Source organism: Sciurus carolinensis (assembly GCF_902686445.1).
Source record: "Sciurus carolinensis chromosome 14 unlocalized genomic scaffold, mSciCar1.2 scaffold_115_arrow_ctg1, whole genome shotgun sequence".
Lineage (NCBI taxonomy): Eukaryota > Metazoa > Chordata > Mammalia > Rodentia > Sciuridae > Sciurus > Sciurus carolinensis.
The window spans coordinates 2,546,281-2,680,088 of NW_025920107.1; the positions used below are offsets into that span (position 1 = coordinate 2,546,281).

General features: G+C 37.4%; 1 long non-coding RNA gene and 1 other non-coding gene across 2 annotated transcripts; both read left to right on the forward strand.

Annotated features, from left to right (window-relative positions):
• Window positions 1–52,274: 52,274 nt before the first annotated feature.
• LOC124973267 (uncharacterized) lies at window positions 52,275–117,993 on the forward strand. The gene is made up of 3 exons (XR_007106658.1): window positions 52,275–52,400; window positions 113,358–113,446; window positions 116,419–117,993. It is a non-coding gene; the product is annotated as an uncharacterized LOC124973267 (long non-coding RNA).
• Window positions 59,225–59,296, forward strand: Trnav-uac (transfer RNA valine (anticodon UAC)). The gene has a single exon. It is a non-coding gene; the product is annotated as a tRNA-Val (tRNA).
• Window positions 117,994–133,808: the final 15,815 nt, after the last annotated feature.

The following is a 133,808-nucleotide window of genomic DNA, read 5'->3' on the forward strand; positions in this document are numbered from 1 at the left end:
GTGGCTTACTGTTAGAGCACTTTCCTAGCACAAGTGAGGCACTGGGTTCAATCCTGAGCAACACATAAATAAATAAAATAAAATTTTAAAAGAATTTTGTTATTTTTTAAACTCTCCCCTGTTCTTTCTATACTGATATTATATTCATACTATAGCATTAAAACTGCTGTAGTCACTATCCTCTGGATGTTAATACTAACATGATTTCCATTCTATAAAATCTAAACTAAGAGAATAGCTGCCTGGCTTGTTACCCCAATAAGATGGTGATAAATTTATTGTAACATCTAAAACTAATAGCTGCCATGTGGTTTTAATGCTAAAGAAATGTTCTTACTATTCTTTAAAAAATTAATATAGTAGATTCTGTGGGACCCTAAAGATGATGATAATATCTATATTGACCATCTAAAATGCATATAATAGTTCCCCTGTAGACTTCAATAATAATACAATATTCCTATTATGACCATTCCATGTCCATTTTTTTAACAGTATATGCATAAAATAACATGGAAAACTATACAAGAGCTGTTCTGTTCTTTAATATTAATATAATTTGTCTGATATTACAACATCAGAAATGGATATCACAGTCATTCAGAGTACTCAAATACTAATATAATATCCAAACAATATCAAATATGAATATAAGAAGCTGTGTTGTGGCCTCTAAATCTAATGTGTTATTCATAGTCTAGAATCTAAAATGAATATACTAGTTTCCCTCTACCTTGCAATACTAATATGGCCTCCATATTATTGCCTAAAACCCCAATGAAATATATATTCTGTAGCCTTTAATATTTCAATATGCCATCTTTTCCATAAACCCTGAAACCAATATAATAACTTACTTATGTAATTAAATATTCATTTAGTATCCTTGATATAACATCTAAAAGTAAACAGGTATTCTGTAGCATTTAACATTATCATATTTATATTATACAACCTTATGCTAATAAATTATCTGCATTTTTGGCATTAAATAATTTTTATGAATTATCATTAAAATTATTGTGTTACCTATTATGTTGATTTTAGTCCTAAGATGATATGCATACTTGAGCTTCTGAAAATGACCTAAAGGTTTATTTGTGGCTTTTAATACTAATATGATATGCTTACTATCACATATCAAACTGATATGATAGCTGCCTTTTAAAATTGATGTAATAGTCATACTATAGGAAGTACATACAACTAATATAATAATGACTCTGAGGTTTCAATACTACTACATTATCCATAATATAGCATTTAATATTAACATAATAGCTTCTATAGACCTTGGATATTGATAGAAGAGGTGTGCAATAATATCCATCACAAACATAACAGCTGTTATGTGGTCTATTATGCAAAAATAATATCATAAAACACCTCAAGATAATGCAATATCTGTCCTTAGTTATTAATAGTAATGCCAATACTAAATCATCCAAAAGTGATATAATGGTTGTCCTGTGAACTGTAGTTCCATTATAGAATCCATACTATTAGAATTCTCATGACTAGGGCTGCTCTTTGTGACCTTCACTGGCAACAAGCAGAGACATAAGACATAGCACTAACTGGAACCAGGATACAGGTTTTCAACAGGCTCCATTACAAACAATCCATGCCCAAAACTGAATGTGTTCAGAAGGCAGCTGATCAAGTCACATAAAACACGTCATCTTTGTCCCACTTCTCTGGCAGAAACATGTCACCAATAATGCAGCTGCAATGAAACATCCCTGAGTCATACACAGCATTCCATGCCACCTGGGATTTGACCTTCAGATCTGATTTGCAATCTTGCACCTGAGAAAAACCAGGTGGCCCCTAATTTTCAGTCTCATTGTCAGGATCACTGTACCCTGAGTACACAGCTGCACAAATGAGACATGAGGAGGGACATATGTAGCCTGCACTGCCTTGCTGCTCCTTGCTTACAAAGACCAGAAGGCAAAGCCTGCGGGCTATGTTTCCAGGATGCCTCAATTTCACACTGACATTAATTGTTCTGGGCTTCACACTGTGTCTTTAATCACTGAATTTTCCTAATTTGGGTTTCAGTACAGAAGCTGTGGTCATAAAATATCACTTTAAAATTTTTGTTTTGTCTACATTGGTCTAGCTGTCAGAAAAATCATGATTTTAAAAGAATGCATGTTCTAGTGATTTTTCTAATGAGACTTTGGCACAATACACCTTTGTCTTGGATGCTCTTCTTAGAAAGGAAATAGTTCAGCCTTCAGAACTTGGTGGCTCAGTGTTTGGATGTGGTGATGCTGTGCATCACAGTGTGAAAGTCAGGACTGGAACAATTGGGTACACAACCATGTTGAAGATATTGGTGGAAAGATGCATTAGAGGCAAGGGACTAACACTCAGGTAAGCTTTATTGATATACTTGTTCGTGGAACTTCTTTGTTAAGACAGTGATTCTGTTTCCAGTGGAATCAAACCCCTCTGAAACCCAGGATTTATCCCCCCTTTTCTGTGATTTCCTTTTTCTCGTGTTTTGGAGAATTAAGCAAAGATCCCAGCAAATCAATGTTTAGGCATTTTCCAAGAGTGGCAAATGAACAGAAATTATCGCTAGCTGACATTGTTAGCTTAAAGGCATTTTACAGTGACTTGGAAACTGACTAAAGTTCTACTCACTTTATGGTCCTATCAGACCTGCCAAAGCTCATATAGGGTGCTTTGTCCTTTTTGAAGAAGCTTAGTGGATAAGAAATGTTATCACATAATGCTATAATGTTATAAGATGAATACCTAAAGGAGCAAGAGATAAGAGGTGTGTATTTTCCATGACTTATATTTTTATCAGCTCAAAAAACAGGACATATCTCCTTTTTTCAAATTCACTGATGTCTCAGGCTTACCAAACTCAGCACCATTCAGAGTTGCAGATCTTCATTGTGGTGATCATTTCCATTTGTTGTTCCCCAGTAAATTTCAAGGAACACAGAAGCATTCAGAAATGCCCTATCCTGGGAGCCCTCCCACAGGGGGGATTGCACATGTGAGTATTGATATTCAAGTCTTTGCAAGTCAATGATCTATCATCAGACTCTCACCTTTGCAGAAAGGTAATGAGAAGTCAATTTGTTCTGTGTGCATAAGCATGATAGTTCTAAGCCTTTGAGATGCTTTACTAATTTTTGATGCTTCTTAATAGAAGACAAGGAGATCAGCTTCTTGTGTTCATTCAAAAGTGGGCACAGGGCACTCAGTGAACTTGCATTAGATTAATGAATATTCCCTGAAGTGAGTGGTTACCTAGTTCCTTTCCAGTTTTCAAAACTGAATTGTCAGTCCTTCTCTCTGCTCCAGTAACCTTAGCTATTGAATAAATATTGCCTGCTGAGATGGCAATATTTGTTCTTCTACTGGGGTCTTCTTTCCAAATTTTAGTTAGAAGAATAGACAGAAACTGTCTTGAACAACAGACACAAAAAAGTGACCTGCTATGATATTGAAAGAAGCAACACAGATGTTCCCTAAAGAAGTAGAGAAAGAGAATTTTACTGACATGGTTAAAACCATGGTATTAAACAATGGTTTGGCAATTTCACACCATCATTTCTTCTTGATAAAAATTGAATTCATGAATTTTATAAACAAAATATTTTCATCTATGTGAGTCATTTAGAAATGGAAAAAGTAATTCCAGTTCCTTGCTATTTAATGGGGTCCCTAGACCTTTGCCTGCTGCCACACAAACTTTTCCAAAAAAAACTTCTGGAATTATACCAGTGCCACTGCTATTGGACTATGGAGACAAAGAAGTGAGATTTCTAATGACAACAGCTTGGAAATGAAATACCATGAATCTTGCTGATTTATTTTTCTTTGAATCCACATATTGATGCGGATTCAACTAAATGGGGAAGCTATAGGTTTTGGACATTAGAATTCTCTGGTGGCAGTGATCCTTGTAGTGTATCCACATCATACAATGAGAAAAAAATATTGAAAAAATTCTACATTGCACAGGAAGGATTGGAAGGTCTATGGTGCAGGAAGTCTATCTCTGAAAATTCATCATGACAAACTTCCAGTGGGGCAGAGTGGAAACATGGACAAGGTAGAAGTTTATTTCCCCTCTTTCACTGTTGGACTCACATAATGTTAGAGTTGTATGTTATCCATTGTCTCTCTCCTTTCTGTGTTGTGTTTTCTGTTATGCTGGTGCATTACAGACATATGACTCAAACATTAGTGTTCCCAAGATGTATGTATATGAATGGCCTTATACACCTGAAGACAACTTCAAAAGCATATACTAGAATAATCCAGGGGAATAAATAGCAAAACTATTTAGGCCTTTTAAGGCATAATGACTTATTCAGGACAACCCCACAAGACCAGAATGAGGAAATGGGTCTGATTCAAAGCGTCTATCTAAACCAGTTCAGTTGGCTACACCTGGAACAGTCTGGGAACCAGAACCAGAGCTTATTGGTGTAATCATGTCCTCTTGTGTATATGTCAAGGGAAGATGGGAGAAACCTGTATATCAGTGGGCCTTTAGAACCATCTTGTAGGGCTGGGGAGATAGCTCAGTCAGTAGACTGGTTGCCTTGCAAGCACAAGGCCCTGGGTTCGATGCCCAGTACAGAAAAAAAAAAAAAAAAAACCAACCATCTTGTGTGAGAACGACCTTTGACTATGGAGACCCCAAGGAAGGGACCTCACTTCCTTGGCAGTAGAACACACAGAACTTGGAACCTTAGTAGCTAGGCACCCACATTCCAGATGAACTCCCATTCTGCTTGCTTGTGTTGGGACAGCACGTCCAGAGTCATGAGTTCTTGTTTTCTACTCATCTACTCATCTTTGCATGGTTATTTCCCAGGAAAGTCCCTAGTAGGGTCCTTTCCCAAGATTGGAAGCAAGGTATCAATGTTGGGACCAACAACTCTGGTGATATTCCCCAAGAAGACCACACGTGAAATAGGACAGGCCTTTGGAAGTGAGTAGCGTCTAGCCCTCCACTCAGATTTCCATTTAGATAGCACCAGAACCTCAGAAGTTTTTCTCTGTATGTTTTTATATTTGTGTCCCATATTTGTGACTCATTGAATTTGATGTTGATCAAATTGGGATACTATCCTTGAAAAGAGCGCCACCTTATAGCATTCCCTCGACACCTCAGGGAGACATAACTACATATTTGAGTGCAAACTAGTACTTCACAAGCCCTAGTGACTATACTTCTTAGCATGTCTTCTCTAAACACCTTAGAGAGCCTTTCTATTCACCTCAGAGAGCCTGCAATGCACACCTCAGAGAAAACTTTTGACTCACAACAGAGACCTTTCCTATTCACTGCAAATAGCCCTTTTATTCACTTGAGTGAACATTTACACTCTCATCAATAAGCCTTCCTACAAACCTCATAAAGGCCTCCTACACCCTTCAGAGGTCCATCCCTACATGTCAGAGAGCCCACCCCACATAAGAATGAGAACCCACTTAACACCTCAGAGAATTTTTCCTTCACACCTCAAACTCACTTCCCTACATGTCTAAATAATGATTCCGTAATAATACCAAGAGTTTTTTTTGACACACCTCAAATTCCCATTTGTCGCTGCCCACGGCAACAATTGCACAGGAATTTATCAGAGGGGCCTGGAAATAAACTATTTTTCCTATATTCACTAATTTATAGAGGAAGAGAGACTTTGAGAGAAAGATAGGCTTTGCTTAGAGGAAGAGGAACTTTGCTCATCAGGAAGAGAGACTTTGCTTAGAGGGAGAGAAACTTTGTTTAGAGGAAGAGAATTGCTTAGAGGAAGAGAAACTTTGCTTATCAGTAAGAGAAACTTTGCTTAGAGAGAACGTTTTAGAGAAAGAGAGGCTTCTACGCTTATCAGAGATCTATTTCTTCTTAGTTCTGCTGCTTCTTCTTAAAGGTGCATCCTGCATCCTGTGAACTAAGGGTGTGTATATCTGAGGTGCTTCTTAGTGATGCGCCCCGCGTACTGTGATCTACCTATCTGTGATCTAGAGGTGTGTTCTCAATTCTCCGCTCTGTGATCTGCCTTCCCCCGCTGCCTGCTGCTTCTCTCTGCAAGCTGATTCTATCTTCTTGCTGCCTTTTCTTCTTTCTTTCTGCTAGTGACTTCTACTCTGCTTCTTTCTGCAAGCTGCTGCTCTTACTCTCGTGCCCCTGCCCACTGCCCGCTTATATTCCCTCCAGGAGGCAGGGGTCAGGGCCACACCAGTTGCGATCAGGCAAGAAGCCAGCTGCCCTACCATGGCAAGGGTTAAAACAAGCAGGGCTGAACAGGCATGCTGGGGAACACATATGCATGCATTGTGAGTGTGGACTTAACTGAATACAACCAGTGATAAATCACATGAGTGTGCTAATGTTAATTAACTTCCTTACTCTGATGTGAGCAGAGCCCCCAACACCCATTCATATAGCCCATAGGGACACTGCTTCCACACTTTATTGAGCAACACTTAGCCTTTTCTATACACCCCAGAGAGTACACCCTGTAAATTTCAGTGAGATGTTAATTCAAAATTCAGAATTCCCATACTACAAACAACACACCCTACTACACAACTCAGATACAACTTACTACTAGCTAAAATGCCCTCTGTACACACCACTGAGGGTTGGCCTGACACACCTCAGAGAAGACTCTGGATGCATTGTTGAGTGGCCTTCCTAAACAATAAAGGTATTCCCCCTATTATGCTCAGTGAATACTCCCATTACATCTAATTGTGTTCTACCTAGTCATAACAGATAGATTTCATTATTCATGTCTAAGGGACCCTAACTACACAATAGAGAACACTCCTATGGAGACAAAAGCCCAGAAGAGTTGATATTAAAAAAATCTACATTTTCAGTTTAATATCAAGAAATCTGAATTGACAAAACAGCCTTGATATATAAACATCAACAAATCCACCATGACTGATTAATATTGACCAATCTACCCCTAAGGATTGATATTGATTAATTTACAATGATGAGCAGATATCAGCAAATCAACACCAATGAGTAGATATCATCAAATCTACCCCATTGAGTTGATATCAACAAACACACACTGACACGATAATGTCAGTGTGAATCTACCCCTGTTTGATATTAGCAAATCTACACTGACAAGTTGATATTGACAAATCTACTCTGTTGAGTTGATATTTATGAATATGCCCCATTGAATCTATATCAACTGATCTACACTGTAGCATCTACACTGATGAATCCATATGTTCAAGTCAATATCAACTAATCTATACTGATGGGTTGATATCATTGAATCTATCATTGATTTGATATCTATAAATATATTCTGGGTGATTGCTATTGATGAATTTACACTGATGAGTCAATATCAACAAAACTATCTGAGGAATCAATATTAATGGGTCAACACAATCAATTTGATATCAACAAATCTTATCATCAAGTCAGTATTGATGAATCTACCCCAATGGGTCAATATTGACAAATCTACATTGATAGTTTGATATCAGCAAATCTACATCAATGAATCATTGTTGATGCATTGATATCGATGAGTCAATGTCTATAAATCTACACCAGTCTATGTTGACATATCAATATCAACATATCTACACCGATGAGTTGATATCAACAAATCTATCCAGTCCAGTCAATATCAATGAATCTACCCTGATGGATCAATGTTGAGGCATCTATCTCAAAGAGTCAATATTGACAAATCTACCCTGAAGAGTCAATATAGATGAATCTACACTGATGAATAAATATTGGCAAATCTAAACTTTGAGTCAGATTTTATGAGTCTACAGTGATGTATCAAAACTGATGAATCTACACCAATGAATCTACATAGGTGATTCAATACTGATGGCTCTACTCCATAAATTCTGTATCAATGAACATACATCATAAAATCAAAAGACTCTTGAGTCCATTTTGATGAATCTACACAGATGGGTCAATATTGATGAATCTAATGAGAAGAGTCAATATTGGACAATCTATCTCAATGAGTTGATATGGACTAATCTACCCTGATAAGTATATTTTGATGCATCTACACCAAAGGGTTTTCAACAAGTCTTACCCCATTGGTTTATATAGACAAATCTACCCCAATGAGGACATTTCTTACATATAACACTTGTGATAAATTAAAAATCTCATTTGAGTTTTTATTATATTTGCAGAATTGGAAAGTTCTTGGGTTAAAGGGATTTCCAAACCTTCACTGCCCAAAGAGAAATCAATGTCTAGTTCAGCCTTTGGCCAATATGCATTACACTTCTCCTCAAGAATTATGGTATTCTCTGGTCATGAGGACCAACCAGTGGATCACTGGATGTATAAGCACGTGAGCTGAGTGTTCCCATGGATGTTGGGAGTAAAAAGCCTTCCCTGGCACAAGGCCTATGAATGCCAGGTGCTGATGTTTTGGTTCCAGACTTCAGCCACTAGGCCCAGCTTGGTGGTGGGGAAGGATGAGCTCACTTGTGTACAGGTGGCCTCTGAGCCCATCTCCCAGGAGACAGGGCTTCCTGAGAAGTTGACAGCAGATTCCCTCTAAATGACTTCACATTGTACCTAGTAAGGGATACAGCCCCACCAAACCCACACCCAGCAGGGAGACAGAAGCCAGAATTTTTGGAGATGCTGATCAAGCAATGCCATTAATAAAACAGTTAGCCTATGAACAAGCCAATAAATGGTGCAAAGATGCCATCAGGCCATGGAGAAATAAAGACTTGTCTACTTATTTAAGAGTCTGCAAAGACATTAATGAGGCCTCTGGAAATAGTGCTGCATTTATTGCAGCACTTGACAGACAAACCTCTGTTCTTGCCACAGCATTAGCACAAAGAGGAGGGGGTAAAAAAGGGGGAACCTCCTGGTTCCTGCTTCATATGTGGACAAATGGGACATTTGAGAGCATGTTGCCCTTCCAGGAACAATGGCCAAGGAAAGGGGCCCAAGTTATGTCCTCGGTGTAAAAGAGGAAATCATTGGCTTAGTGAATGTTATTCCGTTAGGGGCAAAGAAGGGAATCCTTTACCAACTAACCCCAAGCTACAAAAAAACGGGGTGAGGGGCCCGCCCCGGGGCCCACAACAAATATACGGGGTGATTCAACAAGTGCCACGACAGTGGTATCCTCCAACCGAAAAGGGAATGAAGCTCAGGAAAGAAGAGCCACCTCAGGAAGTGCAGGATTGGACATCTGTGCCACCTCCAGACTCGTATTAACCCCTGATATGGGTGTACAAATGATAGACACAGATTGGGAGGGAAATATTCCAGCAAATTCAGTAGGATTGCTTCTAGGCAGAAGTTCTTCTACCTTAAGAGGTCTTATAGTCCACCCATCAACATGTCTCTGTCCACCTGCGGATTCCCTGAAGTTGCATTGCGCCTTGCAGTATCCATTGAAATTTCCTGCCAAGCTGTTTTCCACATAAGATACTGTCCCCCTGACAAGGTTGCTCTAGCTAGATTAGTCCAATCCAAAGGTAGCATATTTAAGGACATCATGGTCTCTACCAGTGAGACTGTAAAAGCCGATTGAGGCCCATAAGTGCTCACTGCTTCTTTTAGCTGTTTAACCATTTTAAAATCTAACAGCTGATGAAACCTTTGATTTTGGGCATCCTCAAATACTGGATATGTAGCATTCTGTAAGGAGGCCCACCCTCTATGTCTGCTGTGGTTTTCCTTTTTCTTAAACTCCATAGGTGGTGCACTGGGGGCAACAGGTGTACTAAGCTGTCTAGGCGCTAGAGGGTGCTCAGGTTGCACGCTTAACTTTCCCATAGCTTCTTCAAGTTCTTCCCCAGTAAGTTCCTCTTCGGAACTTTCTCTTTCCGTATAATTTTCTCTTTCTGAATTCTGAGAACATGATCGTTCCTATTTAATTTCTTCTAAGATCTGACTTCCTTCTTCTAAAGGCCCCTTTAAATCCCTAAAAGGGTTTTTTGATTTACCTTGCTGCATCAAACAAGATTTAATAAGCAACCATATGGGCAGTGTTCCCATTGGCAATGGCTCTCGTCTCTCCGCTTCGCGCAAATCCTCTCCTAGCTGTTCCCACTGAGGAAGATTTAGTAACCCTTCGTCTAAAAACCACGGAGAGACTTTCTCTACAGTATCAAGAAACTTCAAGGCCGTGTTTGCCCTCAATGGTGTTCCATGATTTTTTAATAGTTCTCTAAGAGGCTGTTGCATTCTAATCTTAGACAGTTCCATTCCCATGATTAAATCTTACAGCACTACGAGCTAGTTTAAACACACAAACAAAAAGACAAGCGCGCGCACGCACACACACGCTCACGCACGCACACACATACACAGTTTGGTACCACTGTATAAATCTGTACCTGGCCACTTCACTCGTCCCTCCTATGGGGATCCTTTTGTTATGAATTGTCGCGGCTCCGCGATCGTCTTATGAATTGTCGCGGCTCCGCAATCGTCGAGACGTCTCACCTTTGTACTCTCGGACTAATTTTGTCTTGATTTGAGAACTTATGTGAACTTACCCTTATATCTTTTCTCATTCCCGGTCTTGTTTCGGCACCATTTATCGCACTCCCTGCCCGCAGAGAGACACAAAACCGGATCGGAGTAAGTTCTTTATTTTCTGCTATCTGCTATTTCTGGCTGGCCGCGCGGCGGCCGCTCTTACAAGCGCCTTACATTACATACAACAACCAATCAGCTTATAGATCACGAGGAGAAAGCATGGACAGTAATGGAGCATAATAGTGTGCATATAGCAAGCATGCAGTGTCCACGAGGACCCATGGCCAATCACATTAACTTCCTCAAATAACGCCACTTGTTGCACAGAGAATTACTCTGCTGGAGGTACCTGGTTTTGCTCTCAGCACTTCCTTGGCACCTTGCCAGGCGCCATCTTGGCCGCATCGCAGGGCTGGGGGTCCGCGGTACACCGACAATACCACTAAATAGCTATTGGATAGCTGAAGAAATCAGGGATAAAATTTAAAAAATACATAGAGGTAAATGAGAATAGTGACAGAGCATACCACAATTACTGGGACACTATGGAGAAACTTCGAAGAGGACAATTTACTGCATTGAGTTCATTTGATAAAAGAATAGAAAATTCCAACTAAATAACCTAAAATTAAATCTCAAAGCCTAAGAAAGGAATAAACCTATACCAAAACAATAGAAGACAAAATAATCAAAATCAATACCAAAATCAATTAAATTGAAACAAAAAATTCAAAAAGTCAATGAAACAAAAAGTTGTTTCTTTGAAAAATTAATAAAATTAATAAACACCTAGCCAAGTTAATGAAGAAAAGAGAGAGAAAACTCAAATTAATAAAATTTATGATGATAATAAAATATCACCACAGACACTACTAAAATGCAGATGATAGAAACTATTGAGAAAATCTATAATTTAATAAAACACAAAATCACAAAGAGATCAACATATTTGTAGAGAAATATGACCTAAACAAATTAAGGAAGAAGGACACAGAAAATTAAAACACACCAATTTTAAGCAATGAAACAGAAGATGTCATCAAAAGCCTACCACAAAAAAAAGGATGAAATAGATTCTCAGCCAAGTCCATCCAGACCTTCAAAGAAGAATTTACCCCAATATTTCTCAAAATATTCCATGAAATAGAAAAGGGGGAACACTTTAAAACTCATTCTATGTTCCTAGTTTCACCCTGATACCAAAACCAGACAAAGATTCATCAAGGAAAGAAAACTTCAGACTAACATCCCTGATGAATATAGATGCAAAAATTCTAAAGAAAATACTGGCAAATTCCATACAAAACCATATTAAAAAGGATAGAGTACCATGATCAAGTGAGTTTCATGCCAGGAATGAAAGGATGGTCCAAAATACATAAATTAATAAAATAATTCATCACATAAATAGATTAAACACAATAATCACATTATTATCAAAATAGACAAAGAAAAAGCATTTGACAAAATACAGCATCCATTCATGCTCTATACCCTAAATAAATTAGGGGTAGTCAGAACATTCCTCAATATTGTAAATGCTATATATGCTAAACCCAAGACCACTGCCATTCTAAATGGATAAAATATAAAATTTTTCCTGCTAGAAACTGGAACAAGAGAGGGATGCCCTTTTTTACCACTTGTATGCAACTTAGTACTTACAAACCTCACTGGAACAATTAAATAAAAGAAAGAAATTATAGTGATATGAATAAGAAAAGAAGTCTTAAATTATCTCTATTTGCCAATGATATGATTCTATATTTAGAAGACCCAAAAATTCCACCAGAAGGCTTCTAGAATTCATTAACAGAATATGCAAATTAATAGGATATAAAATTAATACTCATAAACCAATTGTGTTCCTATATATCACTGATGAATCAGCTGAAATGAAATTAGGAAACTCTCCAATTTTAAAAAGGCTCAAAAAATGCTCAGGTTTCAATCTAAAAAAAGGGGTGAATGACCTCTACAATGAAAATTACAGAACATCAAAAGGAGTAATTGAGGGTTGGGGAGATAGCTCAGTCAGTAGAGTGCTTGCCTTGCAGGCACAAGGCCCTGGGTTCGATCCCCAGCACTGCAAAAAAAAAAAAAAAAGAGTAATTGAAGAAGACCTTAGAAGATTGAAAAATCTCCCATGTACTTGGATAGGCAGAATTAATATGGCCATACTATTGAGAGCATAGAAATTTAACTCAATTCCTATAAAAATTTCAATGATTTTTTCATAGAAATAGAAAAGTTGATCATGAAATTTATTTGGAAAAACAAAGGGACTGAAAAACTAAAGCAATCCTTATTACAAAAGTGAAGCAGGAGGCAACACATATTATGTCTTAAGTTATACTACAGAGCTATAGTAACAAAAACACCAAGTTATTGGCACCAGAACAGACATGAAGACAAACAGGACAGAAAACACAGAAACAAACCTACATATGTGCAGTTAACTTATTCTAGAAAAAGGTGCCACAAACACATGACTCTTCAGCACACGGTGCTGGGTAAACTGGAAACAGATGTAGAATAAAATTTATCCCCTGTCCTTCAGCCTGCACAAAACTCAACTCACTTTAGGTCAAGGACCAAGACATTAGAGGAGATTGTTTACCTCATAGAAAAAAATAGAGGACAAAATGTTCACCATTTTAGCATAGAAACTGATATCCTCAACAAGATTTCTAAAGTACAATAGGTAAAATTAAGAATCAATAAAAGCATGACATCAAACAAATATTCCTCACAGAAAAGAAAATAAGAATGTGATTAGAATGCCTACAGAATTGGAGAAGTCTTTCCCATCTGCACTTCAGGAGAGAATTAAATTCTAGGATATATATATATATAAAGAACTCAAAAAACTCACACACACACACACACACACACACACATACATATATACAATAACCCAACCATTAAATGGGCAAAGGAATTTAGCAGTCACTTCACAGAAAAGATACAAATTGTCAACAAATTTATGAAAAAATGTTCAATATCTCTAGCTTCTAAAGAAATACAAATCAAAACTACAATGTGATTACCTCCCGCTCCAGTCAGAATGGCAAATATCAGACCTAGGTCAATGCCATCACTGGTTGGTCACAGTCACAGAGAGAGCTGGGGGGTGAGCCAGGCTGCCTGTATCATGGAGGTAGGTGGCAGGAAGCTATCCCACCCAGCCAGCAGGCCAAGGACAGACTTCATAACTGAGGGACACCACCTGACCCCTGCAGCCAGGTCGGTGCCATCACTGGTTGGTCCCAGTCCCAGAGCAAGCTGACAGGCAAGTCAGGCTGATTGCATCATGAAGGTAGCAGGCAGTTACTCAACCCATCTGCTTTGCGGAGCGGGGCAGCAGGTAGTCAACCCACCCAAACACCAGGCCAAATACAGACACCACAACTGAACAACCCCGCCTGACCACCACGCTGAGGTTTGTTGCCATCATGGAACTAGCCAGAGGCTTCTTTACAGGCTGGTGCAGGCATTTTGAATTACTCCTGAGAGTGTGGCCATCATCAATGGAAGGGCAACTCCCTTCCTGAGACACCTACAGGAGGATAGAAGACTTTTGACAAGACCCAGGAGCCAAAAAGAAGAGGTATTGAGAGACTTGGGACCAACTCAGAGCCACCTGGGAATATACCCAACCTGAAGGGCACCACCCCAAGAAGGCCAGCTTCCTAGTGGAGCACTACATTATCAAATTCCTCCAAGACATCAAGCTAAAGGCTAAGAGGTGAGTTATTAGAAATCTACAGAGACATTATTAGTCAATAGAGGAAATCTGCAATACCCCAAAATTTCACTAAGTAAAGGGGTAGATACCTGAACAATATGAGAAAACAAGGGACAAAAATGTCCAAAACAAACCTATATATTATAGCAATAATATCCAATGATAGCATGGCAGAAGAATGATCAAAAAGGGAGTTCAAAATGTACATAATCAAAATGATCAGGGAAGCAAATGAGGAGATGAAAGAGAAAATGCAGGCATTGAAGGATGAGATGAAAGGACAAATGCAGGCATTGAATGATTGCACCAATTGATTCAGGAAGCAAAATATCATTTCAATAAAGAGTTAGAGATATTGACAAACAAACCAACAGAATACCTTGAAATGAAGGAAACAATAAACCAAATTAAAAACTCCATAGAAATCATAACCAATAGGATAGAACACCTGGAAGACAGAACCTCAGATATTGAAGACAAATATTTAATCTTGAAAACAAAGTTGACCAAACAAAGAAGATGGTAAGAAATCATAAACACAATTTAAAAGAACTATGGGATATAATGAAAAGGCCAAATTTAAGAATAATCAAGATTGAGTAAGGCATATAGAAGGAATGAAAAATCTATTCAATGAGAAGAATGAAATGGAAAATCAAGTACAAGAGGCTTATAGGACTCGAAATACATAAAATTACAATAGACCCACATTAAGGCACATTATAATGAAACTACCTAACATACAAAATACAGACAGAATTTTAAAGGCTGAAAGAGAAAAGAATCAAATTACATTCAGGGGGAAACTAATGCGAATATCAGCAGATTATTCAATACAGACCCTAAGACCTAGAAGGGCCTAGAACAACATTTTCCAAACCCTGAATGAAAACGGATGCCATCCAAGAATCTTATACCCAGCAAAACTTACCTTCAGTTTTGATGATAAAATAAAATTCTTCCAATGATAAACAAAAGCTAAAAGAGTTTACAAAAGAAAAGCCAGCATTACAGAACATTCTCAGCAAAATATTCCATGAGGAAGAAATGAAAAACAATGATGTACATCAGCAAAGGGAGGCACTACCATAAAGGAGCAAACAAACAAAGGAGAAATCAAGTCATGTCAAAAAAAATGAGCCAAATGACCAGGATTACAAATCATATCTCAATAATAACCGTGAATGTTAATGGCCTGAACTCATCAATCAAAAGACATAGACTGGCAGAGTGGATTGAAAAGAAAGATCCAACAATTTTATGCCTGCAAGAGACTCATCTCATATAAATAGATACTCAGAGACTAAAGGTGAAAGGATGGGGAAAAACATACCATGCACATGGACAAAGCAAAAAAGGCGGAGGATCCATCCTCATTTCAGATAACGGAGACTTTAAGCCAAAGTTAGTCAGAAGAGATAAAGAAGGACATTTCATACTGCTTAAGGGAAGCATAAATCAGCAAGACATAACAATCATAAATATCTATACCCCAAACAGTGGCTCATCCATATATGTCAAACAAATCCTTCGCAATGCCAGAAATCAAATAGACCACAACACAAAAATACTAGGTAATTTTAACACACCTCTCTCAGCACTGGACAGATCCTCCAAAAAAAAAATTGAACACAGAAACCATAGATCTCAAAAACACAATCAATAATTTAGACTTAATGGATATTTATAGAATATACCATCCAACAAAGAGTGAATACACTTTCTTCTCAGAAGCACATCAATCCTTCTCTAAAATAGACCATATGTTATGCCACAAAGCTACTGTTAGCAAATACAAGAAGATAGAGATAATACTTTGTATACTATCAGATCATAATGGATTGAAATTAAAAATAAATGACAGAGTAAAAGACAGAAACAACTCCAACACCTGGAGATTAAATAATATGCTATTGTATGATGAATGGAAAGTAGAAGATATCAGGAAGGAAAATAAAAAATTCTTAGAGGTAAATTGTCGGGGTTTCCGGGACCCCCAGCCTTGAGCATGGTCAAGATGGCGCCTGGCACTGAGCCAAAAGCGGCCAGCTATACAGTAAGCAACCAGTGAATTCCAATGATTGGATAGTTAATGATGTGATTAGAGCATGCCCCCCTCGTTTACCTATTCTATACCTGCAGCTGTCCGCGCGTTTACCTCGTGTGCTCTCCCCTGATTGGTTGAGGTGTATATAAGCTTGATGGGTGGGGGAGTAGCAGAAGAAGCTGGGAGTGAGGGCAGAAGCTGAGAGAAGAAGCTGGGAGTAGGCAGCAGAAAGCTGAGAGCAGAAGCTGAGGGAAGAAGCTGAGGGAAGAAGCTGGGAGTAGGAGCAGAAGCTGAGGGGGAAGAAGCTGGGAGCAGAAGCTGAGGGGGAAGAAGCTGGGAGTAAGAAGAAGCTGGGAGTAGGAGCAGAAGCTGAGGGGGAAGAAGCTGGGAGCAGAAGCTGAGGGGGAAGAAGCTGGGAGTAAGAAGAAGCTGGGAGTAGGAGCAGAAGCTGAGAGCAGAAGCTGAGGGCAGAAGCTGAGAGCAGAAGCTGAGAGCAGAAGCTGAGAGCAGAAGCTGAGAGAAGAGGCTGAGAGTAGGGGTAGAAGTGGAGAAGCGGAACGACCGGCACAGGCGAGAGTTAAGCAGAGGGAAAGAGAGCAAGAGAAAGAAAAGAGAGAAGAAACTGAAAGTAGGAGTAGAAGCTGGGAATAGAGGCGTGCAAGTGGGCGTGAGCCGAGCGGGAGAAACGAAGCGACCAGAGCAGGCGAGAGCCGAGCGGGAGAAGAGTGAAGTGCAGGAGAGGGAAAGAGAGCGAGAGAAAGGGATAGATAAGAAGGAAAGAAAGGAAGACTGTACGCAATATACTTCCAAAGCTTCAGACGTTTGTCGTGTCTCTCTCTGCGGGCAGAGGGGACGCGATAACCTGTGCCGAAACCCGGGAAGATGAAAAATAAGATATCTTAAAAAAATTTTTAACAAGTTAAACCGGTTATAAAAAAGTTAAAGGGTATCAGGATACGCCATCAGCGGTCCTGGGGACACGCGGAATGCGGTCCAGTTAAAAGGTATCGGGATACATCATCAGCGGTCCTGACACGTGGAATGCGGGTTAAAAGGTATCAGGATACGCCATCAGCGGTCCTGACGCGTGGAATGCGGGTTAAAAGGTATCGGGATACGCCATCAGCGGTACTGACGCGTGGTACGCGGGTTAAAAGGTATCGGGATACACCATCAGCGGTACTGACGCGTGGTACGCGGGTTAAAAGGTATCGGGATACACCATCAGCGGTCCTGATGCATGGAACGTGGGTTAAAGGGTATCGGGATACGCCATCAGCGGTCCTGACATGTGGAACGCGGTCCAATTAAAGTGAAAGTAGAAACACGCTTGAAGCGGTCCAATTAGGGTATAGGTAGTACGTGAAAAGCCGCTATAAAAATTCTAAGGCACACTTGATAGATAGTTTTCCTTTCAGTAATCTCGTTGCTCCTGGCAGCTAGTCCACTGTTTGTTATTGTAACTGCCATAACTAAAGCTATTCAAATTAGTAACAATGGGGTCTGAAACGTCTAAATTCAGAATGCAGCAACCCCTCAGGGAGCTATTAAAAAACCATGAGACGCCATTATTCAGAATGCAGCAACCCCTCAGGGAGCTATTAAAAAACCATGAGACGCCATTAAAGGAAAAAACAGCTAAAGTATTTCTCGATACTGTGAAAAGGGTTTCCCCTTGGTTTTTGGATGAGGGCTTTTTGAATACCCTACAGTAGAAACACTGAGGAAGGACTAGAAAATAAGGAAACCACTGTATGATCATATGTTCAAACCCTAGTAGAAATAAGCCCAGGGTTTATAGAAGAAAAGCTGCTCAGTGTGCCACAAGGGGGATCTTCATGAACAGGATCTAATAGCAACAGAAAAGAACTCTTAAAGAGAATAAAGTGAGGAAAAATTGAGTGGTGGTGACCTAGAAAATAATTGCTCAAAAAATCTAAGAACAAGGGAAAAAAGGGAACTAAGTCTAACACAAAGAACCCCCAAAAGGAATAACCAAGTGGTAGTGAAAACTTAAGAACAAGGGGAAAAGGTAGGAGAATCCTAAGCCTAATAAAAAGAGCTTCAAAATTTGTAGAACCTGCCCATATTTAAGGAGCAAATGGAGATACCATCAACCATTAGAAAAACTTTAAAGAGGCAGTTAAGACTATTGGAGACAGCTATGCAGAGCAGTGTTATCTGGAGGATAATGTCTAATTGGAGAGCTCAGTGGCAAGAAATAGCTGTTGAAACTGCTTGCAGAAACATAGTGGCAAGGTTTCCCGATAGAAATGTTGAGATGAGAAGGCCAATACGTTTCAATAGATGCACAAAATCGGCAGCAAGGAGATAATGCCCTAACAAAAGACAAGAGATAACTATAGTAAAATCTGTTACACCTCTTAACTGTTCACTAACTGTGTGCTATCTCTCACAATGCTGGAATGGTTCTTTTGCCACCCGTGCAATTTGCACATTTCTATCTTCTTACCAGTCCAAGTTTCTGTTGCAGATATAGAATTGCCAGTGCTATTATCAAGAAACAGGAGAGGCTTTGACATTGCAACAGCCGTGATCATTACCATCACAGTCCTTGCAGTAGCAGCATTGACACAACCATAACAACGATCATTTGGCTGAAAATACAGCTGCAGCCTTACAGACCATAGAGACTCTATCAGAGAGTGGACTCACTATAAGGACAAGTGAATACCTTGCAAGAACTTTTGGGACTGGGATGCGTTTATTCCCTGAGAGCTGTTTGTGTTGCCCGTATTGTAACTCTACTGGGATGTATATTGTTTCTGTATTTAATATGGCTATATGGTTTTTCTTCTGTTTATAGATTTATCAAACAGCGGGCAGGCTTAGGAGCTATGGTGGTACTCCTCTGCCTTGGCCTCCTTCTCTTCATTCGTTTTGGCATGCATCTATGAGCTAGCCAATAGAGAGATCAAATTATCTTTCATCAGGCCATGACCGCCATAAAGGCCGACAGCCCCCCATTAGTATGGCTCTTGATGCTGGACCGGTAGTCAAAGATGGGTAATGAAGGAGGTGGCTGTGTACCAACCTAAGACAGGAGCTGCAGCATGCTCTGCAGGCTCTGATGACGGGTAAGGACATATGCTGACCACTCAGCCTAAGACAGACACGGTCCCGAGCCTTAGTTTAATAATAAAGAAGGGGGATATGTCGGGGTTTCCGGGTCCCCCAGCCTTGAGCACGGTCAAGATGGCGCCTAGCACTGAGCCAAAAGCGGCCAGCTATACAGTAAACAACCAGCGAATTCCAATGATTGGCTAGTTAACGATGTGATTAGAGCATGCCCCCCTCGTTTACCTATTCTATACCTGCAGCTGTCCGCTCATTTACCTCGTGTGCTCTCCCCTGATTGGTTGAGGTGTATATAAGCTTGATGGGCGGGGGAGTAGCAGAAGAAGCTGGGAGTGAGGGCAGAAGCTGAGAGAAGAAGCTGGGAGTAGGAGCAGAAGCTGAGAGCAGAAGCTGAGGGAAGAAGCTGAGGGAAGAAGCTGGGAGTAGGAGCAGAAGCTGAGGGGGAAGAAGCTGGGAGTAAGAAGAAGCTGGGAGTAGGAGCAGAAGCTGAGGGGGAAGAAGCTGGGAGCAGAAGCTGAGGGGGAAGAAGCTGGGAGTAAGAAGAAGCTGGGAGTAGGAGCAGAAGCTGAGAGCAGAAGCTGAGAGCAGAAGCTGAGAGCAGAAGCTGAGAGCAGAAGCTGAGAGAGGAGGCTGAGAGTAGGGGTAGAAGTGGAGAAGCGGAACGACCGGCACAGGTGAGAGTTAAGCAGAGGGAAAGAGAGCAAGAGAAAGAAAAGAGAGAAGAAACTGAAAGTAGGAGTAGAAGCTGGGAATAGAGGCGTGTAAGCGGGCGTGAGCTGAGCGGGAGAAACGAAGCGGCCAGAGCAGGCGAGAGCCGAGCGGGAGAAGAGTGAAGTGCAGGAGAGGGAAAGAGAGTGAGAGAAAGGGATAGATAAGAAGGAAAGAAAGGAAGACTGTACGCAATATACTTCCAAAGCTTCAGACGTTTGTCGTGTCTCTCTCTGCGGGCAGAGGGGACGCGATAGTAAATGAGAACAAGAAACAGCATATCAAAATCTCTGGGACACTATGAAAGTAGTTCTTAGAGGAAAATTTATTTCATGGAGTGCATTCAATAAAAGAAGAAAAAAAATCAACAAATAAACGACCTAACACTACCACTCAAAGCCCTAGGAAAGGAAGAACAGAGCAACACCAAAAGTAGTAGAAGACAGGAAATAGTTAAAATCAGAGCTTGAATCAATGAAATTGAAACAAAAGAAACAATACAAAAAATTGACAAAATAAATAGTTATTTCTTTGACAAAATAAACAAAATTGTTAAAACCTTAGCCACACTAACAAAGAGAAGGAGAAAGAAAATTTAAATTACTAAAATTTTGAATGAACAAGGAAATAGCCCATCAGACAATATTGAAATAGGAAACATAATTAGAAGCTATTTAGAAAATCTATACTCCAACAAAATACAAAATCTTGAAGACATCAATAGGTATCTAGAGACATATGAATTACCTAAACTGAATGAGGAGGACATACACAATTTAAATAGATCAATTTCAAGCAATGAAATAGAAGAAGTCATCAAAAGCCTTCCAACAAATAAAATTCTGGGACCAGATGGGCTCACAGCCAAGATCTACAAAACCTTTAAAGAAGAGTTCATTTCAAAACTTCTCAAAGTATTTTATGAAATAGAAGAGGAGCGGACACTCCCAAACTCATTCTATGAAGCCAATATCACCCTGATACCTAAAGCAGACAAAGACACATTGAGGAAAGAAAATTTCAGACCAATATCCTTAATGAACATTGATTCAAAAATTCTCAACAAAATCTTAGCAAATCACTTACAAAAATATATTAAAAAGATAGTGCACCACCATCAAGTGGGTTTTATCCCAGGGATGCAAGGTTGGTTCAACATCCAGAAATCAATAAATATAATTCACTATATCAATAGACTTAAAGTCAAGATACACATGATTATTTCAATAGATGCAGAAAAAGCATTTGGTAAAACACAGCATCCCTTCATGCTCAAAACGCTAGAAAAAATAGGGATAGTGGGAACATTCCTTAAAAGTGTAAAGGCCATCTATGCTAAACCTATGGCCAATATCATTCTAAATGGTGAAAAACTGAAAGCATTACCCCTAAAAACTGGAACAAGGCAGGGATGCCCTCTTTCACCACTTCTATTCATTATCATCCTTGAAACTCTAGTCAGAGCAATTAGACAGGCCAAAGAAATTAAAGGGATATGAATAGGAAAAGAAGAACTCATACTATCCCTATTTGCTGATGGCATGATTATATATTTAGAGCAAACAGAAAATTCCACCAGAAAACTTGTAGAACTCATAGGTGAATTCAGTAATGTTGCAGGATATAAGATTAATGCTCATAAATCAAATGTATTTTTATACATAAGTGATGAATCTTCAGAAAGAGAATTTAGGAAAACTACCCCATTCACCATAGCTTCAAAAAATTAAAATACATGGAAATCAATCTAACAGAAGAGGTGAAAGACCACTACAAGAAGAACTACAGAACACTAAAGAAAGAAATTAAAGAAAATCTTAGAAGATGGAAAGATCTCCCATGTTCTTGAATAGGCAGAACTAATTTTGTCAAAATGGCCATACTACCAAAACTGCTACACTGATTCAATGCAATACCAATTAAAATCCCAATGACATACTTTACAGAAATAGAACAAGCAATCATGAAATTCATCTGGAAGAATAAGAGACTCAGAATACCTAAAGCAATCATTAGCAGGAAGAGTGGAGTAGGGGGTATCACAATACCAGACCTTCAGCTGTACTACAAAGCAACAGTAACAAAAACAGTATGGTATTGGCACCAAAATAGACAGGTAGATCAATGGTACAGAATAGAGGACATGACCACAAACCCAAATAAATACAATTTTTTCATACTAGACAATGGTGCCAAAAATATGCAATGGAGAAAAGATATCCTTTTCAACAAATGGGGCTGGGAAACTGGAAATCCATATGCAACAGAATGAAACTAAACCCCTATCTCTCACACTGCACAAAAATCAACTCACAGTGGTTCAAGGACCTTGAAATCAAACCAGAGATCCTGCATCTTATAGAAGAAAAAGTGGGTCCAAATCTTTAACTTGTTGGCTTAGTATCAGACTTCCTAAACAGAACTCCCATAGCTCAAGAAATAAAAGCAAGAGTCAATAATTGGAACAAATTCAAACTAAATAGCTTTCTCTAAACAAAGGAAACTATCAGCAATGCAAACAGTGAGCCTACAGAGTGGGAGAAAATCTTTGCCATCCATACTTCAGATAGAGCACTAATTTCCAGAACATATAAAGAACTCAAAAAGCTCTACACAAAGAATTCAAATAACCCAATCAACAAATGGGCTAAAGATAGGAACAGAAACTTCACAGAAGATTTACAAGCAATCAACAAAAATATGAAAAAGTTTTCAACATCTTTATTAATAAGAGAAATGCAAATCAAAATTACCCTAAGATTCCATCTAACCCCAATTAGAATGGAGATTATGAAGAATACAAGCAACAATAGGTGTTGGAGAGGATGTGGGGAAAAAGGCACACTCATACATTGCTGGTGGGGTTGCAAATTAGTGCAACCACTCTGGAAAGCAGTGTGGAGATTCCTTAGAAAACTTGGGATGGAACCACCACTTGACCCAGCTATCCCACTCCTCGGCCTATACCCAAAGGACTTTAAATCAGCATACTACAGGGATACAACCACAACAATGTTCATAGCTGCTCACTTCACCATAGCCAGATTTTGGAATCAACCTAGATACCCCTCAATTGATGAATGGATAAAGAAACTGTGGTATATATATATATATACACCATGGAATATTACTCAGTCATAAAGAATAATAAAATTGTGGTATTTTCAGGCAAATGGATGAAATTGGAGAATATCATGCTAAGTGAGATAAACCAATCTCAAAAAACCAAGGATGAATTATCTCAATGATAAGCGGATGATGACACATATAGGGGGTGGAAAGGGGGCAAGAATGGAGGAAGGAGGGACTCTATAGAGGAATAAGAGGGGTTGGGGGAGAAAAAAATAAAAGAATGAATCAAAAACTAGTACCCTAGGTTAATGTATGATTATAAAAATGGTATGCCTGTACTCATGTAGAAACAGAGAAACAAGATGAATCCCATTTGTTTACAATAAAAATGGGTTATAAAAAAAGAATGGCAAATATCAAGAACACAGGTAATAATGTTGATGAGAATGTGGGGGACAATGCTCACTCATATATTGCTGCTGGTACTGCAAATTGGTACAACAACTCTGGAAAGCAACATGGAGATTCCTCAAAAAACTTGGAACAGAGCAACTGTTTGACCCAGTTATTCCACTCCTTAGTATATATACAAAGGATTTTTTTTTGTGGTGCTGGGGATTTGAACCCAGGGTTTTGTTCTTGTGAGGCAAACACTCTACCATCTGATATATATCCCTAACCCTATACAAAGGATTTAAAATTAATATACTAGAGTGATGCAGTCACATCAATTGTTATAGGAACTGACTATGAAGAGCATAGCTATGGAAACACTATGTGCCCCTCGACAGATGAGTGGATAAAGTAAATGTGGTATATATAAACAATAAAATACTACTCAGCCATAAGGAAAAATGAAATTATAGCATTTGCCAGTAATGGGTGGAACTAGAGACTATCATGCTAAGTAAAATACGCCAGTCTTCAGTCTCAAAAAACCAAAGGCCAAATATTCTCTCTGATATGTGGTTGCTAACACATAATAAGTTGTGGGAAGGGAATATCAAATTTGTGGTATTAGACAAAGAGGAATGAAGGTAAGGAAGTGGCATGGGGATAGGACATTCAAATGAATTGGACATAAATTTCCTATGTTCATCTATGAACACATGACCAGTGAACTTCCACATCATGTTACACAAGAATGGGATGCTAATTAGAATGAGATATATTCCATGCATCTATAATATCTCAAAATATAGTGTGTATGTGTATATACATATTTACGCAAACATATTTCTCACATTTTCTTTATCCATTCATCTGTTCAAGGGCATCTAGGTTGGTTCCATAGTTTAGCTATTTTGAATTGAGGTGTTATAAACATTAATATGAATGTATCACTGCAGTATGTTGATTTCAAGTCCTATGGGTATAAATCAAGGAGTGGGATAACTGTTTCAATTCCAAGTTTTCTGAAGAATCTCCATACTACTTTCCATATTGGTTGCACCAATTTGCATTCTCACCAGCAATAAATGAGTGGACATTTCCCCCACATCCTCACCAACATTTATTATTGCCTATATTATAGGTAATTGCCATTCAGATTGGAATGAGATAAAATCTTAGTTTTTTGATTTGCATTTCTCTAATTGCTAGAAATGTTGAACATTTTCATGTATCTGTTGATCAATTGTATATCTTTTTCTGTGAGGTGTCTGTTCAGTTCCTTAGCCCATTTATTGATTGGATTTTTCATTTGTGTGTGTGTGTGTGTGTGTGTGTGTGTGTGTGTGTGTTAAGTTTCTTGAGTTCTTTATATATCCTAGAAATTGATGCTTTATCTGACATGCATGTGGTAAAGATTTTCTTTCAATTTGTAGGCTCTCTCTTCACATTTATTGGATTTTGTCTTGTGCTGAAAAAAAAAGCTTTTTAGTTTAAGTCCATCCCATCTATTGATTTTTGATTTAACTTCTTGTGCTTTAGGGGTCTTGGTAAGGGAATCAGGTACTAGGATGACACGGTGAAGATTTGGACCTAATTTTTCTTCTAGTAGTCACAAGGTCTCTGATGTAGTGCCTACATCTTTGACCCACAGTGTGTTGAGTTTTGTGCAGGGTGAGAGATAAGGGTTTAATTTCATTTTGTTATATTGGTTTTCCCTTTTCCCAGCACTATTTGTTGAATAAGCTCTTTTCTATAGTGGATATTTTTGGCACCTTTGTCTCATGAGATACCTGTATTTATGTTGGTTTGTCTCTGTGTTTTCTTTTCTGTACCATTGGTATACATGTCTGTTTTGTTGCCAATGCCATGCTATTTTTATTAATGCAGCTCTGTAGTATAGTTTGAGGTCTGGTATTGTGATGCCACCTGCCTCACTTTTCTTGCTAAGGATTGCTTTGGCTATTCTGGGTCTCTTATTTTTCCAAATGAATTTCATATTACTTATTCTACTTCTATGAAGAATGTCTTTGGGATTTTAACAGGAATTGCATTAAATCTGTAAAATGCTTTTGATGGCATCTTCAGGGGCAGCATCTGTGGCACAGTCTGTGGTGGCTGTTTGAGCAGCTTCAGCACCCAGGAAACAAACATCTGGGCATCTGTCATGGAAAACATTTAAAAAGTGACTAGTAGTATATGTTGCTAGACAGCAAGTAATATCTAGGTTAAATCCCCTGTACCAAAAAAATAAATTTTTTATATGACTCTATACAGTAATGTCTTACTTTTACTTATTATGTGTGAGTGTTTGTGTGTGTGTGTAATTCACTGCATAAATAGATTGAAGTAAAAATTCACATGATTATCTCAATAGAAGCAGAAAAGTTTTCTGACAACATCCAGCAACCATTCATCTTTAAAACTCTAGTTTTAAAGTGATAGAAGGAAATATCTTCCACATTATAAAAGCTGAATATGAGAAACCCAATGCTAAAATTATAGTGAATGGAGAAAAATTAAAGCATTTTCTATATAAACTTTCACCACTCCTATTAAACTTGAAATTCAAGCCAGAGCAACTGGGCAAGAGAAGAAACCTAATGGCATGCACATAGGAAAAAAAATTCACTTCTCTCTGTTTGATGATGATATGAACCTTAACTTAGAAGATTTAAAATGCTACAATAGGAAATTTATAGAGATGATAAACAAATTTACTAAAGGAGCTGGATGTAAGAACAACATACATAAATCAAAAGCATTCCTATGTTGCAAGAGCAAACCTGCTACAAAAGAAATTAGAAAATATATCTCAATCACAGTACCCTAAAAAATACTTGGGAAAAAATCTAGCATATGAGGTGAAAAACATCAGCAATGAAAACCACAGAAGACTGAATTTAAAAAAAGGGAAGCAGACCTTAGTAGGTGGAAATACTTATGTCCTTGAATAAGCAGGATTAATATTAGCAAAATAGCCATACTACCTACAGCAGTAAGTAGACTCAAAACAATCCCAATCAAAATATCAATGGCATTCTTTACAAGATACACTGACAAAAATGTAGTTCTAAAATTCATTTGGGCAATTAAGAGACATAGAACATCCAAAGTATCCTGAATGAAAAAAAAAAGGATGCTGAAAGCATCACAATAACAGATAACTAATTATGTTGTAGAGCTTTTGTATACAAACTGTATTACCAAAACAGACCTTGAGACCAATGGAATAGAAAATACAGAAAAATCCACGTAGATACAGTGACCTGATATGTGACAAAGGTGCCAAAAACATGTTGGAGGAAGGAGAGACATTTCAACAAATGATGCTATGAAAATTAGATATCCATATTTAGAGAAAATAAAACTTGATCCCTATCTCACACCGTGCACCAAAGGCAACCCCAGTGGATCAAAGACTTAGGAATTAAACCAGAAACACTAGAAGTGCTAAAAGAAAATGTAGGTCCAACCCTCCAACATATTGCCAAAAGCATCAACTGCCTTAATAAGACTTCTAAAGCATAAGAAATAAAACCAAGTATCAGTAAGTGGGATGAAATCAAATTTCAAAATTTCTGCCCAACAAAGGAAACAAGAATGTGAATAAAAAGTCTACCAATGTGATAAAATCCTTTTCACCTGCTCCTAATGACAGAAAATTAATATACAGAATATAAAACAACAACAAAAAATGAACCACCACAATTACTAAAAGGGCAAAAAATCTAAACAGACATTGCTTAAAATAAGAAACACAAATGGCCAACATGTATATGAAAAAAATGTTCAACGTGTCTAGAAATCAGTGAAATGCAAGTAAAAACTACATGGAGGAGAGTCTATTATTATTGTGTCCTTGCTCTTTTTCTATACCTTGATAACATTATTACATTTAAAAAAATTAAGTTATTAAAAAATTAAGTTATAAAAAAATTAAGTTAATTAAAAAATTAAAATTACTTCACTCACAATAGCAATTTTCAAGTTTAATGTTGGGTATCCACATATCAGAGAGAACATTTGGGGCAAGATTATATATATAACACCAGTGTAACAATACTTTATGTATACTACAAGAATGTGAACTTATACTTGATATGTGAATAATATGTAAAATATAATCTACTGTCATATAAGTGGAAATAATTTTTAAGAAGATCAAAAGGAAAAATGTGGAGAAAATGTCCACTTACATAGTGTTGGTAGGATAGCAAATTAGTATAATAATTCTGGAAAACCCTATGGATAGCCCTTTCAAAATTTGGAATCAAACCACCATATGACCCAGTTGTCCCACTCCCTGATATATATCCAGATATCTAAAATCAGCATACCATAGAGGAACAGCTACCTCAGTGTTTGTAGCAACACAATTCACAATAACCAAATTAGAACCTGTCCACATACCCACCAACAGACTAATGGATAAAGAAAATATGGTGCACATTCACAATGGCATTTTACTTAGTCATACAGAAGAATTAAATGGTACATTTGGTGGAAAATTGATGAAACTGGAGACCTTGATTCTATGTGAAATAAACCAGATTCAGAAAGTCAAAAGCAAAAGTCAAATATTTCCCTTCATGTGTGAATGCTAGATGAAATAATGGAAAAGGGGATATTTCATTAAAAATGAAAGCATCATCTGTGGAGTAAAGGAAGGGGTTGTAGCAAAGGATGGAGGACAAAAGTGGGATGAAGAGTAGAATAAAACAAACCAAACTCTCGTATACATATATGAAGAAAGCACGGTGAATTTCAATTTATGTATACCTATAACCACTAACTTAAACATCTATAAAAAAATAGAAATGAATCAATAAAAGCCAAACTCATCATTCTCTTTCACCCTTCCTTTAATTTTTCCCTTTATTTTGTCCTCCCCCTCAGAAACAACACATAATATTTTGCCTCTGCATCAGCTCTATTCAACTTTTTAAATTGCAAACCTTTTTCTACCCACTCATCTCTTCTTTGTTACTCTTAATTAACTCAATTTTAACATCTCTTAGTATTGGTTAGTTTATAAAATCTCAGACTGCACCACTAAAGTTATAGAAAAATTAATACACAGCAAGTCGAAGATAATACCTACTGTTTGATTTTATGACGGATATGATTCATGGTTACCTATGGTCTTTACTGAAAGAAACTGCTATCCTATCATTTCTGTTTATTGTATCAACCAACACTGTAGATGTCACAATAGGAAGTAAGTATGTAATTTAATCCTATATGTCATATGCATAAGTTTTAGTTGTTATTTAGCTCCCCCAATCTGTGAGGCACCCTAAGCCTACAGCATTCCTCAAAGCTTGTTGAGTAGAAGCCCTCCTTCTTCAGATCCATTTTAAAAGATGGGTAGACAATAAACAATATGTAAAAGCAATGAAAGAAAACATCCAAAACAAAATAGTATGATTCAACAATAGACTCCACTGGCACTGCAGTGCAGAAAATGTCAGGTGAGGAATTTAGAAAGTACACAGATAAGATGATCTAAGAAGTAAAATATGCTGGAAGGAGTAAAATCACAGAGAAAATACAAGAAGTGAAAGATCATTTCATTATGGAGTCAGATTTTGAAGAAAAATTAACTGGTAATTTTTTTTAATGTGGTGCTTTGGATCAAACCCAGTGCCTCATGCATGCTAGGCAAGTGCTCTAAAACTGAGTCACAACTCCAGCCCCAATTAGTAATTCTTGAAATGGAAGAATCAATAAAACAAATTTAAAATTCAATGGAAGCATTACCAAAATAATAGATTATTTGAAAGATTTTTCAGACAAAAAGACAAGATACATAATCTTAAAACTTAACTTGATCATGGATAAAAGATTTTAAGAGACCATGAACAGAATTTTCAAGAAATATGGGATGATATTTCAAGGTCAAATCTATGATTTACAGGGACTCTGAGGTACAAATTAAAGAAATGCACAATATTTTCAATAAAACAATAATCAAAAAATTTCTAAATTATGAAAATGTAATGAAAAATCAAATACAGGAGTCATACAGGACTCCAAATATAAAAAATTACAACAAACCCAATTCAAGGGACATGTATTAGTCAGGGTTCTCTACAGAAACAGAATCAACAGGAAGTATGATTATAAAAGAGAATTCATTAGATTGTCTTACATGACCAGAAGCTGGATAGTCCACAATGGCTGTCTGTAGCAGGAGTGCTGGAAGAACCAGAAGCTACACAGTCCAATACGGAGAAACGCCAGAATAAGAATGATCAACAGTGCTACCATAGTTCAGGAACAAGGCTTCTGGAAACTACATGGAGAATCAATGGCAGAGTTCACTTTGGAAGAGTGAAGAAGCAGGAGTTTGATATCCTCAGATGATCCAAGCACTGATCAAGAACCCCTTCAAGAAGAGTCGAGCTTGCATCTGCATCTGATTCCTTGTTCTTCCAGCTTTTATTCCATCCTTTTGGGCAGCACCAACCATGCTTAGGGAGAGTCACCACTTCAGTTCACTATCCCATGTTCCAATCATTGCTAGATGCACCCTTGTTGACACACCCAGAGGCCTCTTAATCATCAGCATCTCTTAATTCAGTCAAGTTGACAATTCAAATTGTCAAAGCACTACAGGACATTATTATAAAAATGCCTAACTTACAGAAAAAGGACAGAATTTGAAAAGCAGCTAGAGATAAATGACTGGTAACATTTAGAAATTAACCATTGTAGATTTCAGCTGATATTTCAACCCAAATGCTAAAAGCTAGGAGGGCTTGAAATATTTTGCACAGAACTATAAAGAACAATGTACACTATCCAAGAATACTATAACCAGGAAAATTAAGGTTCATATATGAGGATAAAATAAAAAACTTTCATGATAAACAAAAGTTAAAAGAATTCACAGCTTGAAAGTTGGAGCTACAAAACATATTCAAAAAATATTTCATAAAGAAGATATGGAGAAAACATGAAAACCATCAGAGGACAAATCTATACTAGGAGAATCAAAAGAAAATCAAATTCATTTTTAAAACTAGAAATAAATAAAAATGACAGGAAATAAAATAATTCTATGCTTTAATGGGCTCAATTCATCAATCAAAAGACATAGATTGTATTAAAAAAGTAGAATCAACAATATGCTGTTTCCAACAGACTCAGCTCATAGGCAAAGATATTCAGAGACTGAAGATAAATAGGTGGTAAAAAAAGTATCACTCACATGGATCAATAAGCAAGCAGGTGTTTCTAGTCTTATATCTGATAAAGTGGGATTCAAGCCAAAGTTTATCAAAAGAGACAAAGAACATCATTTCATAATGCTTAAGGGAGTTATGAAATAATAAGTAATTCTTGAAGTTATTTATGCCCCTTAAATTGAGCATCTTCATATATCAAACAAACCCTTCTCAAAATCAAGAATCTAAAAGACCACGAGATAATAATACTCAGTGATTTTAATAATCATCTCTCATCATTAGAGTATACAAACAAAAGCTAAATAAACAATGTACAGAACTAAAAAGTACAATTTACTGTATATATTTATAATTATATTATATTAATATATGTATAATATTTCATCCATCAGTGACTGCATACAACTCCTTCTCAGCAGTACCTGTAAAATTTTCTAAAATAGATATTTGGGGACAAAAAGAAACTTTAGGCAATTTAAAAAAATAGATAATACCTTGCATTCTATCAGATCATAATGGTAAAATAATTAGAAATAAGGGCTAAGGTAAATAAAACTTACCCAAATACCTGGAGTTTGAATAACTCACTAGTGAATGATGAATGGAGAGTAGAAGAAATTAGAGTTGATATAAAAATTACATAGAGGCAAAAGAGAATAATGATGCAAAACACCATATCTCCAGGACACTAAGAAGACAATTTCAAGAAGAAAGTTCATAACACTGGACTTTCAATACATCAAAAAACTTCATACATCAAAAAAACCTGAAAGTCACCAAATAATCTAACATTACATCTTATGGCCCCAATACAAAAATAACAAATCAACTCAGAAATCAGTAAAACACAGAAAATGGTTAAAATCAGAGTGAGCCAAAATCAATGAAATTGAGATTTTTTAAAATCAATTTTTAAAAATTCAATGAATCAAAAGATTGGTTCTTTGAAAAAATAAGTAAAACTGATTAACACTTAACCAAGCTAACCAAGAGAGAGAAAAATTAATTCATTAAAATCTGTGATGAAAAGGGAAATATCACTACACGTACTACTGAAATACAAAGGATAATCAAAAGCTATTTTGAGAATTTATGTTCCAATGAGATAGAAAATCTTTAACACACTGACAAATTCCTAAAGACATATGACATACACTAATTGAACCAGGATTATATAAAAAATGTGAACAGATCAATTTCAAGTAATGAAATTGAAGATGTCATCAAAAGACTACCAAGTAAGAAAATCCCAGGACCAAATGCATTCTCAGGTGAATAACACCAGACTTCTAAGAATTTATACCAAACTCCTTAAATTATTCTACAAAAAAGAGTAGAAGAAAACTTCTTGAAACACATTCTATGTATTTTATATCACCCTAATATGAAAATCAGACAAAGATGTATTAAGAAAAGAAAACTTTACACCAATATTCCTGATGAACATAGATAATATATTCTCAATAAAGTACTGGCAAATTACATTAAAAAAATTAAAAAGGTATGCACCATATTCAAATGGAATTCTTCTCAGGACTGCAAGGTTCTTTTAACATAAGGAAATCAATATACATAATCCATCACATCAATAGACTTAGAGATGGGAATCACATGATTACTTCAATAGTTGTAGGAAAAGAGTTTGGCAAAATGCATAATACATTTGTGATCAAAATACTAGAAAAAGTAGGGATAGAAGGAACATAACTGAGTGTTGTAAAAGCTATATACACCAACACCACAGTCAACAGCATTCTAAACAGAGAATAATTGAAACCGTTACCTCTAAAATGAGGAACAAGAAAGGTATACCAACTTTTTGAATCTATTAATCATAGTCCTAAAATACCTACTTAAAACAATTAGGCAAAAGAAAGAAATTGAAGAAACACAGGAAAAGAAGGGCTAAATCTATCCCTGTTTGCCAACAGTATGATCCTAGATTTACAAGACCCCCAAAGTCCACCAGAAGCCTTGTAGAACTCATAAATTAAATCAGAAAAATAGCAGGATTCAAAATTTACACTCATAAATCAATTGTACACCTACATACCAAGAAAAATCAGCTGAAAGATAAATTAAAACTAACCCATTCAAATAACCCCTCAAATATAAATCAATACAATACTTGGGAATTGATCTATAAGAAGAAGTGAAAGACCTCTATAGTGAAAAAAAAAGCACTAAATAAAGAAATTGAGGAAGACTTCAGAAGATGGAAGAACTTCTCATGTTATTGGATAGGTAGAATTATTATTGCCAAGATGGCCATAGTACCAAAAGCACTATACAGACACAGTGAAAATCCCATCAAAATTCCAATGACCTTCTTCAGGGAAATAAAAAAAAATCAGTCATAAAATTCAATCATAAAAACAAGAAGCCCAGAATAGCTAAGGCAATCCTCAGCAGAAAAAGTGAAGCAGGAGGTGTCATGATACAGACTTTATACTCTACAGACTTTATACTCTTTATACAATGGAGTAGACAGAGACATACCCACATGAATATAGTTATGTCATACTAAACAAAGGCACCAAAAACATGCATTGGAAAAAAAGATAGCCTCTTCAACAAATGGTGCTGGAAAAATTGAAATTTATATGTAATATATTGAAAGTTAACCCTATCTCTCACCCTACACAAAACTCAACAAGGATCAAGGACATAATATTGGATCAACAATGCTGCACACACTGGAAAAAAATTGTTAGAACAACATTGCAACATATTGGTACAGAAACTGACTCCTCAAAAAGATACTTAAAACACAAAAATTAAAATCAAAAGACAAGGGCTGGGGATATAGCTTAGTTGGTAGAGTGTTTGTCTAGTAAGCACAAGGCCTTGGGTTCAATCCCCAGTACTGAAAAAAAAAATCAAGACAATAAATGTGATGGTATCAAACTAAAATTTTCTCATAGCAAAATACACAAACAAGAGCATGAACAGAAAACCTATACATTGGGGAAAAAAAAAAACTTTGCTATCTGCTCCTCAGATAGTATGTTAATTTCCAGGACAAACAATAATTCAAAGCTTAGTGTAAAAAAAATTAATAAATGGACAAAGGAATTGAAGAGACACTTTATAGAAGAGGAAATAAAAGTGGAAAACAAATATGTGAAAAAATGTCCAAACTCTCTTGCTATTAGAATAATGCAAATTAAAGCCACACTGAGATTTTGCATCACATTCAATGGCAATTTTCAAGAATACAAGTAACAAAGTTTATGAGCTCATGAACACACGGTGAACATGGTTCACTCATACATGGAAGGTGGAAATACAAATTGTAGCAACCACCCTGAAAAGCAGTATGGATATCCTCAAAAACGATGAATGGAGCCACCATTTGATCGAGTTATCCCACTCCTTGGTACACAAAGTAGTTAAAATCAGCATACTAAAATGATATGCCCATATTAATGCTTAAAGCAGTTCACTTTGCAGTAGCTAAGCAATGGGACCAACTGTGTTGCCCCTCAACAGATGAATGAATAAAGAATATGTGGTATATATACACCCTGGAATATTACTTGGTCATAAAAAAGAATAACTTTATGGCATTTGACAGTGAATATACAGTTCTGTAGACAATCATGCTAAGTGAAATAACCCAATTCCAAAACCAAAGGTTGAATGTTTTCTCTGATATGTGGAAGCTAAACCATGTTAAGGAGGACCTAAGAGGAATAATGGAATTTCAGTAGGTTAGACAATATAGAATGGGTGGAAGGGAAGAGGGTACAAAAAGGAAAGAGGGTGACACAGTACCTGCAGGTTTGGTTACACGTGGCTACTGCCTTATTGAGACAACAGCCAGGTCCCATAGGACCCTTAGTCAGATTGAATGAGCCCAGTCTTCAGGATCCCTCAACCCAACTAATCACTCCCTGCCTCCAGGACCCTCACATTGACTGACTGCTCCCTGCTGCCAAGACCCCCAGATCAACTGACTGTGCCCTATCACCGGGACCCCAGACCGACTGATCACACCCTGACTCCAGGATCCCGCAATGATACCAAACACACCCACCCTCCAGGACACCTGCCTGACCAACCACACTCTGCCTCCATGACCTCCAGTTGACCACGTCCACATTCCGAGCTACAGCTCTCCATTTGCTAACACATTTGGAAGTCAGAGTGGCCATTTTGGATAATCCTGGAAGCCACAGCTCCAATCTGTAGGTGGGGCAAATCCCATCCTGAGACACCTGCTGGAGACCTGAAGCTCATTGTCAGGTACCTCTCATGCATCAGGCTACTAAAGACTGGGAGGTTTGAATACTGTATGACTATTATAGATTTTCTTTTTTCTCCTTATTGGACAATTTTAAGTTTTTATTTCTTTACTTTTCTTGCTCTCTTTTCCCATTTGTATACCTGTTCCCTCAGGGTCTTTTTCTCCCTTTTTGCATGCTAACATCCAATTTCTTTTGAGTATATTCTCACCCTTTCTATTATCTAGAACTTCTATATATTCTTTTCTTATCCCATTAACAGCTACATCATACATCCCTCTGCATCCTATTTGTCCTCCATTAGAAACTGCAGACCTTATTTCAAAACTGTTTGTTATACTGAAGATAATATTTGAACTCATTCTGTTTATTATAACAATATTGTTAATGTCCTCTAGGGGCTATTTGGTCTAGGACTGCACAGTGTCTGAAATAGGTACTGCTAATATTGATCTATACTTAAAGAAAAGGTTTTGGAAACCTATAGGGCCACTATAAGCCTATAAGGGAGAATCTGCAATACCCCAGATCTGCACTGCTAGAGGGGAAGATATATGAACAACATGAAAAAACAAGGGAAGAAAATGATCCAAACAAATCTAGATTCTATATTAATAGATTCCAATGACAATATGTTAGAAGAAATGTCAGAAAAAGACTTCAGATTATACATGATTAAGATAATTTGTGAAGTAAAGGATGAGATAAGAAAACAAATGAGGCAATGAATGATAATAACAATAAACTGAAAGAGCTACTGCAGGAAGCAAAAGGTCCTTTCAACAAAAATATAGAGATTCTCAAAAAAAAAAATGGAAATCCTTGAAATGAGGGAAACAATAAAACAAATAAAAAACTCAATGAAAGCATCACCAAAAGACAACACCACTTGGAAAAAGGAACCTCAGACAATGAAGACAAAATATTTAATCTTGAAAATAAAGTTGCACAGAGAAGATGGTAAGAAATCATGAATAGAATCTCCAAGAACTATGGGACATCATGAAAAGACCTAATTTAAGAATTATCAGGATTGAGGAAGGCACAGAGATACAAACCAAAGGAATGAACAACCTATTCAATGAAATAATATCAGAAAATTCCCCAACCTAAAAAATGAAATGGAAAATCAAATACAAGAGGCTTAGAGAACACCAAATGCAAAAAATCAGAACAGATCCACACCAAGGCACATTATAATGAAAATACCTAACATTCAAAATAAAAATAAGATTTGAAGGCTGGGAGAGAAAAGCATCAGATTACATATAGGGGAAAACCAATATGGAGAGCAGCCAACTTCTCAACCCAGACTCTAAAAGGTAGAAGGGCCTGGAACAACATATTTCAAGCTCTGAAAGAACTTGGTTGCCAACAAAGAATCCTATACCCAACAAAACTAACCTTCATAACTGAAGATGAAATAAAATCCTTCCATGATAAACAAAAGTTAAAAGAATTTACAAATAGAATGCCTGCATTACAGAAAGTTCTCAACAAAATATTCCATGAAGAGGAAATGAAAAACAACAATGTAGGTCAGCAAAGGGAGAAACTACCTTAGAGAAAAACCCACTCAATGGTGAAACCAAGGGAGTTTAAAAACGAAAATAACACCAAATGACCGGGAATACAAATCATCAGGGTCAATAATAACCCTGAACATTAATGGCCTACAATCATCAATCAAAAGAAATAGAGTGGCAGAATGGATTAAAAAGAAAGACCCAAAATGTGCTGCCTGCAAGAAACTCATCTCATAGAAAAAGACATCCACAGACTAAAGGTGAAAGGATGGGAAAAAACCTACCATGCACATGGACTAAGTAAAAAACTGGGGGTTTCCATCCTTATATCAGATAAAGTGGATTTCAAATGAAAGTTAGTCAGAAGGGTAAAGAAGGACATTACATATTGCTTAAGGGAACCATAAATCAGGGAGACATAATGAGAGTTAATATTTATGCCCCAAACAATAGTGCATCCCTGTACATCAAACAAATTCTCCTCAATTTCATGAATCAAATAGACCACAACACAATAATTCCAGGTGAGTTTAACACACTGCTGTCACCACTAGATAGATCTTCCAAACAAAAACCAACCAAAGAAACCATAGAACTCAATAACACAATCAGTAACCTAGACTTAATAGACATATAGAGAATATTCCATCCATCAAAGAGCAGATTCACTTTCTTCTCAGCATCACATAGAACCTTCTTGAAAATAGACCATAGGTTATGCCACAAAGCAGCACTTAGTAAATGCAAAAAATAAAGATACTGACTTGTGGTCTATCAGATCATAATGGACAGAGAAGAAATCAATGACAAAATAAAAAACAGAAATTACTCCAACATCTGGAGACTAAATAATATGCTATTGAATAAAACATGAATAACAGAAAACATCAGTGAGAAGGTAAAAAATTTTTAGAGGTCAATGAGAATGATGACACAGCATATCAAAATCTCTGGGACACTATGAAAGAGGTACTGTGAGAAAAATTCATTGCGTGGAGCGCATTTAAGAAAAGTATAAAAAGTCAACAACTAAATGACCTAACATTACAGCTCAAAGACCTAGAAAAAGAAGGACAGATTAACAGCAAAAGCAGTAGAAAACAGGAAATAATTAAAAACAGAGATGAAATCAATAAAATTGAAACAAAAGAAACAATTCAAAAAATTGACAAAAGAAAAATTTGGTTCTTTGAAAAATTAAACAAAATAGACAAACCCTTAGCCACACTAAAAAAGAGAAGGAGAGAGAAAACTCAAATTGCTAAAATTCATGATGAAAAAGGAAATATCACGACAGACAGCACTGAGATACAGAACATAATGAGAAGCTACTTTGAAAATCTGTATTTCAACAAAATAGAAACTATCAAAGACATGGACAAATTTCTAGATACATATGCTTCTCTCAAGTTGAACCAAAAGGACTACACAATTTAAACAGATCAACATCAAGCAATGAAACAGAAGAAGCCATTAAAAACATACCATCCAAGAAAAACCCTGGCCCAGATGGATACTCAGCCAAGTTCTACAAGACCTTCAAAAAAGAACTCTTCCCAATACTTCTCAAAGTATTCCAGGAAATAGAAAAGGAGGGTACCCTACCAAACTCATTCTATGAAGGTGATATCACCCTCATACCCACACCAGGAAAAGACACATCAAGGAAAAAAAATTTTAGACCAATATCCTTGATGAATATAGATGCAAATATTCTTAACAAAATATTGGCAAACCGTATCCAAAAACATATTTAGAAATTCGTGCACCACGTCAATGGGGTCCATCCCTGGAATGCAAGGATGGTTTAACATCGGTAAATCAATAAATGTAATCCATCATGTCAATAGACTTAAGGATAAGATCATATGGTTATTTCCATTGATGCAGAAAAGCATTCAACAAAATACAACACCCCTTCATGCTCAAACCACTAGAAAAAATACGGAAAGTAGGAACATACCTGAACATTTTAAAGGCTATTTATGCTGAGCCCATGCCAACATCATTCTTAATGGAGAAAAACTGAAACCATTCCCTTGAAAAATGGAACAAGACAGGGATGTCCTCTTTCACCATTTCTATTCAACATTGCCCTCGAAAATCTAGCCAGAGCAATTAGACAGACTAAAGAAATTAAAGGGATACAAATAGGAAAAGAGGAACTTAAGGTGTCACTATTTGATGATGACATGATTCTACATTAAGAGAATCCAAAAAATTCCTCCATAAAACTTCTAGACCTCATCAATGAATTCAGCAATATAGCAGGCCACAAAATAAACACACATAAATCTAAAGCATTTTTATACAAAACGATGAAACTTCTGAAAGGGAAATAAGGAGAATGACTCCATTTGCAATAGCCTCAAAAAATAGAAAATACTTGGGAATCAATCTAACAAAAGAGGTAAAAGATCTCTACAATGATAACTACAAAACATTGAAGATATGGAGGAAGACCTTAAAAGATGGAAAGATCTTCCATTTTCTTGGATAGGCAGAATTAATATTGTCAAAATGACCATACTATCAAAAGTGCTATAGAGATTCAATGCAACTCGAATTAATATTCCAATGATATACCTTACAGAAATAGAGCAAGCAATCATGAAATTCATCTGAAGAATAAGAAACCCGGAATAGCTAAAGCAATCCTTAGCAGGAAGAGTGAAGCAGGGGTATCTCAATACCAGAACTTCAACTATAATACAAAGCACTAGTAACAACAATGGCATGGTATTGGCACCAAAATAGACAGGTAGATCAATGGTACAGGATAGAGGACAAGGCCACAAATCCAAATAAATACAATTTTCTCATACTAGACAAAGGGGCCAAAAATATGCAATGGAGAAAAGATAGCCTCTTCAACAAATGGTGCTGGGAAAACTGGAAATTCATATGCAGCAGAATGAAACTAAACCCATATCTCTCGCCCTGCACAAAAATCAGGTCAAAATGGATCAATAACCTCAGAATCTGACCAGAGACCATTCATCTTATAGAAGAAAAAGTAGATCCAAATCTTCCTCATGTCAGCTTAGGATCAGACTTCCTTAACAGGACTCCCATAGCACAAGAAATAAAAGCAAGAATCAATAACTGGGATAGATTCAAATTAAAAATAGCTTTCTCTCAACAAAGGAAACTATCAGCAATGCAAAGAAAGAGCCTACAGAGTGGGAGAAAATCTTTGCCACTCATATTTCAGGTAAAGCACTAATTTGCAGAATATATAAAGAACTCAAAAAGATCCACAAGAAGAATACAAACAATCCAATCAACGAATGGTCTAAGGAAATGAACAGACACTTCACAGTAGAAGATCTACAAGCAATCAACAGATATATGAAAAGATGTTCAACATCTCTAGTAATTAGAGAAATGCAAATCTAAAGTATCCTAATATTCCATCTCACCCCAATTAGAATGGCAATTATCAAGAATACCAGCAACAATAGGTGTTGGTGAGGATGTGGGAAGAAAGGTACACTCATACATTGCTGGTGTGGCTGCAAATTAGTGCAGCCACTCTGTAAAGCAGTGTGGAGATTCCTCAGAAAACTTGTAATGGAACCACCATTTGACCCAGCCACCCCACTCCTCAGCCTACACCCAAAGGACTTAAAGTCAGCATACTACAGAGGTACAGTCACTTCAATGTTCATAGCTGCTCAATTCACAATAGCCAGACTGTGGTACCTACCTAGATGTTCTTCAATTAATGAATGGATAAAGAAACTGTGGTATATATATACAATGGAATATAACTCAACTATAGAGAATAATAAAAGTATGGCATTTGCAGACAGATGGATGAAATTGGAGAATATCATGCTAAGTTAGATAAACCAATCTCAAAAAAAAAACAAAGGACAAATGATCTAGTTGATAAGCTGTTGATGACACATAATGTGGGGTGGTAGGGGGGCAAGAATGGAGGAAGGAGGGACTCTATAGAGGAAAAAGAGGGGTGGGAGGGTGGGGGAATGAAAAAATAACAGATGAATCAAACACCATTACCTTGTGTACATATATGATTACACAAATGGTATGCCTTTACTTCATGTACCAACAGAAACAACATGTATCACATTAGATTTCCTCCTCGTTCCCCTGTTACCTTTCCTCTAGTTTATTTGTGTATCTTCTATTTATTGATATTTGTCATTTATTATTAATTTATTTGTTTATTATTTAATTTATTATTAATTAATTTTATTAATTATTATTATTAATTTATTTATTATTAATTAATTTAATTATTATTAATCAATTTATATATCCATTCATTCATATTTGTTTACAATAAAAATAAATTCAAAAAAGAAAAGGGAAAGAGAGTAGAATAATACTGACATAGTTTTTCTACATATATATAGGAAAAGAACACCTGAACACCATTACCAGGAACCTCCACAGAGTGGGGTCCTAATTAGAACAGGATATATTCCATGCTTATAAAATTATATCAGAATGTATTTTACTGTCATAGCCAAAGAGAAAAAATAAATGAATATATAAATTAATTAATAATAAATGACAAATATCAATAAATAGAAGATAGATAAATAAAATAGTGGAAAGGTAACAGGGGAACGAGGAGGAAGTCTAATGGGGGAAATCTGGGGCTTGAATGGAGCAAATTATATTCTATGCTTGTGCAATTATGTCAAAAGAGAACATAGTTTTATTTATAATTGTAATGCATTAATAAAAATTTTTAAAAAGCAACTTTGTAAATGGGAAATTATCTTGATAAACATGAAATTCAAGTTGGATGTAGAAGAGAGAAGAAAGACAGCAGGAAATTAAAGAATGGAAAGAATTGGAGAGCTTAAAGAAATCTGGGTTTCTAGAAAGAAAACTTATTGAGAAAATGTCCATAATTTTAATTGAATTTTATCATAAAGAGTGGCTGGAGAAAGAGGAGAGAGGGCAGTTACAAAACTTTCCCCAATAAAATTTAAAGACTATATCCACAGGGAGAATATTTTAGTAATTTGCACACCAATATTACAGTTATTTGAGCAAAAAAGATGTTTTGATATGGAAATAGACATGAATACAACAATTATATACGCATTGTGGGAAGTTGTATTTAAAGGAAGATTTTTTAATACTAATACTTAAAATCATGAAAAACCTTATTGAAAATCAGTGTCAATAATTTGACAGTTTTCTCCCTTTGGATGTATATGTAAAATTTTACCATAAAGTAAGATCATTGCACAGTGAATTTAAATATAGTATGAGCTACTTTTTCTTAATACTACATGAATTATTTTGCATAGAGATGAAGAATTTCTGAATTTTATGTGACATTCAGATAATGTCAAACATTGTTATATGTAAGGGTCACCTCTCAGTTTTTATATATTCTCTTTAGTTTTTAGTGCTTAAGCCCCAGTATGCTCATTTGCAAAAAGACAATGCCATTCTTCACAGGATGCCAGAGTTGGTTCAGACTGACAAAGACAGATGTAGAAATTCAGTTGTCACACTAATTCTTCTGCCTTTTTTGTTTCTTATACCATCTTTGTTTTGCACTCAAATATTAAAAGTCAAGCATGGGATGATAAATTACAGAGGCCTTACATTGAACATGAGTGTTAATACTCTAAAAACTACATTACAGGGTGAGTAAGAGAGAACAATTTCACAAAATTTATATCATATTAAGGGGTAAGAAAAGACTTATGTAGAAATCATGTTAGCCCTCACATACTAATCACCATCTGTGTCCAGGCAGGACATCACAGTCTTCTAAAACTCATCACTGACAACCTCCTTTGTCCAATGGGACCATGTGAGAGAACACACAGTGGAGTGTATTAAAGAACCAGGAAAGCACTGAAGCACCTACAGCCTTGTCTTTGCCTTTGGCCTGCCCTGGGCAAGACATAAAAGGGGAAAAAATGCTGAAGCAAGAAGGAACAGTATTGCTACTCTACTGCTAATTGCTGTTGGTTATCAAGAATCCACACCTACTGCTGATTTTTAAAACATTCCACTAAAGCTCTATCCTTTTCATAAAAACACTTACTGGAAAATTTGAAAGAAAAATGCTTCATCTGACTGGGAAGTTTGGATCTTTGCATTTGTACAAAATTTATGCTCATAAAATGAACATTTTTGCTGAAAGAAGGAAAAGCAAACTCACCACTTTGTTTCTGGGACACAGCCAGGAGGCTTGGTTTTAGGATGAACTGCTGCTGCATCTTTTGGAATACTTCTTTCCATGAAGAAACTCTAGGAGGTTGGAATTGGTGGCACAGTCCTTTGATCCCTGAGTTAGGAGTGCAGTGTCTTGAAGATGCTCATCTGTATTCCTTAGGGATATTCATGTTATGCAAAGAGAAAAATCTAAATGTAGACTTCAGGTTGCAAATTTCCATGACCATTTTTGCTACAAACTGAAATGGACTGCAGTTTATTCCTGGGATTTATTGCTGTAAAGAACTTTTAGATGTCTCAATTAACTCTTAATCTGGTTTACTCTTAGTTGGAAAAATCTTAATAATGCAGTAGCCCTTTCTAAAAAAATTTATGGTGAGTGGGGATAGTAGATAAGATAAAGAAATCTTTAAAGAATTTTTTGGAATGATTTTGCAGAGAAATTTGCATCATAGTTGACTCTAGTATTCATCCAAAAACATTTAAAGGTATTCTATTTTTATACAATGCCAACAATATTCATTTAACTTTAGGAAATTCTTGTTCTCTTTGACCTCAAATCCATGATTAAAAGAATTTATCGTACCTATAAAAAGGAATTTTAAGGATCATATACATAAAACTTAGTGGCAAATATTGTTTACACATTTGGAAGAAAGCACTATGTATGTGCAGCAGCACTCTTTCTATCATCCAACTTGTCCATCTGAAAGAGATATTATATGGTTTTACTAATTATATAATAAGAGTGACTCAAGAGCACATGGACTGGTATGCTTGATTTATGCATCCCTCCCTGAGGCTGGTGTCCACAGGCAATAATCAGAAGGAAGAATGAATAGAAATAGAAACACAGAAAGAGATGCAAAGATGAGATTACCAACTAAAGAGTCAAAGCTCTAGAGCTCTGGCCACAATGTGACTTTTACTCTCCTGTTCTCCATGTAAATTCATAATCCTCATATAGTCCTCATGTATTTTAATCCTGGCAATTGTTTTAGGTATACAGATTGAGTCACCTTCTATTCTTAACCCTGAGCATCACTTCATAAACTTTACTCTTCCTTAACACATGGTGCAGGTATGTACAACGAAGTATTCTAAATATTTACACATTACAGTAATTTTTAGTGTTAAAAAAAGGCTTCTATAACAGCAGTACAAAAAAATTATTTATCAAGGTAGATAAGACATGTCCCAGGATATTCAATAAGAGCTTGTAATAAAGTTTGAAACTGCTGTAATTAGTTGCTATTTACCTACTTTTAGAGTATAAAATAATTATTTTACAATCATACTTCATTTTGATGTGTTAGTAGTGAATTTATTTTTGAATTTAAGTATATCTTTCATCATCAATTATTCATTTTTAGTACACAAGATCAAGAGTAACATGATATTCCATCAATTTTGTGTTATGATCTACGTATGATAACTTTCTATATTCTCAGACTTAGCATTGGAATGAATGGCAATACTTCAGAGGAACATTTGGTTTTACATTACACAGATCACTATAAACCTTCTGGATAATTCAAGAGTGACATTGCCAGCAAGGAGATGATTATATAGGATGATGCATATGATATTCTTCACACAATGTCCAGCAAATAGTAAGCATTTTAAATTGCTTACACATTATAATCATTAATTTTGTCATCATTCCAAGAACTCTAAATGACACTGTCACTTATTGTAATTGAAATATTTCTGTTCAGTTCACTGAACAAAATTATTTATCAGGAAATTTGTTATGTGTATATAAGCAAGATTAATCTCACATATTCATATATGAACACAGCATAATTTGTTAGGTTTCATTGCACAGTATTTTCTCATCCCCCCATGCCCCATTACTCTCTATCCCTTTTCTTTACTTTATTGATCTCGCTAATATTTTCATGAGACTCACCACCATTTTTTCTTCTCTGTCCAACATCAGCATATGAGAGAAAGCATTTAACTGTCGCTGCCTGCAGCAACAATTGCATGGGTATTTATCAGAGGGGGACTGAAAATAAACTATTTTTCCTATATTCACTAATTTATAGAGGAAGAGAGACTTTGAGAAGAAGAGATGCTTCACTTAGAAGTTAGAGGAAGAGAAACTTTGCTTATCAGGAAGAGAAACTTTGAGAGAAAGATAGGCTTTGCTTATAGAAAGAGTTTTAGAGAAAGAGAGGCTTCTATGCTTATCAGAGATCTATTTCTTCTTAGAGATGCATCCCGCATCCTATGAACTAGTTTCTATCTATCTCAGGTGCTTTAGTGATGTGTCCCACGTACTGTGATCTGTGATCTGCAACCTAAAGGTGTGTTCTCAGTTCCCTGCTCTGCGATCTGCCTTCTGCCTGCCTGCTGCTTTCTACTGCTCGACACTGCTTCTTCTCTCTGCTACCTGCTGTTGCTTACTGCTGCTTCTGTTCTGTGCTAGCTGCTGCTTTTCTCTGCTAGCTGCTTCTGCTTACTGCTGCTTTTTCTCTCTGCTAGCTGCTGCCCTTTGCCTTCTGCCTACTGCCCACTTATATTCCCTCCAGGAGGTGGAGAGAAGGGCCATGCCAGTTGATATCACTTGAGGAGCCAGCTGTCCTATCATGGCAAAGGTCAAAATAAGCAGGCCTGAGCAGGAGCACTCAGGAACACCTGTGCATGTGTTGTGTGCATGAACTTAATTGAATACGGCCAATGATAAATCACCTGAGTGTGTTTATGTTAATTAACCTCCTCACTGCTGATGTGATCAAAGCAACCTCCAGCTGGCTTCCAGGTGCCATTGTGGTGCAGCCCACATGGCACAGCCCCCAACATTTAACCCCTGACTTTCTGAGTCAGGCTTAATTAACTTAGCATGATGTTCTCCAATTCAAGTTATTTACAAACAAAAAATAAAATTTCATCCTTCCTTATGACTGTACAAAACTCCATTGTGCATATATACATATATATATATATATATACATACCTCACATTCTTTATCCATTTATCTATTGGCAGGCACATTGATGGTTCTATAACTTAGTTATTCTGAACTAATTGCTACAATAATTGGCATGCATGAAGATACTGATGTTTGATGGCATAGCATAATTGACCAAAGATATCATAAATAGTCATTGATAGTACAAAAATTAATATTTTGGTTATTGTATGTCTTCAGATTATCACACAAATAATGCTAATTGTGTTTAAACACTTTTATAGCACACTAGAAGTCTGTTGCATCTTGGGATTCACTAGGAGGAAGAAGTGGAAGAAATTATACAGGCTTTCTCAATATCTTTTACTGCAGTTTCAACCACTAGAGTTCTATCATACTTATAAAGTTTCTTGTAAAGTTTTAATTTACAGATATGTTCAAATCATCTTAGCATACCATACAAAATGCTTCTTAAAGATTGCAACTTCATGAAATCCAATTATTAACACAGTTATGTTTTAACATGCTCTGATGTTTTAGCAGACTTTCCAATGAATAAATAACAGAAGACAACACTGACCTGTGTATGAGAATCTGTTGACCTGGGGACACTATAACAACTACTTTCCCAGAATCTTCACAGAAGTCTATTTATTACAAAACTCAATTTACTTCTTCAAGATGCCTGGCACATTCTCTCTCTTATGATATGACACTACATATTCTCCCCAGGGAGAACTTACATGTTCAAAAGGAAAATCAGTGTGCTTTGTCATAAATTGTCCCTAACTTCAACCTCCAGTATCCCACAAAAAGGGGGGAGCAAGAAATTGGTGAACTAGGATTAAAGAACTATCATTTCTTAGTAAATCAAAAGTACAGCTGGTAGATTGTGAACATATGCTTCTGATATAAAATGTGAAGACAGAAGTACTACTCCAAAACAATCCAGTGCTAACTATAAATTGCACTTATCATAGTTAAGCATACTTTACTCATATTATCCAGATCAATTTTATTACAGTGCAAACAACATATAAAACTTCTAAAATATTTTGTAAGATCATCATACATTAGTTGAAGTATTTTTTGTTTAATCAAAATCACTACTTTTGACATATTGAAGACTATACTATTTTATAATACACTTTCCCTCAAATAGCATTTAATTACATGGACTTTTTTGTTTCCTTTTATTACAAAAGTGGTTTAATTTTGCCTTTTGAAAAAAATACTGGGACCTTCTATAGATGATGAAATGAGTCATTTTGTCTGCACTACTTCAGTTATTGAATGAAATATGTGAGAATTCCTCTATTTAGTTAACATTCACTTATATTAAGATGATAAGCTTGACATTGGCCTAGAATATGAGCTAGTGTACTGAGAGTCAGTTCCAATCATATTCAGATACACTGAAGGTGTACAGTTTTCAAGAATTCCATTAATAAGAAGAGGGAGAAAGTAACACCAATGACAGAAGCAATAAAATTTGCCCTTTGGGTTCTAATTTTAATAGACCTTTTTGCTCTGTGGATATCCATTTGAGCTTAGATAAATGGGTGCTATGAAGGCCTAAGCTTCTATGAATATACAATTGGTTATTTCTGCTAGAATAAACTGCTCATATTCTGGAAAAATATTCAGCATGATGATAGTCTATTCTGTATTCTGAAAAATAAATATTTTCATAAATATCATAAAAAACTGTTTTTACACATGTCCATGGAGATGATTTGAATATTTGTTGTTTTTCCTATTTATATTTTATTCTATTAAACAAACATAAATATGCAATTAAACACAAAATACATATGAAATTTAATTTAGAAGAATTTTGGAGAATCATCAGTTAGAATAATTACCTTAAGTTTGTAATAATTTTATCTTCATTGTTCTCTTGACTCATAAGACTGACCAATTGATAATAGAGATTGAATATAAAATGCTTCTAGGAATATGGCATAAAAATTCTGAAACAGATAACAGAATATTTTAATTAGTCATTCTCATTGAAATTATGTGCTGGAGTGCTAAAAAAAATTTGTAGAAAAGTTAATTCCTCTGTTTTCTGAAGTACACAGCTTTCTGCTAAGTCTTCAATGACTGGTGCAAATGAAATATGTGGTTTTATTTTTTCAGAAAAAATTGGGATAATTCAATCTGGCTTATGGTGAGAAAAATAAAAGACAATCTTTTGGGGTTGAACTTTCCTTTTTGCATACAACACAACAAACTGGTGCAACATAACTAGCAACAAATTATCCTAAGTATTTTACTCCCTCACAGAGGAAGTTCAAGGGAAGACATCAAGACATCTGTGAGATTCATAATCTGGTAATATCCAATCATTTCCATATGTATTTATTCAAACATGGGAGGCAATGTTTGATGTACTTAGGATGAAGAAGTGTATAAAACAAAGTCTCTTTAATCTGAGTACATTATGTTCCATTCGTACTGAGACACAGTTTGCATCAAGGTACTTAATGTTTCTCCCTGTATCCCCCATAGAAGAGCTCTCACATATTTCAGCAAAAAAAAGACAAAATCATTCTAGGTGATGTCAGGGTCTTGGGCAACTGGAGAGGACCCCATATCTGATGTAAATTAAGTAATATTTTTACAGTATATTATTCTTTCATGGACACTCTGTTCCACTAAGACCATTTGCAGAGTTGGTGTAGCAAAACAAGACTATGGAATGAAAAAAGTTTTGCTGTTTCATCTTTGGTCATAATAAGCTTGAAGTAAACAAATTTATGCCAAGTCTTAATGAGTTGGTTTTGGCCAATTTATCCACCCCCATTCTATCTATACCCTCTCACCTCTTTCTCTCTGTTTCTTTTCATATGGTGTTAAAAGTAAAACTTACAGTCTTATGTCCATGTTAGAAAACTGGAAGCAGAGAAAACTCTATTTATTGTCTGAACACCATACCCATCTTTGATTATAGTTTTGTAATTTCTGTTTAAAACATGGGGAAAGTCAAAAATCTGCAAATGGGCAATGTTAAACTTGCTAGGACACCAAATCAGTAATCTATGTTTGCTTTATGGAAGGTAACATAAAACCTGTTACTTATATCATGTGTACATTGCTAAGAGAAGCTGTTTTAGCTAATTAATATAGTTAGCTGATTATGTGGGCATCTGTATCCTGCTTATGTGCTTCCCCAGGGCAGCACAATCCCCCTGCTTTTGGTACACATCATGTGTCAGGTATGGCTTCAACCATAGAAGATGCCAAAACTGAACTGTTACTATGTGTCATATGATCAAATATAAATGGAAATAAGGCAAATAAACTCTAATTGAGATACTTAGAAAAAATTCAGAACTTCTTTGTACTCTTGTAAATTTATTACCATATTTTAAAAGTGTTAGTAGAAAGGAAGATAGAGTGCTCAAAGTATTCCTGTATTTTATTGCATCTTTTAGTAGAAATCTACCTACATATTTTGATTCAGATATGTGTCATCACAGTGTTACTTTTTCCTGGGTACAGTTACTGAATTTTCATGATTCTGAAGTGAACTTATTTGCAGCAATTATTTAAACAGTAAGATTTAGAAGGGGAAATCTCTGTTAATTAAAAAGTGTGTAGCAAGTAAGCATGATGGCTCATGCCTAGGTACATGAACTGCAAGTTTAAGGTCAGCCTAAGCATCTTAGAAAGATTCTGCCTCAAAATAAAAAATAAAAATAAAAAGAACTACATGTAATTCAGCAGTGAGGTGACCCTGGGTTCCAACCCCAGAACAAAAAAATCATGGGATAGTGACAACTCCTATGTTTTTAAATCTCAGTGGAAATCATACTAATGAGCTCACTTGAAGAAAAAATGTAATTAATTCTCAAACCTTCACTTGACAGATAAATACTTATTACATCTCATTGAACTCTCCCACATACCCAAGAAAAAAATTAGGAAGTACAACAATCATTCTAACCAAGAATAATATGGAATCTGCTTCTGAATTACATTTACTAACTTGCAATAATTAACTGAAATATTTCTACTTTTCAGAACCAAATCCCAGGTCATCAAAATTCTACAATTCATTTACACATTCTTGAAATGGTAAACTCATAAAAATGGAAAAGGATTAATGGTGGCCAGGAGTGATGGGGAGAGCAGCAGTAGAATATGAGTGTGTTTATCAGAGGTCAACATGAGGGGTCCTTGTGACAGAAATGGTCTATACCTGAGCTATATCATCTTTAATGTTGAGATGTGGGCACCTCTCCATAATGTGGGCAGAAGATGTCTCTCTCTTTTAACACAACTACATGTAAACCTACAGTTGCCTCAAAATAAAATTACCTTAATCGAATAAATAAAATTGTAAATGGTTGAACCACACTGAAATGAGATTCAAGTGATAATCATCCTAAAACTATCCAAATTTTCCATAGAAGTAGGATAAATTAAGCATGAAAAATTAAAAAGGAAAGCCTAAACAATAATCAGAAATGGTACCTTCTATATGGTTCATGAAAATATTTTCCAGGAAGGAAATTGGTTGTACATTCATATAATTCTCAATAAGTATTTTCTTCAATTATACATTTCAATACTATTTCACATAGCACAATATTCACATGCAAAATATATGCAAATTTATTTTATATATATTAATGAAGTTGAAGCATTGTCTTCCTTCAGAAGTTTAGGAGGAAAAAATTATACTTGAAAATATTTAAGCCTTAATATTTAAATGAAACTTGTAATGATATAGGAAAATATGAACAAAGAGATCTATTAGCTCTGGTAAATTCAAGAATAACTGAAATAGTCAATCCAAATATTCCATTTTACAAAATGACAATTCTTTTGTCACAGACTAAATCATTAAACAAAAAGCACAGATAAGTGAAATAAATTTTTTACAAGTAATGGAAGAGTTAACCAGAAATATAGCAATTTGTTTTCATGTAGTTAAACACGAAAGGAGGAATTTATGAAAGCCTGAGGGAGATGACGCAGAAAACAATAGAGAACCATTAATTTAAAAGTTATGTTTTCAAGCTAACTGATCATAATTTGAGTTCAGACCTCTTAAACATTATCAAATTGAAATCACTGGCACACCTAAATGACCAGTATTTCAGGATAGAGGTAATGAATAGTACAGTTAATTTTTCTAAAGTAGCTGGCAGCAAAACAAGTTCACTACTGTGTTTTAAAGACCCCATCAAATAGGGGTCTTCTGTGAAAGATGCAACTAGCAGGGTTGATAAAGTTTTAGTTGAGAATTCAGATTTAGGTGGGAAAGCTCTTGCACAAGAGATTGCACCTCCATTTAAAAAAGGTAATTTAAAATCAGCATTCTCCTACCTATTTTAGAGATCACTACTGTACTCTGAACAGTCAAAGAGGGAGAAACAGTGGAGTGACAAAGCTGTGGACACTGAAAGTTTTGCTTCAGGGATTGCACAACACCCACTTGGGGTGGGGAAAAAGGCCTTGGGGGACATGGAGGATGGGGCCCAGGACAGAGGACTGAAAGTGTGGGTTTGGTGACTGGCACTTGACTTTTCAAGTCCACCTCGATGTCACTCATCCTTAGTTAACAAGACTGTGGTGTTGAGACTCAGACACTCATCAACCCACCTTTAATCAGAGGAATGGGACTGGTCTCTGACGATCTTTCAAGGAGTGGAGGGCGGGGTCACAGCTTTAAAGTTTTCACATGGCTTTGATTAAGGAAGAAAGAGCAGTAGCATGGTCAGTTTCCTCTCAACTTGATTCTTTGCAGATTAAAGGCAGACCGCATCTCAGACCTAGAGACTCACAGTCCCAATTCTGTGACTCCAAGGGAAAGGCGGGGACCCAGAAGCTGGCGCTCACCAAGTTTGGATGCTGTGCCCCTGGGTCCAGGCCCACAAGCCAGAGATTACCCAGCCTGTGCCCACCCTAGGTCACCGGGCGGCCCCCCTGACTGTTCCCACCCTAGGCCACTGAGGAGGCGCCACCATGCCTGGGCCCACGTGTAGGCCAGTCCCACCATTCCCCAGTGACCCCTACCTTGCACACCTCCCAGAACTAATGCAATTGGACTCCTGCATCGCCCACCACCCGCGGTTGCCTGGGCTGAACTTTGTCGCCCACCACTGTGTGGTGGGCCGAGGGTATTCTGCGCTAAACGGGGCCCCAGAGGGTGGGCACCGGGGTCGCTACCCAGGGGTCGCTCCAGACCCGCCAGTTCAGGGGGCACCATGCCTCAGCTGAATGAAGAGCCGAGCACCCCAGGCGCCCAGGTGGGTAGGCCATGGCGACTGCCCCTCGGTGGGAATGAGCTCAGCAGGGGAGCGGCGGAACTGCAGAGCTGTGTCTGGAACCCTTGAAGGCCCCGGGGGAGACTGTTGGTGACAACCGCTCTGCATACCCCCTCTCCCCTGACTGCTGGCATCTCTCACTGATAACAAAGAGCGCCCAACCCACGCAGGCTCTTCAAGGAGACAACACTGGGGCCCAGGCTCAAGCACAGACCCACAACACCTGCCTCTAGGGCCGCTGCTGTGCCCGCCATCCTCCGCGGATTGGTGGAGAGAGGCAACTCCGCCCCGGCCCGCCCCTTCCAGCTCTTTCCTTTCAAACTCACCCCGCCTGCCTGCCTGCAATTTCACGGAGGATCCAGTGACTTCCTGCACCAACTGCACCACCTAGGAACCTGAGGAGGAAGCTACAGTAGGTGCCATCTGGGTCTGCTCTTGGAGAAAAGGAGAATATTTCAAAACCTAAATGTTTGCAGGTACTGTCTTTCTGCCCCTCCCTTCCAGTGTCTTTTTTCATGAATATTTATGCAAGAAAGTCATCCCTTTTTTTTCATATTTCAAGCTTTGTTCTGAATTATTTCAATGGGCTAAAATCTTAAAGGATTATATTTTAGCTGCCCATTAACTTATTATTTGACTAAAATTTCAGACTTTGAGTAAATTTCAACTAAAATATAGGATGTTGTTTTCAAAATGTTAAATGTCACACTAACATCTTTGGGTTGATTTATAAAATAGTATTTCAAAGGGCATATATTTTTAAAAGCTACTGATAATGGCTCCAAAGAGCAAAAAGACATAATATCATGCAGAAATTTTTGTTGTTTTTTTCCCAAGAGCTACAGAACTAAAATTTTATAATTCTGTTTCATTCAGTCTATGTTGGGTGTCTGTGTCGGTGCTTCTGTGTGTGTGTAGACATTGATAGTTGCAGCTTCTGTTTCAGTTGATAGAATATGATAGCTAATTTTAACTTAGCTTTCAGAGTGATGTCAGATTAAATTTTGACTAAATAAAATTCTAGTGGCTGTTTTAATTTCATAAATGAAATTAAAAACAAACTTTTTCAGGAATTAATTGATTTTTTATTTGAAGTATGTGATGGCATTGGTATAAAATGGAATTGTTTTATTATCTGTGGAGTTCTAATAAAACTGCCATATACTGTTTTTCTTTCTGTTTTACTTAGAGAATTACAGTCATACATAATAATTGGGTTCATTTGGACAAAATCAAACAAGCATGGAATTTTATTTACTCCATACCCTTCAGCTTTCCCTCTCTCTCTCCCTCTACCTCTATTCTCTTTCCTCTACTCTATTGATCTTCCTTTTATTTACTTATTTGACATGTATCACTTATTAATTCACATTTGTTAGTGCATAAAAAACTTAAAGATAAAAATAGAGCAAAATACATCTTGAAACGTTATCTTTGGTTGAGTTCAAACATCTTTAAACATACTTTTACAGTTATACTTGTTAAACCATGTATTTTCACATATCTCATGTTTTACACTGATCCTTTTTGAACAGAATTGAATGCTTAGATTTCTTATGCTCAATTGTTTCACCAATATGGATGGCAAAGTACATCAACATTTGTGGTATTATATTTTCAATATAAATTTCATTAACAATAGAATCTCAGAACTCATTTTTCTAATGAGAATGTACTTTTTCTGATAATGTACTTTTTCACTGTTGATTTTTAAAATATGTATCCAAACCACAAAGACAAAAGCATGACCATCCACTGAATACAGAAACGTAGTTTTGAAAAACTGGCACAAGAAATCACCATAGCAAGCATCCATACCAATTTGTTCTACTGCAGAACTGCTAAGTTCCTACATAATACATGTATTTCAAATATAGCCAATACAAATTGTCAGCATTCCCCATTAACCATGGTGGTTTTCCTTATCTTCTAAGCTTCATTACCAATGATGGTCCCTAGCTTTTGGTCAAGTGATTAGCCAGGTAGAAAATCATACTTAATTTATTAGAATGTTATCTTTAAAGATGGCAAAAGTGTGGGGGATAAAAATGAATCTTTATGCAAGAAGGTTTAATTTTGGAAATAACAAATAATAAGAAAGTTTACTTTGGGAAATAACATAGAATATGATTTCAACATACAACAGCTAGTTCCAGGCCAGGGTGGCTTCTGGTATACCAAAGGAACAAAGGAATATTTGGAGTTTCATTGGAAAAATGCACAGTTTAAGTATTTTATAAAAAATAATTATTGGCACTTTTGGAGTTATTTGAGACATAGTGAGCTCTGATTGTTGAATGGCTACATTTATTAGTCATTAATTATTAAATCTAAAATAACTAAATCTAATCTTAGAGGAAGAGCTAAATTTTTGATAGAAGTGGGTTTGCAAGACAGCATGTCAGGCCAGTGGTTTTATATAAGTGGTGAGTTCTCTGTGTGGTAGCTTCTCTTATAAGGTGACTTGTGCACACAGCTGACTCTTCATGGCCTTCCACTGTTGTTTGTCAGTATTGACATCACAAGTCTATCATGAATGACAATGTTCACAAAGACAATTTTTTTTTTTGGATTTTGGAAATAACCAGGAAAGGAGAATTAAATTTTTTGGTTAAATTTCAGAATTAAATATGTGGAAGAATGTAGTTTACTGAATTAGGTAATAGAGGAAATGGCAGAAGATGAAAGTGAAGCAAAGATATACCAAAATCATCCTGTTTATTGAACCATTGATAATGATTTTGTATGATAATAATGAATTAGAAACTGTGTGTCTGGCATTGTTCTAGGACTGAGGATACAACAGAGAACAAAACAAGCAAAAGTCATTCTGGAGGAGGATAAGCATATTTTCAAATAATCACACAATAGGTCTAATTTTAAATGTGGGATGCATAATAAAGAAATGTTTCTTAAATTTTCTTTCTTATACCTGGTGCCTGAAATCCCAGCTACTTGGGAAGTTGAGGTAGGATGATTACTTGAACCCATGAGTTCAAAGTCAACCTGGGGAACTTAAAGAGATGCTGTCCCAAGAAGGAGAAAAAATCACCTTTTCTGGGATTCTATTCCCACGTGTACTATACTCCTCAGCAGTAAAGACAAAACAGAGTAACAGATGTTTTCAGATAAACAACAAAAACAGTTTATTACTGGTACATGCTCACTCTCAAAAGGAAGTGAACCCAGAAAAAAGGCATGAAAAGAGAGAAATAAGAGCACAAAAATTATGAAATATACTGACAAATATAATGTATAAGGGTTGGGGATGTATCTCAATGGTAATGCACTTATCTAGCACATGTGAAATCCTGGGCACCATCACAACATGGCAAAAAAAAAAGTAAATAAAAAACATAAAAGTACCATTAGTGAAAATGTAAAGTTATAATTAAAAACCAAGATGAGGAGAAAGAATTTTTTAAAAGCTGTCATTTTAATCAAAACCCCCTAACAGGCTAATAGCTACATTGACTTTTAAATGGGGACAGAAAAGGCATGAGCATTAACAGAAAATAGAGGAATAGAAAATCACAAATACAGTTGAGGTTTTTTTTAATTAAAATGCAACAAATAACATTACAATAACAAACTTGAAAACTTAGATGAAATTGATCATTTTACATAAAAAAAACATGAATAGCAGAGACTAACCAATATATATTGAATATTATTAAAATGGACTTAAAATGTTTTTGAAATAATAAATAAGCCAAAAACAATAAAGAAATTGGGCTGGAAATCACAACTGCCCTCCACCACACTCCCACCACACACCCCACTCCCCAATATATGTAAATGCTTTACAAATGAATTCTCATTAGTAGCAAAGAGAGAATGGTATGAAAACTTTATGAAGTTAGTGTAAATGAAATGCCCCATTAAGAATAGGTTCAAGCACTTATGTCCTATCATTATCACCCAACTATCCTTGAAATAAAGGTGTTCATTGCTTATGTGTGGGAAGGGGCAGGAAGAAAATGTGGGTCATTATTGGTTGTCTTTTATAGTAAACCATGAGTTAGAGTGAGGACATTGTTGACTCACATTAGCACCTAACAAGACCACATCAGAATTGATAATCCATATAAAAATACAAATCCATATAAAAATAGTTACCTCTCTATAACATATGCAACAATCAATACAAAATGGACTGAAGAATGACATATGAAAAACAATATAGAAAAACTTTAAATTGAAAATATAGAAAAGTATATTTTGGGTCATTTAATCTACTCAACCCATAGAGATTACTCAAGTCACACAAGTCACATGGACTGCTCAAGTCATTCGGGTTGCTTAAATCATTAAGTAACAGTGGTCCAACTTAAGATTTCAATATAGCCTTACAGCACTGCCACTGAGGCTTATTTTAAAATGGACATGTTTTTCTTTATCTTTTCACACTCTTCCCCTTCCTAACCTGAGTGGAAGAACAAGATTACCTTTTCCCTGTCTGAGGTCAAGTTATCTGTATTTGAGTACATACCCAACTGAGGAGCCAAGTAATTCAGATTTCAGGGATGGTACAAGAAGATTGAAAGAATGGCTTGTCCCCAAACTAGCAAGTGAATCACAATAGCCTGCAGGAAAGACCTGTATTGTAACCTTTGAAAACCCTCTGTTCTCCCTGATAGGCAGAATCAGAGCATTTGGGACAGGAGTTCTTTATGTTACTCCATTGCATGTAAAGCAATAAACCTTATTTTTCCTTCTTTCAAAACTCTTATTAGCTTTATTGACTAGGCACTGGGAACAAGAACCAAACATTCAATAACAAACTCCACTGGCTATAGAGGGTACACAATCATAGTTTACCCAGGTCATAATGGCTACTTATAATGGTCATAGTGACTACCCACTTTATAAAGGTCATGGAAGCTACTAAGGTAATTTCACAATGAAGGCCAAAAAGGATTTGCAGGTAATAAAGGCTGAGTTGGTCATAGACTGCACTTGTGTCACAGAGGCTATCTGGGGCATACAGGCTCTTCAGTGAAAAAGGTTATGGAGGATACATGGACTACAATGATCATAGAGGCTACATGGTTCACAGAGACAACTCAGGACACAGATATTCCAGAGGTCATGGAGTCATTTAAAGGTCATAGAATACATACATGTAATGAAGGCTACCTTGATCACTTTGTTAAATCAGGACATAGAGGGTGCCCAGGCAATAGATACTATGAAAGACACAGAGGGTAAGTAGTCCATACACAGTATAGAAGTCATAGCAGATATTCAGGACATTTGGGCTACTCAATCCATAGAGAATACACAAGTCATAAAGATTATGTAGGTCATACAGTATAATCAGGCCAGAGAGGCTACACAAGTCATAGGGGCTAATATGTTTATTTAAGCTACTCAATTTATACACACTACATAGTTCATCAGGGATAATACAGTCATTTCTGCTGCCATTTCCCTGAAGCTTTCTCTTGGGGCCCAGCTGCCCCTGAAGTCACTGCCATGGGTGCCTGGAGGTCTTTTCTCTGGGTGTTGCTGCTGATGTTGACACTGTCACAGTTGATATGGCCAAGAAGTCACTGCTGCCCTCATCACTACCTCAAATGCCTGGTTGCCATCTATACTGCTGCTGCTGTTGCTGCTGCTCCTGCTATCACTGACACTGCTCTCACCAAAACCACTGCAACTCCCAGAAAGTCACCCAGAGTTGTCTCTGGGTGCTCCTGCAGCTGCAGCCACAGCCACTGCTGCTGCCACTGCTGCCATAGTTCTCCCAACTGTTGCCAACACCACGGATGTCTGCAGCTGCTGCTGACCTCCTGGTTGCTGCCACCGATTCCTGCTACTACAACTTCCACCACTGTTCAGAAATGTATTGCCAGGAACACTCCAGGTTTGGTTGCACATGTCCACACCCATTTTGAGACACTGGCCACAGTGTAGGTTTGTGTGGAGTGGCAATAGTTTGCTTCCACTGCCATTTTGGGGTACACTGCCCTGTCTGGGGACACCAACCAGGACCTGGAGGTTCAGTGCCAGGGTACCTATAGGTTTGGCTGCAACTGGGGTTACAATATAAAAAAATAATGGAACAAAACACCACAAACAAGCCAAGATTCCCCAATAAGAGAATCCACTGACAACATAATAGAATAAATATCCAAGAAGTTTAGAATGTCCATAGTCAATTTGATCTGCCAAGTACAGGATGGTATACAGAGTTAAATCAAAGAGAAATACAAGAAGTTAAAGATCAATAAAGAGTTAGAGATTGTGGAAAAAGCAAGTAGAAATCCTCAAAATGAAGGAATCAATCAATTATAAATTAGTCAATTGTAAATTCAATGGAAAATATCACACACAGCCTAGACCATTTGGAAGACAGAACTTTAGACAATAAAGACAAAATATTTAATGTTGAAAATAAGGTTGACCACACAAAGAAGATAGTAAAAATTCATGAACAGAACTTTGAAAAATTATGGGATTAACATGAAAAGATCAAGTAAATTCTGCCTATCTAGGAACATTTTTTCCATCTTCTAAGATCTTCAATTTCTTTAATTTTGGTGTTCTGTAGTTTTCATTGTAGAAATTTTTCACCACTTTTGTCAGTTTGATTACCAAGTACTTTATTTTTTGCGATGATTATGAGCAGTGTAGTGTTATTTCTCTTTCAGTGGATTCATTACTGATATATAGGAATGCAATTGAATTATGGGTATTGTCCATATATCCTGCTACTTTGCTGAATTCATTTATTAGTTCCAGAAGATTTTCATTGGAAGTTTTTGGATCTTACAAATATAGAACTATATCATTGGCAAATAGTGATAGTTTGAGTTCTTCTTTACCTATTTGTATACATGTGATTTCTTTCTTTCATGTCATAGATACTTCTAAGTTCCTAGAGGATACTTGGGTAATAGAGGCCAAACAGGTCACTAAGGAGATTCCAAAATCCTCCAAACTTGTCATTCAAATACTCAACAATGAGTCTAGCATTCTGCCTGCGAGCCTAAAATAATGACTCCAACCTGATGCCAAGGAACTTGCTCCCAATGATAAAATTTTCTCCACCTTCTGGCGATTTCATGCTCCCTTTTTTGAACAGTAATGGTCTCAGGATATCTACCACTTGCATTTTAATTTTATTAGTCTCCTTTATTATGTGCTAAAACATTTTATTTCAGTCTACCTCACTTATCCTTCGTTCCTTACATGACATCCCAGCCAGAACAAATCCACCTCTTCCTCAACCTGACCAAGAAAGAGTAAGTCCCATGTCCTAAAGTTGTACTTTTTGAAAACTAAGTTGAGGGCTGGGGAGATAGCTCAGTTGGTAAAGTGTTTGCCTTACAAGCACAGGCCCTGGGTTCAATCCCCAGCCCCCCCCCCAAAAAAAAAAGAAAACTAATTTGATGAATGCTAAGCTACCCATATTTTGCAATTTTGCATCCTGTTTTTTTCCCTAACTCTGTTGAAACCTTTAGCTTCCCTACTACCAGTGTTCCAGAGAGGCAATTCCATTAGTGCAGTCATTGGTTCCCCAGGTGGAAAAAATCTATCCAGTCATTTGTCTAACCTTGGGAACTTGCAGTGCTCTAAATGTAGTAGAGGATAGCCCTCAGAATTATGAACTTGGGACACAGGCCTGGATACTTTACATAATATTTTCTCTCTGGAACATGATCATGTCAATTCCCTAAGAAAAGCAGTTCTCCTTCATCAGAATTTTTTTTCCTCCTTATTGCCCTGAATGACACCTGGCAGCTTATATCTGACACCTGTAATCCTGGTGATCTCCTACTTCTTTAGTTATTACTTTCCTATGTTTTGCTAGCTTCGCCTAGTGTTATTACAGATGAATACCCTTGCTGTGATTCCTAGCTACCAAGGTGTGACCAATTCATATCCTTGTACTACTGTCCAGGAAGGGTAATTTCAATACTATAATGTTACTGGAGAAGATGGATGCATGAAATCCCTGCCTGGGAGAAGGGCTGTGAGCTTGTTTAATTAATATCTGACTCATATCCTGGAGCCAAGACATGCACACACCATAGAGATTATGTTCTTTCCTTTCTGAAATTTTGTTATGCTGTTCAGGTCATAAAACTCACACAGTTCTTAGGGGTCGTGCAAGTCCTAAAAGTTATTCTGGTCATAGAGGATACTCAGATTATAGAAACTATATTGGACATAGAGGTTTTTGAGTTAATAAAAGTTATTCAGGTAATCAAGATATGGAGGACCAGAGTCTTCAGAACACAGAAAATATGCAAGTCATACAGATTACTTAGGTAATAGGGATTACGCAGATCACACAGAATACCCAGGTCACAATGGATGTTCAGGTCATAGAGACTACCAAGTCCTTACAGGCTACTAATTCCATATTTTACATAGGGCATAAGCCTATGGAGCTCATAAATGCTGGCAGGATTACATAGATCATAGATGCTTCATGGGTTATAAATGATATAGGGTAATAGATGTTACCCATACTGTAGAGGTTATTGAGGCCATAAAAGCCTTCTCAATTTTTTGAGACTGCTCAGGTCCTAGATTTTACACAATTCATAAGGGCTTCTCAACCCATAGAGGCCATTCAGACTATTAATACTACACAGGTCATATGGGTTACTCAGTCCATTTAGGCTACTTAGACCAGAGAGGATATGCAGGACAGTGGATCTATGGTAGGTCATGAAAAACATGCATATTACAGATAATATTACACAGATCATAGAAATTTTGCAGGTTAAAAAAACTTCTGAGACTTTAATGACAATTCAGGTCTTAGAGGCAATGCAGGTGCAGGGGGCTTCACAGATTATAGAGGCTCTGAATGTTACTGTGGTTACATTGGTGATAGAGGCTACACAGACCATAGTGGCTGCATAAATCAGAGGTTATGATGGTTTAAGAAGCTACTTAGGTCAGAGAGTAAGTAGTAAAACTCAAAGTCTACAGAGATCATAGAGTCTATGCAGGTCAAAGAGGTATGCAATTCACAGAGGTTAACAGGACCTAGACATTACTCAGGCCAGGTAGGTTACTGTGCATATAAGTCCTATGAAGGTCAAGGAGGCTACATGATTCATGGAGGCTATGAAGTTCATAGTGCCTATTGAGGTCATTTATGCTTCTCAGCTCATAAGGTTATGGAAGTCATAGAGATTGTTTTGACCATAGAAGGTACACAGGATATTAAGGCTGTACAAGTCATAGAAACTATTCTGACTACAGAAACACCACAGGGCATATGAGTTTTATGATCATTTTGGGTACTCAGGCCATAGAAGTGATACAAGTCAGAGAGTATATGCAGGCCAGAGACCCTGTTCAAATTATAGAGGTTATGCTGTTCATACTGCCTATACATTTTATAGGGAATACTAAGGTCATTTAGACCACTAAGTTCATAGAGGCTATTCAGATCTACTAGGCTACTCAGGATATAAAGACATGCAGGTAATAGAAGCTATGCTTGCTATAGAGTATACCCAGGTCATAGATGTGATACAGTTCACAGAGGCCACTCAGGCCATACAGGTTACACATACCATAGTGCTGATTCTGGCCATAGAGAATAGTCACATCCTAAAGGATATTCATGTCAAAGAGGCAACACAGGACACAAAGAATACACAAATCATATCAGTTACTAAGCTCATTTATCCTTTAAATCCAAAGAACCTATGAAATTTATAGAATTTGCAAAGAAATGGACTATTCAGGGTATAAATAATGCACACATCATAGAATTTACTCAGGTCATAGAGAATATGAAGGTCATACAGGTTAATCCATTGTTAGACACTATTGAAAACTTACAGACTTTGTAGGTCATATGGGTCATTTAGGTTATTCAGGCTATATAAGCTACAAAAATCTTATGTGTCACTCAGGACTCAGGCTTAGCAGGCAGTAAATGCTGTGCAGATCATAAGGGCACCATGGGTCATAGTGGTTCCTGAGATCATAGAAATTATAAGGGTCATTTAGGCTAATCTCGCCATAAAGGCAACACATGTTTTACTGTGTACACTATACAGGCTATGCATGTGATGAGTCATACACATGTACTAGATATTACACAGGTTGTAGATGCTACATTGGCCTTAGAGTTTATGCAGATGTTAGATGCTTTTAAGTAATAGAGGTTATATTGGCTGCAGATTGACTCAGTTCAAGCTGTATGATCAGTTTAGGGGTTTAAGTGAAAAACAGAGGTTTTCCAGGTGATAAATTGTACACAAGTTATAGGAATTATTCAGGACATGTAGACTGCATAATTTATAAATGATACAAATGTCATGGAGAATACTAAGTCACAGACAGGGCATAGAAGTTACTAAGACCATAGTGAATACATTGGTAATTAAGGAAATCCAGGCCATAAAAAAATGCAGGTCACAGAGGCTACACAGGTCAGAGAGGTTGTGCTACTGAGAGAGACTACTCAGTTCCAAGATGCTACTCAGATATAGACTGGAAGCAGACAGTAGAGATTATTTAGGTCAGACATACTACACAGGTCTTAGGGACTAATCAGGTCATAGAAGTTTCATAGGTCATGGAGGATACTTAGATCAAAGAGGTTATGCAGGTCATAGGGGCTACTCAAGCCATAGAGTGCATGTAGGCCATAAAGGCTACTCAGGATCTAGAGTCTTTTTAGGTCTGCAGGGATCATGGAAGGTTTACTGGTCAAAGAGGCTACTTAGGTCATAAAGGTTGTGCCAACCATAAAAGCCACTCAGGTCAAAGAGGATACCTGGGCCATAGAGGCTACAAGATCATAGAGGCTATGCAGGTCAGAGGGGCTACAAAAATCATATGGATAAAAAGGTCATTCACACTACTAAGGCCATTATCTTACATTTTGATTTCTCAGGCCATCATGATTGCACAGGTAATTGAGTGTATTCTGGTTAAAAGCTACTATGTCACAAAACTTACACAGGTTATAGATGCTACTTAGCTGATAGAAGAGAGGCAGGCTACAGTGGCTACAGAGTTTATAGAACCAACTTTGATCTTAAGGGTTATACAGTCCAAAGATGGTACTCAAACTCTTTATGCTACTCAAGGGCATAGGACCCACTTTTGACACAGAGATATGAGAAGTCACAGAGGTTATGAAGTTTATGAAGGCTACTATAGCCATACAGAGTGCTTAGTACATAAGGTTATTCAAGCCAAAGAGGCTACATAGGTACTTGAGGCTAATCATGCCATAGAGATTATGCAGTTAATAGAGACTCTACAGGCCATGGAGAATACTCAGGCCATAAAGGCTACCTAGTTCATAGAGACTATGCAATTCATGGTGGCTATACAGGCCATAGACTTCAAAGGTCATAGTGGATACTGTTTTTTCTAGAGACTATTGATGCCAAATAGGCTACACGGTTTATAAGAAATACACAGGTCATAAAAGCTGTGCAGGCAATTGAATTTATTCATTCCATAGATTCTATGCAGGTCATAGAGGTTGCACTATTTATAGAGTCTACTCAGGTCACAAGAGGAAAATGGGTAATAGAAGTGATTCTATTGAAGTGAAGGTACACAGACAATAGAGGATATACTGGCCATAAAGATCTTCATAGTCAAAAAGAATATATAAGCCAAAGATGATACAGAGATTATATAATCTATTAATCACATAGAGTTACAGAGGACAGACATGCTTTTTTGATGCAGAGTTTTTATAGTAAATAGAGGCTAGTCAGCTAATACAGGCTAAGGTCATATAGGCCAATAAAATCATAGAGACTTGCTGGTCATTTAGGCTACTCAAACAATAAAGGTTACATAGGTCATAAAGTCTATAGTGTTTATAGGGGGCTACTCAAGCACATAGGCTCTGTGTATCGCAGAGGCTACTGAGGTCATAGAATACACTAAATTTATTTAGTCTACTAAGGCCATAGAGGCTAAGAAGTAATTTGGTCTACTCAATTCATCTAGGATACAGAGGACATAGCACCTTCCAAGGTCATAATAGGATATAAAGTCTATGCAAGTCATAGAGAGTACTAACGTCATAGAGGCCACACAGTTCCCAGAGAATACTCAGGGCATAAAATCTGAAAATTCATAGTGGATACTAAAGTAATTGAACTTTTTAGACCATAAAGGCTATGAGATTCATAGAGGCTGTGCAGGTCACACAGGCTTTTAAGGCCATAGATTAAAAGCAGGCTATATGGACTATTCATGTCCTACAGAATACACAGGCATAGATGCTGTGAAAGTCACAATGGCTACACAGATCATAGAGGCTATGCAGGTTATTGCAGATAGGCAGGTAATTTATGTTACAAAGATCATGAAAACTACCCTGGTCATAAAGGCTACCCAGCCACTATGGCTAAGTAGTTCATAGAGGTCAAGGCCATGTAGGCTATTCAGGGCATAGAAGCTATGGCCCTAGCTCTAAGGTCATAGAGATCACACACAACAAAGAGGTTAAACAGGGCATAGAGATACATATATCCTAGACATTGAACATGTCATAATGTCTATGCAGTCCATTTAAGACACATAGTTTATAGATGTTACCCAGGTTAAAGTGGTTACTTTGTCCACTGTGAAATTGGAGGTCTTGGAGAATATGTGTGCAATAAGCACTCTGTTGAACTTGTGCCATAGAAACACCAGGAGTCACAGATGCTATGCCAGTCATAAAGGCTATTCCATCCAAAGGTGTTATATATAATGATAGCTACCCAGGGCATAAAGGCTGTGTGGGTCCTGGAAGAAATACAGGTCCTAGATGTTATACTGGTCATACATGCTACACATTCTGTACAAGTTTTAGAGGAATGAAATAATAGTGGTTATACTGGTCATAGGGAATACTCAGCACATAGAGGGTACACAGGTACACATTCTTCTCAGCCCATAGAAGCTACATAATTCATAGGAGCCACTCATGTCAGATAAACAACTTATGTCATAGAATATATAAAAATCATGGAAGACATTCAGTTCATACATGTTATACAGAAAATAGAGGTTACTAACACCAGACTATTCCAGAAATAGAAGTTGTGCAAGCCATAAATGCTATGCAGGTCATAGAAGTTAAGGCTACTCAGTTACAAAAAGTTACTCAGATTATGGGGTTATTAAGGCCAAGGATGCCTTCTAGGTCTTGGAGGTACTCAGGTCATAAAAGCTACATGGGCCACAGAGGGTTCTCAGGGTATAGAAGCTACATAGGCCATAGAGACTTTAAAAAGTCCTAGAGAGTTTATGCTGGTGACACAGCCTACTCAGTCTACTCAGGTCACAGAGGCTACCAAGGCAAAAATGTTACTCAAGCCACAAGAATTATACAGGTCATAAGGGCTACTCAGGTCATAGACCCCTATAGAGGTTATGGAAGATAGTCTGGTCATAATAGCTATTTGGGTCATAGAGGCTACACAGCTCATACAGGCTACACAGGTGTAAAAGTCTTCTTAGTCCATTGAAGATATGCAGAATACTTGGGCTTCTCATTTAATAGGGTGTAGGCTGGTAATATGGGTCATTCGGGACACAGATATAGATAGGTCTAGAATCTGCACAGGTCAAAGAGGCCTTTCAGGACATAGAGGCTACTCCATCCTTTGAGGGTATGCAGATAACAGGTTTTAATTAGTTGAGTTAGACTACTCAGTACATAAGAATATACACTTTATACAGGTTACTCAGGACACAGAAACCATATGGGCTACACAGAATGAGGAAAAAAATGTGATCAAGTTTATTAAGTTGATTTAAATTGCACAGGTAATAGAGGCAAGGACAACTAAAGTGTCTTCTTAGATATAGAAGTTATACAGTTCAAAGTGGTTCCTGAGATCATGGAGGCTAAAGAGGTCATTTAGGCTACTCAAGTCATAAAGACAACATAGGTTGTGGAACTATACAGGACACAGAGGCTATGCAGGTCATTGGGTCTATGCAGGTCATAGATACTACTTCAATTGTAGAGCCTACACTGACCATATTGACTCTGGAAATCATAGATACTACACCAATGATAGGGACTTCACTAGTAATAGAAGCTATGCATGTCATTGAAGTTACTTGGGTCATAGAGTTTAAACAGATAATAAATGCTACATAAGCCAAGGAGACACCATAAATCACAGAGGATACTCACAACAAGAGTAAGCCATGTTAACCATAAAGTCTATGAAGGTCATGGAGTCTATGCAGGAAAAGGTATTTGCAAAAAAAAGGCTATACAAGCATAGAGGCACTGAGCTTTTTGATTCTACCCAGGTCTTACTGTCTATTCAGGTCTTCAAGACTATACAGGATATATAGCCTAGAGAAATCACAGAAGCTGCACAATGTCATAGAGGTAATTTTCATCATACAGGCTATGCAGATATTGGAGGATTTTCAGGTCATAGTGGAAATGCGGGTCATACAAGGTTCAAAATCATAGGGACTGTTAAGTGAATTTAGTCTAATAAAGCCCTACAGGCTAGGGATATCATTTAGGCTACTCGGGTTATAAAAGACATGCGGGTCACAGAGGATATACACTAATAAGGTCATACAGGGTAGGCAGAAAAATTTCTACTTATGGAAAAGATGCTATTAAGGCTACAGAGTCTACTTAGGCCATAGAGTCTTCAAAGGACACAGAGGATACACAGGTTCTAGAAGAAACCCAGGTCATAAACTCTTCTCAGTTCTAAGAGACTATACAGGCTAGAGAAGATACTCAGGCCATAGAAGCTATTCAGGACACAGGTAATGCATAGGTCATAGGGAATATGCAAATAATACAGACTCTTCATGCCATAATACCTCTGTAGTTGATAAAGACTAGCAGGACATAGAGATTATGTTGGCCATGGAGGCTCTGCATATAATAGGGCTATTCTTGAAAAACAAGCTTTGTAGTTCTCAGAGGCTAAACTCATCATAGAGGCTACATAAGTCAAAGAGGGTGTTATAGTTTGAATGTGAGGTGTCCCTCAAAAGCTCTCATATGGGACAGTGCAAGAAGGTTCAGAGGAGAAATTATTGGCTTGTGGGAGTCTTAAACCAATCAGTGAATAAATCCCAGATGGGATTAACTGAGTGGTCACTGGAAGTAGGTAGGGTATGACTGGAGGGAGTGGTTCATTGGGGGCATGGCTATGGAGTATATATTTTGTATCTGGAATGTGGAGTCCCCCACTTTCTCTCTGCTTTCTGATGATGGAAGCTGTTCCCCTCCACCACCCTCTCTTGTCATGATGTTCAGCCTCACCTTGAGCCCTGAGGAATGGAGCTAGCCTTCTTTGGGCTAAGACCTCTAAAACTGTGAGCCCTCCAGTAAACATTTTTTCTTCTACCATTGTGATGGCCAGATTATTATGTCACAGTAGCAAAAAAAGCTGAATAGAACAGAGGGTACACAAGGCATAGAAACTACTGAGATCATAGAAGTTACACAGATCATAATAACTATGCATGTACATGGGCTACTAAAGTCATTAAGGGTAATAAGCCCACACAGGTGAGGGAGATAATTTAGGCTATTCCAGTTATAAATGTTATTCAGGACACACAGGTTACTCAGGTAACATATGATACAAAGGACAAAGAGGCTATACAGGTCATAGAGTCTACTAAACCATAGTAATTACAAAGACTGTAGTAGTTACACAGGTCAGATAAGATACTGTGCTCATTTAGAATACTCAGACTATTAAGTTTATGTAGGTTATAGATTTTGCACAGAGGATTGAGGCTATTCAGGGCTTAGATGCTATGCAGGTCATAAAAATTAAAGAGGCCATAAAGGCTTATCATGGCATTAGAGATTTTGCACAAAATGCAGGTAATTCAGGTCATAAAGGCAATTAATGCCATAGAGCCTATGCAGAACTTCAGAACTACTAAATTTATTTAGGCTTTTGAGTTCATAAAATTTGGAGAGGTAATAGAGGTAATAAAAGAAATAAAAGCTATGCTGATAATGGAGATTTCAATTGTTATGGGGGATACTAAAATTATTTGGGTTACTTAGGCCAGAAAGACTACACAGGTAAATAAAGGCAACTCAAGTCATGGAGTTACTGCATAGTGTCTTTTTAGGTCACCTAGTAACCTGGGCTATAAAGCATATGTAGATGATAATGTTTATGAGATTTATGGATACAGAGGCCAGAAGGGTCAGAGGCTACTCAGGTCTTAGAGCCTAGACAGGACATAAAACCTACTCAGGATGTAGATCTTACACAGGTCATAGAGTCTATATGCTCATTGGAATTTCTAAGGTCATTTAAGCTAATAAGGCCATACAGGAAATACAGGCTCCTTTGACTGTAAAGGCTAAATTGGTCATACAGACCCTTTAGATGATATACGAGGTACATTCCACAGAGGCAACACAGTTCAGAGAGGCTAATTAGTCCAAATTGGCAGTGAAAATATTAGTGACTACTGAGGTTTTAGGGACTACTGAAGTAATTTAGGCTACAAAGTTATTAAATGCTATCCAGTTCAGAGGAGATACTCAGGGAATAAAGGCTTCACAGGTCATATGAGCTACTAATATCATAGAGATTCAACAGATTGAAGAGGTAACTCAAGTCATTGAGTCTACCTGGGCCAGAAAGACTTCACAAGCCTTACAAACTACTAAGGTTATTTAGGCTACTTGAGTCACAGAAGTCACAGATCATTGGGACTACTAACACCATTTATGCTACACAACACAGAGTGTCTATTCTGACCACAAAGGCTACATAGGTCATAGTAGCTACTGAGATCAGAAAATACAGAAGTCAATTAGGCTACTCAGATCATAAAGGTATCAGAGGTCACAGTGGTTTCATAGCCATAGAAGTTAATCAGGTCATAGAGGCTATACAGATCCTTGAGACCGTCCACACTATAGAACCTATACAGGTTTATGGGCTTCAAAATCTTAGAGGTTATGCTGGTAATACAGACCACTCAGTTTATACTGTCTACTCAATTCATAGAGGTAAGCAAAATAAAAAAGAGAGAGAGAAAGGCATTTTAGGCCACAAGTGCTATGCAAGTCATAGGGAGTATTTGATCTTAGAAGTTACATGTATCCTGGAGGATACTCAGAGCACAATGGTTTCTGGAGCCATAAAGACCATGTCAGTTACAGAAACTGCAAAGTTCATACAGGCTATTAAGGCCTTAGAGCCTATACAGGTGATTCAGGCATAATATGACATAAAGACTACACAGATTATAGATTCTACTCAGGTCATAGGGCATATGAAAACAAAAGAAGTTACTCAGGTCATAGTCATATACACTACTAATTTGATGGAGGATATACAGGCCATAAAATCTAGGCAGATCATAGGGGCTATTAGGATCCTTAGGTTCCTAAAGCCATACAGCCTTGGAAGATCATTTAGGCTACTCAGGAAATAAAGGCCTTGCAATTTTAACAGCTACTCAGGTGATAAATAAAATGAAAGTTGAGAGATTATGCAGTACACCAAGGCTACTCAGTCCATGTAGAATGTAAAGATAATAGTAGTTACTGACGTCAGCGGAGATATTAATATAGGCTACTCAGGCCATTAAGGTTATGCAGGTCACAGAAGATACTAAGGTTATTTTGACTATATATGATATAAAATAGACACAGATTACAGTGACTGCATAAGTTTAGATTTTTCTCAGGTCATAATGGGTATTCAGGTCATAGAACCTACATAACTGAGGCTCTTCAGGCCTATACTCCAGTTTAGAGTATTCAAAGTCAGTGATTACACAGGTCACCTATTCCACTTATGTCCTAGGGGTGTGTGGGCAGTGGAAGGTATTCAATAAATAGGCATTATAGAGGTTATAGGGGCTACTCAGATTCTAGAGATTAAGCAGGTCATTGATTATACTTAGATTTAAATGGGCAATCAGCCATAGAGGTGATGCAAATGACAGAGGTTGCACAAGCCATGGAGGCTTCTCAGGTCACAGAGGTTACTCAGGTATGGAGACTACATAGGAGGTTTAGGCTGCTATTGCCATAAATTCTACTCAGGTCATAATGGGGACCCAGGCAATAGAAACTATTCAGACCATAAATACTGAACTGATAATAGAAGCTACTCAGGTCATAGAGGCTACTCTGGTCATCAAGGATTTGAATTTTATATTGATTACTAAGGTCATTTAGACTACTAAATGGGTAGGCCATAAGGATATGCAGAGGATATTCAGGACATGTAAGCTACACAGTTGATTTAGTCAGTTATTTTTCTGCTGTGATTAAAAGATATGACAAACAATAAGAGGTGAAAAAGTTTATTTATAGGCTCATGGTTTCTGAGGTCTCAATTCACACACATCAGGCTTCATTCCTCAGTTCTTGACTTGAGGCTGAACATCAAGGCAGAAGAGTGTGGTCGATAGAAGAGGCTCAATGTATCATATCAAGAAGCAGAGACTAAGCTTAGCTAACCGAACATACACCCTAATGACCCACCTTCTCCAGCCATAACTTACCAGTGCATAGTTATCATTTAGTTAATCCCTATGGGGATTAATACACAGATTGGGTTAAGGCTCACATAACACAATAAATTTATCTCTAAATATTCTTATATTTTCTCATACATGATATTTTGGGTGATCCCTCATATTTAAACCAAACAACAGTCATAGAGACTACAAAGATCACATAGTTTGCACAGGTCAAAGGGACTACTAAATTGATTTAGGATATCCAGTCCATATAGTCTACACTGGCCATGGAGTCTAGATAGATCACAGTGTCTATTTGGTCATAGAGGCTAGGTAGGTCTTAGTGGCTACTGAAATATAGAGCTTTGCAAGTCTTAGGGCTATCCAGTCTGTAGAGGACATGCATATAATATAGACCATTTGGCTATGCAGTTCACATAAAACATTCAGTCATAAAGCTACATAGGTTCTAATGGTTACTAAGTATTAGGGCTAATCAGTTCATTCAGGCTACTCAGGTCATAAAGGTTATATAAGTCATAGAGACTTTTTATGCCACAAATGCTGTGATGTCATATAGGCTATGCAGGACTTTGCAGATACACAGGTCATTGGTGTTAGGTTGGTCACAAAGGCTACTCAGTTCTTGTAGGATGATCAGTTCATAGAGGCTATGCAGGTCATAGAGGCTATGTGGGTCATAGGGGATGCTAAAGTTATTTAAATTACTCAGAACAAAACCTCTACACAAGTCATAGATTGCATGCAGAAATTAGAAGATATTAATGTCATAGATAATAGGTAGGTCATAAAAAACATTCAGAACAAACACACTAAAAAAGTTATAAAATACACTTGGGTCATTCAAACTTCATGGGAAGCAAGGGCTCCTTAATTCTTAAAGGCTACTGAGGACACAGTGACTATGCATTTTTGTAGAGTTCATAGACATCATAGAGGCTACACAGGTCATAATGATTCCTGAAGGTATAGGTACTACAGAAATTTTTTAGAATACTCAGGCATTGAAAGTGAAGTACATCATATTGGCTGTCTGGTCATAGATGTGGTAAAATTCATGGAAATATAGACAGAGATTTATGTAGGTCATGGATACTACTTACAATATGCAGTCTAAACTTGTCATAGAGCATTCTCAGGCCATAGATGCTACACAAGTCATAGAAGCAACATAGGTCATAGAATCTGTTCATGTCAATGAGGCTATTGGTTGTGTAGTCCAAGGCACCTAATCATGCTATACATGCTACCCAGATTGTTGGAGCTATTCATGTCATACAGGCTACTAAGATCATAGAAGATTCACAGACCATAGAAACTGTATTTCTCACAATATCTTTCATATGCACTGTAATCTTTCCTATTAACATAATATCTATATATTAGTATTTATTACCATTATAGTAGATGCCTTGTGGCTTTTAATACTAACATTATCACTCATCTCACACTCAAAATTAATAGTTTCCCTGATTCCTTTCAAATTTATATAATATGGAAAATGTGACCTCTTAAACTAATACAGAAACTATCCTGTGGTATTTCAATACTAATATTGTATTTATACTATAGCATCAAAGCCTGCTATAATTGCTGCCTTCTGATCATTCATAATAATATGCTTTCCATTCTATAAAATCTAAACCTGAAAAATAACTGTCTGTCCTGGGACCCTTAATAGGAATATGATGTTAAAATTGTGCCCTTTAAAAGTAATTGCTACTATGTTGTCTTTAATAATAAAGAAATCCTCTTACTGTACCATGTTAAACTAAAGCAGTGTATTCCCTTGTCTCTTAAATATGACTTTAATTTATGTAGTGAAAATATAAACATATATAATAACTACCCTTTAGAATTCAATACTAATACAATATCCCTAATATGGCCCCCAAATGTAACAGAATATAACTGATATATCCATACAAGGGCATGGAGAACTGATAGAGAGCTGTTATGTGTCCTTTAATATTAATGCAATTCACCTTTTACAACATCAAAAATGGATATAAGAGCCATTCAGAGGACTCAAACATGGTATCCTAACTATAGTATCAACTATGTGTATAGAAGTTGTGTTGTAGCCTTTAAATCTAACGTGTTATTCCTAGTCTAGCATCTAAAACTAATATACTAGATCCATGTACTTTAAATATGAATATGACATCCATATTATGGCTTCTAAAGCAAATGAAATGTATGTCCTGTGACCTTTAATCTTACTACATAACATCCTGTACATAAACTTCAAAACCAATGTAAAAACTTTCTTGTGAATTTTAATATTTATTTAATACTCAATATAATATCTAAAACTAATAAACAGGTGCTCTGTAGCATTTAATGTTAGCATAATATTTATATTATACAACTTTAAGCTAATCAAATATCTGCACTGTAGCCATTAAACTACTAAGATATTCATGAGATACTATTACAATTAATGCATTAACTACCATACTGACTTTAATCCTAACACAATATACATACTTGAGCTTCTAAATGAGACATAAATATTTATCTGTGGCCTTCAACACTAGTGTGATATCTATACTATAACATCTCAAACTGATATGATAGTTGCCCTGTGCCCTTTAATATTGATGTAATACTCATAGTATAGCAAGTACAATTAATATAATTTCCCTGAGATTTTAATGCTAGTACATTATTCATAGTTCAGCATTTAATCTTAATATAATAGCTTCCATATACCTTGGATATTGATGGAAAATGTGTGCTTTAGCATCCATAACAAATATAATAGCTCACCTGTAGTCCTGTATTCATAAATATTATCAATGATAAAGCATCTCAAGCTAATATAATATCTATAATAAGTTATTGATCATAATGCAATACCCATATTGCAGGATCAAAAACCGATATAATAGTTGTCCTGTGAACTGTAATTCTATTATGGAATCCATACTACAGCATCTATAGAGTGATATTAAAATCTTTTTTTTTCTGACAGATGAATATGCTCATTGCATCTTGACCCTCAAACAATACTGAAAACACAAAGATGTGTATAAGTGTGTTTTCATCCTCAGGCCCCACCCAATTGTAACAGTGTTTAGGTGGAACGATCCATGAATGTATGAAGGTAAACATGATAAAATATTGATATGCAGTCCCTGGATTCTGATCAATTATGCCAAGGATCACTCTGACTTTATCTTTGATTGATCTGTAATTTCTAATCTCAACACTGAGAAATCTGGATTATAACTTCTGCCATGCAATTAATTCATTTTTCCTTTATGATAAGTATACTCATTGCTCCAGATTACATGATCTAAAATAATACAAAAACAAACACATTTTGTCTTTAGCCCCATTCCTGGTGCAGAGTTCCTTAAATGCTCATATTTAGTAAGCCATAATGATGGTAAGTACATCTTTAATGCTAACATTAGATTGTTGACCGTCATTCCTAGAATGGGGTCCCTATATCTTGTAGAATGTTTGGAGTGATAATAAGTTTCTTTCTCTAATAAGAACTCTTGCTAAGTCTCAAGGGAAGTATCAGGATTGAGAATGGTTGTGAGGAAAACCATGCTGTGAATATAAATCTTGCAACTTTCATTTCTCCCTCCTAACTTGGGGAAAGAAGCTGAAGTATGAATTAATATCCATCAGGCCTAAAAGATTAAGTCTCCACAAATGTCTGTACAAGAAGTGGTCAAGGAGCTTCCGAACACAACCAAGCACAGGGAGGGTGTTTCCCCCAAACTCCATGTGGAGAGATGCTCCTACACTCAGGACCTTCCTGAGCCTCATCCTGTGCACCTCCTCTTCTGACCATAATTTTGCCTTTTCTAGAATGTCAACAAAGGTGACTCATACAGCATGTTTTCTCCTCAGCCAGGTTTGTTGCATCTTGCAGCAGAATAGGTAGTATGCATCTATATCTCTGTAGCTTTGTGGCTCATTCCTTTTTATTCTGGGTTTGTTGATCACTCAGATATGGAAAGATATTTGGATATTTTATCTGATCAGCATCAAAAGTTCTGATATCCATAATGGCACCATAGTTTGGTTTGACATGTTTCTCAGACAACTTTTCCAAATGCAGAAAAATTATGGGGACACTGGTCATAGATTAGACTTATTTTGCCTTAAAAAGCACTGACACATCATCTTCAAAAGTGGCTGTCATGTGTCTTTCCAGTAATGCCTGAAATTTCTGGTGACCCAAATCCTACAGCTCTTGGTGTAATGACTCTTCTTAGAGTTTACCAATGTGAATTGCAGTGCCAAACTACCTATCATTTTAATTTATGAGATCTGTGTTTTTCTGTCATCTGCTGGAGAGTCCAACTCTCTCCTAAACATACTCTACACCTTAGAGGATATCCTGCATCCATTCTTCAAGAAGTATTTCACAAAGAAAATGAAGGTCAACTGGTACCACAAGTATGTGCGCAGTACCTGTGACAGAAGCAAATGGCCAGAATGGGTCTCCAATTTCAGTGCCACAGAATTACCACAACCCTCATGACTTCAGTTCTGAGTCATCGCTGCAATCCTGGGATAAATGGGGCCAGAGCTGGCTGAGGAGACAGCATGTGAAGGAGAAAGAGAAACATCTGCAGCTGTTAGAGATTTCTCCCAAGTCCATGACTGCTCCTAGTGAACCTTACTGGGGAGTAAGCAGAGAGATAAACAGAGAACAGCCTTGAGTCCCTTTTGCAAATTCCCAGCAGGTTCCATTATAAACAAAAGTGTCAAACATGCCAAATAACTGAAATGATGTAGTAGGAAACTGATCAAGTCGTGTAAAAGGCATGGCCTCTGTCCCATTTCTCTGGGAGAATCCCATCACCAATAAAGCAACTGCATGGAACCATTCCTCAACCATACACAGGGATCCCTGCCACTGGTGATTTGGCCCTTCAGATCTGAGCTGCAGGCTTGCATCTGAGACCAGTCAAGTGATTCCTAAGTCCCAGGGTCTCTGTGTCAGGATCACCATGCCCTGAGTGCAAAGGTGCCAATACAAGGATCTGAGGAGGGGCAGATGAAACCTGGGCTGTTTGATGTCTTTCACTAACCTGAGGCTAGAAGTCAATGTCTCTGGGCTGTGTTTACAGGGTGTCCTGATTTCAGGCTCTCATTGACTGTCCTGGATTCCATACTCTTCCTTTAAATATTGCATTTGCCTAATTTGAATTCCAGTAAGAAACTGTGGTCATGCATATATCATTTTTAAAAGTATGATTTTGTCTAGGTGGGTCTAGTTGTAAGCAAATTATAGTTTTAAAATAATATATATTCTTGTTTTTTCTATTGACAATTTGGCACACTACACCTTTGTGTTGGATGCTATGTTTAGAAAGAGAATAATACAGCCCTCAGATCATGGTACTTCAATGATTGAAACTGGCAGTGCTGTGCTTTAGAAAGTGAATGCCAGCACTGGGACTGACTCAATACAGACCCACGTTGAGGATCTTGGTAGAAAGTTGTGTTTGAGGTAGGGGACTAACACTTGGGTAGGTTTTATTGATATACTCATTCTTGGAACTTGTTAACACAGTGAATCTGTTTCCAGCTCAATTAAAACCTGCTGGAACCCATAATATATCACCCCTTCTCTATGATTTCATCTTTGTCCTGTTTTATAGAATTAAGATCCCAGAAGAGCAATTTTGAGTCACTTTTCCAGGAATGGCCAACAAAGGGAAATTATCACCAGCTATCCTTGTTACCTTAATGACTGTTTATAGTGACATGGAAACTGATGGTACGTTGGCCTATTTAATGGTCTCATCAGGCATGATATGACTCATTCATGTCTCTTTCTCCTCCCTGAAGAAAATTAGTGGAATAGGAAATGTTATAACCTAATGCCATAAGATGAATGCCTGAAGGAGTAGGAAATGAGGGGAGAAATATCCATGCCTTTGGCTTCTACCAATTAAAAAACAGGGACCATTTCCTCTTTTCAAATTCACTGGAGCCTCAGTGTGTACCAAACCCAGAAAGATTTATAGGTCCAGATCTTCATTCCACAGATTCATCCACATTTGTTATTCCCCAGTAAATTTCAAATAACACAAAAGAAGCTAGAAATGCCCTATTCTGAGAACCTTCCAACAAGGGCAATTGTGCATATGTATGTTGATTTTTAATTCTTTCCAGGCCAGTTGACTATCATCTGTCTCTCACCTTTGGTGTGAAGGTAATGAGCAGCAACTTTGCTACATGTGCACAAAAAAGATTGTCCTGAGTCTCCTGTAATTGTTACTTAATGCTTGAAGTTCCTTAGGGGAAGGGAAAGATACCACTTTGTGTTTCATTCAACAGTGAGTACAGGCAGCTAAGTGAAAATGTATTTGGTTAGTGAGTATCCTGTGCAAGTGATCTCCTATTTCCTTTTCAGTCCTCAAAACTATATTGTCTGTCCTTCTCTCTGCTTCAGTAGCCTTAGGTATTTAAACAATATTGTCTTTTGAGATGCTTCTTTGTTTTTACTGCTGGAGCCTTCTTTCCAAATTTTAGTTAGAAGTATAGGAGAAAACTTTGTCTTCAACTACACACAAAACAAAAGGATGTCACTTTGTGCTACTCTAAGAGAAGCAATGTAGTCTTTCCCTAAAGACATGGAGAAAATGAAGTCCTCTCCTATAGTTATGACCATGCTATTGGGCAAACTCTTGGCCAATGAACACCATCCTTGCTTCTTGATATAATATGTGCATCAGTAGATTTTATAACCAAAATATTTTTACCTACATGAGGCACTTAGAAATGGAAGGACAGAAATTCCAGCTTCTTACCATTTCAAAATATCCCCCAGCATCTGCCAGCTGCCACACCAAATTTTTCTACAAAGCTCTAAAATCCCAACAGTGTTTTATGCTCTAGGTATATGGAACCTGATAGGAACAAGAATTTTCATGACTCCACCTTCAAAGTAAAATCTCATGACACTTGCTAATTTCTGTTTCATTAAAACCAGATGCTTATGTAGATTCACTAATAGGGTAGGGAGCTACAGGTCTTTGACACCGGGATGCTGTGGGGATTGGTGTCCAATGTAGTATAACCACATTATACAATGGGAAGATAAATTTAGACAATTCTACAATGCCCAAGAACCATTTTTAGGTCTATATCATGGGGAGGCTGCCTCTGTAAATCAACCATTGAAACCTTCCATTGGTGCAGAGTGGAAACATGGCCAAGAGAGGAGCTCACTTTCTCTCTTTCACTGTGGGATTCATACCATAGTAGATTTACATGTCATCCTCTGTTCTTTACCTTCCTGTTTTTTCAATTGTTGTGTTTGTGCACTGCAATTCATGAAACTAGTGTTAGGTTTTCCCATGGAGTACATTCATTTATGGGCTCATACATCTGCTGACAACTTCAAAAGCACATGTTAGAATAATCCCTGGAGATGTGGGGGAGTTATGAAGACCCCACAATGCATAATGACTTCTTCAGGACCACACAAATGGGCAGAAAGAGGGGATGGGTCTGAACCAAGCTCTGTCTCCTCAAACCAGGAGAGCTTGCAACACTAGACCTGTTTGGGGACCTGATCAATTGCATGTTGGTGTAACTTTGTCCACTTATGTATAAGTCATGGGAAAACAAGAACAGCCTATGTTGCATGGAACCTTTGAAAATATCTTACATGATAAATGACCTAAGGTAAAGAGTCCCCAAGGAAGTGACCTCATTTTCTTGGCAATTGAACACACAAACCTGGAACCCAGTAGTTAGGCACTCACAGTCCAGATACAGTCCTCTTCTGCACATTTTTGTTGACACAGCAATTTCAGAGTCATGAGTTCTTGTTGCCTAGTAATCTGTGGATACTCAGGTATTAGGAAAATTATGAGTAGGGACCTTTCCTGGGTGTAAAAGCACTGGATCAATGCTGGGATCCAACAACTCTAGTGATTTTTCCCAAGGAGACCAGAGATGAGACAGGAGAGGACATTGCAAGTGATAGGAGGCTAGGTCAGCACTCAGATTCCCATTTTGATAACCCACACTAAATAGGGGTTTGTGAGTGTGTTTATTTGTGGTGTGTGTGTATTTGTGCTGCTGCATGTATGGTGTATGTATATATTTGTGTGTATGTGTGCATGTGTGATATCCCCTGAGAATATGAAGGGAACATCTTTTGTTCTCTTTTCCCTTCACACTCTGACTACTCTTTCTGTGTTAAAATATCCCTTTTGGATTCCCCAACCTATGGAGAAGATGCCATAGATTAATCATTGGATGTGTCCTGTGTATTTGAAATCTTCCCAGCACTCATCCTGCAGGAGCTTGTAGATTACCTGCACCTGGCCTGCAAAAAGGGAAAACACATATGTCCATGGAGTTTTGTATTTATGTTAAAATTAGGTCAGTGCCAAGAAGATGCTGGATCTGCTGTGTAAATGGTTTGTACCATCTCCAAGACCTGGAACATGATCATCTCCTGGTTTGGTTTTGGAGAGCTGGACATCACTCTGAACCTCAGTAATCTCTGTGGAAAGCAGGGTTTTCAGAAGAGAACACTGCATGGTTGTTTAGAAAACCAAGTAAGATGAAACCTAGGAGTGTTTGACACAGGCTTGGTCTCATAGAGCAGGTTGCCAACTACTCTGATCTTCCTTGTGGACTATCTTCTCCCCTGTAAGGTAGTTCTCTGCCTTAGGCCATGCTGCTCTGAAACCTCAGGAAAGATTTTCCACATTTGGGGAGGAGTTTGTGGCCTAAATTTAGGAGGGTTCCTGACATGCATGTAACCAGAACAGAGACCTCTTAGATGGACACAGAGGGTCCTGCATGTGAGGTAGCTAGGTGGATGAGTGGTTAGGTTCATTCTTGGCTCTAATGTATGTGAAGCACCTACCACTGTCAGGCACTTGGCCTATTATTTAGAAATCTGTAAAAACACCCAGCCCTTTTCACTTTCTGTTATTGTTAGGGAATTATTCAAGCCAGTATCCATTTAGGCAGATGAGAGGCACAGAATGTTACTGATGACACACTTCTGGCCTTCTGTTGGTATGAAAATCTCCAGCCAGATATCAAAAAGGAGTAACTTCAAGCAATGAATTCAGTGGTCTTTCCGTGAAAATGAGGGCTTCTGCCTCAAGAGTGGTCAGTTGGGAAGCTGTTTAGAAAATGAATAGGAAACCCCAGGTTCCACCCTTTGTGCTAGAAATAGCAGGGGACTGAGTTCTTGCTTATCCTGCAGAAAAAAACACAGTAATCAGTTGTGGGATTTTTTGTACCCAAGGAATAGTTTTGTGACTTGGACCTCAGAGACAGGCCCTGAGAGGAACCTTTCTCACCATAGCCAATCCCATGAAGGATTATAGATGCTGAATAGCAAGTGTGCAAAGCCCCTTTATCCTAATTATAATTCTTTGCAAGCCTAATCTACACACCTCAGAGAACCAACACTACAAACCTCACAGAACACTTCTGACTCACCTCAGAGGTCTTTTCTATACACAGCAAATAGCCCTTTTACTCTCTTAACACTTACACTCACCAATAAGCATTTCTACAAACCTCATAAAGCCCTATTACACCCTTCAGAGAGCACTCCTACATAACAAAGAGAACCTGCCTTTATACCTCAGAGAACCACTCCTACACACCTCAAACTCATTTCCATACACATTTAAGTAATCCCTACCTACTCATATCAGGAGTCCTACCTACACAATTCAAAATTCCATCCTTAAACACTTTAAGGACTCTTCTTCCACACTTCTTTGAGCAACACTTAAACAACTCAGAAATCCCTCCCTCTACACCTCAGAGAGTACGCCCTACAAATGCCAGTGAGATGTTAATTCAAACCTCACAATGTCCATGCTACAAACCTCAGCAAATCAAATTCCTTCACAACTTAGATAGAACACACTACTCACCAAAATACTCTCCCTACTTACCTCTGAGTGTTGGATTTACACACCTTAGAGAGCCCTTGGGATACTCTGTTGAATGTCTACCCTAAACACTTCAAAGATTGCCTCTACTATCCTCAAAGAACATTCCCATTAAACATCAGTATCTAGTCATATCAAATGGTTCTACCTATTCACTTCAGAGGGACTAAACAACAGAGATAGCACTTGTATGCAGGAAAAAGTCCTTCTACACCCCTCATACATTCCTCCTGTACACATAATAAAGAACTCCTTATACACTTCAGAGCATGTGTACGACAAACCACAGAGAGCCCTTCCTTCACATCTCAGAGATCCCTTCCTATACACTTCACAGTCACCTCTCCACACAGCTCAGAGCCCTACCTACTCACATCAAGTACTACTTCTACACAATTCAGAAGGTACCCCCACACCCCTTAGAAACCCTTCCTACACACATTTACCAACCCCATACAACTAACAGAACTGATGCTACACACCAAACACTACACCTCTACACACCTCAGAATGACCTACTTTCAAAATTCAGAGACCCCTATTACACACCTCCTAGAGTCCTCCTTTCACAGTTCAGTTTGTTTTTTTATTCATCTCAGAGATCTGTTCTTACTCATCTTAGAGTTCCATCAAAACACCTCTCAGCAAATTCTTAACACTTATCTCAGAGACCCCTACTTACATGTTGCAATAAAGAGTCCTCCCTACAAATCTCATAGAGACTTCCAAACAAATATCAGAATGCCCTTTCAAAAAATATTAAGAAAAACTTACATAGATATCTCATGTAGCACTCACTACTCACCAAAAAGTCCTTCATATTCAACTGAGGACCCTAACTACAAATATCAGAGATTTCCCTTGATACTCTTCTGAGTGTCCTCCAAAAACACCTCGGAGATTCTCTCTACTATCTTCAAGGATCCTTCCCATCAAACTTTAGAATGTTCTCCCTACTCACATTAGAAAGATTTAACTATTCACTTCAGAGAGCTATCCCTATACAACTGAGATAACATTTCTACTGAGATGTATAGTCCTCCTATTCTCTGCATAAATCCCTCTGCACAAATATCAGAGACCTCCCTCCACACCTCTGAAAGCACTCCTTACATTTATCAGAGTGCCCTCCCTCTGCTTATCAGTGAGCCCTCACTACACACCTCAGAGTACCCACACGACAAAGTTCAGAGAGTCCATTCTAATCATCTTAGCAAGTTCTAACTTCAGACTATACAGAACCACCTCCACACTTCATGGGGCCCTCCCTTCTACATCTAGTTGTCCTCCTTACTTATCTATGAGAGCTCTCACTACTCACTTCAAAAGGCCCTACAAACATCTCATTGAGCCCTTTCTACTCAACTCAGCACACACTATCTTTATACCTGAGTGAGCCCTCCCAACTTATCTGAGAAGACCCTCAAACTCATGTCTTATAGCCCTCTAACTACATCACAGAACTATCCTACATGCCTCATAGAACTCACACAACACAGCTAAGAGGTGGCATGCTATCAAACTCAGAGAGCCTACTCTACATACCTCAGTATACCCTTCATATAAATCAAAGTGTACCACCATACTCACCTAAAGAGCAGTCCTTACCCACCTCAGAGAGATGTTCCTACATAACTCAGAGAGTATAAACTGTACTTTTTGAAAGCCTGCCCACCAAATATACACTAACAGTTTGGAATTTGGTCCATACAAAAATCAGAGAACCCTCTCTGCACATCTCAGAGTGCCCTCCTGCTACATAGAAGAAAGCCCTCACTACACATCTTAAGAGAAGCACCTGCACACCTCAGAGAGACAACCCTACAGACCTAAATGAGTACTCATTATACTCCTTTTCAAACACTCTCTAAACATCTCAGAGAGCCTTTCTACTAACACCAGAAAACCCTCACTACACTTGTCATAAAGCTATTTTGACTGACCTCCAAATACCACAAAGAGGTGTACTTAATTGATCACTTCCACTCATGTCAATAAGCCCTCCTACAAAACTCAAAGCTCTCCTATACCCTTCAGAGGGATGTTCCATCATACCTCATAGAGTCCTCCTTATAAAATGAAGAGAACCCACTTTCACAACTCAGAGAACCTTTCCTACACTCACTGAAACTCACTTCCCTACACATCTGAAAATTTCCTCTCTACTCATATCAAGACCCCTTTATATAGAACTCAAAATCCCATCCTTACACACCTTCAGTACACTTCCTCCACACTTCATTGAGCAATACCTAAACAACTCAGAAAGTCCTTATGCACCCAAGAGTCTATTCCCTAAAAATGCCACAGATATTAATTCAAACCTCAGAAGACCTGTGCTATACACCTCAGAAAACCCTACCCACACATCTCAGATAGACCTCACTACTCTTTAAAAAGCTGTCTCTACTCACCTTTGAGGGTTTTACCTACACACCCCAGAGATTCCCTTTACTGTCCTAAAAGATAGCTTTGTGTGTTCTTCCTACTCATATCAGAAGGATATCTCTATTTACTTCAGAGGACCCTCACTACACAACTGAGATTGTACTACTATACAGGGAAAAATGCTTTATAACACCTCATATATACCTTCTTCACACCTAATAGAGATATCCCTACACACCTAAGAGAGCCTGAACAGCAAACCTCAGAGATTCCTTCCCTTTACACACACATCACAGACACCTAAGTACAGATCTCAGAAAGCCTCCCAACTTACATCAAGCAACCATCCTTCATAAATCAGAGGGCCATGCATACACATCTGAGAAATTCTTCCTACACACCTCATTGAGCAATCCATATACAACTCAGAGAATAACACCACACAGAGCCTCTCTACATTTCTCAGATTGCTCTACATTTACAATTCAGAGGGGTCTGCTACACACCTCATAGAGCCATTCATTAGAATCTCAGTTTATTCTCTCCATTAATCTCAGAGATCTCTCCTTAGTCACTTTAGAAATATATTCCTATACACCTCAGTGAGTTCTTAATACTCACTTAAGAGTACTTCCCTATATACCCCAATCAAGAGTACTCCATACAAAGCTCAAAACATCCTTTCAACAAATCTTTAAAAAAATTCTATGTATGTATCTCAGGTAGCAAATACCATTTACCAAAAGTCCCTGTGCATTCATTCAAAGGCCACAACAACAAAACTCAGAGATTCCTTGTGATACTTCTTTGAATGCCATCCGCAAAGCCCTTAGATATTTCCTGTATGATCCTTCCTAACAAAATGTAGTGTGTTCTCCTTAACTTCACTTCAGAGGGTCCTTCCTACATAACTGAGATTGTTAAGTGTCCGGGTCTTAAGCCCCTTGCCCTTCTCAACCAGTGGCAAGGGAAGGGGACACTCCCCAACAAGGTCAGATCAGGATAGGTAAGTTTAACTGACCACCCGCTCCCCAGCCCTCCCAGTGGAGGACAATCAGACGCATCAGGGAGACCCGTCACAGCAGGAACTCATTTATTAAGGAAGTCGCACAGCTTTTATGTAGGGTGGAGGCTAGGCAGAAACCAATCAGCTTAAAGGTCAGAAAGGCAGGGGGGTTCATGAAGGCGAGAGTTCCACACAAGCTGATCACCGTTTGCAGAACTGTTGTTAACCAATCCCTGACGGTGGTCCCATTATTGTCATTAACCTTTGAAACCGCCTTTGAGCCTTGATCTTGCTCACTCACCAGGGAGTAAGGAGTCAGCCTGAGTTAGTTAATGTGTCATTAGTTCCAACAGTAAAGGTTAAGGGGTGAGCAAATAAAGAGGCAAGCATACAGGATTGCATATAATAAGGACTGGCTTTTGTGGAAAGTCAGTTCAATTTTATTATCTACTCCAGGGATATATCAGATTACATTAGTGCCGTTAGTTTGTGCATGTGCAGATCATATAACTTGCTTGCTTCTCAGAGTCCATGAGTACCAAATGTTTTCATAAGAAGATAACAGCTCAATGACAGAGGAGTTGCAGAATGTTTCTAAGCCAGAGAAACAAGGTTTTCATCATCATCTCACTCAAAGGACTTATGCTCCTCTATAATTTCTCATGGCCTGAAACTCTAGAATTCCATGCTTTTGTTTTGTGTAACCTTTTGAATAGATATGATTTGTCTTTTGTTTAAGGAAAGTGGAGGAAGAAAGTTAAAAAGACATTGGAAAAATAAGCACAACATAATAAGGCAAGTGTCCATAAACATCCTCCAATGAAAAGCTGTTTGATCCATGTAAAATTTGGTAGCCATGAGGTTAACCAATCTAATAAATCCCAACTCCATCATCTTGTTGCACTTTCTTTACAATATTTTTGATATGATCCAATTTATTTTGAATGGAATTATTGTTATCAGTTAGACTGAAACAACACAGGATATTAAATTTATGGCATCCCTTATGATGCAATGACAGCAAATAATCAATAGAAGTCATATTATCAGGAATAGCTTGATGGTATTGTTTTTGTTCCTCATTAGCATAGTAATTGCCCTTGATGTATAATTTACATTTTTTACCATAGCACAGGTAAGCCCCATTGTCTGTTTATAAGTTTCTACTGCTAGGGCAGGAATACCAACTAAAGAGAATTTTAAAGCTTCAAATTCTGCTTTAGACAATAGATTAACCAAATCATCACAATCTTTCTCTAATTATATAACCCTTTCATGTAATTGTTGAGCTGGACAGTGACCTATTGATTCCTGAAGAAAGGGGAGAAATGCTGTTAATCTGCTTAAACAAAAATGAGTTCCATGAAACATATTACTTGGAATATAGTTAGAGATGTAAGTACCACATGTAAGGAACAGATCCCAGTATGCTTCCCATATCTACATCTTGGTGAATACAAATTTCAGAAGAAGTAACAATTTCTGATAAGTGAACCCAAATATTATAATGACTAAGAATCCAAAGATGGAACAGTTTTCTGTACAGTGCAGCAGCAACAAACAGGAGTACAACAGAGAATTAGCACAATAATGGCCAGCATAGTTGTGGAAATTTAGGTAAGTTTTACAAAGAGAGGTGTAACCAAATTTTTGAATGCACATTCTAAACCTATCTGGCCTAGCAGTTGTTGGGCAGATGTAATTAAAATCTATATATCCCCCCATGTCACTTGATGATTAGATGATCAGGGGCCCTTAGGACCTCTTTTCCTTTTTGGATTTTCCTTCTTTGAATCAGTATCCATTCCATCCAGGATCAAATGGAATTTGGTAATCAGATTGTGAAGTTCTTGATTACAACTCATGATAATTGATGGGTCTCACACACCTGGAATCCAGAGAGAAATTGTAGAAGTAGAGTAGCAGCACATTTCTTCCCCCACGTAATCAAGGTAAAGGGTTTTGCCATGTAGGGTTTGGTAGAATTCAGTATTTTACATAAATCTTTGGTAGTGGTTCCTTAGTGAAGTGTCTGTCTGAGACAAAGAAGAAGTGATGTGTATTATCTCATATTCTACATTAACAGAATTTACTGTTAACAAGGCAATATTGAGAGCATTATTAAGATCAGTGAGGTTAGTTCCCCTTTTTTGATTTTGCTTTAAAAGACACATTTAAAGTGTGGGGTGTGCATGTTCAACTAAGTTCTGTTTAGTAGAATTGTGGGGAATTCCATGGGTTAGAATTACATTCCATTGATTACAAAATTCAGCAAAGGTGTTAGAAGTATAAGCAGAGGAATTGTCAGTTTTTAAATGATGATGTTTACCTTGGTGGCAATGAAGAGGAGCACATGATAGATACAGGATGAGAACTTCCTTGAACAATGTGCATTGGAGGATGTATCTATGGTAACATGTAAGAAAGAATAGGGGTGGAAGGGAGGAAAATGAGTTATATCCATCTGCCAAAGGCCATTAGAATCTAAATCTTGAGGCTTTATTTTTTACCAAGTAGAACAAAAGAGTATGCAATGACATAAATTATTAATGATGGAACAGTTCTGTTGAAAGGAAAAAGAAAAAGCTTTCATTAAAGAATGAGCATTATGATGAAAAAATTGTTTGATTCCACAGCATCTGAAAAGAGGATAAAAGGATTTCATAGCATGAGCATTTCCATCAGTGAGTGGTACAGGAATCTTAGTGTGGCTACATATGTGAGCAAGAAATATTTGAACTGTATGATCCTGTAAAAGAAATGGAATAGTGATAAGCAGACATAACAAATTATAGTCCAAATGAGGTGACAAAATTGCAGAGGAAATATGAAGCATCAGTTTGTCTATATACTGAGAATGTGTAAAGATGTTTAAGGCAATGGAAAATATACAAAGAGCTAAAGTAATAGCAGTTAATTTGGTCCCCTGAGGAGGCAATGTGTAAATATCTGTTTGTTTTCTATCAATGAATATAAATATTACACCCCATTGTTTTACTCCATTAGTATAGACAGTACTAAATCAGAGTAGAGAAGATTATAGAAGGAACATGTGAGACTTGACACAATAAGGAAAGGTGTTCCTCCAGAAGTGCAAGGAAAGCAATAGGAGCTAAAAAGTCTGTTAAGATAACTTGATAAAGAAAATTGTAAATATTGTAAATGTAAAGTCTTTTCATAAAATAAAGTACATAATCATCTGTTTCTGTAAGATCAAATGTAAGAGATACATTTACGTGATAAAATGCAATTGTGACTCTCTAGATCAATTGAGCATACATATCAGCATAAGGGAGAATATTTCTTCCTTAAAATTGAGGAGAGTATAATCACTCTATTACACTCAAGTCTTGATTATAAATGGCAACAGTTGCAGTGAAGGCATAGCCTTTTCAGTAAAGATTATTAGAGATAAAGGAACATTCAATGTTGGTAGTCTATCTGTAAGAACTGTAGATAATTTCTCATTAACACACCAAAGAGTTGTAGACAGTGCAGGAGTTAACTGGAAAAAACTGGTGTGATCGTGTTGCTTTTTTAACATCTGAAAAAAGAATGACAGCGTATCAGTAGTTAAGGAATATATGGTTAGACCCAATTTAAATGCCCTAAAAATTGATGCAAATTAACTAAGGAAAATGTAGAAGAAAAAGTCAATTTTGGAATATGAGTAACATTTTTTGTCCTAAATAGTTAATAGGGAGTTGTCATTGTATTTTTTCCTGTGGTCATATGGAGGCCAGATTGTAATACAGTGTGTTGTATTTTAGTTAAAATATTTTCTGTTAAGTATTGACCCAGCACTGAAAATATCATCCACATAATGATAAATAAGAATATGTGGGAATAATTGTCAGAAAGACTGAAAAGTCTTATACACAAAATGTTGACATAATGTTGGGCTATTTAACATACCTTGAGGAAGAAATATCCATTGATATTTATCAACAGGCTTATGATAATTGAATACAGAAACTGTGAAAGCAAATTTACCTCAATCATCAGAAAGACAGGTATAGTAGAAAAAATATTTTATGTCTATTACATATAAGGAAAAATCCTGAGTGATTAGATTAGGGTTAGGCAATCCATATTGAAGGAGACCCATAGGTTGAATACATTTATTAATTTCTCTTAAATTTTTTAATAATCTCCATTTACCTTATTCCTTCTTTATGATAAAAATGGGTATATTCCATGGACTGGTAGAGAGTTCAATATGTCCCAATTATAACTGTTCTTGAATGAGGGCCTCCAGTATTTCCACCTTTTCTTTTGACAATGGCCATTTTTTCTACCAAGACAGGAATGGTAAACTTCCATTTTAATGTCAAGGCAGTCAGAATGACAGAGGTTCCTACAGAAAAAGCAATTTGACAGACATTTGCAATTGTGCACGTATGGTTGAATATGAGTAATATCTTCTGTGGGTTGGAAGGGGCAGAGCATTGTAACCATAGAGAACATTTAGACACCTGTTCTTTATTGCCTCCTATGTCCCAGAGTGGCAATCCTCATAGCCTCTATGGTATGAGTACCTTTAATGACCTCAGTTAACTCTATTAACTGTGTAAACAGAATAAACTGTGTAACCCTTATGTCCTGAACAGCCTAAAGGACCTTCGTAAGGGCCATACATGAGGTCATATTGAGAGTTGTAAATTTGCAACATCAGCACTGGTTTCCAATAATGCTGTGATTGACTGTTCATTTAAAAAACAAAAGGGTTAATTTTTGTCTAGTTTCAGTAATAGGTAAACATACTGTGATGATAGTGGAAACAATTCCTGCATTTCCCCTTTCATTAAAAACTTCCCCAGGGAGACTTACTTGAGCATCCTCAGTAGTAATAATATATATCCATGCATTCCCTCTAGTGACATAAAATGATTTGTGGACAGAGCTTCTGTTTGAATCTGAAACATTTGTGAAGTAGACATATGCATCTGCAGGTGAAAAGTGTTCCCCTTCCTTTGGCCCTGTGTCAGGGGATGACCTATAATTGTTTTTTTTTTTTTTGACATGTTTGCTTCTGTGGCATGAGAATACTTTATGAATATGTTGCTTCTTGATACTGAGTAGTATCTATTACTGGTATAACATCTGTGATATGCATAGCCTTTGTGACCTCCATAAATTCTGTAATCTCTTTAACTTCTTTGGCCTGAGTAGCCTATATGACCTGTGCAGTAGTTATAACCTGCGTAGCCTTGATGACTTCAAAGGCCACACTATGAGTTGAGTAGTTCTATGACCTGAGAAACTTAAATAACCTTAGTATCCCCTATGGGTTACATAACTTCCTGACCAACATCACCTCTATTCCTTGCATAGCTTCTATGACTTGCATATCCTCTTTTGTCTGAATGATCTCTATGACCTGCACACCTTCTTGATCTGAGGATCTTCTATGTTCTATGAAGATTTTATGTTCTGAGTGTACTCTATTATCTATACATTTTATATCTGTATATATTTTAAAACCTCAGCAGCCTATAAGACTAGAGTATCGACTGTGACTTTAATAGCCTAAATGAACTTAGTAGTTCCTATTCAGTGTGTAGCCTGTGTGGTCATATTTACCACTATTACCTAAGGGACATCTATAACCTGCATATTCTCTACAACATGAATAGCCCCCATGATCTGAGTAGCCTCTATTGCCTGCATACTATCTATGACCTGAGGAATCTCTATGAATTGAGTAACCTCTTTGAAAATCTCAACCTGTATTTCCCACATAGCATCTAGGGCTTACAAGGCTTAAATTGTCTGAATAGTCTCTGGCCTGTAGAACCTTCAAAGTCCTCATAGTCTCTATTGTGTGAGTACCTCTAATGGCCTCAGTTAACTCTATGAACTGTGTAAACAGAATAAACTGTGTAACCTTTATGTCCTAAGCAGCCTAAAGGACCTAACCTGTGTAAACCCCATGGCATGAGTAGCCTCTATAAAGAGCGTATCATACATTCCCTGTGCCTTTGTCATATTGTAACCTCTGTTACCTCTGTAACATCTATTATGTGTGTATTCTTTATGGCCTTTATAGCTTCTATGGCTCCAATATTTTCTATGACTTGTGTAACTATAAATTGTGCAGACATTGTGGCCCAAATCATTTCTACGTTATGGCATGGATATTGCTGGTATTTTTAAGTCAAGTTTTTTTGTGATATTGAGGAGCAGAAAGCAGAGCAGAAAGATTTTAAAAAGTGGTACTTGAAAGGCTGGAGTTAAACTAGGCCTAAGGAAGTTGCAGTTGTTAAAGATATTATTTCCTCTAAAGAAATGCTAAAGAATTTGCCTAGAGACAATAAAAAAAGATGACTTGAGGGCATCTCAGGAGTTGGCAAGACCACATCCATCTCAGTCTCAAGGGAGTAGTTGAAAATTCTCTTAAGAGACCAGTGGGAAACCCTACTTGCACAAGGGGGCCCAGGAAGTTCTTTCAATTTGATCAGCCACCCAGACACTCAGAGGCTGCTGCAGTAAGGGTCCCAGGGACTTGCCCATTACTAATGATGGTGGCAGACCTTGGCATCAACCATAAGGTGCTGGTTCTGCAGGAATTCATGATGCTGGAATTAGGGGTTCATGGAGGCTTCCACCAAGATTTCAAAGGAAGGCCTGGGAGACCTTCAAAAGTTCAGTAGCATGAGTCTCTGAAGGCACCCCATGAAAAATTAAATTATAGAGATGTGAAGAGGAAGCCAAAGCTACAGTGGAGACCCCTGAGATTAAGAAATGCCAATAACATGGGACATCACCCTAGGAAATCTGCAGGAATCCAGCAGACTCAAGACACAAGTCTACTTGCACTGTATCTAAAAGACCATGGGAGGGGGGAACTACACAAGTCATTTAAAGAGAGCATCATGATTCCTTGTGCCCCAGATGCCAGACGTGGAGTTTCAGGACTTGTTTGCCCCGCTGGATTTCAGTCTTGTTTTGATCCTTTCCCTTCTTTCTATGCCTCTAATTTTGTAAAGGAAATATTTACTCTGTACCATTATATGTTGGATACTTGTGGATTACTTTCAATTTTTCAGGAGCTCAAAATACGAGATAGTCTTGAGCCTCAGGGAAGAATTTGGACTTGGATTTTGAGCAATCTCAGAACTTTTAATACTATGGGGACTCTTGTAAATGTACAAAATGTATTTTGCATTGTGGGTTTTGGGGGGCCAGGGGTGGAAATGTTATGGTTTGAATGTGTTGTGGACCCCAAAAGTTCCCATGTAAGACGAAGAATGTTCTGGGAAGAAATGATTGTGTTGTAAGAGTCTTAAATCAATTAATGATTTAATTCCCTGATTGGGATTAACTGAGAGGCAACCAAATGGGAAGTTGTGACTGGAGGAGGTGGAAACTGGGGCTTGACTTTGGGGTATGTATTTTTATCTGGCAAGTGAAGACCCCCCTCTGTGCTTCCTGTTCATCTTGTGAGTTTCTTCCCTGTGACACATTCTCCTGCCATGGTGTTCTGCCTTACCTTAAGCCCTGAGGAATGGAGCTGACCTATGGACAGAGACCTCTGAAACCATGAGACCCCAAAATAAACCTTTTCCCCTCTACAATCGTGCTGGTTAGATCCTTTCAGTCACAGCACCACAGTAACTAAAAAAAAGTGAGGTTATTATGAGTTTCTATGGTCACATTGAGTATATTGTCAGTGTTAGAGGCCACAGTGAGGATACTGTATGAGTTTATGAGGTTGCTATGAGAATATTGTAATTTTTAGAGGCCAAGTTAAAATATTGTGTTTTAAGGCTCTCAGTGTGGGTATTGTATCATTGTCAGGGTACACAGTTAGGGCATTATATCACTGTCAGAGGCCATGGAAGGGTACTGTGTGAGTATCAGAGGCCATAGGTGGATGTTGTGTCAGTGTCAAAGTCTATGTGAGGATATTAAATGATGGTCACAAGATACAGTGAATTTATTAAGTGAGTTTCAGAGGACATAGTAAGGAATTCAAATGAGCATCAGAGACCATATTGATGGATGTGAATGGGAGAGATCGCAATCAGGGTGTAAAGTACCAGAGGTCAAATTCAGGATATTACATAAGTGTCAAAGGCCACAGTGAGTATAGTTTGTGAATTTTAGAGGCCACAGTATTGGTATCATATGAGTATTAGAAGCACCATTGAAGATATTATGTGAGTGTCTTAGACCACAATGAGGGTTTTATTTGAGTGTAAGATGCCAAATGAGGACATTATATGCAGGTCAGTTGTAACAGTGAGCTTATTATTGTGAGAGTCAGTGGCCACAGGAGAGTATTATGTGAGTGCCTGTGGTCAAACCAAGGGTATTACATGAACGTCACAGGTCACATTGAGTTATTTTGTGAGTTTCAGAGGCAACAATGTGAGTATTATGAGTGTAAGAGCCCACAATGAAGGTAATATATCAGTGTCAGAGGCTATAGTGAGGGAATTATGTGATTGCTACAGTCCAGAATTAGGATATTTTTTGAAGGTCAAAGGGCAGAATTAAGATATTCTGTGAAGGACAGAGACAAGAGTGAGGAAATTATGAATGTCAGAAGCCACACTGAGGACATTATAAGTGTTAGAGGTCACAGTGGATTACTAAGTAAGTGTCAGAGGTCATATTGAGGATATTATATCATGGCCAGAGGCCAATTTAAGATATTATGTGACTGTCAGTGACCACAAGAGGGTATTATGTGAATGCCTATTGTCACAATGAGGATATTATATGAGTGGCAGATGTCACAGGAAGAGTGTTTTGTAAAATTCAGAGGCAACCAAGCATTTAATGAGCAAAAGAGTCCACAATGAAGGTATTATATCAGCGTCAGGGGCAAAGTGAGTATACAATATGAGAGCCAGAAGCCACAGGAATATATTTTGCCAGTGACGGACCCCAAGTAAGGAGAGTTTGTGATTATCAAAGGATGTAATTAAGGTGTTTTGTGAGTGACAAAGGCCACAGTGAGTGATTTGGGTAAGTATAGGCCACAGTGAGTGTATTATTTGAGTATCAGAGGTCCCGTTGATGATACTGTGTGAGTTTGAAAGGTCACACTGAAAATATTGTGATTGTGGCAGAAGTCATAGTGAGGGTGCTATGGAGTAGAATGGTCACAGGGGTGTATATTATGAGTGTCAGAGGCAAAGTAAGGATATTATGTGAAAGTGAGAGGCCACAGGAGGGCATTATGTGAGTGTCAGTGGTGAGGTCATGATGAGAGACTTCAGTTCATTGTTATCTAACTCCAGTGCTTCTGGACCTGTGGGAGGAGAGGAAGGAAGAGCATGGGAGAGCAGAGCAAAGCTACTCAGCTCACAGCTTATCCAGGGATAAGGTACAGTCCCCAGGGGCAAACCCCCAAACATATTCCCTTCAACAGTCCCCTCTCCTCAAATTCTTTTCTTTTTCTGTATTTAGTTCTAAGGTTGAATTCAGGGGTGTTTTACCACTGACTTATACACCCAGATTACTAATCAATTAATTATTTAATAGAGACAGGATCTAAGGTGCTAAGTCTGAAGGTGCTGTGATAGTCCTGCTTTAGCTTGTGAAATCACTGGGATCATAAGTGCTACTGAACCCAGATCAACCCCTTATATTTCCTTCCACTTCCCTATAGTTCATTCAGCTATGACTCCATCAGTGGATTAATCTACTGATGAAATCAGAGACTCCAAAAGTCCACCTCTGAACATCACTGCAGTAGGAGTCAGACTTTCAAACCAGGAAACTTGGGAGATATTCCAGATCCAAACTACAACAGGAGGGACTGGGATTGTGTCCCAGGACCACACTGGGGAAGCAGTAGCCTTGATTGAAGAACTTGTGGAAGTATTCTGAAGAGGTGAGATTAAGCAGTATGGAATCTGCAGTGTGCAGGAGGAAGTGATTTCCTGTGCAGGAGCCCCAGGTTGTCCTGAAAGATAAACTGGCCTTTTTTCCAGGAGAACAGGACACTAGGAATACTAGCAAAGGGAACTGGAGTTAGGAAAAGCTGGACTGATGCAAGAATAGTGGTATTTGCCTGGAATCCCAGCTACTTGGGAGGCTAAGGAAGGAGGATAGTTGAGTTTGAGTCCAGTCTGGGCAATTTAAGTAAATAAATAATAATAATAATAATAAAATATGCAGAGAAGTAACTCAGTGGTAGAGTGCTCCTAGATTCAATATCCAGTACAACATAAAAAGGAAAGGAAAGGAAAGAAAAAGAGAGAAAATAAAAAAGGAAAGAATCCAGTTTTAGTGGTGCATATCTATAATCTCAGTGACTCTGGAGGTTGAGGCAGAAAGATCACAAGTTTAAGGCCAATGTTAGAATTTTAGTGAGGCCCTAAGCAACTTAGTGAGACCCTGTCTCAAAATAAAGTATAAAATTAAAAATAAAAATATAAAATTAAAATATAAAAATTGCAGTGAATATCATCCCTGGTTTAATGCCCAGTAGTGAAAACAAAACCTGGGTATTACGTATAATTATAATTCACCAATAAAATATATGACAGAAAAAAGAAAGAAAATAAATGAGCAACTAAGATGGATTTTCAAAGGCAATAAAGCTTTTTTTCCCCTAGTTCTCTGGCCATGTAAGCTGCTGCAGTTGGTTGGTGACAATTCCATGCCTAAGGGAGTAAGATGGTTCTACAGAGAAGAACAAGACTCTGAAGGTCATCAACTCTTGGCTCCAGCCTTTAATGCAAACTAAAAATGTTGTGCTGTGGTACAATCAGACTCTGAAGATGGCCAGGTTGGGAAAAGTGAAATAAACTGATAATCCTCACCAACCACTGTCCAACTCTGAGGAAACCTGAAACATGCCAAGTTGGGCAGAATTGGTGTTCCTCACCATGGTGGCAATAATTGAGAATTGGACACAACATGTGGGAAACACTACAGAGTATACACACTGTCTGTTGTTGATCCAGATGACTCTGACATAATTAGAAGCAAGCCTCAACTCTCAGAGATTCTTAAGATTCAGGGGAAAGGCCAGCTATATAACCACCTGTAGACTGGTAAGATATGGTAAGCCAGCTTTTAATTCCTTGTTTTTATGGCTCTGGGGATTGAACTTCATTCCTAGCAGGCAACCACTCTGCTACTGAGCTTCATCCCCAGCACTCTACACATTCTTTCTCACACACACACAAATAAAAAGAAAACAGAAAGAACTTGAGATAGGGTCTTGCTAAATTGTACAGGAGGGCCTCAAAATTGTAATCTCCTTGCCTCAGTAACCTGAGTAGCTGGAATTATAGACATGTACTTCTATGCCCAGTGAATGAGAGGTTTAAGTCAGGAACATGGGGGGAAAATGGAAATATTTGGAGCATTTTCATCGAATAGAGTAAGAATTGAGAAGAACTGAAATTTTGGTAAGAACTCATAAAGTGGGAAAAAGAGCAGAATCCAGTATGGTTTTCAGGTAGGCAGCAGAACCAGGAGGGTTACAGAGTTGAAAAATAGTTCAGAGACAACAAACCAAAGTAGAATCTTCTAACCTGCAAGTGTTAGTTTTATACTGAAACATGATCTTTCTCTCTACATCCATAATAAATAATTTTCAAAATATGCCATTAGCCCATTAATGTGCAGGCATGAAACACTCAGACTCTTAATTCCTGACTAGTATTTAAGATATACACCTGTACAACAAACACATGCAATTTTCTTATTGGTAATTGGGATTGAACTAAGGGACACTTTGTCACTGAACTACATCCCCAGTCCTCCCACATGGCTTTTTTGAAAATTTTGAGAAAGGGTCTTACTAAGTTGCTTAAGGTCTCACTAAACTGCTGGGGCTGGCCTCAAACTTGCATTCCTCAGCCTCAACCTCCCAAGTCTCTGGGATTGCAAGAGAGTGCCCCTGTCAGCAGCTAGACAGATGTCTATTTATAAATGATGCATTAATGATTTTTAATTTTTTACTGTTAATGTTATGAGACTGAAAGGATCTTGAATCATATTTTAAATTTTTTCTTGTATTTTTATTGTCTGACTCCTGACCCTAAGAACAGTTTTAAGTTGCTGTCCTCAGAGGGTTTTTACCATGATTGTGACTAACCATAAGGGAGTGAGAGTGAAGGAACAATCCTGTGCATCTGTGTTTTAATTTCATAATCCCCCAAATAAATAAACTCCTTGGTATTTGGCTCCTCTTTTGAATATCCACCAGAGATTTTATGCTTTTATTCTTGGAAAATGAACAATTACCTGTCCTCTTGCAGATAGACAAAGTTACTGGAAAAGTTCTGGGTCATGAGTTGTGGGAAGAAACAGGCATGCCTTGTCTAGGCAAGTTCACTTATATGATGGCAAAAGAAAATGCAAGAGAACAGGAATGGGGGCACATGCCTGTAATCCCAGTTATGTGGAAGGCTGAGGCAGGAGTTTCACAAGTTTGAGGACAGTCTCACCCACTCAGCAAGAACTGGTCTCAAAATAAAATATAAAAGGGAAATAATTCAATGTCACAGTGCTTGAATGGCAGGTGTGAGGCCCTGGGTTCAATAGCCAGGATTGGGATGGGGGGTGATTTGGGTTCTCACATATGATCAAATCATGGAATATGCTCTGTTGGTCAGGAGTCAGACTTTGTGAAATGCCCACTATCCCAGGTGATGAGAATCCCTCACTGCTGGAGATTCTGTGGATTTTATTTCATATTAGGGTATGAAGAAATGTGTTAAAAGTCAGAAACCCAAGATCTGAAGGGCCTCCCTAGATGAACTAAGCATCACTCTCTTCTGAGGTCTTCTCACTTTCTTGGAGACAGCACATCTTCCTGAGGACTTCCCACTTTGTTGGAGAAAGGATATCTTCCTGAGTTCTTCTTACATACTTGAAGACAGAGGGCACATCTTCCAGTCCTTCGTCATAAAGAGGTTTTGGTACTCAATGCATCCATAATCTTCTACTACATTTCTAGCTGAGGAGGGAATAGGGGGCCACCATCATAAAAAAGTTTGCTTTCTTCAATGTCAAAAACTTGGAATCTTCTCCCACGTTGTAAATCACACAGCTCGGTTACCTGCTACTGCAGTTGGATCTGGATTGTCCCCAAAGCTTTTGTTTTAAAGACTTGATCCTGAATGCAACAGGGTACAGAGCTGGGGTCTTCAGGAGGTGACTGAAACACTAGGGGTCTGATCTCATAATGAATTAATCCCCTGGTGAATTTACAACTTCATGGACTATTGGAGGGAGTGGAATCTTTTGAGGTGGGTCTAACTGGAGGAAATGGGACATTTAGGGCATCCCCTTTAAGGTTATATTGGGCACCTGGCCTCTCTGCTTTTTGGCCACCATGAATTGAGCAGTTTTTCTTTGTTCTGTGCTCACTGCCATGTTCTGCCTTGCCATGGGCCCAGTGAAAAGGGCCCAAGTATGACAATATTTCTGAAACCAGAAGTCAAAATAAATCTTGTCTCCTTTAAGATGATTTACCTCAATTATTTTATCACAGCAGTGGAAATTTGACTAACACATCTCCTAAAATGGATTAAGGGAAAGGTAAAAGGTACAGAATAGAAACCTAAATTAAAACTTCAGAGGTATATCTCACATGTCAGTCTTTTAATTAGTAATGAGGGAAAGCTGGGGGAATAAAACCCCTGCTTTTAAATTCAGCTATACCTTACCCTGGAGGTCCAACTTGCCTAAAATTGATGGTAAATTATTTTTAATTTCTTTGCAAAAATTTTAGCTTGAGTTTTTATGTGCAGTCTAAATATAAATATTCCTGGAGGAAAATAAAAGTGAGTTTATATAAGAAATGTTTTGTCATGCATTCCTTTTACATCTGGTCTTTTTAATATAGTCCTGGGCAAGTTCTGGGTCTAGTAAACACATGACAGAACAAAGAAAGTAAAGGGTGGGTCACAGGTCGATACAGACAGAGAAGGCCTGTGTGACACTACAGAGGTGTGGACTCCTACAGGGGGTTTACTAAGGTGACTGAAAGGAAGAGAGTGTGGCCACCACATCTGCTGCTCATTACACAAGGACTTGTGGTTAGTTCCTGGTGAGAGAGGTGGTGGGAGCCCTGTGTAACCAGGTACTAGTGCTTCCTGGACTGCATTTGACATTGAGCCATGACCTTCAAAGTGAATAATACTGCCTATGTGTCCTGAAAGTTTGTTGCTGGGCAACCTCTGTAAATATTCACTTGAAAAAAAAAAAACAGAATTTAAAATACACTTATATATCCACTATTTTTTGCTAAGAGAAGTGGCGCTATTTAGCCTAAGGTTTTGCTTCAGGATTTTTCATATAAAAGTCTCTGTCCTAGCTTAATAAAGAATTAATTGTCATAATTTCAATTTTTAGTATTATTGTAGCAAGTTATTCAATTAAAAAAACATTATTTGAAGATCAGTTGATCACAGTCAATTCTTCATAATCATTGTGCTTATCAACCCTTTCAGAACAGGAGGATTCTATAGTGAGTTTTCACATCAGTTCCTGGCTTGATTACTGTGAATCAAAATCTGACCAGGAAAGATAAGATTTTTGACCAAGGAATTCATCATCTTTAATTCAGAATTCAAATGTGAGTTTAGAAAAAGAACACGGAGTTCTGTCTCCTTGTTGCCTACTGCATCCACTCCTAATCGCCACCCTAGACTTATCAGTCTACTTTTCTAGGCTTTGTTTCTACTATCCTCTTTATATTATAAGTTTTGGCTAAGTAAGATTAAACTCTATTTTTGAAAACACACCACACATTGTCTATCAGCATTACTCTTTGCTAACTGTGTCTCTAAAATGACCATTCTTATCATGTCTGAAATTCAAAAGTTCTATCAAAATGTCCAATCTTGAATCAGATTCAACTTTTGACATGAAGCACTTCTGTGAAGCAACAGAATATTATCTGTACCCTTAATATTATATCATGAGTGACTTTCTTCCATGCATTTTTTGAATACTAACTTATGAAGACAGGAGCTATCTCAGAGACAGTGTAAAATGCTTAGTGTTATCTAGTGTCAGGAAATATGTACTGAAATTGAGTTTCTTTTGAAATATTAATTTAAAATGGGTATGGTGGTGTGTGTCTGTAATCTTAGAAAATAGGAAAACTGGAGTATGAGGATTACAAATTCAAGGTCAGTGGGGACAAGTTAATGAGACCCTGACTCAATAAAAACAAATAGGGCTGGAGATATAGCTTGATGGCAAAGTGCCCTGTGTTCATACCCTAGAAATGCAGAAAACAAAAATTAAAATTTATATAAATAAAAAACATTTATATGTATATATTCAGTGGTGTTAGGTATTGAAACCAGGGCCTGCACATGCTAGGTAAGCACTCTAACCTTGAGCTACATCCCAACCTAATTACTATAGTTTGATAAATTTAGTTTATAACAAAGAATATCTTTATAAGTTTAAAACCATAGAAGAGTAATCATAATTTTAGTCAGTCATCATTTTCTTTATTGTACACATTACATTAGAAATGGCAATTTCTAATAAAGCTTAATTTGTTGATATTTCTGTTATTTACTTTAAGAATTAGACTTTCAATATTAATCTTGCATAATTTTCAAGTTACAGTTAACAACCTCTCTGTAAAACAGGGGGCTGACCAAATGAATTCAAAGTTTCTACTAGTATTCCTTAATTGCATCTTGCATTTTGCATATAGCTTATTAAAACATGGATTCCAAAACATAGGCCTTTTCAGACTCACTACCTGCTGTTTCTCCTCATGCCCAGTACATCCTACAATGTAATACACAGTTGTTTAATAAATCAGTCAACTATACCTTTTCCTTCTTCCCCCCAAATATTTACATATTGTGGAAATTCCACCCACTACTTTTCAGCTGAACAGCCACCACCAGCAGGTGACTGTACTAGGTTTTGTTCTCCTGATAACCTTCTCACAACCTATTTGGACAGAAATGTCCACACAAATTAAATGTGAACACAGCTGTCAGAGTAGCAATAATAAGATAGTATAGGCAGGTGATATCAAAGAATAAGAAGGACTGGCCATCACAAGTTTGAGGTCAGCTAGGCAACTTAGTGAGAACCTGTTTCAAAATTACAAATAATCTCTGGATGTAACCCAGGGGTAGGGTGCTCATCTAGCAAGGGTGAAGCCCTGGGTCCTATCTCCAGCACTTTCAAAAACAAAAGAGAAGAAGAAGAAAAAAAGAACTGGTTAATTTAGCCTATGTGAATTTGACTAAATGAAGAACAAGTAGTATAGATGGCTTTAAATTTTCTTTCTCTTCTTCATGTCCTCCCAGTTCTTAGACTGTTTGAAAAATAAATTTTAAAAAGCATGAATTTTCTACACTTTAAATACAATTTGTCTAATTTAATATCACATTAATATACAATCAGGAACTTGTGACTTCAGTGAGCAAAGGGATTTTCTGTACACTTTCTTTATTAAAATGACTTAGCCAGCTGAAGAGGTAAAAGCAGATGTAGGTATCAGCAGTGGCTAACTTCCTGTATCAGGCAAGGTATTTATTTTATTTTATTTTTTATTAATTTAATTTATTTATTCATTTTTTTTTTTTTTTGCAGTACTGAGGATCAAACCCAGGGCCTCGTGCTTGCAAGGCAAGCACTCTACCGACTGAGCTATCTCTCCAGCCCAGTCAAGGTATTTTAAAGTGAATTCTCACAAACTGAGAAATGAGACTGAAAACAACTGTATAAATATCTTTGATAATGTATTGTCAGATGAAGTAATAAAGAGAGACAAACATTATGTATATTTATCACATATGCAAATATACTATGGCTTATTAAAGTTATTAGAGATTATATTTGAGTTAAATTCCAATTGTAGATAAGCTGTACACTTTTAATTAATTTATTTATTTATTTAATTTATTTTTTGCAGTGCTGGGGATTGAACCCAGGGCCTTGTGCTTGTGAGGCAAGAACTCTACCAACTGATCTATCTCCCCAGACCAATCTTTATTTTTAACATTAAACATGGCAGGAATTTCTGAAGTATTCACTTAAGATTAAATGACTTCAGGAAAGTATATTGACATAATTTATTTTCAATTTCAATACAATCCCTTAGATTCCAATAGTTACTGAATTTAATCAGTGAAAAACAACCTTTGGATTAAACATTTTTGCTCTTCAGTGTTTTGCAGTGAATACTTTTTGTGCAGGAAGTGGTAGGCTACAGCAAAGTGTGTATATTTGCACTTGTTATGTGACTTGTGAGGGTGATATTCACTTAGAGTTAAGGTTGCAATTTCTAAAGACTTTTTGTAAAATAACATTATATAGACTTTTTCACATTTTCTAAAATTGTTAGGGAGTTTCTGATAATATAGTTACAAAATACTTGGAAACCACAGAAGTCTGCTATCCACTTGATATTTTTGTTGAGCAGTTTCAGAAGGAAAAAATTAAAGAACACCTACTAACATTCAAGGCCCAGTACAGCAGCCATTATGCACAGTTCAGAGCAGTCTTCCTCTGGGACAGGACACCTCCTGTAGTCTTCTTAGTCACATTCACATACACACAAGATAACTTTCACCAGGAATCATGTGCAGCAATGGAACAATGGCGTGCTGTGACCCAGAGGGTTAAGAAAGATTCACAGAGCAAGAAATATTGCAGTACATCCCTGAAAAATGAGCCCAATTTTCTCAGCCATTACAGACATTGGTGATATTTGAAATGGAATATTTGTGCAAAAGCAAGCCTATTTTCTGCTCAGTCTCTTACCTGTGAACCACATATTTTATATAAAAGTAAAACCCTTGACAGTTTGTGATTTGAACTAAAGGATCTCAGTCTTTTAATTTATTTTAAGTTGTTGATGAACTTTTATTTTTATTTATTTATTTATTGTATGTGGTGCTAAGAATTGAACCCAGTGCCTCACGCATGCTAGGTAATTGTTTTACCACTGAGTCACAACACCAACCCCATGGATCTCAGTTTATAACATGTTATGAATCATGCAGGTTTGCTAAGTTGGCCTGGAGAATTTGTACTAGTTAGTTCCTTTGAAATTTGATGTTGCTGGTCCCAGATCACACTTTCTTAGAACTATGGTTTAAAGCCTTATCTATCTTTGTCACTTTTCTCTAGACGATAAGCTACTTTTATTCCATTAGCTCCTGATCTGGAGTTTTGACTGCAGGGTTTCTTAATATGTAATCCTTCAAATGAAAACAGTGAAACAGTAACAAAAACGCATTTACAAATTTAAAATTAAATTTGAATACACAAAGGATTTAGCAAATTAGAAGATTCTCTATTGTGTTTGTCAACACCATGATTTTTCTTTTGTGTGGAAATTGGGAGTGAACCCAAGGACTATTTACCTCTGAGATATATGCTCAGTTTTTTTTTTTTTTTTTTGAGATAGGATCTTACTAAATTTTCCAGGATAACCTTGAACTTTTGATCATCCTGTTTTTCCCTCAAGTAACTGGAATTACGGGCATGTACTACTGTACCTGGCCCAATATCACTTTTAATTTCCCCAATTTATAAATTACAGACATACAGTTATTGCTTGTTTATTTTGGTAATAGGGATAAAGCCCAGGGGCACCTTATTACTGAGCTATATTTCCAGTTGCTTTTTATGTTTTAGCTAAGTTGTTGAGGCTGGTCTCAAAATTGTAATCCTCCTGCCTCAGTATCCTGATTCACTGGGCTTAAAGGCATGTGATGCCTGGTGGATTATCATTTTTTTAGGAATCTGGGGTCTTACACTTAGTCCTTCATTTTCAAACTGTAGAAAACATTACTGCTATAGTCTGCAAGTGTGTGTTTCCCCTGAAACACAAATGTTGAAACCTAATCACCACTATGATGGTATAAGGTGTGTTCACTGGGTGGTCATTATAGGAGAGTTGTCTTGTTTCAACCATGTGAGGACAGTAAGAAACTGCTGTCTGTGCACCATAGCAAGCCCTACCAGATACTGAATCCCTTGATCTTTGACTTCTTAGTTTGCATAGCCATGAGAAATGAATTTATATACAAGGTCCCCAGTTTTTGGTATCTTGTTGTAGCAGGCGTTATAGTGTAATATAATTATCATGTTCACAAAAAACTAAATATTTTTTTAACTTTTTTTATTATTGTAAACAAATGGGATACATATTGTTTCTCTGTTTGTACATGGCATAAAGGCATACCATTTGTGTAATCATAAATTTACATAGGGTAATATTGTTTGATTCATTCTGTTATTTTTCCCCTTCCCCCCAACCCCTCCCACCCTTCTTTTCCCTCTATACAGTCCTTCTTCCTCCATTCTTGCTCCCCTCCCTAACCCTAACTCTAACCCTAACACTAACCCCTCCCACCTCCCAATATGTGTCATCATCCACTTATTAGCAAGATCATTTGTCCTTTGGTTTTTTGAGATTGGCTTATCTCACTTAGCATGATATTCTCCAGTTTCATCCATTTGACTGCACATGCCATAATTTTATCATTCTTTATGGCTGAGTAATATTCCATTGTATATACATATATCACAGTTTCTTTATCCATTCATCAATTGAAGGACATCTAGGTTGGTTCCACAATCTGGCTATTGTGAACTGAGCAGTTATGAACATTGATGTGGCTGTATCTCTGTAATATGCGGATTTTAAGTCCTTTGGGGCTAAGGAGTGGGATAGCTGGGTCAAATGGTGGTTTCATTCCAAGTTTTCTAAGGAGTCTCCACACTGCTTTCTAGAGTGGCTGCACTAATTTGCAGCCCCACCAGCAATGTATGAGTTTACCTTTCTCCCCACATCCTCGCCAACACCTGTTGTTGCTTGTATTTTGATAATCGCCATTCTAATTGGGGTGAGATGGAATCTTAGGGTGGTTTTGATTTGCATTTCTCTTATTACTAGAGATGTTGAACATTTTTCCATATGTTTGTTGATTGCTTGTAGATCTTATTCTGTGAAGTGTCTATTCATTTCCTTAGCCCATTGTCAATTGGATTATTTGCATTCTTGGTATAGAGTTTTTTGAGCTCTTTATAGATTCTGGAGATTAGTGCTCTATCTGAAGTATGATTAGCAAAGATTTTCTCCCACTCTGTAGGCTCTTTCTTCGCATTGCTGATAGATTTCTTTGCTGAGAGAAAGCTTTTTAGTTTGAATCTATGCCAGTTATTGATTCTTGCTTTTATTTCTTGTGCTATGGGAGTCCTGTTGAAGAAGTCTGGTCCTAAGCCGACATGTTGAAGATCTGGACCAACTTTTTCTTCTATAAGATGCAAGAACTCTGGTCTGAATCCAAGGTCCTTAATCCATTTTGAGTTTAGTTTTGTGCATGGTGAGAGATATGGGTTTAGTTTCATTCTGTTGCATATGAATTTCCAATTCTCCCAGCACCATTTGTTGAAGAGGTTATCTTTTCTCCATTGCATATTTTTGGCCCCTTTGTCTAGTATGAGAAAATTATATTTATTTGGGTTTGTGTCCGTGTCCTCTATTCTGTACCATTGATCCACCTTTCTATTTTGGTACCAATACCATGCCATTTTGTTACTATTGCTTTGTAGTAGAGTTGAAGATCCGGTATTTCGATACCCCGTGCTTCACTCTTTCTGCCAAGGATTGCTTTAGCTATTCTGGTTTTTTTATTCTTCCATATGAATTTTATAATTGTTTGCTCTAATTCTGTAAGGTACATCATTGGGATTTTAATTGGAATCGCATTGAATCTCTATAACACTTTAGGTAATATGGCCATTTTGACAATATTAATTCTGCCTATCCAAGAACATAGGAGATCTTCCCATCTTCTAAGGTTTTCTTTAATTTCTTTCTTTAGTGTTCTGTAGTTCTCACTGTAGAGGTCTATCACCTCTTTTGTGAGAATTGATTCCCAAGTATTTTATTTTTTCAATGCTATTGTGAATGGAGTAGATTTATTAATTTCTCTTTCTGAAGATTCATCACTTATGTATAAAAACGCCTTAGGTTTATTTGCATTGATCATATATCCCTCTACTTTACTGAATTCACGTGTGAGATCTAAAAATTTTCTGGTGGAATTTCCTGGTTTCTCTAAGAACATAATCATATCATCAGCAAATAGGGATAGTTTGAGTTCTATTCCTATTCATATCCCTTTAATTTCTTTGTTCTCTCTAATTGCTCTGGCTAGAGTTTCAAGGATGATATTGAAAAGAAGTGCTGAAAGAGGGCATCCCTGCCTTGTTCCAGTTTTTAGGGTGAATGCTTTCAGTTTTTCACAATTTAGAATGATATTAGCCATGGGCTTAGCATAGATGGCCTTTACAATGTTAAGGAATGTTCCCACTATCCCTATTTTTTCTAGTGTTTGAGCATGAAGGGGATGCTGTATTTTATCAAATGCTTTTTCTGTATCTATTGAAATAATCATGTGATTCTTGACTTTCAGTCTATTGATATGGTGAATTACATTTTATTGATTTCCTGATCTTGAACCAACCTTGCATCGCTGGGATGAAACCCACTTGATCATGGTGCACTATCTTTGTAATATGTTTTTGGATGCGATTTGCTAAAATTTTGTTGAGAATTTTTGCATCGATGTTCATTAAGTATATTGGTCTGAAATTTTCTTTCCTTGATGTGTCTCTGCCTGGTTTAGGTATCAGGGTGAGATTGGCTTCATAGAATGAGTTTGGGAGGGTTCCCTCCTCTTCTATTTTATGAAATACTTTGAGAAGTATTGGAATGAGCTCATCTTTACAGGCTTTGTAGAACTCGGCTGAGAACCCATCAGGTCCTGGACTTTTCTTTGTTGGTAGGCTTTTGATGACTTCTTCTATTTCATTATTTGAAATTGGTATATTTAAATTGTGTATGTCCTCCTCGTTCAGTTTAGGCAATTCATATGTCTCTAGAAACCTGTTGATGTCTTCGAAATTTTCCATTTTGTTTGAGTATAGATTTTCAAAATTGCTTTTAAGTATGTTTTGTATTTCAGTCGTGTCTGTTGTGATATTTCCTTGTTCAGTCCAAATTTTAGTGATTTGGGTTTTCTCTCATCTTCTCTTTGTTAGTGTGGCTAAAGGTTTATAAATTTTATTTATATTTTCGAAGAACCAAATATTTACTTTGTCAATTTTTTGTATTGTTTCTTTTGTTTCAATTTCATTGATTTCAGTTCTGAGTTTAACTATTTCCTGTCTTCTACTACTTTTGGTGTTGGTCTGTTCTTCTTTTTCTAGGGATTTGAGCTGTAGTGTTAAGTGGTTTATTTGTTGAGTTTTACTTCTTTTATTAAATGCGCTCCATGAAATAAATTTTCGTCTAAGTACTGCTTTCATAGTGTTCCAGAGATTTTGATATGATGTTTCTTTGTTCTCATTTACCTCTAAGAATTTTTAATTTTCTTCCTAATATCTTCTGTTATTCATTCATCATATAATAGCATATTGTACAATCTCCAGGTTTTTGAGTAGTTTCTGTTTTTTACTCTTTCATTTATTTCTAACTTCAATCCATTATGATCTGATAGAATACAAGGTAGTGTCTCTATCTTCTTGTATTTGCTAACATTAGCTTTGTGGCATAATATATGGTCTATTTTAGAGTAGGATCCATGTGCTGCTGAGAAGAAAGTGTATTAGCTCTTGGTTGGATGGTATATTCTATAAATGTCTGTTAAGTCTAAATTATTGATTGTTTTATTGAGATCTATGGTTTCTTTGTTAAATTTTTGTTTGGAAGATCTGTCCAGTGGTGAGAGAGGCATGTTAAAATCACCTAGTATTATTGGGTTATGGTCTATTTGGTTTCTAAAATTGAGAAGGATTTGTTTGACATATTTGGATGAGCCACTGTTTGGGGCATAGATGCTCATGATTGTTATATCTTGCTGATTTATGCTTCCCTTAAGCAGTATGAAATGTCCTTCTTTATCCCTTCTGACTAACTTTGGTTTAAAGTCCACATTATATGAAATGAGGATGGATACTCCAGCTTTTTTCTGAGTCCATGTGCATGGTATGTTTTTCCCCATCCTTTCACCTTTAGTCTATGGGTATCTCTTTCTATGAGATGAGTCTCTTGCACCATATTTTTGGATCATTCTTTTTAATCCATTCTGCCAGTCTATGTCTTTTAATTGATGAATTCAGGCCATTAACATTCAGGGTTATTATTGAGATATGATTTGTATTCCTGGTCATTTGGTTCAAATTTTATTTATTTATTTATTTTTTTGACACCACTTGCTTCTTCCTTTATTTGACAGTTCCGTTAGGATAATTCCTCCCTTTCCTGATTTGCTTCTTTGTTTTTTACCTCTTCCTCATGGAATATTTTGCTGAGAATGTTCTGTAATGCTGGCTTTCTTTTTGTAAATTCTTTTAGCTTTTGTTTATCATGGAATGATTTTATTTTATTGTCAAATTTGAAGGTATGTTTTGCTGGGTATACGATTCTTGGATGGCATCCATTTTTTTCAGAGCTTGAAAAATGTTCCAGGCCCTTCTTGCTTTTAAGGTCTGGATTGAATAAACTGCTGATATCTGTATTGGTTTCCCCCTGAATGTAATTTGGTTCATTTCTCTCACAGCATTTAAAATTCTGTCTTTATTTTGTATGTTAGTATTTTCATTATAATGTGCCTTGGTGTGGGTCTGTTGTAATTTTGTGTATTTGGAGTCCCATAAGCCTCTTGAACTCGATTTTCCATTTCTTTCTTCAGATTTGGAAAATTTTCTGATATTATTTCATTGAATAGATGGTTCATTCCTTTGGTTTGTTTCTCTAAGCCTTCCTCAATCCCAATAATTCCCAAATTTGGCCTTTTCATGATATCCCATAGTTCTTGGATATTCTGTTCATGATTTCTTACCATCTTCTCTGTTTGTTCAACTTTGTTTACAAGGTTAAATATTTTGTATTTAATATCTGAGGTTCTGTCTTCCAGCTGTTCTATCCTATTGGTTATGCTTTCTATGGAGTTCTTAATTTGTTTTATTGTTTCCTTCATTTCAAGTATTTCTGTTTGGTTTTTTTCAATATATCTAACTCTTTATTGAAATGATCTTTTGCTTCCTGTATTTGCTCTGTTAACTGTCGGTTGGTGTGATCATTCAATGCTTGCATTTGCTCTCTCATCTCATCATTTGCTTCCCTGATCATTTTAATTATGTACATTCTGAACTCCCTTTCTGTCATTTCTTTTGCCATGCTGTTTTTGGATTTTATTGATGTAACATCTAGATTTGTTTGGGGCATTTTCTTCCCTTGTTTTCTCTTATTGTTCAGAAATCAGTGGTTCATTAAGATATTGCAGATTTCCTCTATTGACTTATAATATCCCTGAAGATTGCTAGTATATCCCCTCTTATCCTTCAGTAGCCTGAAGTCTTGGAGGAAGTTGATAATGCGGTGCTCCACAAGGAAGCTGCCTCTCTAGGGGTGGTGACCCTCAGGTGGGGTATATTCCCTGATAGTGGTCAGAGGTACCTCCATTTGTTGACCAATGGTTATCGAAAGGGGATCTAGGCTGCGGGCTGAGGCAAGGCCTGTTTGTGCCTGTGTCTCTGGTTTTACCGTCCTTGTGGGAAAACCTCACCCGGTGGGGAAGACTCACCCAGTGGGGAGGTCTCGCTGGTCAGTTCCCCTCCTAGAGGTTCCCCTCAATCTACAACTACCAACTGGGCTGGGCTGCCTTCCTCTGCAATGTTCCCAGGGGCCCGGACCTACCTCCTGGGACTGGGAGCCTCACCCTTCACAGACGAGTCTCCTTAGGCTGCCTCTCCTCAGAGAATCTGCACACAGTCCTGGAAACTTTGCTCTGCCCCTAGGCGTGTCTCTGTGCGGCTCCTCCAATAAGAAGCCACCTAGGTCCTGGGACCCTGCTCTGCACCTAATCGCCTGGCTATGGGTCCCCTCCTCTGAGCCGCCACCTGGAGCCCCGTACAATAGCTCCGAGACCCAGAGACCTGCCACACACCTCTTCCTCCAGACAGCCACCCAGTGTTCCAACACAGTCACTAGGAGTCCAAGCAATTCACTTTGCATCTCCTCCTCCCACCAACCCCCAGTAGCCCTAGGCAGTCACTCCGAGTCCAAGTGACGTGCCCTGTTCCTCCTCCTCCTCAGGTTAGCCCCCCAAGTGTTCAGCAGGGGTCACTCGGAGACCAAGCAACCCACCACACTCCTCCTCCAGGCAGGCCACTGGTTTTCAGGAGCAGTCGCTTTGAGTCCAAACAAATCACCACTTGCCTTCTCCTCTGGCAACCGCCTGTAGCTCTGATGCAGTCACTCCTTGACCAAGTGAACTGCCATGTTCCTCCTCTTCCTCTGGGCAGCCCCTGGGTGTTCAGAAGCGGTCGCTCTGAGTCCAAACAGCTTACCACGCAGCTCCTCCTCAGGCAGCCACCCGGAGTCCCAGTGGTTGCTCCGAGTCCAAGCACTGTGCTGAGCAGCCACCTCTACCATGTTCCCAGTGGTCCATGATTACCACTCCAGTGGGGTAGGGGCGTCTCGCCGGGCAACTCTACTTCACAAAGTTCCCTGCATTCCGGGGCTACCACCCAATCCGGGACGCCTCCCCAATGGGAGAGACTCACTTGGCGGCTTTGAGTTGGTCTCAATTCTCTCACTATCTCCTCTTTTGAATCCTGTGTCCTGGAGCAACATGAAATGCAGCCGCCCTCTAGTCTGCCATCTTGAAACCTCTGGACACTATTTTTTGAAGTGTTAAATTCAAACCTGTAATTTATAGTTCCTAAAATGTTGATCTATAGTCCACTGTCTTCTTACACATGTACCTGTGAAAATGAAAGGTAGAGAGAATCACTGCCCTCCCCAAGAAGGAAGCTTCACCTTTTCTAACATTCCTTGAAAATATACATTTGTCAATCCACACACCTCAACATAAGTGGGAATGCAAAAAATACACTGGCTGATTCTGTTGTACTAATGAATGTGCACAACCTCTTATAGGTTTTCTTTTTTTAAAACTTCTGCAATGCTTTGCCCATCATTTTCTCTTTTCTGGCCTGACACTTGGTACAGCATCACTTGCCCTTTGGTTTAGGACAGAGTCCCAAGAATAAGTGTTACCATCTGACAGGTCACTTGCCATTTTCACAATGTATCAATTCTCCATATGCCACCTGATTCACAGATACTATGTGGACTCATTTGAGTCGCAGGGAAGGTTTGCAGGGTTTACTTCCTTCTCTGTTTTGGCTGTGGAGCCTGTGGAGTGCTTTCTCTTCTTCAAGGTCTTTCCTTTTTATCTTTTTTGAGGTCTTGCTATCTTCTCATTGAGTGTTCCTGAAGTGATATCATCATTGTCATGATTATTATTAACTATATTCATCACTTGATTCACATTGTTGTGCAGTTGCAGGGTAAGCTTGTAATTCAGCTTTTCTGCCTGTGCAACTGTCTCATTATTTGCCTTATGGCCAGCTTTACAGCTGTTGCCAGTGGTGTCCTTGATCTCTTGAGGTGCCTCAAAGAGTTCCATGTGACTGTCCACTCGTCCAGCTTTCCACCAGTGATACCATCTGACTCATGATCTGAATTTTCTCCTCATCCAGCTCCTAATTTTACAGAGTGAGATTCATGAAGATAATACTTTATGAAATAAAGACTTTTTCTTTGTTTACTCCGAAGATATATGTTCCATGATTCCTTAACCAAGAGATGAAAAATATCAACCATGTGATTTTATTAGTCTAAGAAATGAATTTCTCTCTAAATCTGGCCTTGGACTCCCAGCCAACAATATTCTTCTTCTCTTTCACAACTTCACATTCCTTCTACAGCTCAGACTCAAGCCCACCAACCTCCTCATTGGTCTCCTGACCCCAATCCACACAGGGATGATGGCAATTTTGGGATACATAGCTACAAATGCTTTTGTGTCTCACTATTTTGGGGATGACATCAAATACAAGTCAATAATCTACTTGCATTGGTTTTCAAGGGGATTCTCCATTGTGCCACCTGTATCCTGAGTTTCCTCCAGGTCATCATTGTCAGCCCCAGATCCTCCTGCTTGACAAAGTTCAAGCACAAATTCCCACATCATAGCCTGTGTTCCCTTGTTTTCCTGTGGTCTTGTACATATCCTTGAGTGATAGCTTATTATTATCTTCTACTGTTTTCCCCAATGTGTCCTCACATGGTATGGTATTATTGCTCAATCCTACACAATTGTGTGAATTAGTTACTTCCTCAGGCATTTATTTTCTGTATTAGGTGTATTCTGGGATGTCTTTCTTATAGGACTCATGACCCTCTAAAATGGGTATATTGTGATCCTCTTGTGTAGGCATAAGCAGCATTTCAAGCACCTTCACAGCACCAGTCTTCTCTGCAAGCACATCTCATGTACAAAGGACCACCTCAATCATCCTGCTGCTCCCAAGCTTCTTTATGCTCATGTACATTTTGGACACCATCTTCTCCTTCTGATAAACTATATGGAAACATGACCCTGTTTGTTTTCCTATCCAGATGATGACAGCTAATGACTATGCCACAACCGATACTTCACTGCTAATCTGTACTGAAAAATCAATTATTAATTTCTTCAAATCTTTTTTGGTTAGTATAGTACAAATTTAACTCCTGATCAAACTACAAATATAACTTCTTATATCTATATAAGTTCTCCTAAAGTGTCAATTCACTGGCTTCTGAAAAATAAATCATGGCATAAAGTATATGCTGTCTGAATTAAGTGAATATAGAGATATGCATGCTTTATTAGATCTGTTACTTTAAACATGTAAATAACAAATATATCATAGAAATGTCAATCATTTACCTTCATTAGATAACACAAGTGTCCAACATATCGGTTTGGTGTGAGCACATGACACTTATGAGGCAGGTATTACCTTCATGACCTAGGTTAGCCACTAAAAACACATTGAGAGTGTACAGCATGTTTTAATAAGTGCTCAAATGAGCTGTACATGTCAATATTTATAGCCATAAATTACTAATTTATCAATTGTCCTTTCACTGGTCTGCTAAATAAAATTGAATTTATGGAGATGGTTGTCATATGCTCATAGTAACATTATTAATTATAATCTCTGGTGAAAACAAGTCAATGTCCAAAAGCATATAAATATGTAAGCAAAACATGGCCTGGACATACCATGGAATATTATTCAACCTGGAAGAAAAATAAATAAATTCCTGAAGGACTAATTTGTGAACTTGAATACATTATTGCAAGTGACATATCACTTACAAATTATCCAAAGCTATAAGGCACTAATTTTGAAGGTGGATCTGAGAATTAAAATTGATAAACACAGAAAATAGAATGAGAGCTGCCAGAAGCTGAGTAAGAGGTTAGTGAAGAGTTCTTATTTGATAGCCACAGAGGGATAGTTTAAGAAGAAGAAAAAATGCTAGAGATGGATGGTAAATAGTTTCACAATAGTATGAATGTGCTTACTGCCTCTGACCTGCATACTTAGGAAGTATCAAACTGTTGAACCAGAAGAATGAAACCAGATCTGGCCTCTAACATAATGTGTTGCACCCCATGTATGTATAATATGTCAAAATACATGCTTCTGTTATGTGTATCTAAAAATCTATGAATATGTATATGTGCATACAGATATAGAGAGATAGATATCTCACATGTGCAAATTACTGATTATAATATATACTGTTAGTATATATATATGTATATATATATGTGTGTGTGAGTATGTGTATGTATGTGTGTGTTTATGTATATATGAATATGGTACTGAAAACACAATCAGGATCCCTGCTGTCCCAGCTACTTGGGAGGCTGAGACAAGATGATCACAAGTTCAAGGACAGTCTCATGAACTTAATGAAATTCTGTTTCAAAATAAAAGAAGACTGGAGATGTAGTAGAGAGGAAGAGTGCTTTTCTAGCAGGTGTAAGACCTCAATCCCCAGCACTGCAAAAATGTAGTGCAAATGCACAAAAATGTAATTGCAAATGCATATTAATCATCATTTTCCCCATTTAGTTAATTATTCCTTGCTTTAAAACAAAGAAGGCATTTTTAACATGGGCCTTAAGGGCTACTATAAATCACATACTGGTGAAGAATTAGGATTATGGTTAAGGTTAGGGTTAGGGTAAACTTCATGAGATCAAATTAACCTGTCTACTTCATGGTTATTTGTGAACCTCATGTGTGCTATTCTGCCATATACCCTTATTATCTTACCAGTGATGGAAGTGTTGGGGGTCTTCTGAGCACTGCTGCCCTTCAGATCTTGAGCAGCAATCATGAGCCACACCCTCAGTAACTGTCTTCTTCAGACACCTGATATGAGCCATATGAGGAGCTTGCAGGAAAGAAAAATAATACAGAAATCACTGTGTCTTATAAGAGTAACTATGTGACTGGCACCATACTAGGCACTGGCCAATGACCAATGACACTGATACTTTTGGATATTGATCATAACGACCAGAGGGTATAATGGACTTCTCACCACACTTTTTTCTTATACTTTTCTCCTCTATTCCCTAAGTACAAATTTGAAAAGGAGTAAGTGGTCTGAATTCATATAAGCATTTCTGATCCCACAATATCCACAGTGCTGTGTAATTACACATGGTGGGTCTGTGGGTAAGCATTTCTACCCACATTTTACAGAGGAGCACTTGGTTCATAGAAGACCATTTCCTGTTTTATTCTCATTCATCCAGATTTAACATGGAAAGTACATCCAGGACACACTGGAGCAGGACATCACACTGCCTGATGGAGAAGGATCCCACATCTCTCTCACTTTCCAGTAAGTGGGCACCAAGTCCCAGCACAGAATGAGGCATCTTGTTCTGGGGTCCCTTTATCTCCTGACAACCCAATGTTTCAGTCCCCACAGCAGGGTACCCATACCCTCAGTGAGTCCAAACACCTGGAGATGGGGCCATGCTTTTCTCACCAAATCACCTGGATCTCTTAAAACATCCTCCTGGTCACCATGATCAACACAATGACATCAGGTTACTGTGGTAACCACAATGAGCAAGTTTCTCCACACTGGAAATGCTTACAAAAAATCTTCCCCTCCCTTTCCTCTTAAAAAAATGCCTTCCTTAGTTCACCATTTAAGATGAGTTCCAATTAGAAGAACTAGTCTGACACACTAGCAGTGAGCTAAATTCTGATCCAGTTGTGGAAACAAAGCATGTATCTCTCATCAGGAATTTGTTTGCTTTAAAAATGACCCTAGGGGAGTGTTATCTTTGTAGGAAGACAATGGAAGGTATCTTAGGACTCTTGCATTTGACCTAGCCATGTGAGATCAAACATACAAAATTCACACACCATGCTATGTACTTTGCCATCCTTGACAGAAAATTAAGAGACTCACTCTATCTAATACCTTGACTAAAAGACCTAAGAAATATTTTTTTTTAATTTCAAAAATATCATTTAAGGAATCTCAGAATTATTTCAAAAAAGCAGGACTGGAATATTATTTAGTAAGCCAAAACTTATGCAGGTATTCAAATCATATATTCGATTATCCTGGGGAATGCTTACCTGCATTCCTGATACATTCTGCTATGTGGAATGGATCCATGACAAAACACATCTAGTCTCTACACACTCATTCTTTCTCCACCATGGAAATCACTCATCTAATAAAAGAGTTGGGAAGATAACACAGAAATTGCACTGTTTAGGCTTTCTCCCTTCAAAATTGTTGGTCATAATCTTGCCTTGTCCAGCACATGTTCTGGTGTGCCCTCAGGGATGTTTTAACAATAGGTCCACAGTTCACCTCCTATGACATTGTCTTCCTAGATTTTCTCTGGTCTTGATTCCAAAGTATTAAGTCTTTAAGAGTCTCACCAAACACACCCTGTTCTTAGTCTGGATTATAAACTAAGTAAGGACTACAACAAAAATTATATTGAAATCCATATATTGTCTTTGTTCCTTTTATATGAAAAAATTCATTAATTAAATATAAATATATGAAAATGCTCAGAACAAAACCAGATAGGAATAATCTACATATGAGAATATGACTTAGATTACCTGACAAGTGGGCTTCATATAAACAAACCATAGCACTGAATAGGCTCATACACCCAGCTGTGTTGCATCAGCGTAGCTACAAAGGCCATGAACTGACAGGCATACATACTTGCTGTTTCCAGAAGTCCTGTCTATACATATTCAAGGAAAGTGCCTTCCTGGCCAAAGAGTATCTCAGCAGCAGGACAAAGTGTTTTAGGACACATTCTTTGAGGAATAGTTCTTGATGTGAAAAAAAAAAAAAAACCTCTCATTCTTATTACACACACATCATACAGACTTCAAAGAATATGACTTTTTGTGTGGATTTTAGAGCTACTTACTGCAGCACTATCTTATTTCCTTAACAAGCATAATTATACTTGAAGGATCATCTTATAAAAGGATATTGAAATTACTTTATAAATTCTAAGAGTAGAGTAAAAACCTTAAACCTTTCCCATAGAAATCCCTTTAAAAACCAATTGATGAACTGTTTCTAAATGAAAACTCACACATAAAATCTCAGGTAAACTACAGTTGAAATGATAAAAAATCCCCCTCCTCCACTTTTCAAGAATAAGAGAATCCCTTTTCAGTCAATGGTAACAGACTACAAGAAGTAAAGTTCACAAAGCCACATATTTTGGGTTTATATCTCTCCTTAACAAACAGCCCAAAAAATAAATATTGATTATCTCACAGGAATTTTTGTTGACTTGATCCAGCTGGGCCTTTTATGATCCACATGGTGGCTGTTATCTGGTGATGTATTAATCTGGAAGTTCCAAACATCTGGAACATCAAGAGAACTCCCTCAAAGTATGACAACTGGTATTGGCATCTCCTGAGAATGGGTAGGGCAACTAATTAAAGAACCTTGGCTCTCCTTCAAAAAGACCCACATATATAAGACCATCAGATTACATTTAACCCAGCTAATTTTGTACACCAAATAACAGCATATAATTTTTATTCACATGCAATATCATTTTGTTTACCTGAAACTCAAATTTAGGTGGATGTTCTATATATATTTTTATTTGTTAAATATGGTAATTTTGGGGGAAGACACACTGAACCTCTAAGTTTTAATGAGCATCTGAGACAACTCTTCCAATGGGTCAATTCTGGAAAAAAAAAATCACACTGACACTGAAGAAAAAAAATCTGATAATGTCTCCTGCTGGCAGCATTAGGGGGAAATAGACACTGGCACAGAGTTTTGGTTCCAAATGGTGTTATCCATTTTCTGAAGCCCATATTAATATGGATTAATACCTTGAATGATCTTGAAACAGAAGCTCTGTTTCCACAAAAATGGAAGATTCAATGGCAGTTTTAGGAAAGAATTTTAAGGTGATGCAGACCTGAAATCTAATTAAAGGGCTGATTCACCAGGTCAGGGTCCACATAAGTTTCTTAAGAAAAAAATGGCCAAATTTATGAAACAGATAGTTTAGAGTGTCTAGCTCTAGACTCCTAATGTTAATACCTGGAATTAATCTCATAACAACACTTTGGATGAGGTATTCATGGAATAATGTGACTATAAAATATTTGCTTATAACAAAAGAGCCAGATGTCTAAGAGTTTATTCACCAGTACCACTGCCAGTGTCCTGGAGAAAACCTGCCTCCTTAGCACCTTGAGTTTCTGGTGGCCAATTTGTAGCAAATATGCCAGGACACATTCTGCTATGAAGGTTGATATATTTTCCCTGTGTTCATCCTGCAGCAGGGAGCTCATTTTGGAGCCACTTACCCTTTCCTCAGAGGAGGTTCATGGCAGGACTGGAAGAAGAAGCTATCTGAAGACAGTGATTCTTTTATCTTTTATGAAAACATAATTCATGGATGGTTGGAACTGCTTGTACCTCACAGGAAGATGAGGACCTCTGAAGTTAAAGAAGGGTAGAAAAAGGATAGATAGGGAGCATGGGTGAGGTATAAAAGTTCTTCCAAGTGTAGAGACCAGACCACTACTCCATATCTATACTTGGGTTTGCTCTGTAGATGTCCCATTAAGGCTAGACCTCCCCTTATGACAGATTTTTTTTTTTAGTTTGAATCAGGAGATCCACAGAGGAGGAAGAGATTTTCAGATTTTCCCTAATCACAATACACCTTGCATTCTCAGCAGATGTGGCATCATAAAGAAGGGTCTCAAAACAGGTCCTTCAGGGCAAAATTGTCATAGATATTTCAATAGTCTGGGAACCTCCAAAGGACTATAGTATATATACAGATATAGACAACATCTATAATATTAAAATGTTCACATTCCACTGTTAAGTGGTGATCAGTAGATAAAAAATGTCTAAAATAATTCCTTGGGGGGAAGGTAATAATGAAATATGGTTTGAAAAAAACTATACACAGTCACCTCTCTTGCTTACTCAGCAACCTCTTTTGTTGGTAGTGGTAGTAGGAGTGGTGATGTTGTTGATAATAAAGTAATAGAAATTAAATTCTGCCTCTTTGGGTTAAGAGGCTTGGCTATGTGTTTATGTGTATTGAATTGCATTTTTAAGGCAATACACAGAAATTAATTAGAAAAGCAGGTATTTCCTATGAAGAAAACTTAAAATTATTTTTTCTCAAACATGTAGTCTGCATGACCAAAGAAACTGAATCATAAAGCAAGAAACATAAAGGGAATTAATAAAATGAAGTTTCAATTTACATATTTAAATGAAGTGGATGGTGCCTATATGCCAACACTATGTTGGAGTGTTGACCCTATATTTTCTCCTAGAACTTCCAATGTTTCTGGTCTAATTTCTAGGTCTTTAGTCCACTTTAAATTAACTTTTAGGAAAAGTAAGATAGGGATATAGTTTCATTCTTCTACATATGGATACACAGTTTCCCCAGCACCATTTGTTTAAAATGCTATCTTTTCTCCAACATATGTTTTTTGGCAAATTTGTTAAGGATCAGATGACTGTATGTTTATTTTTCTCTGTGGTTTCTATTATATTCCATCAGTATTCATTTCTGTTTTTATACCAATAACATACTGTTTTTGTTAGTATAGCTCTATAGTGCAATTTGAATGATTTATTGTGAGGCCACCAATATCACTTTTGTTTCTCAGTATCATTTTGACTATTTTGGGTCTTTTGTTATTACATATGAGTTTTAGATCTGTTTTTGCTCCTCAAACTGAAAATGTAAACCAAGAATTGATCAATGGAATCACCTCAAATTGAATATCTGCACAGTGAAAAAAGAGCATGCATGACAATGTATAATGATGGGGTGTGGTGGGGGAAGAGAAGAATGAAGGAACTTTGAATGGTTAGAGGAAAAAGGGGTGTTAGGGAGTGGGGATGGAAAAACAGTACAATGAAACAGACAGTATTATCCTATATATATGTATAATTACATGAATGGTGTGAATATACATTGTGTACAACCATAGAAATGAAAAGTTGTATCCCATTTGTGTACAATGAATCAAAATGTGTCTGTAAAAATAAAAAGTATTTTAATAAAAAAATAAGAGCATGAAGAGAGAACCTGCAGAGTGGGAGAAAACACTTGCAAGCTACTCTTTTGAACAGGTATTTATATTCATAATATATAAAGAACCAAAAAACTTAACAGCCCCCCCAATAAAAGCAAATAAATAAACAATAAAAGGGCAAATAATATGAACAGATATTTTTTCAAAACAAGAAATAAAAATGGCCACAAATATATGAACAAATATTCAACATTCTTAGCAATCAGGGAAATGCAAATCAAATCTACCCTAAGGTTATATCTCACTACATATTTTATGGCATTGATCAAGAATACAAATAACAAGAGTTACTGGCAAAGTTGTGGAGAGAAAGGTACACTCGTGCATGGTTGGTGGGACTATAAAGCAGTACAATCACTTTGGAAAGCAGCATGGAAATTCCTCAAAGGACTAGGAATATAACCACCCTACAACCCAACTCTACCTCTCTTAGTACTTATCTGAAACATCTAAAATCAATATTCTAGAGTGATACATACTTAGCAAGATGTATATTATTGCTATTCACAATAGCCAAGTAATGGAAGCAGCCTAGTTGACTCTCAAAAATCTAATGGAGAAAGAAATATGGTATATATACACAATGGAGTTTTACTCAGCAATAAAGAAGAGAAATCATGAAATTATATCATTTTCTCATAAATGGATGAAGTTAGAGATTATCATGGTAAGTAAAATAAGCCAGGGTCAGAAAGGCAAGGGTCAAATACATTCTCTCATAATGCAGGAACAATAGAGAAAAAATAAATTTTAAAAAGGGAATCTCATGGAAACAGAATGGAGAACAGTAGAGTACATGAAGGAAATTGAGTAGAAGAAAGGATGGATTGGAAACGGGAGGAGCTATGGAATTAAATTGAGCAATTTGTGATATACACATGTATAAATGTATTATAATAAATTCTGCTTTTGTGTATGAGTATAACAGAACTATTCAAAACAATAAATAAATAGAAGAAACTCTAGTAGAATACAGACAGGAAATGGGACAGGGAGAAGGAGAGAAAAAGCAAAAGTACTGAGGATTGAAATGGAGCAAATTATGTTATATGCATTCATGAATATGTCAGTATGAATCCCGGTATGAGGTTTGACAACAATGCATGAATAAAACATTTTTAAAAGACTTATGGAATGACATCAACAAAATTCCACAATTCAAGAAGCATAAGTGATGTACTGCAAAGGGGCACAGCAATTTTTGGTATTATGGAACTGTTATATATCTTGGTTATGGGGATGGTTACACAACTGTCAGTCCTTTTCAAGACTCAGAACTTCTCACACTAAAAGAGTAAATTTTACTTTAAATATTAGCTTAGTAAAAATAATTTAAAAAGCATGCATCATGTTATGTGAAGAATACAATGCTACTCTATGATTCCAACTTGACATCTTAAGAATAATAAACTGCTAGGCACAGTACTTTCTGTGTATGCTTGTAATTCCGGCAACTCGTGCACCCAAGGTAGGAGGATTGTAAATTCGAGGCTGGCCTCAGCAATTTAGCAATATTCAGTCTCAAAAACAAACAAAATAATAATTAAAAAGGACTGGGGATGTTTCTCAGTGATTAAATACCCCCAGATTTACTTCCTGGTATAATAATAATAATAATAATAATAATAATAAGAAGAAGAAGAAGAAGAAGAAGAAGAAGAAGAAGAAGAAGTAGTAGAAGGAGAAGAATGCCAATATATGTATGCATGCGTGTGCATTTCCACATTCATAAAAGGACTGTATGCCAAGTACAGACCAAAAACTCAAGTATGAACCAGGTGTTAGCAGTGGTAACATCTATGGAATGGAACGGAGGAATGTTGGTCAAGAAAAGAGTTTTGATTTTGTCTAGCTATGGGACATTTAAAGACATATATATTTATATATTTAAAACCATTTCAAAAAAGCATGTGTGGAATGTAATTTTACAAGTAGTAGGGTACTGAGGATGTCTTTGCCATCTTTGTGTTCTGGTTCATGGGAACCAGGAGAAAGAGGCAAAAGCAATCAAGTAATTAAGAAATAGGAGGCAGAGATTAAATGCTTGTGAACAAATTTGACAAATGCTCTGAAACAAGGGTCTTCGAATTAACCTTTTCTTTCAGCTTTTAGCCTATGCATCATTATAAATGCAGAGTTACAAACCAACTTTTGAAACATGTACAATCTACCATGGTGGACTTTGCCACACAGAAGCCATGCTGTACTATGATAGTAAACCATATTTTACTTCACCACAGGTTGATAGCTGTAAACAGACTGGAGGGCCAAGAGTCTCCTTTCTGAATGGGCACCAGAAGAAACATGCAAATCACAACCATCAATACCCTAAGCCAACCCGGCTTTTTCTCAGTGTACCTTACTTTCCCTCTCTGCTGCCTGGTGCCACAGTCTTGAGGAATGCCAATTTCCTTTTCTGACAAAGTGGTAGAGACCCAAGGCCCAGAGTGGCTCCAGAATCTCAAAATGGCTTAAAGGAGGAATAACAGAAGTACCTGTTTTATCTAGCCTACTGGGTAGATGAAATGGACAATTTGTCCAATTTTCCACGCCTCCTTGTCCAACACCCTACCTCTTTTCTATGCCCACCCATAACCCCATCTGCTCGAGACTTTGTGAGAGGTGAATGTTGATAGTTCTTCCTTAGTTATATGAATTTACAAGTTCATACTTTCTTTGGGTTTAATTTGTTGTGTAATTTTTTTACTTCCTGAAATGAAGAGTTGCTTTCTTTATTCCCTCAGACTTCTTTTTGGAAGTCTGGGGCTCTGATGGTTCCACCTTATCACAATTTTATCTGCTTTCCTCAAAAAATATTTTTTATTATCATTCAGCCATTCAATGTTCAGTTCAAAATTCTGTCCTCTTAAAAAAAAGATGTCTAATTTTCATTATGATTTTTCTTTGATGCATGTTATTTTATTTTATTATGTTTGGGGGTGGATGTACACTATCAGCACTCAATGACTGAGCTACATCCACAGACTTTTCTTTTTAAAAGGGTGGGTTTGTAGGTTACCCAGATTCCCAAGATACCTAGGTTGACCTTGAACTTGGGATCCTCTGGCCTCAACCTCTGGAGAGACTGGGATGACAGGTGTGTTCCACCATGCTCAGCTCATGTGTTAGATTAAAATGTGCTTCATCTCCAAACATTTGACACTACTGATTGTGTTTTGATTATTGATTTGTACCTTTCTTCCTTTCTTTTTTCTTTTTTAGTGCCAGGGATGGAACTCAGTGGTGCTTAACCACTCAGCTCCAACCCTAGCCCTGTTTATTTGATTTTATTCCCTTACTATAATTTTTATTATTAATTTTGAGACAGTGTCTTGTTCAGTTACCAAGGGTCTCACTAAATGGCTGAAGCTGGCTTTGAACTTGGGATTCTCGTGTTTGCTCCAGCCTCCCAAGACAGGCAGAGGCCATCCTGCCTGAACTCTAGCTTACTTTCTTGGTGTTCAGAGAAGAGTTGTGGCATGATTTCCTATTCTAGAAATTGTTGAGATTTGCTTTATGTTCTCTTTTATGGTTAAGTTTGATAAACATTTCATATTTGCTCACAAAGAATGCATATTCTTTTTGTTTTGCAGGGGTGCTGGTGATTGAACCTAGGGCCTAGTGCTTGATAGGCAAGCACTTTATGCACTGAGCTATATCCCCATATCCTAGAATGCATATTCTGTATTTGTGTCATTCACTGTTGTCAGGATGTCCATTGAGTGTAGGCTGTTCACCATGTAGCTCCACTGCCCTTTGTTTTTGCTGATTTTTTTTTTGCTTATATCATGAACTGTTAAGAAAGGGGAATTTTATCTCCTTACCATAACTGATTCATCCATTTTTCATTTTTAAAAAGCATTCTCAGTTACAGATGGACCCAATACCTTTATTTTGTTTATTCACTTTTATGTGGTGCTGGGGAAGAAATCCAATACATGTACATGTGCTAGGCAAAAATCCTACCACTGAGACACAAATCCAGCCAAGTGCATTATTAATTCATCTTGATCTGGTCAAGCAGTGGTCTGATTGAATGTCTCCTCAGTCTTGTGTCTGTGTCTGGAAGATAGCTCCAGAGAAGTCTTCATGGTTCCATGGGGACAATATTTATATTTGCTGCTTAGGATGTGTTTCTGTCTCTATTTCCCTCTCTACCCACTTGTCTGTTTCTCTCTCTCTCTCTCTCTCTCTCTCTCTCTCTCTCTCTTCCTCCTCCATCCCTCCCTTTTTCTCTAACTTGTAACCCTGGAAACCCAGGATGACTAGATTACCCCAGGGGCCTTAAACAGGATGCCTCAGTCTTCAAAGGGGAGGAGAGAGTTTGGGTACATTTAGGACTGACAAACCTCATGGTGCTAGCTTTTACAGGAACACTGACTACTATATGCAAAACTGAGTAGGGTCACAAAGTTTTGAGTTATACAGAGACAGATAAAAATGAATGCAGAGATGGGAAGCTTTCTCCTGATTTCAGTAACACAGAGTGTGTATTATTTTGGTCTAGGTAAACAGCTACTGTTTTGTTTTTGTTATTTTAAGCAAAGGAAGTCTCTTTTAGGTCCCTCTTACAGCTTCTAATTACCAAGGACCTAAATGTATTTGGGTCTGTCACCAAATGTAAAATGACTTGACTTGTATTTCAAGAAAATGCTTATTTATTAGGAATTAAAAAACAACAAATGACAAAAGTAGATAAAACCTGCCAAACAGACACAATAGAACTAGACAGGCAAGAATATAAGAGACTGTTCATATACAAAATTTTGTCTAGAAAAGAGAAACCCAAAGCCCAAACACAGGAAAATCCAACTCCAAAGCAATTTCAACTAATTTTACATGTTTCTTTCCAGAACCAAAGGAAGTTACTGCAGAAAATGGAGGTGGATTCCAAGGATGAGGGTTTTGAATCAGAGGTCTCTGAAGATCCCTAAGCTCTTATTGAAATAAATTTTAAATGAGCTTCATTCAGATATCTGCCTTTTAAATTGGGTTAAAATGATCATTTATTTAATAGGGATCAGAGAGAGGGAGATAGCTGTGGAAGATGTGCTGTAAACAGATTCAAACACAAAAAATTAGAAATTATTCTAATTCAAAGGCTGGATAACTGGGAGGGGGCTGTTGTGATTCAGTATCAGAATGATATAAAATTTGTGCAGCCAAATACAAAGCAAGAATGGTTGTAAACAGTAAGGAAGAAAAGACAAACAATGAAGAGAGGGAAAGGTGATGGAGAAATCCAGTGAAAGCCAGTTCAGAGAGAGCTCAGTAAAATTTGGAGCTTTCATTCTCTCTCTCTCTCTCTCTCTCTCTCTCTCTCTCTCTCTCTCTCTCCCTTTCCCTGTATCCCTCTCTGTCCCTCTCTCTGCTGTCTTTCTTTGCCATCTATCTAATTTTTTGTTAGTTTATATCATTGTGGAACATCACACTGATAGATTCTGCATCCTGTGGCCTTTCTTCATCAGTAAAGTTGCTTTAGAATTTGGCCTAAGCCATGCCACTTTTTCCATGGACATGAGATACCTTTCATCAGATTATTGTGGTATTTTTTCTTTTACTGCTTTTCATGGTGAACTCCTCCTCCTCCTCCTCTTCTTCTTCTCCTTGCCCCAGAGGAAGTGGGGATTGCTGTTCAGTTGAAGAAGAGCTGTATGCTCCCTTTGGTTCCAGAGACCCTGCTTATGACCATCACAATAATCCTTGCACCACAGTCTTCTCCATATTTGCCTCCACAGGCTCCCAGAAGGAATAAGCAGAAATGCAAGACCTTGATACATTCAAAATGTCTCAGGTTCTCAGTCAATCTGAAAACACTGGTCACCAGGCACAGGCTTAACACAATGTGACTCCCAGATGGCAGAGAGAGGCCTAGGCAAAAAATATCCCAAAGGTCACAAAATCTAATCCCTCAGTCATAAGTATAAGCACAAAAGGACGGGAGGCAGACCTCAATGGATACAGAGAAGGCTTTACTCCTTTGCAGACTAGGATGCTGTTGGGACCCATTTTCCAGATGGGGAATGTGGACCCCATTATAGAGGGAATTTTGGTTTTATAGGGTACAATGTTGTAATCATTGAAAGCCATATACCTGAGACAGTTTTGACCATCAAGGGCTAGTTGTACAGGTTAAAACTCTAAGTTTGGAGGGTGGTGGTTGTAAAAAGGTTGAAACTAATTGTGCTTATTCTGGGATCCTTTGTTTCCCAGAGTTTTAATATGTGCTGTGCCTCCATTTAGAGCTAATCTGTGATGGGGGAAGGTCTAAGTTCAGGGCTCATTGTTATAAGGAAAGTGTGCACCTGGAAGAGGTTTAATGTTTGGCACATTTTTCTTCCCTCACCCTGAACCACATTGTCCCTCCATTTTTCTTGGAGAGCTGTATTTTAGGAATATTGTTTTCCATAACCCTTCAGTGAGGAAGAGCAAAAAGGGGAATCTTGGGTTGACAAAATGTCACAGAAAAGACAGAGACAAACTGGATGTTGGTGGGGCATCTGGAATTACAGTTTCTCTATTTGGGACACCACTGAGCACTGAGCAGGGAGGATCACAAGTTCAAGGTCAGACTGGGGGATAAATCGAGACCTGTCCCAAAAGAAAATAATAGCCCTGCATGATGGTGAATGGGTGTCATCCAGCAGCTTGGGAAGGTGAGGCCAGAAGGAGGATTGTGAGTTCAGAGTCACTTACTGAGGATCTGCCTGAGAATAAAAAGAAAAAGTGGCTCGGGATGTGGCTCAATGGTTAAGCACTGCTGGGTTCAATCATTCTTGTACCAATAAATAATAAATAAATAAATGTGTGCATGCAGCTCAGGGATAGATCATACCCAGGTTCCATCTGTAGCACTGAAAAAAACATGTTTGTTTATGTATGTATGTGTGTTTATATATTAAATGCTATTTATACATATGTATGTGTGTATATATGTGTGTATGTGTGTATATATATTTTTTATTTTTTTTTGTTTTTACATACTTATATTTTTATGTGAGAGAAGGCACTCGCTTACTCACAGAATACACCAAAATCCCTGGTAATAAAAGACCAAAGGTCACCTTTGCTGCAGAGACACACGCAAGTTACTCTTCTCTCCTGCCAGCCCATCTAAATTAGAGAGGCAAAAGACATACCAAACCAGTCAGCTTCCACCCAGTCATGACCTGGGAGTGGGCACCAGTGGCTTTGGTGACTCTAGATAACCTCAGTTCAATCACATGTTCCCCAGTGGTGGCAATGACATGTTTGAATGTCTGCCCTATCAACTTTCAGTGGTAGTCACAGTGACTACCACTGTGACCACAGGAGACAAGGAATCATCCTGAGTTAGTAGGAACAGGGAGTGAAAAGGAGAGAGCACCTGGGCCACACTGAACCAGGAACTCCCAGCTGCACTGCTGTCCTGCAGCCACAAAGTGTCCCTTTCCTCCCCAGGGACCCTTCATCTCAGTCTCCACTAAAACCACAGCATCTAGTGAAGTCTATGGGGGAGGCATTGTGATAATAAAATATGTATCAATATGTAGTGCTTGGTACCCTTGGTGGGTCTGTGGCAGAGGGAAGGCTCTGCTTGGTCACTGGTGACCCTGGCTGAGGATCCCTTGATACAAGGACAGATCACAGTCCTGTAGTGGGATTTCTTCCTACTCATCAATGAGGACATCAAAGAAGCCTGTGGCACTCCTGCTGTCAGGGTCAAAAGACTTAGTACAGCATGTCTGTGTGGGGTTCCAGTACTGCCAGGCACCAAGTGGTGTGCTCCTGCCAGGTAAGCATTGCAGAAGGGGAGGGGAGAAATGAGACCCAGGGGTCCCTGGACTGAGCATGAGGAAACACATTTTAGAGACCATCCCTGAGGTCCCTATGTACAAGGTGGGGCAAAGAGGTCCCTGGATCCATAAGGGACTTAATGGGAAAATTAAGCTTGGTTATCAATTTTTCAGTCACTTTTTGCCCTCCCCTGATGCCTGGGACAGCAGCATCAAATAAGGCATTCCTAAACTCAGGGACAACAGGGTCACAAAGAGAACTGGAGCCAGGCTCTTCAGACCTCTAACAGTCAGTGTAGGCAGAGATCATTAGGTCCAAGGAAAGGTTACAGTGGGGGACACAGTTAATTCTGAGAACCCCACACCCTCTCTCAAGGTCTTGTTCCTGCCCCTCCACCTAGGCCATTATGACATCACAAAGTGTATGGGAGTCAAGGAGAGAGGTTGGGAAGGACACCACACACTGTTGGTCACTTCCCAGACCAGCATGGAGGGAGGACACTGGGGAGCTGAGGAGGCAGGGAAAACTCCATAAGGCCACAGATCAGCACCAAGGTCATATCAGAAGAGGAGACAACTGAAGAAGAGTGAGTGCTACATTCACATGAGTACCAAGGATATAAACTATCCTATGAGCCAGGTCTCCAGACCAGAAGTACTAAGTCTTCTGCCCTGTGGTTGAGCATTCCACCCCTAGGAGTTCTTAGTCTTCTCTGGGTGCTGTGTTTAATCTTATCTCACACACCATTGGATAGGGTCTTCTGTTTACTATGGTAGAGTACCCCTATCCCACAAGTAATCAGTCTCCTCTGGGCATTGTGGGTGGACACCCTTTACATACAAGTGCTCACTTTCCAATGAGCTGTAGGTACACAAGTCCCTGAGTAAACTGTCTGAGTGAGCCCCTTTTCTGATAATGTCAGTAAATCATCTCTGATTTTACCTGCATATCCAGGTCAAAATGACTGTGAAACTTTTAAATATGTAGATACTTCCTCTTTGGAACAACCTCAATATGACTTTGCTGCTACCATGCAGACAGGCTCCTCATCAATGCCTGAAAATTCAAGACAATTTTAATGTATGTCAATTCCCACAGCATTAAGGACCTCTTTCCATCACTCATAGTCCTCCATTTCCACACATTTGTTCAAGTAACTGAGATCTTATGAGTGATGTATCATGACCCATATTTCTGCCATCTCTCTGAGCATTGGATGGAAAGCATATAGTTAAGTATTTTCAGGATCTTCTCTGATATGTCATTGGATGCTCTCTTTTGACAAGAAGAAAACCTTCCAAGGACATTTGGGTCAGGCTCAATGAACACCTTCAAGGGACAGTGTGAAATGTGCCAAGGACAATTTTTCATCCTCAAGGTGAATTTTTAGACCTTTTTAATAGCACCATTCGCACTATACATCATCATACTGAGACATTGGACCAACAGACACTCTCAAAAATGATCCCAAAACTCTGACACCTGCAGGAGATATACCCTCTCCTTAAAGAGCTCTGCCTCTTCTAAATTCTACAACCAAGTACACCTCATCTAACTTTTCTGGGTCTTCTCTGGGTTCTTCCCTAAAACTCTCCTAAACACCATTGTTAAAGGTCTTCTGAGTACTCTGGAACCAGTGCTCAGTCTTCTGTGTCTTGCTGTAAATCTCACCTCCCCCACAATTGCACAGGGTCCTCTGACTCTAGTATGTGAGCACCCCTCACCCACCAGTGCTAAGTCCCTTCTGGGTTTGTGGGTGAACTCTCTTCAACTACTGGTGCTCACTCTCCAATGATCCCTAGGCAACCTTTTTCCCTTAGTGAACTCTCTGTGTGAGCTCCTTTCCTGCTAAACTCAGTACAACATGTGTGGACTTTTCTTCATGTCCAGGTCAACATAAATGTAGAAACATTTACAGATAAGGTTGTTTCCTCTTTCTAACAAACTCAATAGGACTTTGGAGCTGCCATGTAGAGAGACTCCTCACCAATGCCTTAAATCCAAGATAATTTCAATGGATGTCAATTCCTAAAGCAATGAAAGCCTCATTCTACTACACATTTTCCACCATTTCCACACCTTTGCTTAAGTGGCTGACTTCTTATGGGTGATATACCATGCCCAGGATTTCTTACATCTATCTGAACAGTGGATGGAACCCATATATTTAAATGTTTTTAGGATCTCCTCTGATAAGTCACTGGCTTTTCTTTTTGGACAAAAGAGGAAACCTCTTAGGACCCATGGATCAGGCACAATGCACACCTTCGAGGAACAGTATGAACTGTAGTTATGGAAAATTTTCCATCAGCATGGAGGAGTTCTTCAGAAATTTGAAAAGGTACCACTCTCCCATGACCCCTGAAGTAACTGAGAATTTTTCTCTTGAAAAGGGTCCAAGGGTTATGAGTCATCTTGATGAGCAACCCTCTTCCAACAGAGGTCAGTCTCCTCTGGCTCCTGTGGTCAAGCACACCTCATCTAATTTTGCTCAGGATTCTCTGTGTTCTGCCCTAAAACTCCCCTTCACCATCATTTCCCAGGTTCAACTATACCATATAGGTGAGTGCATCTCTCCAACCAGTGCTTCATCTACTCTGGGTCCTGCCCTAAATCTCCCCTCACCCATCATTGCTCAAAGTACTCTGAGTACTGTGGGTGAGTGTCCCTCACCCACTAGTGCTAAGACTCCACTGTGTCCTCCTGGTGATAGCCCCTCCCCTAACTTTGCTCATTCTTCTTTGTTTTAGCCACTCATTTTACCTAATCTGTCCTTAATTAGTCTCTTCTCAAAATATGTAATCAGAATTTTCTTAGTCATTTTGTTTTTATTGAAGACCCAAATCCACAAATAAAACAATCTTAAATTGTTTTTCAATATACCAACAATGTACAAAAGCACAAAACACGTTTTCTTACACAATGTAAGAAGTCAAGAATACTTGAATTCGTATGGAGCAGTAGCAAAGTAGTCAGATGTCTCTTTAAGGAATATGTTTATAAATATTTATTCCACTTTTATTAAATCTGTTACCCATAAATTTATGTATGCTATTGAGAAAAATTAAGATATCATACAACTACTTAACACTTGAATTTACCTTTGCCTTTTCAAAAAATTCCTAGAAAGAACTAGACATATGTTAATAATTTTATAGAAAACAATACTCTATTGTTTGACCACCAAGCAAAATGAGAGTGTTAGTTAATTTAAAGACATAAAAATGTTATCAAGGTAAATTTAATTAAGTGAACTGTAAGTCATTTGGGTCCATTTTGTTATAAGTTTTCAAGGGCTTTTTTATTAGTATGTCAATTTTGGCACCATGTACATGATATAGTGAAACAACCACATATAAATGCAACATACAATATATAGATAGGCCCACAAATGCATGAAAATGATAGAAAACAAAGTTTTTATAGCTTTTATGAGGTATTATTTTCTCAAAGAAAACATTAAAAAGACCTACACGTAGTTATTAAAAAGACTGTCATTTTTAACTATTTAAAATTAGGCTTGAATTTTTACATTATGACTCAGAAATGTGAAGGGCCTCTGAATATTGGTGATGTTAGGAGTAGAATCTCTTTTTTATCACAAATATTGTATATTCTCCCTACTTAATTCACTTCAAAGGAGGTCTCACTTTTTTCCAGTGTACTTAAGATCTAACCTTTAAGTAATAAGACATATGGAAACAAAAAACAGTGGAATAGGAGGTCCAGATAGACAAAATGAGAGTAATTGGTGCAAGAACAAAAGTAAATTCACACACACACACACAGACACACACATACACAAAGCAAACTAAAAACAAAACAAAAAAAACACATTGAGTTCAGAAATAGAGGTTTGAAAAATTGACACATCCATAATACTGTAGTAAAGAACACATGGAAAGTATTAATTGCAATGGAGTTCACTTTTCTATCAGCTTAAATCAAGATCAGATATTCACAGAGTGTACAAGCCCAAGAAGTCTTCAGAAAAGTGCTTAAAAAGTAATAAAAACTTGTACATATGACATTCTTTAATTTTCCCTTAATGTACTTATTAGGAGAAGAGAAAAAATCCACAGGGATTATGCCATAGCCTGACATTCCCAGGTCAGACACAGCTGGATTTCAAAATTTTCTATTTTATTGTCACTTCCTTTTTTAAAATTTAGGAAAAAACTTACTAAAATGGTAGAAAGGTGCAACATAAGAAAAAAGAAAGAAGTCTGCTATGTTCCAGAGAAACTTTGAATTAAAAGTGACACGTAGTCCTCTGGTTGGTAATCAGTTTGGCACTGGTAAAAGTAGTTACATTTCAGATGGATATCTGGAAGACACTCAAGGAGCAAGGAAACTACCATTTTGTCAATGTGGGGGTAAATTGGCATATGTATCACAGCTTGGACCATTTTATCTCCCTTTGTGTTAAACAAGTCCAATTGTAAGATCATGTATTATTTTATGTTTCCCTCCAGAGGTTATTTTCTTCATTCTGAACTGATAATTAAACCAGCTCAGTTACAGAGTAAACCTATATATTTCTTTCATAAAAATAGTATGGAAAGTTTAGCATATTTTTAATGCATTGCAGAGCAGTGGGAACCTGATACTTTATCTGTAAGACACAGGGAAGATTAGGTATGTTCTCCAATATTCCTTGTACCTATAAACCAGACTATTTTTTGGTTTTCTCTGAATACTAGTGCATGGTACAACAACAGGTCTGCACGGTGGTGAATTTGCCTTCTATATGCAACCATAAAGATAGAAAGAGGTCTTTTGTATTCTCTAAACTTACCAACATGTCCCAATTTGAAGCTGCATACCACAAACTGGATAATTCATGTGAAATAATTTAGACATGTTTAAAATTTGGTGTTTTGAAACCAACAGAAGTTCAAAAAAATTTTGCAGAGAGGAAAAGCTCCATATAAGAATGAAAGATAATACATTTTGAGAATTATTTGAGTTAAGCAAGATATTTGCCAAGTAGAAGATTCATTTAAAATTGTCTCTTCAGCCCTCAGAGTCACAAGACAATGGCCTATTGTTATGTTTCTCAATTTGAACTAGGAGGAAAGTCTGATATAGTCAGGGTAATATTTCCAATTGAAAAGGCAAACAATTGAACTCCCTGAAGAAAGAGTGAAACAGTGTAATTTATTGTAATGAAGTGATAGGATGTTTTAAGAATTTTTTTTCTGTGAAGAAAGGATATCTTTTGAAAGTCTGAAAAACAACCCTTAATTTTGAATATAGGGAAATCTATTTTGGTATGTTCACACAATGACTCCCTTTCTAATAGTTGAAAATCAGTAACAGACTTGGGGTTTGGATGCCAGAAAGTGTTTGGCCCTGGAAGTCCATATACACTTTCTATAGACAATTGTGAGAGAACAGGTATTATAACTGAGAGTCAGCTATAGATAGAGAGCATTTGGGAGTACCTGTACACCAGGGTTTACATTGGTAAGAAGCTATTTTAAAGAGAAGAGAGATTCCTTGCTTCATACTCTGGTGATAAATGGGGCACTATTTTTCCAAGTATCTCAGATCAGACTAAGACTGTCTAAAGACTTTTCTGAGCTCAATATGCTCTTCTCTTAAATTCACCAATGATTCTTCAGTAATTAGACATTTTGTCTAACTGATCCTCTGAGAATTTTTTTCTCCCACCTATTCAGAGATAAAATATTTAAAAGTCACTTTGTTCATCCATCAAAAATAAAATTATAGCATTTTTAGGAAAATGGGTGAAACTGTAGAACATTATATTTACTAAAATATGCCATATATTCAACAAGAACTATGTATTTTTTCTCTCATGTGTAAATACAAGAGATAAAAATGAAAAATTTGATTGCATTAAAATAGAAAAAAGGGATGGGGATATAACTGAGCTTATAGACTGCTTGCATCACAATCATAAGGCCCTGGTTTCAATCCCCAGCACCACAAAAGAAAAAATAAAATAAAAGGCCAATGAGGGAAAGAAAATTTCTTGTAGCAGTGTTGCACAGAGACAATTGAATTTACTATGAAATTTCTATCTTTTGGGGATATGCATAGGAATTCTGCATAAGAAACATTTCAATCATTACAAAATTTCTTAATTGTCAATATAGAAAAATATTTAATAAATAAAGACAGAGTAGGTGAATGCAATAAATTAATCATTGTTAATGTACGATGTGACACACTCAAGCCCACTGGAAAACCTTTGGCAGAATGGGTACCTTCATATGTACAGCCATCAAGATGTTCTTTGGAGAAAGCCCAGAATATTTTTCCCTTGGAAGGGCTTTATCTTAAGGGAACAAATCTGTCTAACAGAGTTTGAGAGATCTAATCCATACATTTTTTAACCTTGCAAAACAATTTACCACTGCAGTAAAGAGGTCTTTCATGACATGATGCATTGTATGAAATATGACTCCAGCACTATGAGCATTGGAATAAACTTCAAATATATATATTTTTGTACTTCAGTGCTTTGTGACTCAGAGGGATCTGTATGAACAACTGGAATGAACCTGCTCTGTCTGGGATGAAGACTTACATGGAAATTTGAAAAACGTGTGACTCCTACAACTGGACTGTTCTGTATTTATGAAATACAACTTTAGCCAAACATAGGTGAATTGAATTATTCTTCTGATGGAAAGACTGAGAAGACTTTGAATAAAATCAGCTGGGAAGACAGGAAATATAAATTGCTTTGCACTAATGGAATAGTAACTTTGAAGCTGGGAATTCTGAGGAAAATGAATTATCAGAATGGGAACAAAAGGCAGTTATGGCAGCTTAGTAGTTCCTAGGTAAAGGAATTTACATAACTGAGAAATATTTTTCAGAGCACAAGAGAGTGGCCAAGCTCCAGAAGAGGCAAGCTAAAATTTGAGGTTATAGCCTTTCCTTCAGGTAGAGATACACTCAGGGCATCTCATGCTACATAGACACTAGGCCAAAAGATAAGGTCTGATACTTTGTTGGTCCCCAAAATTGGTATTTTTCCTTAGTGATTGATGCCCTATTCAGACTTGGTGAGAAATTGTGGATATCTCCATATACATGTTAATATATAGTTTCAAGACATATGATTACAGAAACTGCTATGTCTGATCATTTGCCAACCCACAGTACTAAATATCTTCTTCACATGTTTTTCATCTTTCAGATCACCTTTACTGAACTGAATGAAGAAATAAGAATTTCTTCTGGTAGGACTGCCAGATAACACAGGAATGTACTGGTAATTCTGTGTGTTTTAGAAAACCTCACAGAAACTCTGTATAAATAGTATTTCATATGCCAAATTACTTCTTAATTATCAACATAAAAAACATCTTTGGAGAATTAAAAAAATGTCAGAATAGCTGATTGCAATTATTACACCCATTGAGAGACTATACAATGTGACACACACAAGTCCATCAAGACTCCTGACAGAAAGGTAAAAATGACATGAAAAGGCATCGGTTTTTCAATAAATATAGCTCAACATTATTTTACCCAGTGTCTGTGGGGTATTTTTGTTGCGGGAACAAATATCCCTAAGGCAGTCCAGCAGCCCTAATCTATGCTTATTTTTCCCATGGGGCTGCTTCAAATTCAAAGTACTTTTATTTTATAAAGGCCATGATTTTTACAGTAAAGACAGGTTCTGCTGATGGATCAGAGAAAATTCCTGGAGATCGGAATTTAGTTTATGACAGAACCAGTGCCCCTGAAGGGAGAACCTGAAGCAGCAATAACTAAAGGAGCTGTGAGTGCAGAGCTGCAGGGGAGACTGTTAAAACAAAACAGGTGCATGTCATGTC